A 115,447-nucleotide genomic window follows, 5' to 3' on the forward strand; every position below is an offset into this window, starting at 1 on the left:
AGTGGAAGTATGTTTTTCAGAATGTAGGGCTGTAACTAATGGTGTTCCACAGGGATCAGCGCTGGGACCTCAGCTGTTTGTGATCTACATAAATGATTTGGAGAAAACACAGCTGGTCTAATTAATGAGTTTGTGGATGATACAAAGGTTGGTTGAGTTTTGGATAGTGAGGAGGATTGCCAGAGGATACAGCAGAATATAGATCAGTTGAAGGCATGTGCAGAAAAATGAGAGATGGCATGTAGTCCGGACAAATGTGAGGTGATGCATTTTAGAAGGTCAAGTAGAGGTAGATATTATGCAATAAATAGCCAAATGCTTAGAAGTACTGATATGCCAAGTGATGTTGTGCCCGGGTCCACAGATCAGTGAAGGTGGCAGTGCAAGTACATAAGGTGGTTAAAAAAAGGCCTATGGCATGCTTGTCTTCATTGTAAGGAGCATTGAGTATCAGGATGGACAAGTTATGCTGCAGCTTTATAGAACTTTTAGGTACCCACGCTTGGAATATTGCAAACAGTTCTGGTCACAACACAACCAGGAGGATGTGAATGCTTTGGAGAGGGTTTACCAGGATGTTGCCAGGTACGGGGGGAATTCAGCTATGAAGAAATTTTGGATAGATCCATTTTTATTTCACTGGAACCCAAAAGGTTGTGAGGATGACCTAATAGAAGTTTATAAGATTGTGAATGACATGAATAGGATGGAAAGTATGAGGCATTTTCCCAGGGTGGATGGGTCAATTACAAGGGCACACAGGTTCAAGTTGGGGGGGGAGCAGTAGTTTAAAAGAGATGTGCGAGGCAAATTCTTTACGAAAAGGGTGGTGACTACCTGGAACAGTTGCCAGATGAAGGTTTGGACCAGACACAATAGCAGCATTTCAGAAGTACCCAGATGAATAGGAAGGAAAATAGAAGGATAGAGATCTTGTAAATGAAGATAGCTTTAGAATGGAAGAGCAAAATGTGTCAATGCAGGCTTGGAGGACTGAAGGGCCCGTTCCTTTCTTGTTTTGCTCTTTGTTCTTTGTTGTAAGTCAAACATAAGACACCCTTAGAGAGACGATTATTTTGGCTGAATTCAAAAATTCACTTCCTGAAGTGAGGGTGAATATGGAAGAGCAGAGAGTTAAAACTGTAAGATTAGCAGCGACAACGGCTGATGGTTATGACGTGCATGGAATTTGTTCACGCAGGTGCAGGTTCCAAGCACATCATGACATGGAGCTCTTTTTCCACTGCCTCCATTTCTGCGACTATTTCTTTGAACCAGATTACGACCCATCCTCCAACAACTCCTTCTCTTGACTCCAGCAAACTCCATTCCCCTGGAGAGCCCCGCCCAGTCTCATACCCTCCCTCTACCTCTTCATCTCAAATAGCCACCACAAATCAATCATTTGGATCTCTCCACCCCTCTCACCTACTCCAACCTCTCCCCATTGGAACATGTAAACTTTCACTGCCTTTGCCGTAACCCCTACCTTACTACTACTCCGAACGATAAAAGAGATGCGGTGGCAGTATGACAACTACATCGCTGAAACCAGCTGCCAACCCTCTGACACCAGCTCCTATCGTCCCTTTGATCATGATGCCAAACCTGAACATCAAGTCATCATCGCCAGGACCATCAACAACTTCATCAGCTTAGTAGATCTCCTGTCCAGAGCCTCCAAACTGATAGTTCCCCACTGCCACAGCATCCATTTCTGACTCTTACCCAAAAGCCATAATCCCGATTGCCCCAGTTGACCCATTGTCTCTGCCTGTTCCTGCTCCTCTGAGATCATCCCTTCCTACCTCTTTTTCTTTTACTTTTGGTCACAGAATTCGCTACCTAATTCAGAATATAACCCATACCCTCTACCTTTCCAAAAAGCCTTTAATTTCCCCAGCCCCCAACAACCCATCTTCACTATCAATGTGAGTCCCTGTACACCGATAGGCAGAAGGGCTTGTAGGCCCTCCACTTCTTCCTCTCCCGTAGGTCCATCAAGTTTCCCTCCAATGACACTGATTCACTTGGTAGAACTGGTCCTCATTCTCAACTAATTTTCCTTTAGTTGCTCCCACTTCCTACAAACCAAAGTGTAGGCTATGGGCACCCACATGGACCTGAGTTACACCTGTCTTTTTGTAGGATTTGTGGAATAGTCCCTTTTCAATAACTACACTGGCATCATCCCTCAGCTCTTACTCTGTTACATTGATGACTGTATCAATGCTGCCTCATGCTCCCAAGAAGAACTTGAGCAGTTCATCAATTTTACCAATACCTTCCACCCCGTCCTTAAACTCACATGGACCATTTCTGGCTCCTTCCTCCCCTTCTGGACAAAGAACAGAGAACAAAGAAAATTACAGCACAGGAACAGGCCCTTCGGGCCTCCAAGCCTGCGCCGATCGAGATCCTCTGTCTAACCTGTCATCTATTTTCTAAGGGTCTGTGTCCATTTGCTCCCCGCCCATCCATGTACCTGTCCAAATATATCTTAAAAGACGCTAACGTGTCTGCGTCTATCACCTCCACCGGCAACACGTTCCAGGCACCCCCCACCCTCTGCATAAAGAACGTTCCACGCATATCCCCCTTAAACGTTCCCCCTCTCACTTTGAACTCATGACCCCAAGTAATTGAGTCCCCCACTCTGGGAAAAAGCTTCTTGCTATCCACCCTGTCTATACCCCTCATGATTTTGTAGACCTCAGTCTGGTCCCCCCTCAATCTCCGTCTTTTTAATGAAATTAATCCTAATCTCCTCAACCTTTCTTCAGAGCTAGCAACCTCTATACCAGGCAGCATCCTGGTGAATCTCCTCTGCATCCTCTCCAAAGCGTCCACATCCTTTTGGTAATGTGGCAACCAGAACTGTAGACAGTACTCTAAATGTGGCCAAACCAAAGACTTATACAACTGTAACATGACCTGCCAACTCTTGTACTCAATACCCTGTCTATATTCTGTTGTAATCTCTGACAGTCCCCTTCACTATCTGCTACTCCACCAATCTTAGTGTCATCTGCAAAATTGCTAATCAGACCATCTACAACTTCCTCCAAGTCATTTATGTATATCTCAAACAACAGTGGTCCCAGCACAGATCCCTGTGGAACACTACTAGTCACAGGTCTCCAATTTGAGAAACTCCCTTCTACTGCTACTCTCTGTCACCTGTTGCCCAGCCAGTTTTTTTATCCATCTAGCTAGCACATCCTGGACCCCATGTGACTTCACTTTCTCCATCAGCCTGCCATGGGGCACCTTATCAAATACCTTACCGAAGTCCATGTATATGACATCTACAGCCTTTCCCTCATCAATCAACTTTGTCACGTTCTCAAAGAATTCTATTAAGTTGGTGAGACATGACCTTCTCTGCACAAAGCCATGTTGCCTATCACTAATAATAATGATATATGGATGAAGTGAAAAATAGGAAAGAACTTCAGTAGACTCTATTTACAGGATCTGCTGAGATGGTTTGTGTGCTGATCATATTGTTACTTCTCTATTCATTTTTAGATGTTTTTGTTCATTTTCAGGCAATGCAGAATGAATGGTTCACATTTTTTCAAAATAACTTCTGACTTATTAATGAAATTCCACAGCAGCAAATGCTGGTTGAAAACTAACCTGGTTTATTGCTGGTTTATTAAAGTGGCCTTTATTCCAGAAAACAATGAGAACTCCAAAGCTAGTGAGGACTTAAGGTTTCTGACAATTTTATTTATAATTCAAAACTCTGCAGCTACTTAAGGAAGAAGTATTTTGCTATTGACACACACTGGAAAGTTTGTCATCGACAATGGATCACTGTTTCAAAAGATATTCACCTACCTACTGACAACCAAATCTTCATTTGTGCACAACCCTTTGGATTCGGCTCGCTTTGAAACCAGTATGGTTTTGAAGCTTCAGTATGGCTAGAACCAATAATATTATGAAAATAGTGTACATAATGACTTTCAGGTTACTTGATTTCAAAACATGCATCCATCCTTGTTTTTAAAACAGTCCACAATTAAAAAGCAGAGAAATAAAGAACACAGGTCTTTAAAAGATGTAATTGTTTAATTCATTTCAGAGAAGACATTGTCAATATCCAATATAACAATAATTATAACAAGTAATACTGGAGTATCAACTAAGTCTTAGAAATTAGACATATCATGTAGCAGTCCAAAGCGATACCAGGGAGGAGTAAAACAGCCCCTGCTGGGGTACAGAACCAAACACCAACACAATTCAAAAGGTCAACTGATACTTGTGCTTCTCATCAAAAGCTTACAAAATTAAGACTGATTTTCTAGATTGGTAATGCACTCCAGTCCCCACAGTGCTCATTGTTCACAAAAGATCTCCATCATGCTAGTGAGCACCTCATGCTCCCACTTGAGTGCTAATATCATCATGAAAGAGAGGCAAAACAATCAAGAACATTGAGTCCATCCATATGCTGCTGCCTGGCTGTGTTAATGGCCATTTTGGCCAGGCCCAGGAGCAAAGCCTGGAGAACATCTATAAGCTTGTTCTCTTCCTTCCACACTGGGTGCCAATCAATCAGGATGGTGGGAATGAGGAGCAATTGAAATTTAAGCAGCAGCCTCTTCAAAAATTAAAAAGGGGCTGCAAATGGATGTAGTGAAAATATATGTGGAAGACTGTCTCCTCCAGGCCTCAAAATGTACACATGGCCTCGCACATGGTGAACTTGGTCAGCCAATGGTTGCACATGACCACCATATGCAGCACTCTCCACACCAGATTCCCAATATAAGTGAGGAAATCTCTTTGCTGAGGCCCCTCTAACTGGAAATCTCCACCAAAGAATGTATCATCTTTGTGATGGGCAAAGGTGTAGCAGTGGAGAGTATGCAGCATCAGGCCATACAAACACCGCCTCCATCTTGTTCTAAATGGCACCAGGAAGACTTCCTTGAGATGACTCAAATTATGGGCACTGTGTCATGGGGAGGGTACTGCAGGGTGGGGCTGATGTTGACTCCTGAGTGATCATTTCTTTCTCCAACTCCTTGATCCTGGATTACCGCCTCTTTGTAGACTCCTGCTCATCCTGCTGATGAAACACAAGGATGTTTATCTTGCCCACGTCCCAACATATCCTCAAATCCCACACCAGTTTGTGATTAGTGGATGGCACCTGCCACACGGAGTCAGTCAAAAAACATGGGGCATAAAGCCTGGAAATATACAGGCATGCAAGTCTGGATGTTATGGCTCTAGGCCTCACAAAGGTGAAGGTGATAGCGTCAGGATGGAAATTTTACCAGATGTCTACCAAGTCAATGGACCTGACCACATCACTCAACTTCCCCACCAGTGTTGAACTCATCCACGCAATGCCATGATCACTCCTCTTGACCTTGCAATTGAAATTACTTTGCTTTTCACTGATAGAGCTAAGAAGAGTATATACTCTGGGAAAAAGTTCATGAAGTGAAGCACTTGTGCCCCCAAACTGAACCATGACCTGGACAAGATGACCTGGCACTGGTTCCTTGCTCCTCAAGATTTCCAGGTTAATAAATGGGCAAAACAAGGTAGCCATCCTATTAGATATAGTAGGAACTTCAGATGCTGCAGAATCTGAGATAACAAGGTGGAGAGCTGGATGAACGCAGCAGACCAAGCAGCATCAGAGGAGCTGATGTTTCAGGCCTAGACCTTTCTTCAGGATTCCTGCTCCTCTGATGCTGCTTGACCTGCTGTGTTCATCCAGCTCTATACCTTGTTATCTCAGCTGTCGTACTAGAGCTGGTGATCCAGGAGTTACGTGGCTTCATCTCCTGGGATGATACGGGTTTCTTGCAGGAGGGTCACTGTGTAGTCCTGATCCCTGAGGAATGACATGAGGAGTGTATGCTAAACTTGGCTGCCCCGTTGACATTGAGGCTCGTTATGGACATCATCATGGCAACAGTATTGTACCACAACTAGACTGATTGCAGGGACTAGAATTTCGTAGATGGCTTTTAACACTTGAGTAACCAACTCCAAGAATGTCTTCAGTAATTTGACCTCCCCACATAATCATCATTCTCCATGAACTAATTTACTGTGGCCCAAATCTGTACCTAGATAGGGCCTTGAGCCCAGAACCCTCAGATTATAAGTTTGAATCTCTTTCAGCTGAGCTGTCCAACAAAAGCATCCACCATCAAACAGCTACAATACAAGAGCAGGGATGTACTGCTGATCCTGTATAATGTTCTGGTCAGATTGCATTTGGAATATTGTAAGCAGCTCTGGACCCCATATTTAAGGAAGGATTTGCTAGCCTTGGAGGAGATCCAGAGGAGGTTTACAAGAATGATCCCAGAAATAAAGGGTTTGTCTTGTTTGGATCTGTTGAGGCTTCTGGGTCTGCAGTGATTGGAGTTTAGAAGGATGAGGGGGATCGTGTTAAAATCTACAGAGCACTGTGAGGCCTGGATAGAGTGGATGTGAAGAAGATGTTGGAGAGCCTAGGACCAAAGGACAGGGCGTCAGAGTGAACAGGCAACCCTTTAAAACCTATGTGAGAGGAACTTTTCCAGCCAAGGCTGCTGCCACCCAAGTATCAGCACTGGGCCTTCAAATATTTGGAGGTTTCAGTTATTTTGGAGCGAATTTAAGTTCCAGTAATTGGAATAGGGAGATAAAAGTGAACATAAATGGTTATTGAGGCTTCTTTTTGGTGCCATCTGGCAGTTATTGTCAGGATATGGTGGTTCAAGTATATTCTAAAGCAAGAAATTCAAACGCACTGAATTTTAAAACTGTATGCCACACAATCTGTTGGGTGCAAAGAGATCATCTGTCTAAGGTTCTAATTCAATGTGAACGAAACAACCGTACCTTCAGTATGTAATTACTCAAACATAGAAATGACAGAAACCTTTTGTTTTTATGATTACCGAAGGGAGTTCTTAATTTTCTCCACATGTAGAAAGCACAATCTTTGCTCACATGTTATAAAGTGACGCGCCAATAATCCATTGTCATTCACAGGGTCATAGAGACGCACAGCACAGAAACGGACAGTTCAGTACAACTCATCCATGCTGGCCACATATCCTAACTTAATCAAGTCCCATTTGCTAGCATCTGGCCCACGTCCCTCTGAACCTTTCATATTCATATACCCATCCAGGTGTTTATTTAAATGTTGTTACTTTACCTCCTCATCTCCTCCGGCAGCTCATCCCATACACTCACTACCCACTGCGTGAGGGTTGCCTCTTGAGTTCCTTTTAAATGTTTTCCCTCTCATCTTAAACCTACGTCTTCGTGTTTTGGAGTCCCATACCCTGGGGAAAAGACCTTGACTATTCACCTTATCCATGTCCCTCATGCTTTTATAAACTTCTACAAGGTCATCCCCTCAGCATCTGGTGCTCCAGCGAGAAATGGCCCCAGCCTATTCTGCATTTCCTTATACTCAACTTCCAACTCTGGCAACATCCATGCAAATATTCTCTGAACCCTTTCAAGTTTCACAATATCATTTCTATAGCTGGGAGACCAGAATTGATCCCATTATTACAAAAGTGGCCTGACGAATATCTGTACAGCTACAACACAAACTCCCAACTCTTATATTCAATGCACTGACCAATCAGGTTTAGCATACCAAATGTCCTTTCATTACCCTGTCTCCCTGCATTTTAACTATGAAAGTACATCCCAAATTATCCTTGTTCTGCAACACACTCCAGAAACCCATCACAAATTGTATAAGTCCCTCACTGATTTGCTTCACCAAAATACAGCACCTCACATTTATCTAAATTAAAGTCCATCTGCCACTTCTCAACTCATTTTCCTTTCTGATCAAGGTCCCATTGTATCCTGAGGAAAGATTGGATGATCTGATTTTCAGGTTAATTCAAAAGATAATATAAGATTAAAGGGAAGGCCATGTTTTCAATTCAGCTCATCCAAAATTATTTATCCCCTCCCAAATCTTTCCACTTGCCCAGCCCCATTTCCTCTTTAAAATGCTCTTAAAATTCACATATTTAACACATTGCCTTTAGCCTAACAACTTTACCCACCGCTACGCTTCTGCAATCTTCCAGTTGTAACGATAAAAACTCTGGGTAAGTACTTTGGTCCTTATAGGTTTGATTTGCAGCAGACCACATTTTGATCTGGAACAGAAATACCAAGTGTCTGCCACTTCTGAACTTATGATGGAGGGAAGTACATACATGGAGCAGATGAAGATGATTGAGCCTAGGCACAACCTTGACGAACTCCTGCTGAGACACCCTGGAGCTCAGAACATGTTTTTAAGCATATAGTCCCAGCAAAGACATGAATACTGGATCTAACCTTTTACAGTCTTAGATAGTCCCAGCATATACTGGATCAAACTTTTTACAGTCTTAGATATCTGAATTCCATCACCTGACACTCACATAACCCTCTATTGGTTCACTATCTGAGTTAGTTCAACATCAACAGCTTTGCCATTCATTTTCCAATATTCTCATCTGTATTGCTGTTCACTGTCACAAAGGCAAGCTGACAGACTCACCCAGCTTCACTTCAGAAGGATTCTTATGGCTGTTTTCATTTAATCCTGGGTGTCAGATGTGAGAAATGTCATGCTGAAAATATCACTGTGATGGTTTCCACCTAATATGTCAACAATATGAATGATCCAACTATAGCAATTAAATACAGCCATACCTATAAGTATGAAATTGGAACATGATGTTCTCCAAAACAAATTGATTGAAATAATGTTTATAAAAGGAATGCCTTTAGGATCACAGTATTGGTAGACAGACTGTTTCTAAGTGCCTGGAAGGCCCTTTCAGACAGACCATCCTGAAGTTGCACTGGAACAAGTGTGAATCTATCACATTCCCCAGGTCAGACTCCAATCTTATACTTAGAATCTTCTCTAGTTCACAAACCTCTGAAGCACCCACACACTTAATTTCCTGCCTTTTGAGTAAGCACGATTTTAATCACTGCCTCATGGTGAATGTTCCACTCTTTGTGTTTTAATCATGAAATTCTACTTCCACTCAGCTGTGCTTTAGTTTGAAATAGGAGATGGTTCAGGTACAGTCGTTACATTCACTTAAAAGAAGAAAATAAAAGAATAAACAAATCCAGAGATCCTTTGACACAAAAGGGATGTGATCAATCAGCTTTGTGTATTCTTTCTTCCTTGACAGATTAGTCATTTGTAGTTTTCCTGACAACTTTCTCATCATCTCTCCTATATATCTTCTTTAGTGGGTCAGTGCCAGATTTAATTGGATAATGGATTAATAATCGCAGTATGGTGTGTTTAGGTCCATTATAGCTGCTATATACTTGCAGTTGCATGTTGTAAAATAAAATTCTGTTATTTTTGGAGATGAAACATGAAGAATCACTGTGATCTTCCAGTGTTGTGAGCCTCTATCAGCTGCACGTGCAAGTGAGCCTCTTTTTTTTCTTTGTGGGGAGCCCTTGTTCCTTCAGTATGAATGCAACCACTTTTATAATATCTTTCCTATATCAACACTAACACTTGAGGTGGTGGTGTTTCTCTGTTACTTGTGGTATTTATAGACACACTAGGCATGGCTGTGCATCTTTTTGCCATTAATGCAATAAAATTTACAGTGGATGTTTTTAATTCATTCACAGGAAATGAGCATTCCTGGCTGGGCTAGCTTTTAGTTCCCATCGTGAACTGCAGCAGTCTAGGTACTGTGGATAGACCCATAGTGCTGTCAGCGAAGGAGTTCCAAGATTTTGACCCAGCAACAGCAAAATAACAGTGATATATTTACAAGTCAGGATGGTGAAAGACTTGAAGGGGCAATGCAGATGATGGTCTTTTCATGTACCCCATGTGGAAGGAAGCATATCCAGTTTTCTTCAGGAATTCACTTTGCCTTACCACCCAGTGGCCCTCCATTATCCAATACTCTGGCAACTGGATACCTTGACAGTACAAAATTGGCACTATTTTATTTATGGTAGGGTGCTACTTTAATAAATGTGTACTCAGTCAATAATTATACAACAAACATTCATGGGAAAACTGCACTTGGTTGTAAATAGACTTCCTTTGATCTTCTTCCCATTTGCAACAATGAAATTTAAAAGTCACGGACTTCTTTTTCACAGGTTAAATCATTTCCACCTGTCAGAAGTGCGAGGTGGCATTGCTGAGATCTTCAGAACTTGTCAGGTGAGATGACAATGTTCTGCGCAGAACAGAAAAGCCAAGTTTTAATTTCAATCTGATCAGTAGTTGTTTTTCAAAATCAGGGTGCTGAAGACCTCTTATTCAGAACACATATCCTCTGACATGTACTCCCTGCAAATGTTGAATAATTCAGTAACTTTTAACTGAAGGGCCAGCTAGCACTATCCTTATTCCAGCATATTCATCGCACTAGTTGATCGCAGGCATCAGTGAGGAATGCCTGCTGCTCCAGAAATTATAAGAGTGCATCTGATGGTTTCCCCAACACCAGTCATGGCCTTGAGAGTTCTGAGGGGCCCTATGGTCAATCTGGTCAGGTCTCTTCAATGTCCTGTCACTGGTATCATTCCTGCACCGGTTAGGCCTCAGTTCCAAATTTCCACATGGGGTTGGTTTGTGGTTCCAGCGCCAGTAATCAAACCTTGTCGATCACAGGATTCTCAAACCTGCAAGTAGATCTATGATATGTAAGAATAAATCTGCTGTGGGTAGCTCACAAGGAGTCACCATGCTCTGGCGATCTTGGATACCTGTGGTTATTCCTTCAAAACATCAAATCATTTAGAACTGAATGAGCTTTCTTGTTTAAAAATTTGTGAAACTTTCTCTAAATGCCTGGTGAAGATGGTGGGTGGTCTTACCTCTGAGGTAGAAATCCAAAACCCCAGATAGTGTTTTGCATTTCATTTCACAATGGCAGATGGCAAGATATGGATCAAATTGATTGACAAATTAAAATAGTCCAGTGTCAGGCATGTAAATGCTGTTGATTGCTGAAAAAGGTATCAGTTCACTGATGTACTTTATGGATGGTGCCCTCCAGACCTTATTTTGTTTACGCATGACGCCAAACCCACAGGACTTTGGTTGCATGCTAGATGCCCTCAAGGCCATCAGAGATGGCAGTAAATGTCAGTTTTGCCATTAACACCTGCATCTCCTGAAGAATTGTTGTAAATATCAGTTGATTGACTAAAGGCAGTTAAATCATTTATATCATAAGTCAGCCTATTATACATGGACTTCAGTAAGGCGTTTGATAAGGTTCCCCATGGTAGGCTGATGGAGAAAGTGAAGTTGCTGATGGAAAAAGTGAAGTGAAGGGTCCAGGGTGTACTAGCTAGTTGGATAGAGAACTGGCTAGGCAACAGGAGACAGAGAGTTGTATTGGAAGGGAGTTTCTCAAAATGGAGAACTGTGACCAGTGGCATTCCACAGGGATCCGTGTTGGGACCACTGTTGTTTGTGATATACATAAATGATCTGGAGGAAGGTATAGATGGTCTGATTAGCAAGTTTGCAGATGACACTAAGATTGGTGGAGTAGCAGACAGTGAAGGGGACTGTCGGAGAATGCAGCAGAATATAGAAAGATTGGAGAGTTGGGCGGAGAAATGGCAGATGGAGTTCAATCCAGGCAAATGTGAGGTGATGCATTTTGGAAGATCCAATTCAAGAGCGAACTATATGGAAAATGGAAAAGCCCTGGGGAAAATTAATGCAGAGAGAAATCTGGGTGTTCAGGTCCATTGTACCCTGAACGTGGCAATGCAGGTCGATAGAGTGGTCAAGTAGGCATACGGCTGGTTTGATTAATTGGATGGGGTACTGAGTACAAGAGTTGGCAGGTCACGTTACAGATGTATCGGACTTTGGTTCGACCACATTTGGAGTACTGCGTACAGTTCTGGTTGCCACATTACCGAAAGAATCTGGATGCTTTGGAGAGGGTGCAGAGGAGGTTCACCAGGATGTTTCCTGGTATGGAGGGCGCTAGCTATGAAGAGAGGTTGAGTAGATTAGGATTATTCACATTAGAAAGACGGAGGTTGAGGTGGGACCTGATTGAGGTCTACAAAATCATGAGAGGTATAGACAGGGTGGATAGAAAGAAGCTTTTTCCCAGAGGAGGGGGGCTCAATTACTAAAGGTCAAGATTTCAAGGTGAAAGGGGATAAGTTTAAGGGAGATATGCATGGAGTTCTTTACACAGAGGGTGGTGGGTGCTTGGAACACGCTGCCAGCGGAGGTGGTAGAGGCGGGCACGATAGCATAATTTAAGATGTATCTAGACAGATACATGAATGGGCAGGGAGCAGAGGGATACAGAGCCTTGGAAAAGAGGCAACAGGTTTAGATAGAGGATCTGGATCAGCACAGGCTTGCAGGGCTGAAGGGCCTGTTCCAGTTTAATCATTTTCTTTGTTCTTTGTCATACTGTATGCTTTATTTTCAGCACTATTCACAAGTCCTGCCACCTTCAATGATTTATGTACATTAGCACTCTTCAGTGTAGTCATTTCTTTATGTACTGTCTATCTACAAGTGCTTTCCATCTCACATAAAACTTTATCTGTCACTTGCTTGTCAATATCCTTTTGGAGTTGTCCACTGTGCTATTCATTGTTTATGACACTTCCAAGCTTTGGATCACCTGCAAAGATTGAAATTGGTCCCTGCACACTCATGTCCAGGTAATTCATTTACATCAGGAAGAGCAAGGTTTCAAATGTGAACGCCTCGGACAGTGGGAGTGTGAAAGACTGAGAAGAGTAAACAATCTTCCAGCTATACTCTTCTTAACCATCACCTTTCCTTTCTTATCTAAAAACCTTGTATCCGAGAATATTCAGTACCGAGTCCTACTTATTCCTGAACATTCTCTTCTTCTCTTAATGCCGAAACACCATAATCCCATGTGACAATCTATGCCTGTAGCTCTTCCAAATTATTTACTTTTCTCCCTGCATTCACAGAAATGCACAGTATCTCTGATTAAACTCCACATCCTAACTTGGACAAGTAAATGATTTGAATGCTATTAACTAAGAAGGCATTTGGCATAGTTGCCTTCATGGGCCAGTGCACTGAGTTTAGGAGTTGGAACATCATGTTGCAGCTGTACAGACTTATTGCTGAGGCCACTTCTAAAATACTGTATCTATTTTTTGTCTTCCTGCTGTAGGAAAGATGTTGTTTAACGTGAAAGGGTTCAGAAAAGATTTGCAAAAATGTTGCTTGGATTGGTGAGTTTGAACTATGGGGAGAGGCTGAAAAGTCAGGGCCTATTTTCCTTGGAGCATTGGAGGCTGAGTGGTGATCATATAGGGGTTTATAAAATCATGAGGTGCATGGATAGGGTGAATAGCTAACACCTTTTTGCCAGGCTAATGGATTCTGAAACTACAGTGCATAGGTTTAAGCTGAGAGGGGAAAATTTAAGAGACCTGAAGGGCAACTTTTTCTCTCGGAGGGTGGTGTGAGTGTGTATAGAAGAACTGGTGGAGGTGGGTGCAATTGCAACATTTAATGGCACCTGGAGGGGTATGTCAACACGTAGTGTTTAGAAGAATATCAGCCAAATGCAGGAAAACAGGACTTGATGATTTCAGGATATCTGGTCAGCATGGATGTATACGACTGAAGAGTTTGTTTCCATGCTGTGTGAATATGTCTCAATTGTAATGCTTTCTATCCTGGTCTCTCCCAGTATTTTGTGCACCCTGCTACTCCAGTCTGATATTAACTCCTGAATCCCAAGCTCCTGCTGATTTACCTTAAACCTTCTCCAAACACTCTGACAAATACTGAAAGGAGCTTAGTGCCAGCTCTGTTCAGGTACAAGCAATCCAACATGAATGCCTAACAGCTGCCCTAGAGCGGGTCACAGTGTATGTGGAGAGGCTTTCACATGAGTGGGGAAATCTGGGGTTGGGGTCAGACCAATAGGACAGAAGGGATGGTGTTGGAAATGTCATTTCAGGTCAGGGGCTTGGCGAGACTGGCGATATGAGGAGGACAACAGGTGAGAGTAGGAATGAGAGATGGAGAGGAGAGGGCGCACAATCGAGTCAGGTTGGTAGTCTGGAGGGCCATGAGCAAGTGGTGATTTGATGGATAATGATTGACAGGGGTGTAAGGTGTAGTTGGGAAGGGAGTTTAGGATTGACATCTGGGTCTGTTTAATAGTTACCCAGGAGTTACAGTGGGTGTATATTCTCCAACTTTCCTGGGTAACTGTTGAGCTTAATTGAGTCTAAATTGTGAACTCAAACCCTCAGGCATTTTTGATATTGTGAGGGGCTTTTTCAGAAGCTTCCAGGCGTGGGAGACTTGTCATTTCAAAATTTCAGAATCCCAAGTAATTCCCTTGGAATCGACTACATTACATTTCTGCAGAATCACAACGCATAACTCCAATCTATCCTGTTACAACACCTTTCTGGCCAGTGGATTATCTGGGCCTCTTTACAGAGGAGGCAATGCAGAGATTCCCTTGACCCATTCATTGGAGTTTAAAAGAATGAGAGGTGATCCTATTCAAACTGATGTAACTGATGCAATCGACTGAACCAGCTCCTGTCTTTACAACCTTCTCAGATGGTAACAGAATCGGTATAGTGCAGAAGGAAGACCTTCGGTCTGTTGTGCCTGCTAAATGAGGTGGCTGTCCAAATGAGCATCATGGTTCAGTGCCATTTTCCTGTATTCCCTATTTTTCCTGTATTCTTGCAGACTATTTCCATCCAAATATTCCTCCAATGCTTTCCTGAATATTTCAATTGAATCTGCCTCCATTACGTTTCCAGGCGGTGTTTTCCATACACACTGCGTGAAAAAGTCTTTTTTCACTTTTCACAGCTACAGACTGGGTACATTGTGATTTTGAGTCTCGATTGATAGGATTTATCATTGGTGTCAGACAGCTTCATTGCCCTGTGTTAAAGTGTAGATTAACAAGGTTTAAACTGATGGAGCAGAGTTCTATTTCACCGTGTTAGTGTGTACATTGATTGGGTTTATTACAGGTGTACCAGAGCTTTATCATGTTGTGTTATCGCGTAGATTGATCTGGATTATTGTTGGTGATTACCCTGAGCTAGAGAGTAGATTAATAGTGTTTAATTACTAGTGATACAAACCTGTGTTCAGAGGGTTTATTATTGTTGTCGGAGAGCTTTATTATGCCATCTTAAGGTGCAAATTCGTGGAACAAAACTTTATTTATCATTATGTTAGAGTGTAGATTGACATGGATTATTGCTGGTGTAACAGTTTTTATTACACTTTGTTAGAGTGTAATGTGATAAGGTGTAGCAGAGCTTTATTACACTGTGTTAGAATTTAGGTTGGCCATCATGAAGATAAAAGATCTGAAGGTGGATAAATCCCTGCTGCATCAGATGGGGACTACACTCCAGAGTCCTGAAGGGGATTGCTAAGAACATTGTAGAGGCTGTTGAGGAATTGTTGGAAGCAGGGAGGGTCCTAGAGGGCTGGAAAATAGCTGATGTAACACCCTGTTTAAGTAGGGAGGAGTTGGGAGTCAGAAGTCAAGAATCTATAGGCCGGTTAGCCTGACCTCAGTTGTTGGTAAGATTTTAGAGTCTGTTTTGAAGAATGAGATTACAGAATTCTTGCAAGTTCATGATAAAATGGGGCTGAGCTGGCATGATTTCCTCAACAGCAGGTCATGCCTGACTAATCAAAAATAGATTATTTGAGCAGTTACGATCAATTTAGATAAAGGAGACACAGTGGATGTGCTTCATATGGATTTTCAGAAGTCCTTTGACAAGGTGCCGCACAGGACACTGTTCAATCAGCTAAGAGGCTGCAGCGTTCAGAGTTAGCTATTGGCACGGATAGAGATTGGCTGACTTGACAGAAGGCAAAGATTCAGGAAAAAGGGGTCTGTTTCGGGGTTTCATCGGGTGACAAGTGGAATTCCACCGGGATCATTGTTGATGTCGTAACTATTCACGTTATACATTAACGATCTGGGCAAAAGAATTGAGGGCAGTATTGCTTAGCTCACAGATGATACAAAGATAGGTCGACGAACAGGTACTATTGAGGACGTGGTATTTGAGAAGCATATTAGCTATGATCAAATCACGGAGGAGACTTGCTGGGCCAATGAAAATTGATTAAAATTAACAATATGCTGTAGCACTGAAAGCACTGTAAGATCCCACCATTTACTGACTTCTACAATCACACATTTTTACCGGCACTTCCCCTGATATTAAATGCAGAGAACGGGAATAGGCAAGTGTAAGATTTCATCACTCATTATTTTTCAAAACCTTGCTATTTTATCCTAAGACCGTCAGACACAGGAGCAGAAATCAGGACATTTAGCCCATCAAGTCTGCTCCAACATTCAATCATGGCTGATAAGTTTCTGAATCCCATTCTCCCGTTTTATCCCCAGAGCTGTTGATGCCCTTGACAATCAAGAAACTATCTCCATCTTAAATATACTCAATGACCTGGCCTCCACAGCCTTCTGTGGCAGTGAATTCCATAGATTCACCACTCTCTGGCTGAAGAAGTTTCTCCTTATCTCCATTCTAATAGGTCTCCCCTTTACACTAATGCTGCATCCACTGGCCTGAGACTCTCTTACCAATAGAAACATCTTCCCAACATCCACTCTGTCCAGGCCATTCAGTATTCTTTAGTTTCAGTGAGATGCTCCCTCATCCTTCTGAACTCCATTGAGTGTAACCCTAGAGTCCTTACACTTTCGTCATATGTTAAGCTGTTCATTCCTGAATTTGTCATCATTTCTCCTGAAATTAATCCCAGTGAACAGGAGCAGGTTTCAACTGAGATTAAGGGGCAAATGCTCTCTGGCTGCATCCAGTGTATATTTTGTGACAGACTGGGCAATGACTCAGTTGTGAAGAAGCCAGTCTCAGAGCCTGCTTTTATCTGTGTCGCCCTCCCTCCGTGTTTAACCTGATACCTCCAGCTGCTTCTCTGACACATTGGAAAATACATATCAAACAAAACTGATACCCCCACTGTCACACTCCCATTCATCGCTCACATGTTGTGCCTATTCTTTCTGGGATTTGGCGCTGCTTCTACATGAAATATTGACAACAAGCCTTTCATTTCTAACTCATTCATTTCTCTCTTTTTCACTCTTCTCCACCCTGCCCCTACTCCCCCACTTTCTCTCTCAATCAGTATACATTAGCAATGCAAGCATCACATTTGGTGTGGAGGGGTCAGGAAGGGATGGGGGAATTGGGAAAACAGTGATGCAATCCATCCACACACAAAGACCAAACTGAAGCTGGGGGCCCTGTTATAGAGTCATAGAAATGTACAACATGGAAACATACCTTCGATCCAACTTGTCTGTTATGACCAGATATCCTAGACAAATCTAGTCACATTTGCCAGTCCTTGACCCATATCCCGCTGAACCCTTCCTATTCATACCCCCATCCAGATGCCATTTATATGTTTTAATTGTACCAGCCTCCATCACTTTCTCTGGCAGCTCATTCCATACACACACCAGCCTTAGGGTGAAAACATTGCCCCTTAGGTCCTTTATAAATCTTTCCCCTCTCACCTTAAACTTATGCCCTCTATTTAAGGGTGCCCCTACCCCAGGGTAAAGACCTTGTTTACTTACTCTATCCATGACTCTTATGATCTTACAAACCTCTATAAAGTCACTCCTCAGCCTCTGACATTCCAGGGAAAATAGCCCCAGGCTATTTAGCCTCTCAGTATAGCTCAAAACCTCCAACCTTGGGAACATCCTTGTACTTCTTGTCTGAACCCTTTCAAGTTTCACAACATTCTTCCTACAGTAAAGAGACCTTAATTGCATACAGTATTCCAAAAGTGGCCTAAATAATGTCCTGTACAGTCACAAAATGGTCTCCCACCTCCTGTACTCAGTGCACAGGTCAATAAAGGCAAGCGTACCAAAGGCTTTCTTCACTATCCTATCTATCTGTGCCGTCACTTTCAAGGAACTATCAACGTGCAATTCATCATCTCATTGTTCAGCAACACTCCCCACTTAGCATTAAGTGTATAAATCCTGCCATGATTTGCTTTTCCAAAATATAACACCTCACATTTATCTAAATTAAACTCTACCTGCCACTCTTTGGCCCAGTGTTGAAGGGCTTGTGATGTGAAAATAAAACATGCAGACAAAGCCATGCACAGCAGGATCCCACAGGCACCTCTGGGAGACCATCAAACTCCCTCAATGTAGCACCCTGCCAGACACCCAACCCTTCTCTCTAACATCTGGCAAACCTCCATGGTGTGAGAGTGAGGAAGAGGTAAAGTGGCAATCTAGTCCTATTGAGAATGAATTCAATGAATGAATGGCTTCTGTAAATTTCATTGCAGCTTCAAATCATTGCCCACAACTCACTGTTGCTGGTACACAACAAGATCCCACAGACAAATGCGGCACCAAGCCTATCCTGTTTATCTCCTTCACTCAGACGAGACAAGAATGAACTGGAGGTCTGAAAGATTCGTACCTTTAGAAACTCAATTACACGGTTTGAAATCTGTTCACAATGTTTCACTGAACCATCAAACTCCCCCCAAAAACATGAGCTGCCTTTGAGAGAGAGAGAGCAAATGAACCTTTACACAAACAATCAAAGATTACACATAGGTCTTGATCAGTTGAGTCAGTGGGGTCAGGAGTGGCAGATGGACTCTGATTTAGATAAATGCAAAGTATTGCATTTTTGTGACACAAACAAGGGCAGGACTAATGCAATTAATGGCAGGGCCCTGGATAATCTTCTCAGAGACACATAGGGGTTCAAGTGCATAATTATTTGAAACTGGCATCACAGATCGACAGGATGGGTAAGAAGGCATTTAGTATGCTTCCCTTCATTGCTCAGACATTTCAGTTTCAGAGTTGGAATGTCATGTTGACGATGTACAGGACTTTGTGAGGCCTCTTCTGGAGTACAGTGCACAGTTCTGGTCGCAGTAATAGAAGAAGAATTGGAGAAGGTTAAGAAAACAAGTACCAGATTGCTGCCGGGAATGAGACTTTGAGTTGTAAATAGGCAGCATATGCTAGGACGTTTTTCACCAGACCATAGGAGATGGGCAGGTGAACTTGCAGAGATTTATAAAATCATAAGGGCCATAGTTAGATAAGGTGAAGAGCAAGGTCTTTTCCCTGGGTTGGTGGACTTCAAACCTAACATGGATATTTTTAGGGTGAGAGGAGAAATTTTTAAGAAGGACTTTGAATGCTAACCTTTTTAGACAGAATGGTTTGTGTTTGGAATGAACTACCAGAGGAAGTGGTGGATACAGGTACAGTTACAACATTTAAAAGATATTTGGATAAATACATAAAGAGGAAAGGTTTGGAGGATATGGGACAAATGCAGGCAAGTGGGACTAGTTTAATTTGGGAACATGGTCAGCCCAGACTAGTTGCACCAATGGAAATGTGTCCAAGCTGTATGACTCTATGGTTAAATAGCCTAATTCTCCTCTATCTTGTGGTCTTATGGTTATTTCAATTCAATTGCCCAAGTAACAGGGAACTGATCTTTCAGTAATTCTCTCTCTGTCTCCTCTTGTACCCCTCTTCAGCTTTCTTCTGTTGTTTTAAGGAACAAATGGAAACAGACACAATGCAATTTGTTGTCATTTTAAATGGGTAGATCAGAATTTTAACATCACATATTGATATCTGAGACAAAGGGACAAAAAATGATTTGTGGGCTGAGAGAGTGTGTGTGAGAGGGAGGGAGAGATCGAAGGATAAGATGAGGTTTTGTTTGGCACATCCCCAATTCTTCCTAAAGGAGAGGAATGGCAGCAGAGGGACAGGGAGTAATACAGGGAGAGAGGAAACATGAAAGACAATAACGGTGTGAAACTGTCGGGGCATCTCACCAGGCTGTGAAAATGATTCAGAACTGGGGTCTCTTTAGTAAGGCCTCTGATAAGGTTCCACATGCTATGCTGTTCTGGAATTTCAGATCGCGTGGAATCCAGGGAGAGTTGACAAAGTGGATGCACAGTTGGCTTCATGGGAGGAAGAAGAGGGTAATAGGAGAAGGATGCTTGTCAGACCAGTGGCCTGTGACGAGTGGTGTGCCTCAGGGTTTGGTGCTGAGCCCGTTAATGTTTGTTATCTATATCAATGATTTGAATGACAATGTGCAAGGCAAGATTGTGCTCCTGAGATGCTGCTTGGCCTGCTGTGTTCATCCAGCTTCACACTTTGTTATCTTATACAAGGCATGATTAGTAAGTTTGCAGATGAAACTAAAGTAGGCTGTGTTGTGGACAGTGAGGAAGGTTATCAGAAATTGCAGCAGGATCTTGATCAGCTGGGGAAGTGGGCCGAGAAGTGGCAATTGAAGTTAAATATAGATAAGTGTGAGGTGTGAAAGGAAGGGAAAGTCAAATCAAGGTAGGAGTTTCATGGTGAATGGTAGGGCCTTACGGAGTGTAGGGACAAAGGGACCTTAGAATTCAGGTGTGCGATTCTCTGAAAGTGGAGTCCCAGGTAGACTGGGCAGTGAAGAAGGCTTTTAGCACACTGGCTTTCATCAATCAGAGCACTGAGGAGAGAAGTTGGGAAGTTATGTTGTAGTTGTACAGGTCTTTGGTGATGCCACACTTGGAGTATTGTGTTCAGTTTTATTCACATTGCTATAGAAAGGATGTTATTAAACTGGAAAGAGTGCTGAAGAAATTTACAAGAATGTTGCCAGGACTCAAGGGACTGAGTTGTAGGGAGAGGTTGGACAAGCTAGGGCTTCTTTGAGCGTAGGAGACCTAGGAGGGATCATACAGAAGTGTATAAAATCATGAAAGGCATGGATAGGGTGAATGTGATAAATCTTTTTCCCAAGGTTTGGGAATTGAGGACTAGAGGGCATCAGTTTAAGGGAAGGGGGAAAGAATATATGGGGATCTGAGTGACAACTTTTTTACACAAAGCGTGGTGCGCATATGGAATAAGCTGCCAGTGGAAGAGGTTAAGGTGGGTACATTAACAAAATTCAAAAGACATTTGGACAAATGTTTAGAGGTTTCAGGCCAAGGGCAGGGAAATGGGATGAGCATGGATGACATTTTAGTCAGCATGGAACATGTTGTAGGCCTCTATGACTATGGTTCTATGACAATGTCGTCACAGCTAAGTACCAGTTATTATTTTCTGGAAAGTTGGATAGTGATATTAAATCCTAGAACAAGTTAGAGTTTTTTTTAAAGTGGTCCCATACAAATCAGCAGCCTCTTGCTTCCTGTAAAATTGGATTTAAGCCCATTCGGAATGTCTATGTGACCTCTCTGTGTGTCACTTGCCTGCAGTGTTACTGGCACAGAAAAAGTACTTGGTTGATAAAAAAATTAATATTGTCAAAAATAAATGCTACAGTCTTTTTAAAATATGACACTGGTTGCGGTGTACAATTAAATAAAAAAACAGAGAAAAGATCAGAGACGGAATACATATAATTATGAGGCATGGGTGGGGTGGATAGTCACAGTCTCGTTCTCAGGAAGGAAATGTGAAAAACCCCAGGACATAGGTTTCAGTGAGAGGGGGGAAAGTGTAAAGGAGATGGAGGCGGGGGGAGGGGGGTTGCACACCGTGCTGCTTAAGGAGCTGGTAGAACCAGATAAGATAGCAACATTTAAGAGGCATTGAGGCAGAAACATGAAGAGGCAGAGAATAGAGCGGTATGAACTACATGCAAGCAGATGGGTATAAGGCTTAGTATAACATCTGGTTGGCACAGACATGATGGATTGAAGGGACTGTTCCTGTGCTGTCTTGTTCTATGTTCCATGGAATGAGAGGGCTGAGAAAAGAGAAGGACAACAGAGTTTCAATTTGTCAAACAAGAGGAATTTCCCTTTCTGCAGTAACGTAATCAAAACTGGTCCCTTGAGTAGTGTGACTGAAATGCACTGTCTGTTTGATGTTATGTTGTTTGTGGAATCTTGCTGTGCACTGATTGGAATGATTTGTCTTGAGGGCCTTGAAATTAAACAACTTGAAACTGGAGTCTGGTGTAATTTCCAAATCATTAATGTCTGTCTTAGTGTTGGGTAGTTGACTTTAAAATGAAAAGTCTAGCGGGAATATTTTAATTCAGTTTACCGAAGATTTGTTTGTGGAACTCTGTGCATCCTCCTCATTCTCACCCTTTCCTTGCTGTCTTCTGGGGGAGAGAGAGCGAGAGTGAAACAGCGTGCGAGTGAGAGCATCAGAGACTTTACAGAGTGTATTTCAGTCAATGTTCAGTCAGAGACGTCTTAAAGACTTATGCAGACATAGAAACGAGGGACTGTCTAAATTTACACCATTGACAGTTGGATCTTTCTGTGCATAGATTGTGAATTTTGTCCCACTTTACAACAGGGCCAGCACATGAAAAAATATTTTACTTACTGGTAAGCTCTCCTCAAGGTCTTCAATTGATGTCACAAACTTTTGTTTGTTAGAAACTTCAGCACTTTTCTGGGAGGGCTGAGTTGTGAACACACTGATTTTGTGGGATCTTACTGTGCAAGGATTGTCTGTCACTTACTTAATCACAACCACACAGTAAAACAGGGAGACCAAGAGAAAATAATGTCATGAGAGCGAAAGAGCTTGAGGGGCACGGCAGGAGAGGAGTGAGAGACAGGTTGCTTGCAGCTCTACGAAGCAGAGGAGAAACTGTTAAATGGGGGGTAGAGAGAGAGTCACAATCTGAAACTGAATGTTCAAAACGCTGCACTAGATATTCTCGCTGTGTAAAGTATCTGCAGAATCCACCAAACTACAACAGACACCTGCCTGTAAAGATTCATTCTTGACCTGCCAAGTGCTCCCAAGGGCAGGGTACAAGAAGCAACACCAACAGGAAAGGGCTACGTGAGCATTCACAGTGACCTGTAACTCTGGCTCACTCGGTGTCCCCTTCCAGTTTGGTAATCCAGCCTCAAAAGATAAAAGTTCACTTGGGTGGCAGGGAGCAGCTTAGTCAGTGATCCATCCCAAAGTGTGTGGTCATGAGCCATTTTGAGGCTGGAGACTTCTTGGATAGTAAAACTAAAGTAGGCGTGACAACTACACCTTTCGAGAAATAGACCACTGAGGGTGGCCCACGGGTAGGACTTGACGAAAACGGACAGGCTACTAAAGGCAGAATGGTAGTCGTTATCCACGTGGACATTGTGTGGAGGTGACGATGTTGGACTGGGGTGGACAGGGTCCAAAGTCACTTGACAACTGGTTGTTGTCCAACTGGTTTATTTGAAATCACAAGCTTTCGAAGTGCTGCCGCTTGATCAGGTAAAGTGTAGAGAAGCACATTGGCAGAGAATTTATCGCAGGGAGGTCAAAAGGCCGTATGAATGGTGTGAGTGGTGCGTCAACAGCTTGATTGTCTGTGCAGGGTTCCTCACACAGATGAAAAATGTTGTAAAGTAGATTGGCTAATTTTCTCATATGGTCCAGTGATTAGTGATGGGAAATGCAGTGTTACAGTGATAAGGTGCAGGAGGGGTGTAAGTCTAGATGGAACAGTCTTTGTGTGGGTCATGTTGTGCGACATGAACCCAAAATGGTTGAGGCCATCTTCATGGGTATGGATCTTGACTGTCACTTCCTGATCAGTGACCATTCCTCATTAGGTGTGGCACGGTGGCTAACATTAGGTTAGCACTGCTGCGTCTGCACCAGGCACCAGGGTTCAATTCCACCCTCAGGTGACCCAAGCACACGCATACACTCTCTCTCCTCTTAACAGACACACGCTCTCTCCCCCTCCCTTACACACACACATTCACACACACACACACACACTCTGAGATAGTAAGAACTATCAACGCTGGAGTCAGAGATAACATGGTGTGGAGCTGGAGGAACACAGCATCAGAGGAGCAGGGAAGCTGCCGTATTGGGTTGTGATCCGAAACGTTGACTTTCACAATGTCCTGATGTTTTCTGGCCTGCTGTGTTCTTCCAACTGCACACCGTGTTGTCACTCACACTCTGTCTCTCTCTCTTGCTTTCTACCTCACACACACACTCTTTCTTTCTCTCACTCACACACACATACTCACACCATCTGCGTCTTTCTCTCTCTCTCTTACGCACACACACCCTCTCTCTCTCTCTCTGTTCCTGAAGTACACACAGAGTCTGTCTGTCTGTCCCTCTCTTCCTCTGTCTGTCTGTCTCTCTCTCTCTCCGGCTTGCTATCTCTTAGTCTTTCTCCCTCTGTCTCCCACTTCATGTTTCTCTCTTCCAAACCATCACCCCCTCCTCCCCCACACACCCCGCAGGCTCAATTCCTCTCTCCCATTCTGACTCCCTCTCTGTGTCCCACACCGTCTCTCTCTAACCCGCTCAGTCTCAATCTCTCTCCTTCGCCGTGTCTCTCTCGCTCCCACTCTGCCTCTCTCTCCCCGTCACTCCACCTCCCTCTGCCTCCCACTCTGTATCTCCCGCTCAGTCACAATCTCTGTGTCTGCCATTATCCCACTCTGTCTCTCTCACTCCCCAACTCCATCTCTCTCTCGCTCTGTCTCTATTCCACACTTAACACATTAATGTTTGGCCTAATCCTAGGCTAACATTAACACTATCCCTAAACCTATGCTAACACTAACGCAAATCCTAAACCTGAACCTTATCCATCCCATACCTCTGCCACAAACCAACCCTTGCCCAAGCCATAATGTAGTCCTCACCCTAACCATAAACATAAACCTAACCCTAGTCTTAGACATAACCCTAACCCCGTGAATCATAACACTAACACTATCCCTAACCCAAGCCAGAGTCCAAGCCTTTATCCTACCCCTACCCCTTACCCTAACCTGAACCAAAGCCCTAACGTTAACCCTAACCCTGCCCTTATACCTAGCCCGAGCTCATGCCCTACCCCTAGCCCTGGCACTAATCCTAACCCTTTCACTTGTCCTAACCCTAAACCTAGCCTTAGCCATGACACTAACTTTTACTCTTGGCCTAACATAAACACTAACACCACCCCTTACTAGTGACCTTAAAACCAATTCTAAACCTAACTCTAGCTTTCAACCTCACCCTAAGTCTAACTCTCACCCCAAACCTAACCCTAACCCTCGTGCTAGCCCTAGCCTTAATCTTTGCCCTTGTCATAATCTTATACTTGCCCCAAGCCAAACACTAAAACTAATTATACTCATAATCATAATCCTAGTCCTAGCCTTAACACTCACCCGTGTCCTTGGCCAAACACTGACACTAACCCTCACCAAACATTAACACTACCCCTAAACCAAACCCTAAACCAATCCAGAGCTCACCCCTAAACCTCACATTGGTCCATGTCCTGGTCCTCGCCCTATCCCTTAACTCTATCTTAACACTTGCTTTTGTCCCAACCCTAACCTTACCCATCCCTAGCCATAATGCATACCTTAACACTAACCCTAACCTAAACTCTAGCTGTAGCCTAACCGTAACCTTAACCATAAACATTGCTCATCCCTAGTCTAATGCCAGGCTTTAACACTAATTCTATCTGTAACCATAACTGTAGGCCTTGTCCTAACCCTTAGACTAGTCCAAGCTCAAGTCCTACCACTAACCATTACCCTTGTCCTCACCCAAACCCCATCCCTAGCCCAAAACTAACCCTAACACTACTTCTATGCCTGAGTCCTTGCTCTAACTGCAGACGCAGGGCTCATCCCAACCCTTGTCCTTGTCCTAACCCTAGCCAAAACTCCAGACATGCCGACACTCTTAATCCTAAACTAAACACCGAACCTAGCCCTCAACATAACCCTAAACTTGATCCTAGCCCTAGCCTTAACCCTAAACCAAACCCGAACCCTAGCCCAAGCCTTAGCCCTAAGCCTAACCCTAGGTCTGGGCCTAACCCTAACAGTAACCCGAAGCCTTGCCCTACCCTTGATGTTAACCCTAAACCCAAACCTAACCCAACCCTAACTCTAATTCTAACCTTAACCCTGACTTTAACCCAAGTTAGAGCCCAAGCCCTAACCCTCAGCTGATCCCTTACCCTTGTCCTAACCATAGCCTTAGGCTTCACTCTAAAAGTTATCCAAACCTTATCACTAATCCTAACACTAGCCCAGCCCTATCCCTGTCCCTAACACTAACCCTATCCCTAGTCCTATGCTTTGCCCTAGCCTTAGCCCTAGCCCCAATGCTAACCACAAGTCCTGCCCTTGTCCTAACATGAACCCTATACCTAAACCTAACCCAAACCCTCAAACCTAACCCAAGCCCTCAACCCAACTCTAATCCTAGCCCTGATACTAAACCCTTGCCCTTGACCCAATCCTAACCCCTAACCCTAACCTGGGCCCTTGCACTTGTCCTTGGCCTAGCCCTAATACTAACCCAAACCCAAACCTTAAAGCTAAACCTAGCCATAGTCATTGCCCTAACTATAAACTAGCCCCACTAGCCCCAACCCTAGCCCTAACTGCAGGTATGACCCTAACCCTTGCCTATGACCTAATCCTAACCCTAACCCTCGTCTTAGCCCTAACACTAACCCCAATTCTTGCCCTTGTCTTAACCCTAGGGTGACCCAAACATTAACAATAACTCTTGCCCCATCCTAACTCTAATGCTAACAGTAAAGCTAGCCCTAGCCCTGACATTAACCCCCTGAAACAGGTGAACTAGAGGCAGGGCCACATTGGACCCTGCATTGGCTTAATGAGCCTGGCCAGGTGACTGATCTTTCAGTGGAACAGCACTTCGGAAACAGTGATCACAACTCCTTATGTTTTAAGATAGCTATGAACAAGGATAAGTCAGGACCTTAAGGGAGGTGCTAAATTGGAGGATGGCAAATTATGACAGTATTAAGCAAAAGCTAGGGACAGTTAATTGGGAGGAGTTGTTATCGGACAAGTCCACATTTATGTGTAGGGGTTGTTTAAAGACCTGCTGATCAGAGTTCAGAACTGCAAGTTCCAGTAAGGGGGAAGGACAAAGATGGCAAGGTAAGAGACCTCTGAATCAGTCAGGGGCTGTGAGAAATATAAGGAAAGCAGGAAAGTACACAATCGGGGAATCAGGAGAGCAAGAAAGGGCCACGAAATGACCTTGGCAAGTAGGGTTAAAAGGAATCCCACAGCATTCTACACATACATTAAAACAAGGAGTATAACAAGGGAGAGGGTAGGATAAAAAAGGGAACTTGTGCTTGCAGGCAGAAGATGTGGCCGAGATCCTAAATAAGTACTTTGTGTTGGTATTCACCCAGGAGAGGGATATGGAAGCTAGTGAGATTTGTGTGGAGCTAATATGCTGGGGCAAGAAAGAAGTGGTGTTGGATCTCTTGAAGTGCATTAAGGTGCATAAACCCCAGGACCTGATGGTATCCACCTCAGGTTATTGAGAGGCAAGAGAGGAAATTGCTGGGACCTAGGCCCAGATCTTTGTATCCTCCCCAGCCACTGGAGAGGTCCTGGAGGACAGGCAGTTGAGGGGAGACTTGACACAAGTCTATAAAATTATGAGATGCGTAGATAGGGTTGACAGTCAGAATTATTTTCCCAGAGTTGAAATGTCTAATTCTAGGGGACATGCATCTAAGGTGAAAGGGAGAAAGTTCAAAGTAGATGTGAGAAGAAAGTTTTTTTTAAACACAGAAAGTAGGTTGTGTCTGGAATGTGCTGCCAGGGTTGGTAGTGGGGGCAGAAATGACAGAGATGTTTAAGTGACCTTTACATAAGCACACAAATATGCAAGGAATGGAGAGGTTCAAGGGCAGGCAGAAGGGATAAGTTTAATTTGATCATATTCGCCACCACGTTGTGGGCTGAAGCATCCATTCCTGTGCTGGACTGCTATGTGTAAAATGCATCACCTCACATTTGTTCTGATTAAACTCCCTCTACCATTTTCTCTGCCCAACTTTTCAGCTTGCACTCTCTTTTTGAATCCGTGCCAATTTTAGAGGGTTGAGTCTATAAGGATGTTGCTTAATTGGAACAGCATTTCCAATATCTACATCATGTATAGTTTTAGTACTTCCCAGCTTATTCTCCTATGTGTCGATTTGATTGTAATAACTCTTTCAGGTCATTTTGGCTTTCCTCTGGAAGGTAATGCAATAATTAATCCCAATTTCTGAGGACTTTCTCATTCTTCAAACTAAATTGGACAATGTCAAAATTCAGAATCATCTGGATTTGGTTCAAATTTGGATCCAAATCTGGTCTGTAACAAGTAACAGATTCTTCTGTCACTTTCCTTTCTTATCAAAAACCGTTTGAGGATATTCACATTCACAATCACGCTATACTTCCCTTCTATTGGTGTTCTTATCAAATAATTGATCTGACTCAATTTCCTTTCAATTTGATAAGCCCTCTTAACCATGTTTTTAATACTTCTACTACTAATACTTTATCCCCACCAGCAAAACTATGAATTTTTAATCTTTTGTCTGCTTCCTATATCATCACATGCTGTGCTAATTTTAACCGCTGTCTAACCAACCTACCCACTCTACTTAATCTTTTCCTAAATTCTTCCACATAGCCCACTTATGCAGTCTCTAAATGCTGACTCACCAATTTTTCTTTAATTAATTTCACTGGTCTTCCCACCTCATGTCCAAAAACTAATTCAAATAGATTAAGTTTAGCACGTTCAGCAGATGCATCCATTGTTGCAAAAAGAACAAACTGAATTTCCTTATCCCAATCCTCTAGATACTCTCAAGTCCATGTTGAAGGTCTATAAAGTTTGATACCACTGTTCTAATGGACCCTCAGATTCTGGACGGTGCACAGATGATTTAAATTATTTTACTCCTACACTATCCAAACCCTTCAATAAATTTGATGCAAATTTTAATCCTTGATCTGAATGCATCTCAGTGGGGGTTTGCAGCTAGATAAAAAAAATTGAGTAACCTTTCTACAATCCTTTTAGCTGTGAGATTGCATAATAGATTGCCTCTGGAAATCTCACAGACACATCACTTATGGTCAACAAACATTGATTCCCTTTTTTTGCTTTAGGGAAGTGTCCTACACAATCAATTAAGCGTCTCGTAAAAAGATCCTCAAAGGCTTGAATTAATGGTACTGGTTTTATCACTGCCTGAGGTTTTTGTGTTACCTGACGTGTGACACATCCTAGCAAAATTCAACTAGATTTATGCAAGAGATAGTAGGAACTGCAGATGCTGGAGAATCAGAGATAACAAGGTCAGAGCTGGATGAACACAGCAGGCCAAGCAGCATCAAAGCAGCAGGAAGGCTGACGTTTCGGGCTTAGATCTTTCTGAAGAAGGGTCTAGGCCTGAAATGTCAGTCTTCCTGCTCCTCTGATGCTGCTTGGCCTGCAGTGTTCATCCAGCTCTACACCTTGTTATCTCAACATTTTATGCAATCCAATGCCAATTTTTTTTTTGTTATTTTGGCTTGAGATTTTCTTATTCCCAAACGATCTCCTTCTGGTACCTGTAATACCTCCTTTCTACAGCCCACCAGGTATAACTTGATGAACCTTTGCCCATTTTTCATCCACCTGAACATGCAATAGAACCATCGACATAGAAACATAGAAAAATAAGAAACAGGAAGAGGGTGCCGCCATTCGGCCCTTTGTGCCTGCTCTGCCATTCATCTCAATAATGGCTGATCATCCAACTCAATAGCCTAATCTTGCTTTCTCCCCGTAACCTTTGATCCAATTCACCCTAAGCTCTATATCTAGTCACCTCTTGAATACAGTCAATGTTTTGACATCAACTACTTCCTGTGATAATGAATTCCACTGACCCACCAGTTAACAGGTGAAGAAATGTCTCCTCGTCTCCATCTTAAATGGTTTACCCTGAATCCTCATACTGTGACCCCTGGTTCTGAACACACCCATCAAAAGGAATATTTTTCCTGCAACTACCTTGTCCAGTCCTGTTAGAACTTTATAAGTCTCTTTGAAATACCACCTCCCCCATCATTTGTCTGAACTCCAGCGAAAACAATCCCAAACTTGTCAATCTTTCATCATACGTCAGACCCACCACCCCTGGAATCAGCATGGTTAACCTTCACTGCATTCCCTTGAGACCAACAGCATGCTTCCTCAGAAAAGGAGACCGAAACTGCACACAATATTCTTGGCGTGGTCTCACCAATGTCCTGTATAAACGCAACAACACATCCCTGCTCCTGTATTTAAAACCTTTCGCAATGAAGACCAACATACCATTTCACTTCTTTACCGCCTGCTGCACCTGCATGCTTACCTTCAGTGACTGGTGCACAAGGACACCCAGGTCCCACTGCGTACTCACTTCTCCTAATTTGCAGCCATTCCGGTAGTAATCTGCCTCCTTGCTTTTGCTTCCAAAGTGAATAACCTCACTATTATCCAAATTATACTGCATCTGCCATTGATTTGCCCACTCACCCAACCTTTCAAGATCGTGAAGGATCTTTGCATCGTCAGTTTACCCTCCCGCACAGCTAGTACCATCTGTAAACTTTGAGATGTTACATTTTGTTCCCTCTTCCAAATCATTAATAAGTATTGCGAATAGCTGGGCGTCCCAGCAATGATTCCTGTGGCACCCCACTAATTATTGCCTGCCAATTTGAAAAGGACACATTAATTCCTACTTTATATTTCTGCCAACCAGTTTTCTATCCATCTCAATATACTTTCCCTCATCCCATGCGCTTTAAACTTGCACATTGATCCCTTATGTGGGACTTTGTCATGTCTTCATAGAATCCCGACAGTGTGGAAACAGGTCCTTCAGCCCAACAAGACCACACTGACCCTCACAGCATCCCATCCATATCCATCCCCCTATAACCCACCTAATCCAACACAATCCTGAACACTACAAGCAATACAACTTGGCCAATTCACCTAGCCTGCACGTTTGGACTGTGGGAGGTAACTGGAGCACCCTGAGGAAACCCACGCAGACACGGGGAGAATGTTCAGGGGGGCATGCACAGTCTTGGAGGGAGAAAATAAGTGTGTGTGGGGTTAGGAAATCTGGGGAGTTGGCTTTTGGGTATCGTTGATTTTTACTCACCCAGAGTGATATTCTAGAACGTAGAGTATCAAAGCGGGAGTGAGCAAAAATTTCTGTGGTTTAGAATACTGGACCAAAATCCCTGGATTTTTAACAGAACTTTTAAAACAAAAAGAAAGGCAGCTGGGCTGTGCTCTGGAATATGCAATCATGGGGATAGCTGTCTGGAACCATGGCTCAGTTAGAAATCCTATTCATGCCTTAGCTCTGAAGGAACGATGAACCAGACCTAAGGGAACCATCTCAGACATCTTGGACTCTTCCGAGGTACCAACACATTCAACTTCAATTGATATTCATTTGCAGAAATACTGGACATTCCACTTAATAAAAACACATTTACACCTATTCTAAATTATCAGGAAGCCAATTCACTACAAAGGGACAACAGAAACACGATGGAGAACACAGATTTGTGCGGTGATAACACAGCATACAGTCTGTGTAACTGCTAGCCCTGATCTGAGTGACCAAATGAGAGAAGAGCCATCCCCACAGTTACCAACAGAAGAGGGATCTCAGACTGCTACTCTCCCCAGGAACTATCTGCACAGCTATCTCCCTGATTCCTATGAACACAGGGCTGTTCCATACCAGGGGAACCAACAGCAACTGACCACGACCAGCAGATCAGACGACCAACGACCCCCGAAAACCACCGACATGACTGACAAGGTCTCAGACACAGCCTGAGGTGAAAACAGGCTCAGAGAGCCACCACAAAGTAAGAAAACCCAAATTCTCAAACCAGACTGAAGGCCTACATCATCCGAAGTCTTCAGTGAAGCACCGGGTATGGCAAGTGGGAATGGCCAGCTGCATTTCAAAATCGTGTTTATTCTCATTTATTTCCTCGAGATCCAAAGTATCCAACTGAGCTAGCAGGGAGGGAAGTTGGGCTGGTGACTGTGCAGGGCACCTCAAGGTCAGAAAGTCCGACTGAAGTGTCTGTGTGTGCAACTATTGTTTAGTTTCGGATAGTAATTAGCTCGTGTTTAGTTAATAACTCATTGAACTTGCCTCTTTATCTCTTGTATTTTATTCACCCTAGTGCTATTTCCCCGTTTATCACTTTTGCCTCTTTATTTCTTGTGATATACTTGCCTTTGCATTTAATAAATGCAGAAATTCTTTGCCCTGAAACACCTATCCACCGCCCTTTTCATGTCACACCCTCTAAATTAAGTTCAGTGTCAGAACCTGGCTGCCTGAGAGTTTCGGCAGGATTACTGATTGCTGAGACTACAACTCCCTACAAAGAGGACTCCCAAATTCCACTTTCTGCAGTCTTTCTCCATTAAAATGATACTCATCTCCCCTACTGTTCCTGTCAAAGAGCACAACCTCACATTTTCCCACATTATATTCCATCTGCCACATTTTTCCCCACTCTTGTCTATATCCCTCTGCAGATTGTTTGAGTCACCCTCGCCATTTGCCTTTCCACTTATTTTTGTGTCACGTGTGTCATCTATCTGCCCACAGAAACTCTTCATTCTCATTTCCTTCTCACTTTGTGTACTGTGATGGCCAGCTCCTGGATAGCAGTACGTCACTGTGTTCACGGCTGGGCTTCATATATGATGCTGGTAACATTCTAAATGAGTTGTGCATTTTGTTGAGACACACTTAAGGAGCCTATTTAAAACTAAATTACAAATTCACAACTAATTCAGACCCTTAGAACCTATGCATGCTTTATGTCTCATTTTCAGAGGATCATGATTGTAATTAAGGTTCGATACTGTTAATCGCCAACACATACATGCACATCACTTGATAACACTTGACATTGCTATCATCTGCATTGCAGATGGGGACAATTAATGTTTCAAACTAAAATGTATCATTCTGTATGTATGCAATTTAATAGTGTGTGTTTCAAATGAAGGTACTGAACATGGGCAAAGCAGAAAGTAGAGCTGGAAAAATTATGCACATGGGCGAAATCCAAAGGCAGAAGATGGTTGCAAGTGACAAAGCTTCATTTTCAAAGCTATGAACATTTGTGACAAGTTTTAATCACAGGTAGTCGTAAAGTCTGTTATTCATTTAGTATTTCTGGAAAATTTATTTTTCAATGTGGTCTGAGAAATCAACACGTTGTTAGGCTGATTTAGAATTTCCTTCTGGCAGTACCACCTTTCCAGGTTTGCCTCCCCACCACAACAAACATCACCCCTCCCAAATGACTTCCCCAACCCTGACGCAGGGTAAGTACTCTTTCCCTCCACCCATTCAACCTTCTCCCATTCCCTTTATCCAACCTCTCCCACCAAGCAACCCTTCCATGACCCAAAACCTCTACGTCTTCACATTCCCATTCCTCCCTGAAATTCCACGTTAGTTCACAAATTCACTGCCTCGCCCTCAAATGCCCTGCAATCTCTTTTTATCCTTCATCCCCTATTCTCCGCCCCTTCTTTCATTCACAACCCTCCTCAACCCTGCCTGAGCCTCAAACCCTCCCTCACCCCAACTCTAACAAGCCCTCCATTAGTTCCACACTTCTCCAAAGCATTCATCACTCAACTTCCAGTTGGTATCAAATGATGCTGCTTTACAATTAACATCTTGAACAACATTCCATGTTTAAACAATCAAATTTATTAATCAGCATAATGCACTGATGTAAAAACCTCTGGTAAGAGGGGCTCAGCCCCCAAAGACATTTTTCGAACATGTTTTAAATTCTATTCATTTGCAGGCTAGATATGCATTTCATTCACAGAATGCAATAAAACACATTAATAGCGTAATCTTCAGCGTATATTCTTGATAGCTGCTTCCTGACTTTAGTGAGTTATTCTCTCCCAAGGCAAATATCTGACACAAACTGCCACTTTAAAGTAAGCACATTCAACAATATGTTTACATAACACACAGTATTTGCATTCTAAACTATAATTCTTAAAGTAAAAGTCAAACACAACAAATTTTCAGCTTTATATTTGCAGGAACTGCAAACAGATTCACTGGTGAATTAAAGTCAAATTAATAAACACACATTATAAAAAGGTTTTTTAAACAGTTATTTATATGAATTTCAAAACAAATTATGGTAAATAAATGACTAAAATAAATGCAATACGTCAGGCACATTATCATTTACCAACTAATTCAAAATCAAGTGGACATGAAGTGATTAGACCACAGGTAAATTGTGCTTGAAATACTTAACTGGTCGACAAATGAATTAAAATAAGAGGGTATTTAATAAAACAGGACTGACCTAAGAGGCAATGCAAGGAGACTTACGGTGTCGGTTATTTAGCTATAGTTTAGATTCTAAATCTTTAATTAGAGAAGCCATTGGGGAAGGTTTTAGACAAAAGATCTTGTGGGAATTAAATTCATTAGAATTAAAGAACAAAAGTAATCAGGTAAACCTCTCATTTGTTCAGCCACAAAACTTTTTTAAAAACAGGTACTCTGTTGCCAACACTTGAGAGTTCGCACTTCAATGCCATCTTGTGGAAGCTTACTCTTTTTGTCAAGGGAGAAAGTCAAAGATCTTCTTCATTCCCATTTTCAAACCTGGCTTTGTGTACCTCAAGTTCTTCAGCGCTCACCATTGCTGGGTCAATTGCAGCATATCGTGTACCATGGAACTGTCGCAGGTGGATCTGAAAATAAGCATAAGGTTTAAATCTTTCGAAGTACAGCATCATTACTAGGTCAATTTACTTTAGCAATCAACAAACCATTAAGCAAAAACTCCATACTTGAATTAATTTAAACAGTTGTAAATTCCAATATTTCCATTAAGTACAAATTTGAACATGGGAAATGCAGACAAGCTTTATAACTGGGTGTAGAATTGGGTTATGGACCAGCAAGAGGTTGGAGGAGATCAACAGCAAGGAATAGGGGGCAAAGGCAAATGTGAGATTGAGTAAAGGATTGAGCATGAAAGGATAGAGTTTGGGAGGGTCTGATGGAGCGGGAGAGAAAGGCAGAGACTGTCTGAGCCGGTCAGTAACAATTATTCTAATTCAGAAGTGCATGTTTAAACATTTCTTAAATGTTATGGGCATTTCTGCCTTTAGCACCCTTCCAGGTGAGTTCTATATTCCCACCATCCTTGGGTTAAAAACCTCCTACACCCCTTATTATGGCCCCTGCTCATTGATCCCTCCACCAAAAGGAAGGTTTCTTCCCGTTTACCCTATGTCCCTCTTAATTTTATACATCCCAATAATGTTCCCTCACAATCAACACTGTTCTAAGGAAAACAACCCCAGTCTGTTCAATCTCTCTTGATAACAGAAATCTTCAAGCCCAGGCAGCATCCTGGTAAATCTCTGTCAGACTGTCTGATGGCAATCACATCCTTCCTATAATGTGGATTCCAGAATTGCACACAATACACTAGTTAAGGAGTAACCAACATTTTATATAGGTCTAGCATAACCTGCCCACTTTTAGACTCTGTTCCACAGCTAATAAAGGCAAGCATCCCATATGCCTTCTTAACTACTTTATCCATTTGTCCTGATACCTTAAGGGGCTGATGTACATGCACACAAAATGTCCCCCAGCACAGGTACACATATGTCCCTCTGATCCTTGGTGCTTCCCAGGTTCCTACTGTTCATCACGTATTCTCTTGCCTTATCTGTTGTGCCCAAATGCAACACCTTGCATTTAGAACAATACAGGCAGAACAGGCCCTTCGGCCCTCGATGTTTATTTGTTTGGACTGAGCTCGAACAGACCACCTGACTAGTCCATATATATCTACCCATAATCCAAGGTAATCCTTCTCACTATTTACCACCTCATCAATCTTTGTATCACCTGTGAATTTACTGATCAACCCTCCGACATTTATACAAATTTATTGCACATTTATATATTAACATATATATTTATATAAACAGCAAGGGTCGCAACATGACCCTGGCCAAACACCATTGAACACAGACCTCTAGTGGGAAAAACACCCCTCATCTATTACTCTCTGCCTCATGCCATTCAGCTGATTGTTGATACAATTTGGCAAATTTCCTTGAATCTCATGTTCTTTTTTTTTGTCAGTCTCCCATGGAGGATGTTTTCAAAATGCCTTGATGAAGTCCAAGTAGACTCCATCAAAAACATTGACCTCATCTACTCGCCTGAGCACCTCTTCAAAAAAGTCAACCAAGTTGGTCAGGCACAACATTTTCTCAACAAAACCATGCCTACTGTTCTTCATTAATCCCTGCCTCTTCCCACAGAATTCCAATATTTGCCCCACCACTAAGGTTAGCCTGTAGTTTCCTGGTTTATCATTTGCTTCCTTCTTGAATAATTTATACATGCAGAGTAAGTAGATAGGTAAAAGCACAGGAAATTTATGCTTCACTGTGTATGTCTGAAGACAACTGCAATGTTCACTTCTATTCACAATCCTCAAATAAGGAAACATGTGCAAAAGATTCCAAGCAACATCCAAGTTTGAGCTGATTAACAATTAAGTTACATTTGCACCACATAGATCCCAAAGAAATGCTACACTAAACCGCCCCGGATCAAATTCCTGGAATTCCTTCCCTGACAGCACTACGGAGGAACAGTGGCTGAAGGCATTGACCATCCAACTCCTCAAAGGAAACTGAGGTTATGCAATAAATACAGACGCTCACATCCCGTTAATAAATACTTAAAAGCCCAAGCTCTATGCAGTGTCCTTGAATCAAGTACAAGGTAATAAAAACTCTTCAATTTCACCTGTACATAAAGGTTAACCTCAGCACTCCGACACAAATAGGGAAAATTGCCACCAGTTTTAAGATGAGCTCGTCTCGCATTTGGATATAATTTATACATTTCTTCTTTGGCTTCCTGAGAAAGTGCACTGTGATCAAAAACCTGAAACAAGGTAACAACAGAACTCTCATCCACAAATTATAGCTAAAAATGATTTAATAAAATGACTTGTATTTGTGTAGCATCTTTGCAATAAGTACATGGTAGTCTTTCTTAACTGAGATAACTAATTTGCGCACACAAATATAGCAATGTGATTACGATTAGATATTCTGATTTGGAATAAATATACAAACAAGGAGCAGTACGCCATTAAACCTAAAGCCTGCTCCATCAGTCAATAAGATCATGGCTGATCTGATTGAAGCATTTAATCTGCAATTCTGATCATTTCTGAAAGCTTTTCATACCATTGTTCAACAAGTATGTACCACTCGTTTAAAATTATTCAAGAAATCTGCATTCCACCATCTTTTCAGGAAGAGATTTTCAAAGATTCTGTGTCTGAGATAAAAATGTCATCTCATCTTGGTCTAACCTTTTAATAACATATTTCATATTTATTCTGTTTTCCATTAAAAAATTACACATTATACTCAAATTTCCAGGTTTTCTCTCACTTGAACTAATGACATTCTTCTGCAGCAATCTTGCCTTTTTTACAACTTACCTTTCTACCTCTCTTTCTATCATGAGCAAATTTAGACTGCAGGGTATGGAACCACATTCAATAATTTTCAGAGAACTGGATAAATATTTGAAGAAAAATTTGCAGCATGTGGGGAAAGTGACTCACTGAAAAGCTCTGCCAATGAACCAGCAGAGGCATGGGCAGCCAACTGGTTTTCCAAGTGGCATTATTCTATGATTGGGGTTCTCTCCCTCAGGATTTATTCTTCCATGATGTGAAAAAGAGATGATCACAGTTCAGAAACTAGCTGCAGCGCTTAGAAGAATTGCACTTCAAAAGCATTTAATTGACTGTGATGTCCTTTGGCCAACCTGATGTAATAAAATGATGATATATGACTGCAGTTGTTTACTTGTATAATGAGAAGGTTTGGTGAAAGATTTACAAGGATGTTACTGAGACTGGAAGGTTTGAGTTATAAGGAGAAGCTGGATAGGTTGTGAAATTTTTGCCCCCGAGCATATGAAGCTGAGGGGTGACTTTACGGAGGTTTGTAAAATCATGAGGGGCGTACTTAAGGTGAACAGCCAAAATTTTTTCCCAGGTCCAAAACTAGAGTTAAACAGTTGTACAGCACGGAAACAGATCCTTTGGTCCAGCTTGTCCATGCCAACCAGATATCCTAAATTAGTCTAACCCCATTCGCCTGCATTTGGCCCATATGCTCCTAAACCCTTCCTTTTCATGTACTAGATGTCCTTTAACTGTTGTTACATATCAGCCTCCACCACCTCCTCTGGCAGCACATTCCATTCAAGCACCGATCTCTAAATGAAAAAAAAATGCTCCTTAGGTTCCTTTCAAATCTTTCCCCTCTCACCTTAAAACAATGCCCTATAGTTTTGGATTCCCGTACCCTGGGGACAAGACCTTGGCTATTCAGTCTATCCATGCCAGTCATGATTTAAAAAGTTTCTACAAGGTTAACCCTCAGTCTCCAATGCTCCAGGGAAAATAGCTCTAGCCTATTCAGCTATGCCCGATAGCTCAAACCCTCCAACCCTGGGAACATCCTTGTAAATCTTTTCTGCAGCCTTTCAAGTTTAACAATATCTTTCCTATAGCAGGGAGACCAGAATTCGATGCAGTATTCCAAAAGTGGCCTAACCAATGTTCTAGCTGTAATATGACCTCCCAACTGCTATACTCAAAGCACTGACCAATAAGGGCAAGTGTACCAAATGTCTTCTTCATGACACCACCTGTCTGCCTGTGACTCCACCTTCAAGGAATTATGGACCTGCACTCCAAGGTGTCTTTGTTCAGCAACAATCCCCAGGACCAGACCATTAAGTCCCACCCTGGAGTGCTTTGCCAAAATGCAACACCTCATTTATTTAAATTAAACTTTTAGGTCCACCTGATCAATATCCTGTTGTATTCTGAGATAACCTTCTTCACTATCCACCAGAACTCTAATTTCGGTGTCATCTGCAAACTTACTAACCATTTTTCCTATTCTCACATCCAAATCATTTTTATAAATGATAAAAAGCAGTGGACCCAGCATTGATCCTTGCGGCACACCGCTAGTCACAGGCTTCCAATCTGAAAAACAACCCTCTGTCACCACCCTCTGTCTCTTACCTTCAGGCAAATTTTGTATCCAATTGGCTAGCTCTTCCTGGATTCTCTGTGATCTGACCTTGCTAACCAGTCTACCATACAGAACCTTGTCAAACACCTCATTAAAGTCCTTATAGATAACGTCCACCATTCTACCTTCATAAATCTTCTTTGTCACCTCTTCATATACTCAATCAAGTTAGTGAGGCATGATTTCCCATCCATAAAGTCATGTTAACTATCGCTAATGAGCCCTTGCCCTTCCAAATACATGTAGATCCTGTCCCTCAGAATCCCGTCCAACAACTTATCCAACACTGATGTCAGGCTCACCAGTCTATAGTTCCCTGGCTTTTCCTTATCATCTTTCTTAAATAATGGCACCATGTTAGCCACTCTCCATTTTTCTGGCACCTCACCTGTGACTATCGATAATACAAATATCTCAGCAAGGGGCTCAGCAATCACATCCCTAGCTTCCCATAAAGGTCTTGGATTCAACTGATCAGGACTGGAGATTTACTGTATTTTAAGGCATCCAGCACCACCTCCTCCGCAAAATGGACACATTTCAAGATATCACTATGTATTTCTCCAAGTTCTCTAGCTTCTATATGCTTCTCCATAGTAGCTACTGACATAAAATACTCGTTTATTATCTCAGCCATCTTCTGCGGTTCCACACAGGCCTTGTTGATCTTTAGGGGCCCCACCTCCCTAATTACTTTTCTGCCCTTAAAGTATTTATAGAATTTCTTTGGATTCTCCTTATCCCTATTTGCCAAAATTATCTCATGTCCCTTTTTGCCCTCCTGATTTCTCTTTTGAGTATACTCATCCTAACCTTATATCCCTCAAGGGATTCACTTGATCCCACACTGTCTAGACCTGCCATATGCCTCCTTTTTCTTGACCAGAGCTTCAATTTCTCTAGTTATCCAGCACTCCCTACATCTATCAGCCTTCCCTTCACACTAATAGGAACATGCTGCCTCTGAATTCTCATTTTTGAAGGCCTCCCAATTTCTAACCACGCTTTTATATGTGAATAGCCTCTCCCTATCAACTTTTAAAAGTTCTTGCCTAAAACTGTTAAAATTGGTTTATTCCAATTTAGAACTTCAAGATCAAGTCTATCCTCTTCCATAGTCATTTTACAACTAATTAAATTACTATCGTTGGCCCCAAAGTGCACCCTCACTGACACTTCAGTTGCTTGCCCTGTCTTATTTCCCAAAAAAAGTCAAGATTTGCTCCTTAAATAAAAACCAAAAGAACTGCAGATGATTTAAATCAGAAACAAAAACAAAAGTTGCTGGCAAGTTCAGCAGGTTTTCTATCTGCACTTAATAATTTACCTCCATCCATGCCTTTAACATAATGGCAGTCCCAGTCTACAATTGGAAAGTTAAAATTCCCTACTATTACAGCCCTATCATTCAGTTTAAGGTGAGAGGGGAGAAGTTTAAAAGAGACCTGAGAGGTAACTTTCTCACAGAGAGGCTGGTGCGTACGTGGAATGAGCTGCCAGGTTAAGAGGAGGAGGCGTATACAATTACAACATTCAAAAGACATTTGGACAGGTACATGGACAAGAAGGGCACAGAGGGATATGGGCCAAATGCAGGCAATTGGGACTAGTTTAGTTTGGGAAACCAGGTCTGCATGGGCAAGTTGGGCTGAAGCGTCTGTTTTGTGCTGTGTGACTATGACTTGAAATCCCATTGTTGTTTATAAAGACTTTTTTCCATCCATATCTGCAACTGATCACTATCTTGCTGTGTCCTTGACAACCTTCTACAATATCCACAACTCCACTGATCTTTATGTCATCTTAAACTTACTAACTCACCCATCTATGCATTCAAAGTCATTTATATATCTCAAACAGCAGAAGTAACAGCATGGACCCCTGAGAAACGCCACTAGTCACAGACCTCCAGCCAGGAAAAATGCTTACACCATTACCCTCTGTCTTCTACTGGCAAGCCAATTCTGAACCCACGTGGCCAAGTCACCTTGTATCCCATGCATCTTAATCTTCTGGATGAGCCGACTATAAGGGACCTTGTCTAAAGCCTCACTAAAATCCATTTGGACAACACCCACTGCTCTACCCTCCATCACGTGTTACCTCCTCAAAGTAGAGTTCTAGGAGGCAGCATGGGTCTTGCAGGCTTCGTTAAAGATTTATTATTGTTTTATTGCAGTTATTACAGTTTCACTAATATAAGATTTTTATTCATTTCTTTCACTAACATTAAAAGAAGCAAAAACAAACAAAAAAAAAATTCTTTCTCAAACAGATTTTTTTTAACAACCACCTTTTCAAGAGTCTGTAGTGAACGGCTGAGGTTTTTTTGATTCTACGTTACTAAGTTTAAAGAAAACTACACGCATTTTAAAGGGGTATTTTTCATTGCAAAAGTTTTTTTTTGAAATGCCGAACAGCTTTTTTTAAAATAAGGAGTTGTATTTTTATTTCAGGAAGACCTACACATGGTCAGCTCTGGAGAGGATTCTTTTTTCTTCAAGGAATTTATTGAAGAGAAACCATTGTTATTCAGTTAATCAGTTAAATGATTGATTTTACTTAAGTTTTATATGTTTAATTTTTCCTGCTTTTTTCCATTTTAACATTATTTTCTGTAGCTAATGAAAGACAATTCATTTTATATATCAGGTGTTATTGGAGGTTCATTTTTTTTAAAAGCTTAATGCTATTAAGGGCATGGATGAGATACAGAATGCAATAGCTAGTAGATTTAGCAAAGTTATACACAGCAGGATCTGCAAGATAAACGGGTGAGTGTCATGAAAGGTAAGAAGATAGTTCAAATGTTTCCAGTGGCTATTCCTCTAACAGATAGATATTTAGTTTTTGGAACAGTTGAAGAGGATAATCTCACAGAGGAAAATGGAAGGGGTGGGCAGTTATTGGTTACTTGAAATGATTTTTATGTTAAGCAGCGTTTGACAAAACTTAACAGAATTACTGTTAAAAGCGACGCTCCTATCAGGGGAAAAGACAAATGATTCTGTGGCAGTGAGTGTAAATTTAGGATGATTTGTTGCTTTTCTGGTGCTAGGATTAAGGATGGCTCTAAACACTTTGTACATATTGTTAAAAAGGTGAGATTGAGAAGCCGTAAATTATTGTACACATTGGTAGGAATGACATTTTTAGGGAAAAGATTAAAGCAGTACGGAGTGAATTTAAAGAAATACGAGACTAAAAAATAGAATCTCAAAAGTAGTAATCCCTGGTTTACTCCCAATGTCAAACTCGAATAAAGGAAGGAACAAAAGGATAAAGAGGAGATAAATCAACGGCTGAACAACTAGTGTATTCTTCAGGGATTCATGTTTTCGGACAATTGGCATGTCTTTTGTGATAGAAAAGATCCGTTCAAAAAGGATGGGCCTAATCCGTGTTGGAAAGGGACCAATATCCTAGCAGAGAGATTTGCTCGTTCCATTAAGGCACACTTTATACTGATAAAGAGGGAGAAGTGGAGGAATTCTAAGTAGCAGTGTAAATAGAAAGGTTGCTGGGGAAGGTTCTGAATGTGAAGACAACACATCAATTAGAAAAGAAAAACAACAGAGTCAAAGTATGAAAGCAACTCTGAAGAACTAAACTGCATTTATTTCAACGCAGGGGTCTTACAGGTAAAGCTGATGAAATCAGAGCATGTTTAAGAACATGGGATTGGGATTGGGACATCATTGGCTGAGAAATGGACCAGACTGACAACTCAATGTTCTGGGTTTTAGATGCTATAGGAAGGGAGGCAAGAAAGGGGGCCGGGTGGGTTTTTTGATTAAGGAATACATTACTGCTGTAACTAGAGGAGATATTTCTGGAAAAGTGTGCAGTGAAATTATTGGGATAGAAATTACAAATAAGAAAGGAAAATACACCTTGATGGGATTGTATAGGCCCCCCCCAATAATAAGTGTAAAATTGAGAAACAAATGTGTAGCGAGATTTCAAATATATGCAAGTATAATAAGGAAGTAATAATGGGGGATTTTAATTTTTGAAACATTGACTGGAGCTACTATAGTGTTAAAGGTTTTGAATGTGAAGAATTTGTCAAATGCGTTTCAGAAAATTTTCTTTACCAATATATGGATGTGCCTACAAGAGAAGGAGCAAAACTTGACCTTCTTTTGGGTAATAAGGCAGGGCAGGTAATGGAAGCATAAGTGGGGGAGTAAGTGACTTTAAGTCTAGCTATCATAATGGTTATAGAAAAGGATAAGCCTTCCGTAAAAGTAAAGCATGAAAGAGAAAACTAACATTTATCAAACTTCAGATTAATTAGTTAATTCATTAACAAATGTTTAACTTCACGAGGTTGGGGGGGGGTTCTTAGAAACAGAAAATCAACATAAGCACATACTTACATCCATTATGGTTACAGGAACTTCTTTGATCTTGTGAGGCTCTACATAGGAATTCTGGCAGTTTAAAGTGAGACGAGAGGCCAATTCACCCTGTCCTAAACTCTCCAACTGTCATTCCACACAAAAGAGAAAAATTAGAATTCATGCAATAATAATATTAAGTAAGGCTAAAAGATCTGGAGTTCAAATTTTGAATTCTTTGTGCATCCTGTATTACATGCTAACTACATACGAGGTTTTGCTGCAGCTCTACAAAACCTTGATGAGACCACACTTGGAATATTGTGTCCAGTTCTGGTCACCCTATTATAGGAAAGATGTGGAGGCTTTGGAGAGGGTGCAAAGGAGGTTTACCAGGATGCTGCCTGGACTGGAGGGCTTGTCTTACGAGGAGAGGGTGACTGAGATCGGACTTTTCTCTCTGGAGAGAAGGAGGAAGCGAGGTGACCTGATCGAGGTGCACAAAGTAATGAGAGGCATGGATAGAGTCGATAGCAGAGACTTTTCCCCAGGGCAGGATTGACTGCCACGAGCGGTCATAGTTTTAAGGTGTTAGGAGGAATGTATAGAGGAGACGTCAGAGGGTGGTTCTTCACCCAGAGAGTTGACAGTGCATGGAATATTTTGCCAGTGGTAGTCGTGGAAGCGGAGTCATTAGTGCCATTTAAGTGACTGCTGGACATGCACATGAACAGCAGTGAATTGAGGGGAATGTAGGTTAGGTTATTTTATTTTTGGATTAGGAGTAATCCACGGCACAACATTGTGGGCCGAAGGGCCTGTACTTTTCTATGTTCTACTGATCATTTGATGGCTTGTTAAAAAATACTAGGGCAGTTAGGTCACAGGGTCATAGAAATCTACTAAGCAGAAAAAGGCCCTTCAGTCTATCAAGTTTGTCCTAGTTATAAACAAGTACCTAACTATTCTAATTCCATTTTCCAGCACTTGGTCCATAGCCTTGCATGACTTGGCATCGTAAGTATATACCAAAGTACTTGAATGCTATCAGGGCTTCTGCCTCTACCATTGCTAGGGGCAGTAAATTCCAGATTTCCACCACCCTCAGATTGAAAAGTGTATTCCTCACATCCTTTCTAAATCTCCTGCTCCTCATCTAATCTATCTACACACCAAAAAGAGATTAGAGTAGTAGTGATTAGTTTTGATCAGTAATGGTAATGATAGGCCAAAGGGTCTATTTCTGTGCGGTAGATCCCTATGATTCCATTCAGTCTTTCTTCATATCTTACATCTTGGTAAATCTCCTTTGCCTGACACATTTACGAGAATCACTTATGTAGAGGACTCCATAGTTCAAAGACAGGTCTTAATGCACTGGGGTTAGCATCCCTTCCTCTGAGCCAGCGGCTCCAGGTTCAAATTCTGGCCTTGGACCAGATGCCAAAGGAGGTTAACTTATATAACCTGGTCAAGCAGGCCAAGTATAATTCAGAAAATGCTTATAATATGTGCCAAAAGCAGGAGTCAAAAATGAGAAAAATTCCTACTCAGTCAGTGATCAAAAGAACACTGGAGACTCTAACAGATGACAGGATATAAAAGTTAGCTTTAGGGCTAGCTCAGATTCCTGTACATTTTTATGGATATTCTACCATACAGCCAACACAGTGAATGCACAAGATGGCTTCCTGAGCAGTCATGATTCTACAATACGAATCAAAATACAGACACTTACGGAGGTGTGACCAAAGTTTTTGAATTTTTAAAAATGAACTGATCAGATTAAAAAAAAACAAATAAGCAATTTATTATGCTGAGGGTATCAACATCAAAATCATTTTGCTTAGAAGGCAAGTTAAGCAATACTTTTTAAACAAAAGGTGACAGACGTGTTCAGCATTCTGCCACGAAAAGCAGTAATAAGTTAAAAATGGAAATATATAGATTATTGATAAACAATAGCATAAAAGAGAAACTGAATTGATACCAGTATAGATCAAGATACAGATCAGCCATGTTCTCAATGCATGACATAAGAATGAGGAGCAGAAGGCCACTCAACCCCTCATGTCTGGCCCACCATTCAACAAGATCAGGATTAATCTGCCCCAGGCTTTAGCCCCTCTTTAGTGCCAGATCAGCATGGATGCCAACACGCCAATATTTCAAAAGTCTACCTACCTCCAATTTAAAATACTAGCAGTGATCTAGCCTGACCAACTCTCTGGGGTAGAGAATTCCCAATAATCACTACCTTCCGTGAGAAAAATAGTTCCTTTGCACCCAGTTTTAAACAAATGTTCCTTTATTCAATAACTATGTCCCTTACAAAAACAGAAGTCGCTGGAAGAGTTCTAGCAGCATCTGTGAAGAAAAAAATTGGAGTTAACTTTCGAGTCTAGTGACCCTTCCTCAGAAAGCGACCCCTTAATTTCAAACTCCCCCACTGGTGGAAACATCTTCTCAATATCTGTCAGGCCCCTCAGAATCTTCATGTTTTAATAAGATCATCACTCATTCTTCAAAACTCTAATGAACAAAAACCTAACCTGTTTAGCTGTTCTTGATATATTAACTTATTAACCTAAGGTGTCAGTCTAGTGAATCTCTTTTGAACAACAATAAATGTCAGTGTGTCCTTTTTTAAATGCAGGGAGCAAAATGATCCACAGGAGTTCAGATTGAGCATCACCAATATTCTGCAAAGTTGTAACAAGACTTCTCTATTTTTAATCCAACCCCATAGTGACAAAGGACAAAATTCCATTTGCCTTCTTATTTACTGATTGTACTTGCGTGCCACCTTTTTCTGTGTCATGCACATGCACACTCAGATCTCTCAGCATGGCATTTTTTGGAGTCAATCACCATTTCTCCAACATGATCTCCCACAGGGTAGTGCTGTCGATGTCTGGCATACTGACTTCTACATTGCAGATGCTGAGCACCGGCTCTCAGATACCTACTCCTATCTTCCCCTGGACTATGACCCCACCATGACGTATCAGACCATTGTATCTACTATGTTATTCCCATTTCATCCAACGACCTCCCCGCAACTGCTTCCAAGCTGATAAGACACTCAACTCTGCACAGTTCACTTTTACCTCTGATATATTACCTTCCAAAAATCTACAAACATTACTGTCCAGGCTGACTCATTGTTTCAGCCTGCTCCTATCTTGACTCAGTCTTCTCTCCCCTGATCCAATCCCTGCCCATGTACATGTGTGATTCCTCTGACGCCTTCCATTGGTTTCAAAACTTCCAGTTTGCAGGTTCCAGTTGCCTCCTCTTTACCCTGGACGTGCAATCCCTTTACATGTCCATTCCCCACCAGGAGGGTCTTTGGGCTCTCCACTTCTTCCTGGAGCAAAGACTTGAACCGTCCCCATCTACCACCACCCTTCTCTGCTCAGCCAAGTTCATCCTCACCCTCAACAATTTCTCTTTTAACTCCTATCATTTTCTTCACATAAGAGGGATGGGCCATGGAAACCTGCACGGGCCCTAGTTATGCCTGTCTCTTCATGGGGTACGTGGAACATTCCATGTTCCAGACCTACTACACCCCCTCACCCACAACTCTTTCTCTGACATATTGATGATACCATTGTTGCTATTTCCCTCTTTCGTCCGGAACTGGAAAAGTTAATCGATTTCGCTTCCAATTACACCCTTCTTTCACTTTCACCTAGTCTATCTCTGACTCCTCCCTTCCCTTTGTTGACATTTCTATTTCCATTTCTGGGGATAGACTGGCCACTAATATCCACTATAAACCCACTGACTCCTACAGCTACCTGGACTATACATGCTCACACCCCACTTCCTGTAAAGACTCCATCCCATTCTCTCAGTTCCTCTGTCCCCGTCATATATGTTCAGATGAGGCCAACTTCAACAAGAGGGCCTCAGAAATGTCCACCTTCTTCCTCAAACGAGGATTCCACAGCTCCGTTGTCAACAGGGCCTCAACCGGGCCTGACCAATCTCCCGCACTTGTGCCCTCACCCCTTCTCTTCCCTCCTGCAACAGCAACTCACTATCCCACCAGCATCCACATCCAGAAAATCATCAGATGCCATTCCACCACCTCCAGCGAGATGCCACCACCAGACAAATATTCCCCTCCTCTCCCTTGTCCACCTTCCACAGGGACTGTTCCCTCTGGGGCACCCTGGTCCGTTCTTCCTTCAACCCCAACACCTCCCCACACGGCAACTTTTCCTGTAACCACTGAACGTGCAACACTTGTCCATTTAACTCCTCCCTCCTCAGCATCCAAGGGCCCAAACATACCTCCCAGGTAAAGCAGCACTTTACCCTGCACTTCTCAGAATCTAGACAACTGCATTCGCTGCTCGCAATGTGATTTCCTCTGTATTGGGGAAACAAAGCGTAGACTGGTGACCACTTCACAGAACATCTCCTTTCTACTTGCAAAAAAGACCCTGAGCTCTCACTTGGTTGCCACTTTAACACACGGATCTGTTCACTGGCCAATATCTGTGGCTCTGGCTTCCTGCAGTATTCCAGCGAAGCTCAACCACCCAGACCCAGCCACCCACACCATCCCTGTAACTTTGCATTTACCATGGCTAATCCAACACAGCATGCCCAGCCTAAGGAAGAGAGAGCCCTCTTGGGGAAAACCCAGTTTGGAGTGTATGTAGGACCAAGGCTTAAGAAAGGATTGTAATGTTTGACATTTTAACTTAATTGCTTTATTTTCCACTTCTTTACTAAGAAGTCTGTAGTGCTGAACTTTTTGACTTAGTTCTTTATTCTTCTACTTATGTAACTAAGATTTTGTACCTAGGTACTTTGTTGTGACATTCTACACTTTTCACCATACTCTTTTACCCTGTACTTGAATACACGTGACAATAAATCCTACATCTAATTTAAATCTAATCTAATCTAAAGTAGTTTGCACATTCCTCAACACTACAGGGCAATTTACCATGACTCGTCTTTGGGTTTTGGGAGGAAACTGGACCACCCAGTAGAAACCCGCATATACACGGGAAGAGTGTGCAAAATCCACACACACTTAAGGCTGGACTCGAACCTCAGTTCTGGTGCTATGAGGCCATTATCATTCAGTCCCTCAGGCCAGTTCAGGCTGAGCAAGACAAAGCAGGAGCTTGTGTTTCTGAAACAGTGTGAGAGTACACTGGTATAGCAGATTCATAAGGAGCAGGAGAGAGAGAAATTGGAGCTGCTTAAAGTGTGAAATTGTGTGTCAGCACCTTCATAATGAGAAAAGCAGAACTCTGTGAGAAGGGCAGTAATGGTGGGAGAGAAAATTCAATAGTAGAGAGTCCGTACATCTTGTTTTTTCCTGTGAGACCTAAGTGTGGGGAGAGTAAGTAAGACCATAATAAATAAGAACAGGAGTAGGTATCCACCTGCTCTACCAATAGAATCACTGCTGATCCAGTGTTCCACACATCTGCTTTCCTTCACTTTTTCCATAACCCTTAGTTTCTCCGGCTGACCAAGAATCTGTGCCTCTCAACCTTAAACATGCACAAGGACTCTGCCCCCACAGCTCTGTGTTTTAAGCAGTTCCTAGACTTTCTCTTTCATCAGTAAAAGAGCCTGTGGTGTTGACTGTGGTACATTGCCATGGATAGAGAATTGGCCAATGGACAGGAAACAGCAATTGGGCATAAGAGGTTCTTTTTCAGGTTGGTGCTCTGTAACTAGTGCGTTTCCACAGGGATTAGTATTGGGTTCACACTGTTTACAATATGTTGATAATTTGGAGGAAGGAAACTAACAAACTGTAGCCAAATTTGTACATGCTCTTCAGAGGGGTGTTGTAGACTCGATTGGCTGAATAGCCTCCCTCCTCATTGACTCTATGATATACTCCCCCAATGACAAGGTTCCACACTGGTGATTTTATGGAGGACCTAGATCTATTTAATGCAAGGATTTTCTGGGCTTATTAGGTTTGATCTGCCATTTGCTCAAATGTTGTATGATGTGATGATGACAGCATACAGCACTGGTGATTGTCTTATTTTTCTTGATATTCTCATTCACATGTTTGTTTTCTGTGGCATATTAACTGCTCAAATAATTCAAGTTCATAACTCAGACGTATCAGTGTTTAGACAGTAATTTTTGCTCAATCATTGGCTCACCCGGTCAACCATGAAATCGATTGCATCTGCCATTTTTGGATCCACAGGACCAGTCGTAAAATTTCCAAGAACAATCTTCTTCAACATAAATCCAGGCATCAACCAAAAGCTAAAATAAAATTTCATAAATGGGATAATAGTCACAGCGACAAAACAGCACTAATGCAAATATAAACTCAAAACGTAAATGCTTAATGGGATACAGACTGTGAATTTAATTTTCAGCTGATGCACAAGTAGGGCGGCACAGTGGCTCAGTGGTTAGCACTGCAGCCTCACAGCACCAGGGACCCGGGTTGAATTCCAGCCTCGGGCGACTGTCTGTGTGGAGTTTGCACATTCTCCCCGTGTCTGTGTGGGTTTTCTCCGAGTGCTCCGGTTTCCTCCCACAGTCCAAAGATGTGCAGGTTAGGTGAATTGGCCATGCTAAATTGCCCGTAGTGTTCAGGGGTGTGTGAGTTATAGGGGGATGGGTCTGGGTGGGATGCTTCAAGGGGTGGTGTGGACTTGTTGGGTCGAAGGGCCTGTTTCCACACTGTAGGAAATCTAATCTAGAAATATAATCTTGAAGAGCCAAATTGAGTGACCATCAGATGTTTCCGCAATTAATCATTTAGGCTAGAGAAAAAAATTAGTAATATTTAAAGGATGCAAAGCACTTAGAAATATACATATATTCAAACACAGTCAGCATGGCTTCATGAAGGGGGTGACAAGCATTTCAAATTCTTTGAAGTAACAACAGGATAAAGGAGAACCAGTAGATGCAACATATTTGAATTTTGAAACAGCATTTGATAAGGTACCACACATAAGACTATTTCATCACATTAGGTATTGAGGTAGTATGTTAGCATGGACTGAAGATTGCCTAATTAATAGAAAAGTATTAGGTTAAAAGAAACCTTCTTAAGATCACAATTTGTAATTAGTGGTTTGCCACAGAAGTCAACACTGGGACAGCAACATTTGCAGTATCTACGACTTGGACGATGGAAGTGAACGCAATTTAGTCATGTTTGCAGATGATACTGAAATAGGTGGGTAGGCAAGTAGGACGACACAAGGGATTGACAGAGGAATACTGGTAAGTTCAGTAAGTGGGCAAAAACATGGCTTATGGAAGATAAAATGGAAATATCTAAGGTTTTGCATTTTGTCAGGAAGAGTAGAAAAGCTGATTATTATTTAAACGGAGAAAAACTGTGAATGTTGTAGCATGAAGAGATTTGGGGAACGCACACATGAATTATGCAAACTATCATGCAAGTTCTGAGGAAGGGTCAGTGAACCTGAAGTGTTAACTCTAATTTCTCTTCACAGATGCTGCCGGACTTCTTAAGCTTTTCCAGCAACTTCTGTTTTTGTTTCCAATTTACAGCATCTGTAGTTCTTTTGGTTTTTATACAAGTTCAGTAGGTATTTAGACGCCAAATGGAATGTTGGCCATTATTTCAAATGGAATGGAGAATAAAAATAGGAAATAATGCCAAAACTACAAGGCACTAGGTAAACCACAGCTGGAATACTGTAAGTTGTTTTTGTCACTTTACAGGTAGAACGTGTTCATAGTAGAGAGGATGCATTAAAAAAAAGTTTGATTTGTTTTCCAGAATGCACAGGCACATGGGGCTAGTTTAGTTTAGGACTATGGTCGACATGGACTGGCTGGACCAAGGGATCTGTTTCCATGCCATACGACTCTATGCCTGGGTGATCATAGCCAGAAGAAAACTTAGTTCAGCTGTTCGTCCTGCTTGCACAAGTGAGAGAGTTTTAATCCTAAAACCCTGTTGAACCCTAAAATTCAAGATTAAAAATCAGGAGAATCACCTAAGGTGGCTACACTTCCGAGTTTGGTCAGATGTGTTTAATGGGGGGTGCCCAACTACAGGACGACCAGAAGAGATTTAAAGGGAACAGTGCTGCTGGATGTAAATGGCAGGCCAACAGCATCTCAGACAAGTTAAACCTTCTATTTTTTTTAAAAAAGGTATTGGCCTTAAGTTAATTGGGATATTAGTTTTATAAAACCGAAAGAACTGTGATTTCATTTTCGATGTTAAGCAACAGTTAATCGTATTTTTGGTATCTTTAATGCAGCTATTAAAATTTATTAGTCTCCATGTTTTGATTTGTATTTAGCAAAATCCTGTGGATTTAAAGATCATAAGGCACAGGAGCAGAATTAGGTCAATTGGACATACAGTCTGCTCCGCATTCAATTATAGCTGATATGTTTCTCACCCCTATTCACCAGTGTTCTCCCAGTAACCCTTGGTCTCCTTACCAGTCAAGAACCTATCTCCCTCACCCCTATCCCAGGCCCCAAGATGACTTTCCATATTAAGCAGAGGTTCACCTGCACATCTGCCAATGTGGTATACTGTATCCATTGTACTCGGCGTGGCTTCCTCTACATTGGGGAAACCAAGCGGAGGCTTGGGGACCGCTTTGCAGAACACCTCCGCTCGGTTCGCAATAAACAACTGCACCTCCCAGTCGCAAACCATTTTAACTCCCCCTCCCATTCTTTAGAATGACATGTCCATCATGGGCCTCCTGCAGTGCCACAATGATGCCACCCGAAGGTTGCAAGAACAGCAACTTATATTCCGCTTGGGAACCCTGCAGCCCAATGGTATCAATGTGGACTTCACCAGCTTCAAAATCTCCCCTTCCCCCACCGCATCCCAAAACCGGCCCAGTTCGTCCCCTCCCCCCACTGCACCACACAACCAGCCCAGCCTGTCTCTGCCTCCCTAACCTGTTCTTTCTCTCACCCATCCCTTCCTCCCACCCCAAGCCGCACCTCCATTTCCTACCTACTAACCTCAGCCCACCTCCTTGACCTGTCCGTCTTCCCTGGACTGACTTATCCCCTCCCTACCTCCCCACCTATACTCTCCTCTCCACCTAACTTCTTTTCTCTCCATCTTCGGTCCGCCTGCCCCTCTCTCCCTATTTATTTCAGGACCCTCACCCCATCCCCCTCTCTGATGAAGGGTCTAGGCCCAAAACGTCAGCTTTTGTGCTCCTGAGATGCTGCTTGGCCTGCTGTGTTCATCCAGCTTCACACTTTATTATCTTGAATTCTCCAGCATCTGCAGTTCCCATTATCTCTGATACAAAGAACCTATCTATCTGTGGCTTCAATAGGCACAATGACATGGCCTCTACAGCCTTCTGTGGTAATAAGTTCTACACATTCACCACCCTCTGACTGAAGACATTTATCGTCATCTCAATTCTAAAGGGTCGTCCCTTCATTTGGAGTCTGTGCTTTGCGTTCTAGTCTTTCCTACAAGTGGAAATACCTTGTCAATGTCCAATTCATCCAAGCCTTGAAACTGTAAGTTTCAATCACATCCCCCCTCATCCTTCCCAGAGTCTTCAACAGTTCCTCATACAACAAGCCCTTCATTCCAGGCATCATTCTTATAAATCTGAAAACTCTTGTAACCTTTGCTTATACTACTAGCCAGCTTACTCTCACGTTTCATCTTCTCCACCCTATTGCTTTTCTACCTGGCCTCCACTGGTTTTTAAAGGCTTTCCAATTTTTCTGGTATCCCACTAATTTTCACCATATTGTATTTGTTTTTTGCTTATATGCTGACCCTGACTTCCCTCATCAACCATGTACTCCCCTTAGTATGTCCCTTCTTCCTTGGGATGAAATGCTGCTATGACTCCCGAAATGTAAACCTTGGGGTTTTAATCGTACATTGCTCTGAATGGGATAGCTCGCTTCGCTATTTTCGAGGCTAATGCAATCAAACTAAATACTAGGTAGGATAATGTGACATATTTTGTTCCTTAAAGGTTATACATGTAACAGGTGGGTTTCCATGGCAATACAGTTAGATTAGATTAGATTAGATTCCCTAGAGTGTGGAAACAGGCCCTTCAGCCCAACAAGTCCACACTGCCCCTTGCAGTATCCCACCCAGACCCATCCCCCTATAATCCACACACCCCTGAACACTACGGGCAATTTAGCATGGCCAATCCACATAGCCTGCACATCTTTGGACTGAGGGAGGAAACCGCAGCACCCGGAGGAGACCCACGCAAAGAACAAAGAAAATTACAGCACAGGAACAGGCCCTTCGGCCTTCCAAGCCTGCGCCGATCGAGTTCCTCTGTCTTACCTGTCATCTATTTTCTAAGGATCTGTGTCCATTTGCTCCCCGGCCATCCATATACTTGTCCAGATAAATCTTAAAAGACGCTACTGTGTCTGCATCTACTACTTCCGCTGGCAACGCGTTCCAGGCACCCACCACCCTCTGCGTAAAGAACTTTCCACACATATCGCCCTTAAACTTTCCTCCTCTCACTTTGAACTCATGACCCCTAGTAATTGAGTCCCCCACTCTGGGAAAAACCTTCTTGCTATCCACCTTGTCTATACCCCTCATGATTTTGTAGACCTCAATCAGGTGCCCCCTCAATCTCCGTCTTTCTAATGAAAATAATCCTAATCTACTCAACCTCTCTTCATAGCTAGCACCCTCCATACCAGGCAACATCCTGGTGAACTTCCTCTGCACCCTCTCCAAAGCATCTACATCTTTTGGTAATGTGGCGACCAGAACTGTAGACAGTACTCTAAATGCGGCCGAACTAAAGTCTTATACAACTGAAACATGACCTGCCAACTCTTGTACTCAATACCCCGTCCGATGAAGGAAAGCATACCGTATGCCTTCTTGACCACCCTATTGATCTGCGTTTCCACCTTCAGGGAGCAATGGACCTGAACACACAGATCTCTCTGTTCATCAATTTTCCCTAGGACTTTTCCATTTATTGTACAGTTCGCCCTTGAACTAGATCTTCCAAAATGCATCACCTCACATTTGCCCGGATTGAACTCCATCTGCCATTTATCTGCCCAACTCTCCAGTCTATCTATATTCTGCTGTAAACTCTGACAGTCCCCTTCACTATCTGCTACTCCACCAATCTTAGTGTCATCTGCAAACTTGCTGATCAGACCACCTACACCTTCTTCCAAATCATTTACGTTCATCACAAACAACAGTGGTCCCAGCACAGATCCCTATGGAATACCACTGGTCACAGGTCTCCAATTTGAGAAACCCCCTTCTACTACTACTACTCTGTCTCCTGTTGCCTAGCCAGTTTTTATCCATCTAGCTAGCACACCCTGGACCCCATGTGACTTCACTTTCTCCATCAGCCTGCTATGGGGAACCTTATCAAACGCCTTACTGAAATCCATGTATATGACATCTACAGCCTTTCCCTCATCAATCAACTTTGTCACGTCCTCAAAGAATTCTACTAAGTTGGTAAGACATGACCTTCCTTGCACAAAACCATGTTGCCTATCACTGATAAGCCCATTTTCTTCCAAATGGGAATAGATCCTATCCCTCAGTATCTTCTCCAGTAGCTTCCCTCCCACTGATGTCAGGCTCACCGGTCGATAATTACCTACATTATCCTTGCTACCCTTCTTAAACAAGAGGACAACATTAGCAAGTCTCCAGTCCTCCGGCACCTCACCCATGTCTAACGATGCTGCAAAGATATCTGTTAAGGCCCCGGCTATTTCCTCTCTCGCTTCCCTCCATAACTTGGGATAGATCCCATCTGGACCAGGGGACTTGTCCACCTTAATGTCTTTTAGGATACCCAACACTTCCTCCTTCCTTATGTCAACTTGACCTAGAGTAAGCAAACATCTATCCCTAACCTCAACATCTGTCATGTCCCTCTCCTTGGTGAATAGAGATGCAAAGTACTCGTTAAGAATGTCACCCATTTTCTCTGACTCAGCGCAGACACGGGGAGAACGTGCAAACTCCACACAGATAGTCGCCCGAGGCTGGAATCAAACCCGGGTCCCTGGCGCTGTGAGGCTAACCACTGAGCCATCATACCGCCCTACTGTTATAGATACCATTTCTGAAAGCTCTTATTTTTAAACTGAATCTAGATTCACTGTTGCCATGGAGTGATTTGAACTCATGCCTCTGGAACACTCAACCAGTAATATGATGTCAATGTTCCCTGTATTTAATATTAAAGTATCACAGTAATGAAACAGAGAGCCTTTTGAGCCAAAATAAATTAAAATTGCCCCAAGCTTTTACATTTCTCACACGTCTTCATGTTTTTATTTATTATTTGCAAATAGTTATTTGTAACTACCAGGCCAAATTATTGAATTCCCAATAGAAACAGCTTATAATGAGATGATAGATGACTGTGCATCTACTCTTACTGCGTAAGGTATCGCATTCTATGATAATGGGAGATTGCCGAGAGGTCCAACATTGAAATCCATGAATGATGTAGAGCTGGTGCACTTATCAACATATATTCTATTGTTTTAAATAATTTAAAAGTTCCCGTAACTGAGAAAATTTCTCTGGCACCTAAATTTACTTATTACAAGTCTCATTTCAGATGTTAAATATTGTTGAGGGGATAAAGAGAGGGAGAGAAGGAACGTGGGGCAATGTAAGATTCTACAATACTATCATATCTAGATCAGTTCCTCAGATGATTAGAAGTAAATGATTAGATTGGGACATAACATTTTTAGTACATTAATTTCTTACCTGCTAGCAGTCCAAGACTGGTTGAATATAGATGTATCACTGAATGAGTTACACAAGATAAGAGAATGTACTCTGGGTGATTTGTGAGCATATTCTGCAAACTTCTGTGCCAAAAATCCTCCCAAGGAAGCACCAAAAATGTGAACCTGCACCAGTGAAATTTGGCTGATATTAGTTTGTTGTACCTTGCAGCTATTCTACTGTGTAGCTTTTTAAAGGAATTCTGTTTTACTTTATCAAAAGCTACAGCTAGTCTAGAAACATATCATTCAACCCATCAGCATTTATGTTTTACTCAGCTTCTTTCATTTAATTTAATACACATATCTTCATTCTGTTGTGATAGTGATTTTCACATTTCTTTTATGGTTTGGGAAGTATCCTCCTGAATTCCATATCAGGGATATTAGTAGATCTCAGCCATTGTAGTTGTGGCCGAGTGGTTAAGGCAATGGATTAGAAATTCATTGGAATTACCCCATGCAGGTTCAAATCCAGAAACCCTACAGTGTGGTAACAGGCCCTTCGGCCCAACTAGTCCACACGGACCCTCGGAGCATCCCACCCATTCTGCATAACCCACCTAATCTTCACATCCCTGAACACTACAGGCAATTTAGCATGGCCAGTCCACCTAATCTGCACATCACTGGGCTATGGGAGGAAACCAGAGCACCCGGAGGAAACCCATGCAGACACAGGAGAATGTGCAAACTCCATACAGACAGTCGCCAGAGGGTGGAATTGAACTTAGGTCCCTGATGCTGTGAGGCAGCAGTACTAACCACTGAGCCACTGTGCCACGCATGTAGATTTGCACTTGCATACATGGTTATGGACCAATGACTAGAAAATAGGATTAAAATAACTGGGGGGTTGTTTTTAACTGGCACGAACATAATGGGCCTTTTACTGTGCTGTAGATCTCTCTGATTCTGTGAACTCCTTATTCTTCCCAAACAGAAGCATCACTTCACATTTATCTTTATTTCAGTTCATTTTACAAATAAAATTCCACTCTCAAGTTTATTTATATTTTGTGGTTGGTTGGCTCACCGAGCTGGTTCATTGTTCCACAGACATTTCATTATCCTGATGGCAAACATCATCAGTGTAGCCTCTGATGTGGCACTGTTGAGTTTTCCTGCCAGTTATTTAAACTCTGGCGTACAATGAGCTGGGTTACTTCACTTACGGTTTTCCTTTGCAGTGGAGTACTTACAGGATCTGCTCTATGTGTTTGTTAATGGCCTTCTTCGTGGAGAACTAGGCCTCTAGGAATTCCCGTACTTGTCTCTGCTTGGCCTAAATAACAGGCGGGAAAACACAACAGCACTTCATCGGAGACTGCACTGATGATGTTACCCAGCAGGATAATGAAACATCTACGGAACAACAAACCAGCTCGGTGAGCCAAACAACCACAATCCGAGCTACAAATCTATTCAAAAACCTTACATATGTTTTCTTGTATTTTGTTACATTATTACTTTGTACTAATTCCATTTCCAATTTGATCCATCAGCAAGTTTAGAATTTGTACATCTGATTCCAGAGTTCAAATCACTAACGTATCTCGTGTCTAATGAAGTTAACACAACACCACTTGAACTGACCTTATCCAATTGTAGATGATCTAAAAGCTTCCTGAATCCATCACAAAATTCAAGGAGGTCCCAGTATACAGGATATTGTAGCTGTGAGAGAATTTAAATAGTAAAATAAAACCTGTGGAGTTAAAGGAAATGTGCAAAAGCTGTAGAATTTGCACTAAGAATAAAAGCCACTTGGCTCAATCTTCCTCAATCTGGGGTTAACCAACATCAGAAGAGGTGCAAACAACCCAAGATCACATCATACCTGTAAAAAGAGCTGAAAAAAGTCAAGACATTTGCTTTAAGAAACTCTGTATGCCAGTCTCCAAAGACTGCAATAGTCAGAATATTTGACTTTGAAGTTACTGCTTCCAGGATTCTCTACCGTAACCAAGTTATGCATAGTCAGCCACTGAAGAGTATGAAGGAAGGGATACTGACAAAGTGATTGATTGGACAGTCCACTGCTGTGTAGAGTCATGATGTAGGCACCAGCAAATATTATAGGAGACAGACTTCTTTTAAAAATCAATTTGAGATTACTGATTGCACAATAATAAAAATGCATTTTTCCTTTCTTCTAATGTATATGCATTTTTTCCTTCCAACGTAGATTTTTATTATTTATAAACCTATCATTGTTGTTATAAAGGATGTATCATTGCATTTGGTATCATCTGTAACATTTCTCACATCCAGAGTACAAGAAAGGGAAATCATGCTTAACACATCTGTTGAAATTCCATGAAGATGTAACTAGTAGACTTGACAAGGGGGAGCCAGTCAATGATGTACATTTGGATTTTCAGACTTGACAAAGTCCCACGTAAGAGATTAATGTGCAAGATTAAAGTGCCTGGGATTGGGGGAAATGTATTGAGATGGACAGAAAACTGGTTGGCAGAGAGAAAACAAAGAGTAAGGATTAATAGGTTCTTATCAAATTGGCAGGCAGTAGCTAGTGGAGTGCCACATAGATCATTGCTGGGACCCAGCTATTCACAATATATATATTAATCATTTGGATGAGGGAATAAATGTAACATCTCAAAGTTTGCAGATGGTACAAGTTGAATGGGAGGTGAACTGTGATGAGGATGCATAGATCCTTCAGCATAAGCTCGACAGCCTGGGTGATTGGGCAAGTCAAAGGCAGACGCACAAAATTAGGATCAATGTGAGGTTATTCACTTTGGAAGCAAAATCAAGGCACAGATTACTACTTGAACTGCTGTAAATTGGGAGTGGGGAGTGTACAGTGGGACCTGGGCATCCTTGTGAACCAGTCACTGAAGGTAAACATGCAAGTGCAACAGGTAGTAAAGAAAGCAAGTGGTATGGGGCCTTCATTGCGAGAAGTTTCGAGTACAGGAACAGGGATGTGTTATACAGGCAATTATACAGGGCCTTGGTGAGGCCACACAGTTTTGGCCTCCTTTTCTGAGGAAGGATGCTCTTGCTCTCGAGGGAGTGCACAAAGGTTCACCATGCTGATTCCAGGATATGATGGCTCTGACTTATGAGGAGAGATTGACTAGGTTGGGATTGTTTTTGCCAGAGTTCAGATGAATGAGGGGGGATCTCAGAAACTTATAAAATTCTAACAAGACTAGATAGGGTAGATGCAGGGAGGATGGTCCCAATGGTGGGTGCTTCCAGCACCAGGGTTCACAGTGTCAGAATTTGAGGTAGACCATTTAGGACGAAGATCGGGAGACATTTCTTCACCCATAGAGTGGTGAGCCTATGCAATTCATTACCACAGCAAGTAGCTGATGCCAAAACATTGAATGTATTAAAGAGGTGACTAGATATAGCACTTGGGGCAAATGGGATCAAAGGTTGGTGGAGGTTGGTGGAGTAACAGACAGTGAAGGGGACTGTCAGGGATTACAGCAGAATATAGATAGATTGGAGAGTTGGGCAGACGGATGGCAGATGGAGTTCAATCCGGACAAAGGCGAGGTGATGCATTCTGCAAGATCTAATTCAAGAGTGAACTATACAGTAAATGCAAAAGTCCTGGGGAAAATTGATGTACAGAATGTTCAGGGTGTTCAGGTCCATTGCTCCCTGAAGGTGGCAATGCAGGTCAACAGGGTGGTCAAGAAGGCATACGGTATGCTTTCCTTCATCGGATGGGGTATTGAGTACAAGAGTTGGCAGGTCATGTTGCAGTTGTATAAGACTTTGGTTCGGCCACATTTAGAGTACTGTCTACAGTTCTGGTCGCCACATTACCAAAAGGACATGGACGCTTTGTGGACGGTGCAGAGGAGGTTCACCAGGATATTGCCTGGTATGGAGGGTGCTGGCTATGAAGAAAGGTTGAGTAGATGAGGATTATTTTCATTAGAAAGATGGAGATTGAGGGGGGACCTGATTGAGGTCTACAAAATCATGAGGGGTATAGACAAGGTGGATAGCAAGAAGCTTTTTCCCAAAGTGGGGGACTCAATTACTAGGGGTTATGAGTTCAAAGTGAGAGGAGGAGTTTATTGGAGATTTGCGTGGAAAGTTTTTTACGCAGAGGGTGGTGGGTGCCTGGAACGCGTTGCCAGCGGAGGTGGTAGTGTCTTTTAAGATGTATCTGGACAGGTATGGATGGGCAGGGAGCAAAGGGATACAGATCCTTAGAAAACAGATGACAGGTTTAGACAGAGGATCTTGATCGGCACAGGCTTGGAGGGCTGAAGGGCCAGTACCTGTGCTGTAATTTTCTTTGTTATTTGTTATGGGGAGAAAGCAGGATTAGGTTACTGTGTTGAACAATCAACAATAATTGTGAAAAATGGCAGAGCAGGGTTGAAGGGCCAAAAAGAGCCTCCTCCAGCTCCTACTTTCAATGTTGCCATGACTCTGGAATGGCCTCTCACCCTGTTTACTTTTGGCAAGCCAACCAGCAGCCTAAAACTTACGTAAATAAAGCTAGAGGGAAATGCCTAAGAGTTTGGTTAGCCCTAAAGGATGGTGGGTTTGACTCCTGTCTGACTGGAAGCAATAACTGATTTTTCTTCACAAGTGCTGCCAGACCCAGTTGAACATTTCCAGCAACTTCTGTTATTGCTTCAGATAGAAACAGAGACAGACAGAGATAGAGAGGAAGAGAGAGCGAGCGAGTGAGTGACACACACAGACAGAGAAAGAGACAAACAGACCTATGGATACACAGAGAGAGACAGAGAGAGAGAGAGAGGGAGGGGGAGAGGGAGAGGCAGCATGAGCGAGCAAGGGAGAGACAGCGAGACAGAGAAAGCGACAAACAGACACAGACAGACAGACACACACACAGCGAGAGGGAGAGAAACAGGAAATGAGAGAGAAAGAGCGAGACAGAGACAGAGAGAGAGAGAGAGAGAGAGAGAGATTCAGCCCATGAGAGAAAGGGAGCGTGGCAGACAGACAGCGAGAGAGTATGACAGACAGCAAGGAAGAGAGAGAGAGAGAGAGAGAGAGAGACGGACAGCAAAGGAGAGAGAGAAAGACAGAGAAAGAGAGACAGACAGCCAGACAGTGTGTGAGAGAGAGAGAGAGTGAGAGAGAGAGAGAGAGAGAGAGAGAGAGACAGCATTGAGTGAGTGAGGGAGAGACAGCGAGACAGAGAAAGTGACAAACAGACACACACATACAGAGACAGCGAGAGAGAGAGACAGCAAGAGAGGGAGAGAGAGAGAGACAAACAGACAGCGAGAGCGAGAGAGATAGCCAGAGAGAGACAGAGACAGAGAGAGAGAGGGAGAGAGAGAGACAGACAGACAGACAGACAGCGAGATAGCCAGACAGTGAGAGACAGACAGAGAGAGAGCGAAACAGAGACAGAGACAGCCAGACAGCAAGAGAAAATGGGGGGAAGAGAGAGAGACAGCCCATGAGAGAAAGAGAGTGTGACAGAAGGCAGCGAGAGAGTGTGACAGACAGACAGCAAGAGTGCAGAGAGAGAGACAGCAAGAGTGGAGAGAGAGACAGACAGCAAGAAAGAGACAGACAGCGAGGCACAGACAGACAGCGAGAAAGAGACAGACAGCGAGAAAGAGACAGACAGCGAGAAAGAGACAGACAGCGAGGCACAGACAGACAGCGAGGCACAGACAGAGAGAGAGACAGACAGACAGACAGCAAGAGAGAGCGAGAGACAGACAGCAAAGGAGAGAGAAAGACAGCAAAAGAGAGAGACAGACAGCCAGACAGTGAAAGAGAGAGCCTGTGAGAGAAAGAGAGTGTGGCAGACAGACAGCTAGAGAGTGTGACACACAGACAGCAAGAGTAGAGAGACAGACAGCGAGTGAGAGAGACAGAAAGAGAGAAAGAGAGAGAGAGACAGACAGACAGACAGACAGACAGCAAGAAAGAAAGAGACAACGAAAGAGAGAGAAAGAGACAGGCAGCGAGTGAAAGAGTGACACACAGACAGCGAGATAAAGAGACAGACAGACAAATAGAGAGAGAGAGAGGCAGATAGAGAGACTGCAAGAAAGAGAGAGACAGATAGGCAGACAGAGAGAGAGAGAGGCAGACAGACAGTGAGAGAGATAGAGGCGGAGAGAAAGAGAGCAAGGTAGTGCCAGAGAGAAAGACAGACAGACAGCGAGAGCAAAAGAGGCAGTGACAGACAGAGAGACAGTGATAGACAGAGAGAGCGTGACAGACGGAGAGAGCGTGACAGACGGAGAGAGCGTGACAGACGGAGAGAGCGTGACAGACGGAGAGACAGGGAGAAAGAGGAAGTGAGAGAGACAGACAGATGGTGAGAGACAGACAGCGAGAGAAAGAGAGAGAGAGAGAGAGAGAGAGAGAGGCAAAGACAGTGAAAGAGACTGTTAGACAGAGAGAGAGAGATTCAGAGAGAGAGAGAGATTCAGCGAGAGAGACAGAGAGAACGACACAGACAGTGAGACAGACAGACAGCGAGAGCGAAAGAGGCAGTGATAGACAGAGAGAGTGTGACAGACAGAGAGAGTGACAGAGAGAGTGTGACAGACAGAGAGTGACAGACAGAGACAGTGACAGACAGAGACAGTGACAGACAGAGACAGTGACAGACAGAGAGCGAGAGAGACAGAGAGCGAGAGAGACAGGGAGAAAGAGGAAGTGAGAGAGACAGACAGACGGTGAGAGACAGACAGCGAGAGAGAGAGGCAAAGACAGTGAAAGAGACTGTTAGACAGAGAGAGAGAGAGAGATTCAGCAAGAGAGAGGCAGAGAGAATGAGACAGACAGTGAGACAGACAGAGAGGGAACGAGACAGACAGACAGCGAGAGAGAGAGAGAGAGAGACAGACAGTGAGAGAGAGAGACAGACAGACAGGCGAGAGAGAGAGACAGACAGACAGGCGAGAGAGAGGCAGACAACGCGAGAGAGACAGGCAATGACAGAGAAAGACAGACAGACAGTGAGAGAGAGACAGACAGACAGAGACAGAGACAGACAGAGACAGTGAGAGCGAGACAGACAGTGAGAGCGAGACAGACAGTGAGAGCGAGACAGACAGTGAGAGCGAGAGCGAAAGAGACAGTGATAGACAAAGAGAGAGAGAGACAGACAGACAGGGAGACAGACAGACAGCAAGACAACAGGAAAAAAGAGGAAGTGAGAGAGACAGACAGCAAGAGAGAGAGGGAGACAGACAGCAAGAGACAGACAGATAGACAGCGAGCGAAAGAGGGAGACAGCGAGAGAGAGAGAGACGGAGAGAGAGAACAAGACAGTGCCAGACAGAGACAGACAGCAATAGCAACACAGACAAGGTGGTGTCTGTCTGTCTGTCTCTCTCTCTCTCTGGCACTGTCTCGCTCTGTCTCTCCTCTTATCTATCTCTCTCTCTCTTGCTGTCTGTCTGTTTGCCTCTCTCTCTCGCTGTCTGTCTGTCACACTCTCTCTCTCGCTGTCTCACTGCTGTCTGTCCCTTTTTCTCTCTCTCTCTCTCGCTGTCTGCGCCGCTCCCTTGCTGTCTGCACCTCTCCCTTGCTGTCTGTCTGTCACTCTTTGTCTCTCCCTGTTAGTCTGTCTCTCTCTCTCTCTCTCTCTCTCTCGCTGTCTGTGTGTCTGTTTCTCTCTCTCTCTCTCTCTCTCTCGCTGTCTGTGTGTCTGTCTCTCTCGCTGTCTGTGCCCCTGTCTCTTGTTGTCTGTCACACTCTCTCTCTCGCTGTCTGTCTGTCTCTATCGCTCCCTCTTTCTCTCTCTCACTGTCTGTGCCTCTCTCTCGCTATCTGTCTGTCTCTCTCTCTTGCTGTCTGTGCCTCTCTCTTGTTGTTTGTCTCTCTCTCTCTCTCTCTCTCTCTCGCTGTCTGTGACCATCTCTCTCGTGGTCTCTCTCCTCCTCTCTGACTTGCTGTCTCTCTCTCTCTGTCTCGCTCTCACTGTCGCTGACTGTCTCTCTCTCTGGCATTGTCTTGCTTTCTCTCTCTCGCTGTCTGTCTGCCTCACTCTCGCTGTCGGTCTATCTGTGTCTCTCTCTCGCTGCCTGTCTCTCTCTCTCTCTCACTGTCTGTCTGTCACAATCTCTCCCTCTCTCTCCATACCCCCCTATCCCGACTCGCTGTCTCTCTCTGTCTCACTCTTGCTGTCTGTCTCACTGTCGCTGGCTGTCACTCTCTGGCACTGTCTTGCTTTCTCTCTCCTCTCTCTCTCACTGTCTGTCTGTCTCTATCTCTCACTCTCGCTGTCTCTGTCTGTTTCTCTCTCTCTCTCTCTCACTGTCTGTCTGTCTCTCTCTCTCTCTCGCTGTCTCTGTCTGTTTCTCTCTCGCTGTCTCTGTCTGTTTTTCTCTTGTTGTATGTCTGTCTCTCTCTCGCTGTATGTCTGTCTGTCTCTCTCTCGCTGTATGTCTGTCTGTCTCTCTCTCACTGTCTCTCCCTCTCTTCCTGTCTCTCGTTGTCTGTCTCTGTCTCTCACTCTCTTGCTGTCTGTCTCCCATTCGCTGTCTGTCTCTCTCTCTTCTCTCATTGCCTGTCTCTCTCACTGTCTTTGCCTCTCTCTCACTTCCTCTTTCTCCCTGTCTGTCTGTCTCGCTCTCTCTTTCGCTGTCTGTCTTTCGCTCTCTCTCTGTCTATCACTGTCGCTCTTGCTGTTGCTGTCTGAATCGTTGTTGTTGTCTGTGTCGCTGTTGCTGTCTGTCTCTCTGTCTGGCACTGTTCTCTCTCCGTCTCTCTCTCGCGCGCTGTCCGTCCGTCACTCTCCCCCTCCCCCTCTCCCTCTCCACTCTTGCTGTCTTTCACTCTCCCTTTCTCTCATGGGCTGTCTCTCTCTCTCTCTCTCTCTCTCTCTCTCTCTCTCTCTCTGTCTCTTTCCACACCGCGCCCCCCCACCAGCTCTCTGGCTGTCTCTGTCTCTGTCCACCTCTCTCTCTCTCTCTCTCTCTGTCTCCCTCCCTGTCTGTCTGCCTCTCTCTAGTTGTCTTTGTCTCTCTCTCAGAGAGAGAGAGAAAAACAGACAGACAGCGAGAGAGAAACAGAGAGAGCGAGAGAGACAGAGCATGAGACAGACAGACAGACAGCGAGAGAGAGCACGAGACAGACAGACAGTGAGAGAGAGCACGAGACAGACAGCGAGAAAGAGCATGAGACAGACAGACAGCGAGACAGAGAGAGAGAGGCACAGACAGCGAGAGAGAGAGGCACAGACAGCGAGAGAGAGAGGCAGACAGACAGCGAGAGAGAGAGGCAGACAGACAGCGAGAGAGAGAGAGAGAGAGAAAGAGGCAGACAGACACACAGCGAGAGACAGAGAGAGAGAGGCAGACAGACAGACAGCAAGAGAGAGAGAGGCAGACAGACAGACAGCGGGAGAGAGAGAGACAGAGAGACAGAGACAGTTCGACAGTGAGAGAGAGAGAGAGAGAAACATACTGACAGTGTCAGAGAGAGAGAGAGAGGCAGACAGACAGCGAGAGCGAGGGAGAGAGAGAAAGAAAAAAGCAGACAGGCAGCGAGAGAGACAGAGAGGAGTGAGAGCGAGGCAGTGCCAGAGAGAGAGAGACAGACAGCGCCAGAGAGACAGCGAGGCAGCACTTGAGAGAGAGAGAGCGCGAGACAGTGACAGAGGGAGGGAGAGAGAAAGACAGCGCGACAGCCACAGGGTGAGAGACAGGCAGCAACAGACAGAAAGATACAGCGACAGAGAGAGAGACAGAGACGGCGGGGGGGGGGGGGGAGAGAGGGACAGAGAGAGAGATCACCGCAGTGACAGAAAGAGCAAGAGGCAGAGAGAGCAAGAGGCAGCAAGAATGAGAGGCAGCGAGAGCGAGAGAGAGAGATAGCGACAGTGACAGAGAGAGACAGCAACTGGGAAAGAGAGAGAGAGAGCGAGCGAGCGAGCAAGCAAGAGAGAGAGAGAGGCAGCAATGGGTTTTTCCAACAACTAACAATGGCTTCATAGCCATCATTAGATTCTTCACTGAATTCAGATCCCAAACTCGGAACCCAGAATATTACCTGGGTCTTTTGATTAAGCTAGCCATAATACTAACCTATTGTCCATCCCTGGATGCCCTTAAGAATTTTATACGTGCCACTGTATCCATTGCACCTGTCTTCTATATACAAGGTAAAATGTAAGGTGCTTTGGTGAATTTAGCTGCATTGCATCTTGTAGATGGCATGCACTGCTGCTACTGACTCTTGGTGATGGAGGGATTGAATGTTTGAGGGTGTGGTGCCAATTAAGCGAGTTGCTTTGTCCTGGATGGTGTCAGCTGCACTCATCCAGGCAAGTGGGGAGTATTCCATCCCATTTCTGGGACATGCCTGGTCAATGGTGGACTGCATTTTGCGAGCCAAGTGGTGAGATGACACACATTACTTTGATTCAATGCATCTAAATTTTTGAGATAAGCGCCTTTGCTGAAATGAAAATGCAAATAAATTGCCACATACCTCAATACATGCAATGTAGAACATTATTGTAAAAATCAACTTAAATTTTATAATTAATACTTTATTGTAGCAAAATTAAAATTGAAGCCAAGAATGCTCATCTGCAATTCAATGATCATTTGAAACAAAGCAACAAAATTATTTTCTTCGATTTTGCTTTGCAGGATAATACAGCAAAGTAGGCTATACTTACGGAAATAACTCTGTAGCCCCATCCAGTTAGGGCCAAAATCTGATGGAAAAAAACATCTGCTGTTCCACTTACAGGAGGGAGAAATATTACAGGGCATCTTATGTTTCTGGGTCCTGCATCATAAAGGGACCAGACTTTACTGTCATCATCATCCACTATTATCTGTAATATGGAATAAATTGAATGTCAAAATCTGAATTAGACAGACCCAATGACTGCATTGTGGGAACTCCTTGCAAGATCACAAAGATATGTGATTGTGATAGAATCTTGGTTGATCTAGCTGCAGTCAACACAAATTAACTGATGTAGTGTTGAATGAGTGCTAAACCCAAGCTCACAAATCTCCAAGATGAAGTCTGTCAAATGGGAGAGAATCAATCATATTATAAAGAGGGAGACTAAAAAGACTAATGATCATGCTGAGCCCATAATATGGATAACAAAATGCCAGGAAGGAGATAAAAATAGGAAGTGGATAAGTCTAACAGGCGTGCCTCAGGTCTACCTTGCCATACCACTCCCATATCCCTGGATTGCAAAAGGCTAACAAATCTGTCCTCATCCCAACTACACTCAACAGTAGGACATCCACAACCGTCTGGAGTAAGGAATTCCAAAGATTCACAACCCTTTGAGTGAATACATTTCTCATTTAACTTTTAACACTGAGTCATCGTTATACAGCATGGAAACAACCCCTTCAGTTCAACTCATCCACAGTCTCTGGCACATGTGTGCATTCCGTCACTCTCCCTGGCATTTGTACTTGTGTTGACACTCTCCTTAACTTGCAGTTGCTTTGTGTTCCTCCCCCTGACAAGTGTATGTTGTCACACTTACACTCACTTCTCTTAGTATACCATTGCATTTTGACACTTTCCATGGTGTACTTGCTCACATCCCCCAGCATTCCTGCTCCCCTTGTCACTCCCACCCAATACAACTTTTCAACTAAATTCTGTAATGGCTGTCATACAGATTTATTAGTACTGTGCTATCAATTTATCCAGTTTGTTATGAATATTAGTAGCTGAGCTGTCCTTTATCATTTTTCTTTCCTTTGACCTTTCAGTATTTTGTTTTGTGCTTGCTCATATCTGACATAACAGTTATCATGAAATTTTGAATAAAGTCAGAGTTATAGAGTCATACAGCACAGAAACAGACCCTTGGGCTCAATCCGTCCATGCCAGCCAGATCTCCTAAATAGTCCTGTTTGCCTGTTTTGGCCCATATCCCAAACCTTTTCTGTTCAGGTACCTATTCAATAATATTTCAATGCAGTAATACCACAGATAAACGACTGCTGCTCACCAGGAGCAGGTGCATCCAACATCTTAGTGAGGAGCAGTAAGAACTGCCAATGCAGGAGAATCTGAGATGACAAGGTGTAGAGCTGGATGAACACAGCAGGCCAAGCAGCATCTGAGATAAAAAAAGTGTAGAGCATTTTCTGAAGAAGGGTCTCAACCCAAAGCATGAACCCTTGTTATCTTAGTGAGGAGTGCCAGGATTTTGATCTCAAGGCAACAAAAGAATCGCAGTAAAGTTCCACATAAGCATGGTGTTTGTGTCAGAGAACAAGTTGATATTCTTGTTCCTTTGCATCTGCTACCCATGTCCTTCAAGATAATAGAAGTCACCAATTCAACTGCAGAGTTACAGGACTGCAGAGAATTCTGGTCATTGCATTACAGGAAGAAAGCGATTGCACAGGAAGGGCTATAGGATTTATGACTGTTCTCAGAAAAGGACAATTTCAGCTATGAGGAAAATACAAGGGCTGGATTTATTAACTTAGAGCAGAAATGGTTATGAGAAAATTGACTTTAGGTGAAGAAAATATGAAGGACCTGAATAAAATGGAGAGGACCCATTTCCCTTAGGGAGCAGATCAATAACCAGGAGGCTCAAATTCAAGGCGACCGGTAAGAAGGATTAGAGAGAAGTTGAGTAATTTCTCCACTCAGAGGGTGGTGTGGGGTCTGGAGATTGTTATCTGAAAGGGTTATAGAGGCAGGACATCATGATATCTTAAAAAAAAAACACTCAGTAAGGCAGGATAGCAAAGTGTGGAGCTGGATGAACACAGCAGGCCAAGCAGCATCCCAGGAGCACAAAAGCTGACCTTTCGGGCCTAGACCCTTCATCAGAGAGGGGGATGGGGAGAAGGAACTGGAATAAATAGGGAGAGAGGGGGAGGCGGACCCAAGATGGAGAGAAAAGAAGATTATCAGATAGAGACGAGGGTATAGGTGAGGAGGTAGGGAGGGGATAGGTCAGTCCAGGGAAGACGGACAGGTCAAGGAGGCGGGATGAGATGGTAAGTAGGAAATGGAGGTGCGGCTTGAGGTGGGAGGAAGGGATGGGTGAGAGGAAGAACAGGTTAAGGAAGCGGAGACAGGCTGGGCTGGTTTTGGGATGCAGTGGGGGGAGGGGACGGGCTGGGCTGGTTTTGTGATGCAGCGGGGGGAGGGGAAGAACTGGGCTGGTTTTGGGATGCAGTGGGGGAAGGGTAAACTTTGAAGCTTGCGAAATCCACATTGATACCATTGGGCTGCAGGGTTCCCAAGCAGAATATGAGTTGCAGTTCTTGCAACCTTCGGGTGGCATCATTGTGGCACTGCAGGAGGCCCATGATGGACATGTTGTCTGAGGAATGGGAGGGGGAGTTAAAATGGTTCGTGACTGGGAGGTGCAGTTGTTTGTTGCGAACTGAGCAGAGGTGTTCTGCAAAGTGGTCCCCAAGCCTCCCCTTGGTTTCCCCAATGTAGAAGAAGCCACACCGACTACAATGGATACAATATACCACATTGGCAGATGTGCAGGTGAACATCTGCTTGCTATGGAAGGTCATCTTGGGGCCTGGGATGGGGGTGAGGGAGGTGGTGTGGGGTCAAGTGTAGCACTTGCTGCGGTTGCAGGGGCAGGTGCCGGGTGTGGTGGGGTTGGAGGGGAGTGTGAAGCAGACAAGGGAGTTGCAGTGAGAGTGGTCTCTCTGGAAGGCAGACAAGGGTGGGGATGGAAAAATAGCTTGGGTGGTGGAGTTGGATTGTAGATGGCGGAAGTGTTGGAGGATGATGCATTGTATCCGGAGGTTGGTGGGGTGGTACGTGAGAACGAGGGGGATCCTCTGGGGTGGTTGTGGCGGGGGCGGGGTGTGAGGGATGTGTTGCGGGAAATGTGGGAGACGCGGTCAAGGGCATTCTCAACCACCGCGGGGGGAAGTAAGGCAGTTCAGGTTTGTAATCCACAGCACTGTGCAGCAGGAGCTGGAAGACTTAGACTTAATTTTACGGTTTTTTTTTGAGTATCACAGAATGGGCTAAATTATCTTCCTTTGTGCCAAAATTTATTCTGTTTTAAAGCTGTTTAACTTTGCTGATTACACTGATTTGGGGTGAGGATCACACAATGAAGAGTTGGAAAAGCAAATACAAAAAGAACAACAACTTGAATAATGTACGTAGAGAAGAAAACAAGCATAAAATGTTGGAAACACTGGCTTTCTAAACAGAACGTGTGGCGAGAAGACAGCATTTAAACTACCAGTAATTGATTCTTCACAAGACCAGAAAAAAGGCTCCACATCTGAAACATTAACACCAATTGTTGTTCTCTTCCCAGATGATAACTAACTAACAAACCACCCTGGATTTCAGTTACTCACTTTTTTTTATAAAAGGCATTTTATCTTAAACAGGTTAGGATGTGAAATAATGTGGATCAAGACAAGGCAGACTGCGGAAGATAAAAAATAAACAAAAAGCTCAGCAAACAGGGAATAATGTCCTACCCTGGCCAACCTCTCCCTATCACTCAGGCCTACTAGTCCTGGTGACATCCTCGTAAATCGTCTTTGCACACTTTCTAGTTTAACAATGTCTTTCCTCTAACTGTGTGACCAAAACTGTACACAATATTCCAAATGTGGCATCACGAATGACTTATACAACTGTAATATAACGTTCTGATTCCTATACTCAATGCCTCGACTGAAGAAGGCCAGCATGCTAGATGCCTCCTTCACCACCCTGTCCACCTGCGACGCCGCTTTCAGTGAGCTATGTACTTGAACCCTTAGGTCCCTCTGATCCACAACACTCTTCAGGACCTTACCATTTACTGTACAATTCCTATCTTGGTTTGACTTTCCAAAGTGCAACGCCTCACACTTTAACTGTATTGAATTGCATTTGCCAATCCTCAGCCCACTTCCCCACCTGATCATATTTTTGATAACCACCCTCGCTATCAATGATATCTCCTAATTTTGTATCATCCGCAAATTTATTAATCACGTCTTGTACATTCATATCCAGATCATTTATGTAAATAACAAATAACAATGGTCCCAGCACCAACCACTGTGGCACACCATTAATCACAGGCCTCCAGTCTGAGACACAACCTTCAACTATCATCCTCTCCTTGCTACCATCGAGCCAATTTGAATTCAATCAGCTAGCTTTCCCTGGAGCCCATGCGACCTAACCTTCACGACTAGCCTGCTGTGTGAGGCCTTGTCTAAGGCCTTACTAAAGTCCATTTGGACAACAGCCACTGTCCTACTCCCATCCACTCTCTTGGTTACCTCTTCAAAAACGCCAAAAGATTTGTTAGACATGACTTTCCATGCACAAATCCATGCTGACTATCCCAATTTTGGTTGATCCTGTTCAATACCCTCTCCAGTAACTTGCCTACCGCTGATGTCAGGCTCACTGGCCTGTAGTTCCCTGGCTTGTCTTTGCTACCCTTCTTAAACAATGGAACAACATTAGCCACCATCCAATCTTCCGGAACTTCACTAAAGATTGGCTAAAGATGAAGCAAAAATCTCTGCAAAGGCCTCTGCAATTTCTTCCCTAGCTTCTCCCAACATCAAGGATGGACTTGGTCAGGCTGAGGGGATTTATCCACCTTAACGCACTTCAAGGCTGCAGTTAGACCGTTCCATACAACCTGGTCTTCACTGAAAAAATTGCATCCTCGAAATCTTGAGAGAAAAGGGTGGATCCCGTCAGATTGTTCCCTGAACAGACTGTCAGAGTAATTTGGCAGAATGCCTCATCACCAAAAGTTTCCAACAAGCGCCAAGACATCGCTTGGCTGGTGGTGACAAGGGCATTACCTGTGAGATCCTTTTTGTACACCTAGACTCTCTGCGCCAGCTCATGCTGCCCTCGAAGGGGCTGCAGGGGTATAGGGAGGCTGTCACACCTCTTCTGGAATGTACCTTTGCGAAGGAAGCCTGAAGAAAAATGTTGTGGTTTTGTTGCGGCTCATCCTTAGCATCTCTCTGATGCAGGTCTCTGTACTGTATGGTCCATCCTTGGGGCACACACTGAGACAAGCATCGACTGTGCCTGAAGTACCATCAACTCCCGTAACTTGTTGCTCTTCCTGAGCAATGAGGTGACCTTGCCCAAGTGTTGCAGACTGGCACATTCCAATGTCCAGGACTATTTGCTGAGGGACACACTAAAGCTTGGGCCAGTGGGGAATGACCACTGTCTAAGGTCCTTCTGCCAAAGTTAAATGGGGACCCTTTCAATTACTGGTGCCTCAAATATATCTAAATATAACAAGGTGTAGAGCTGGATGAACACAGCAGGCCAAATAGCATCAGCCGAGACCCGAAACATCAGCTTTCCTGCTCCTCTGATGCTGTTTGGCCCTGCTGTGTTCATCCAGCTCCACACCTTATTATCTCAGATTCTCCAGCATCTGCAGTTCCTACTATCTCTACATCTAAATATAGTCTTGTATAAGTGTGAAATGCATATTAAGAGAAGTGGTCTTACCTCCCTCCCCCCACCCTACCTCCTGCATACAAACAGACATTATTCTAGCTACTATCAGTTCTGAGGAAGGATCACTCGACGCAAATCGTTAACTCTGATTTCCCTCCACAGATGCTGCCAGAGCTGCTGAGCTTTTCCAGCAATTTCTGCTTTTGTTTGTCTATGTAAAAAATGCCTAATCTTTGTTGGCTGAATGTTTGCTTATTTCTTCATACGCCAGTGTCCAGAACCGAACTGCTTCAGTAACTGCTTTTGTGCATAAAGATATTTCCACGAATAAAGTATATTTTTGAAACAATTGGTGCACATTTAGAGCATAGGGTATAACCTGGGCAATGGTACATGACAAACCCAGAGCCCTAGTGCCAATTTATCAGGTTACATGGAAAACAAGTACGCAATATAAAAATTAATTAAATAAATTGCTACACAATAAGGCAGGCTCATCTGTTTGGGATTTAACAGTCACCTTTTAAAGTAAAAGAAATGCAGCACTTGCCTTTTTTAGTGGGACAGTACTCCGGAACCAGTTATAATCGGGGGAGACTTTTATCTCACCCATAGTGATCAGAACATCTAATGCAGCAAAACGTCTGTGTGAAGCACATTAAAATACAAGTTATTGTGTATTTTATTAAAATCGTAACTATAAAAATATTCATTTTACAGAGATGGAGCGCAAACGAGCCAGACTAAATAGATTCTAAAGGTTTTATACATTAATGACTGTAAAAGGAGAAATGTCAAAACAGATGCAAGAACTGAAAGATACAAGGATCGTTAAAAATGGCACAATAAGAGAAGAAAATCCAGCATATTGAGTCATACAGCATGGAAACAGACCCTTCAGTCCAAACAGAACATAAAAACTAGAACTAAACTAGTCCCACCTGCCTGCTCCTGGCCCATATCCCTCCAAATCTTTTCTATTCATGTACCTACCCAAATATTTTTTAAATGTTTTAAGTGTGGCACATCCACCACTTCCTCAGGAAACTTATTCCACATGCGAACTACTCTGTGTAAAAAATGTGCCCCCATGTCACTTCTAAATCACTCTCCTCTCAACTTATAAATGTGTCCCCTAGTCTTGAAATCCCCCATCCAAGGAAAAAGACATCCTCCATTAACCTATTTATACTCCTCATGACTTTATGCACTTCCACAAGGTCACCTCTCACCCTCCTTGGTTCCAGTCAGGAAGATCCCAGACCATGCAGCCTTTCTTTAGAACTCAAACCTTCCATACCTGGCAACATCTCTTCTGAACACTCTCCAGTTTAATAATATCTTCCTATAACTAGGTGACCAGGACCGGATACACTACTCCAGAAGAAGTCATGTTCAACTTCAATGTGGCTTCCCAAGATTAATAGTCAAATAAATAAAACCAAGAATTCTGGATGCTATATACCTAGATTTGGGTACACAACTTCAAAACGTGCACACGATAAAACCTGGACATATTGAGAATTATGTGGTGGATACCAACCGACAACAAGAGATGTGATACAAGCATTCAAGATCACAAAGGACCTGAACAATATACATAAAAAGAAGCTGCTCTTGTTGGCAGATGGGTTAAATAACCAGGGAATAAAGATTTAAGTTAATTTGCAAACACAAAACTAAACAAAATGACCTAGAATACACGGATTTTGGTGTGGAGACACATTAAATTGTTGCTTTCAAAAGAGAATTGTGTCAAAAGATAAAACTCAATGGGGAGGTGTGAAACTAGGTTAATTCTTCAGCAGGCAGCTAGCAAATGCAAACAGCACAGAATGCCATTCCAGGAATCTATATCAAACACTTGTGAATGGGGCATTGAATAATATAAGTCCATTTGCTTCTAACTGCTTATAGACCTTGCCCCCGAGAATCTTTTCCAGTAATTTCCTTACCACCAACATAAGGCTCACAGGCCTGTAATTTCCTGGATTATCCCTGCTACCCTTTTTAAATAATGGGACTACACTGGATATTCTCCAGTCCTCTGGGACCTTACCTGTGCTAAAGAAGGTAGAAAGACATCTGTCAATGTTCCAGCAATTTGCTCTCTTGCCTCCCACAATGTTCTAGGATAGACCTAGGGAATTATTTACCTTAATACTTTTTAAGACACTCAACACCTCATCCTCTTTAATAGCAACTAGGCTTAGAAGTTTGACACTCCCTTCCCTGAGATCATCCTCACCAATTCTTTCTCTTTGATGAATACCAACAAAAAGTATTTGTTTTGGATGTCTCCTGCCTTTTCTAGCTCCATACATTGATTCCCTCTTTTGCCCTTGAGTGGGCCAGTCCTTCCTCCGGCTACCCTCTTGCTTTTATTATATGTATTAAAAAGCTTTGGGGTTCTCCTTAATTTTGCTTGCTATCGACTTTTCATGACCCCTTTTAGCCCTCTAATTCCTTGTTTAAGTTCTTTCCTACTTTCTTTCTATACTTGGTCAGTTCGTAACCTCCTAGGCCTTACATACACTTCCTTTCCCTTTTTGACCAAGGTCATAACATCCCTCGTCATTCAAGATTCACGTAACTTCGCCTATCCTTCATTCTCATAGGAACATACCACTCCTGGCCTCTTATCAACTGTTGTTTGACGTGGTCCCAAATATCTGATGTGAATTTGCCCTCAAACAGCTACCTTCAATCAAAATTTTCCAGTTCCTGCCTAATATTGCCGTAGTTCACATTCCCACATTTTAGGACCTTCGCCCAGGGACTGCTGTTATCCCTACTCTTGAATAACCTAAAACTCACAATATTATAGTCACTACTCCCGAAATGTTCTCCCACTGAAACTTCATTCCCCTGGCCTGGCTCATTTCTCAAATCAGGTCCAGTATAACCACTTCCCTGGTCAGGCTGTTTACATACTGTGTCAAGAAACCCTCCGGATTGGTCCTTACAAATCTTGCCCCTTCCAGGCCCTTAACACGAAGTGAGTCCCAGTCAATATAAGGGAAGTTAAAATCATTCACCACAAAAACCCTGCTATTTTTACATCTTTCCAAAATGTATCTACATATTTTATCCTCTATCTCCAGTTGGCTGTTGCCTGTATTATACCTCCAGCATTGTGATTTCACCTTACCCTATCCTGAGTTCTACACATATTGCCTCACTGCACAAGTCCTTTGACGCGTCCTCCCTCAGTACTGCTATAAGATACTCCTTTACCAGTAATTCAATACCCCCACCCCTTTTACATGCCCTTCTGTCACACCTAAAACATCTAAATCGTGCAACATTCAGCTTCCAGCTTTGTCTCTCTTTCAGCCAAGTCTCCGTAATTGCAACAGTCATAGTTCCAACTACTAACCAAAGCTCCAAGTTCATCTACCTTGCCTTCTATACTTGTTGCATTGAAACACATGCATTTCAGACCACCTACCCTGCTCTTTACAACAGTGTTTTCCCACCTGTTCTTGTTCTTTGTTGTGATTGCCTTGGTTTCTATGTCTTCCTCAATTTCTGCATCTACTGCCCTACTCTCTGGTTCCCATCCCCCTGTCACACTGGTCTAAATCCTCCCCAACCATTGTGCCAATTCTGCACACCCTCCCGTTAAAAGAACATCAGTCTTCATCCTGCCCCAGGTGTAATCCGACCAGTGAGTACAGGTCCCACCTCCCCTAGAACTGGTCCCATTACCCCACAGATCTGAAACCTGGCCCCTCACACCACTTTTTCAGCCATGAGTTTTCTTCTATATATCCTGCTGTTTCTACCCTGACTACCTTGTGGAACTGGTCGTAATCCTGAGAAAACTACCTTTGAGGTCCTACATTTAAACTTGCTTAAACCTTATTCTGTTTTTAATCAATGTTGTCAGTACCAATATGTACCACAACTGCCAGCTGCTCACCACCACCCCGTCCCTCCTTTCCCCTTCAGAATATCCTACAATCGCTCCGAGACATTGAGTATCCTAGCACCAGGGAGTCAACACACCATCCTGGACTCTCGTCTGCGGCCACAGAAATGCCTATCTATTCCCCTTACGATTGAATCCCGTATAACTACAGCATTTCTAAGTCTATTTCTCCGTCTCTCTGCTGTAGAGTCAACCATGGTGCTATGAATTTGGCTGCTGCTAGAATCCCCTGAAAGGCCATTTCCCCCAACAATACCCAAAACGGTGTATCTGTTTTGCAGGAGAATAGCCATAGGAGATTCCTGCACTATCTGGTGGTCACCCAGTCCCTTCCAGCCTCTGGAGACTGAGTCTGCGATAAGATTACTTCTCTATATGTGCTATCCATGATACTCTCTGCCTTGCAAATGCTCCACTGTGTCCCCAGACACTGCTCCAACTCTGAAACTTGGGCATCTGGGAGCTGCAGCTGGAGACACTTCTTGCACACATGCAGGTCCTGGGCACTGGAAATATGCCTGGCATCTCACATCGAGCAAGAGGAGCAGCCTACGATTTGGAGCTTTCGCACCATGTCTTACCCCTTTAACTCAATAAATCCTTACTCTTCATACAAAATCAAAGCTGCGGGTGCTCTCTGCTCCAAGAACAATTTCTCAAAACTTACCTGCTACTCACCAACAACAGTTTCCAGAAGCTGTTTAGGCTCGCACTCCTTTACCCCTGGAACTTTTGCTGCCAACCTTCTTCTCATGATGTTCTGTCTCCTCTCCTCTGGACTTGCTTTTCTTCTTCTTTTTTAGGGATCAGAATAGGAAGCAGGGCTGGAAACACTGCAGTGATGTCATGTTTGGAGCTGAGCATTCATTAACACCAGGTGCCATAATGCCCTTCACACCCATGCTGACTGAAAGTCCACTCCCAGAATGCAAACAAGCAATGTCTTAGCACCCTCTGGGGAGTGTTTGGGGTTTTTTTTTGCCTGAATTGTTCCAGTTTCCAGAATTAATTCTTCCTCCGCTACTGGCGAAGGAATTGGTAAATTGGTGAGTATCTGGAAAGCGATTAAGGTTTATTTTACTTCTAAGGCTTGAAATAGTATATTTTAAATGAGATGAGTGGAAAGCAGAAACATTTATGGATAGGGAGGCCTACTAGCAGTGATGCCTACTTACAGTGAAGTTACAAACCAGTATTATGGGAATGCAGGAAAAGCAGCTGATTTGTGAATTTGTCTAGTCCTCAAAGAAAGAATAAAAGTCTTTGGTTAATGTTAGGTCTCTAGATTTTGTTCTCTTTTCTTAACAATAGTTTGTTCAGTAGGAGATTCACATTGCTGTACGATAAATTAATTACAATAAAACTGTGAGGAGAGTAGTAGATTCTTCAAGTGTAAAAAGGAGGGATATTATTCATAGGTTAGATTAAATAATGGTATGACAAGTGATAAAATGTAACTGCTGTATGTGGGAACTGCTATCACCAAGACGATTGACAGCAAAGTGAGTATTTACAGCTTGAAGGATTGTTGGATCAGAACTGAGCAGCTGCAGTCTGAATTGCAGACGTTATGCCACATTGAGTTGAAGTACCTGAACATTTTACTCCAGGAATTAGTCATACTGCTCAGAAGACGCTATTCAAACCTGGCCTGTTATCAGGGACAGAGGGTAATGACTGCAGATGAGGCAGGGGTAGGATTCAAGGAGACTCAGCCGACACAACTGCTGAACAGTTTTAGTTCTTGCAAGCTGTGCGGAAAGGAAAAGATGAACAAACTGACAACACAAAGTAAAGGGAGCCATTTAGGTAGGGGTGCAGAAATAAGACCATGGATAGTGGCAGCAGACAGTATAAGCTAGAGGATAGACACTGTTCTCTATATCCAAAAGTGTGAATTCTGAAGTCTGCAATGCCTGATGGGTACCAAGTATAAGCTCATTTCATCAGAGCTGGCGAGTTACTTGGAGTGGAAGGGTGGGGTCCAGTTGTGGTTTACATTGCTAGGAACAAAGTTCATTCAACTAGAAATGGAGAATCCGCTGAAAGATTTTGAACAATTAAGAGCTAATTTGAAAATCAAAACCTCCAATCTCAAGAATTATAAACTATCATGGCAAATTATCATAGGGTAAATAAAAGTCAAGTTACATGCATGGTTATAAACTTGGTGAGAGGGTAATGGGTTTTAGTTTGTGGGCCACTGGTACCAGCACTGGGTAGAAGGGAGTTGTTCCAGTGGGTCCGGCTTCACCTAAACTGTACTGGACGAGCATCGTGGCAAACTGAACGCTAGCGTAGCACTGAGGGTTTTAGAATCATAGAATCCCTACAGTGTGGAAGCAGGGCATTTGTCCCACAGAATCCACACTGACCTGCTAAAGAGTATCCCATCCAGACCTACCCCACAATCCTGCATTTCCATGGCTAATCCATCTAGCTGAGGCAACCTTGGACACCACGGGCAATTTAGTATGGCTAATCCACCTAACCTGCACATCTTTGGCCTGTGGAAGGAAACCCATGCAGACATGGAGAGAACATGCAAACTCCACACAGACAGCCACCCGAGGGTGGAATCGAATCCGGGTCCCCAGTGCTGTGAGGCAGCAGTGCTAACCACTGAGCCACCTTGCCACCCGTAAACTAAACAGGATTCTAAAGAGGCTGTAGAACGTGACTGGTAGAGAATCAAATCTTTTTCTCCCAGAGGGTATTTTTCTTAATTCATTCATAGGATGTGGGTGCTGACTGGCCATCATTTAGTGCCCATCCTTAGTTGCTTTAGCAAAGGTGCTGGTGAGCTGTCTTCTTCAACTGCTGCAGTCCACATGCTGTAAGGGAGGAATTCCAGGATTTTGACCCAGTGACAGTGAAGGAACAGCAATATTCTTCCAAGTCAGGATGGTGAGTGGCCTGTTGGGGGACTTGCAACCAGCAATGTTCCCACGTAGATGGTAAGGATCTGAAACTCACAGCCTGAGAGAGGTAGAAACCCTTAACTCATTTAACAGCTATCTGAAAACACACCATAAGTTCTCAAAATTCCAGGCATATGGACCAAGAGCTGGGGCCCTCTTGTGGCACAGTGCTAATGTCCCTACCATTGAACCAAGGGACCTGAGTTCAAGTTCCACCTGTTTCAGAAGTGTGTAACAAATCTCTAAACAGATTGATTAGAAAATTGGTCAAACAAAAAGGACTAAGTGCTGGAAAATATGATATTTAGGAAAACACAGTACTGAAGAGGGAAGAAATTAGAGAGGAGACGTGACCACACAACTAGGAACACAACAGAAAGAAGTATAGTGCTCAAGGCATAGAAAAAACAAAAAGCAAGAAAGGGACATAAAAAGGTTCAGATCCTGAGTGGCAGCTAAAATGCAACATGAAGGGAAATTCAGGCAACATGAAAGTGAGATGCCTCTTACTTGCAATGAGAATAAAGCACAATTTAACAGGAGACCTCAATCCAAATGCCTAGTGGAATGAAATTGACTTGTAGATACATTTGAAGCAATTCATGTCCAGCTTCAAAGGCAGTAGGGGAGGACAAGAAACAACTGTAAGAAAGGAAGAGCACAGCATCAGAGTGGGTGCAGTTACCACATTCAAAAGACACTTAGGTAAATACATGAATAGGAAAGGTTTGGATGGACATGAACCAGGTGCAGGCAGGTGGGGGTGGTTTAGTTTAGGGTTATGTTCAGCATGGACTGGTTGGGCCAAAGGGTCTGTTTCCGTGCTGTATGACTCTATAGTCAAGTCCTCAAATTGCCAAAATTACATGAAAATTCAACCATAATCCAGAGGTTTGTCTGAGGTTAATACTGAATTTGGTGATGGATTCAGTAGAACAATGGGACAAACAAATAAGTAGCAAAACATGATGAGAACCAGCAGAAAGAGACCACAACTCATTAGGCACAACCAAAATTCCTAAAGGAATAATAATAATGAGCATGTGTTAGGCATCCATTTGCAACCATGCTGGGGCACCAACAACGTCACAGAAGGATATCAGCAACTACACCACATCATAGTACTATGAACATTAAATTATTTTATCTATTCTTAAAACATGATTTTTTTAAAAAGACATACCAACCATAGACTCCCAGCTAGTTTATCTCCCAACAATCGAATAATTTATCCACAGTGGTAACTGCACTCTCTCAGCATATTGTGCACTAGAGGACACAAAAGCTTGTATACCTGTAAAGATAGCACATTAAAGGTCATTTTTTAACGTCAAACTGGGCTCAAAATGAAAATACTCCATCGTGATTTTACTGGCATCACAAAATATACAGGCTTGCTGTAGTGTTCCAGCAAAACTCAGCACAAGCTGGAAGAAAAATACCTCATTTTCCACCTGGGGACCCTGCAGCCTTCCGGACTCAATATTGAGTTCAATAATTTTAGGGCCGAAACTCTCCCATGTCGAAGCCTCCTGCCCCACACACCAGGCCTTAGATTAGATTCCCTACAGTGTGGAAACAGGCTCTTCGGCCCAACAAGTCCACTCCGCCCATTGCAGCATTCCGCCCAGACCCATCCCCCTATAACCCACACACCCCTGAACACTATGGGCAATTTAGCATGGCCAATCCACCTAAACTGCACATCTTTGGACAGTGGGAGGAAACCGGAGCACCCGGAGGAAACCCACGCAGACACGAGGAGAATGCGCAAACTCCACACAGACCGTCACCCGAGGTGGGAATTGAACCCGGGTCCCTGGTGCTGTGAGGCTGCAGTGCTAACCACTGAGCCACCGTGCCGCCCCTGCCTTGTTATCACATAGTCTGCCATTACAGACTATCTGTTATAAGTCACTAACAGTCCCCATTAACACTATGTACCCTCCCAGTCAGATCATTATCCACTCTTGTCTGTCCAACTGTTCTTCTCTCTCTTTGAGCTCTATCCCTACCCTATCATTTACTCCATACTCCCTGCCCCCAAGCTATCTTTAGCGTATAAACTGAAATTTTCCTAGCTATCATTAGTTCTGAGAAAGGGTCACAGGGCCCGAAACATTAACTCTGATTTCTTTTCAAAGATTGTACCTTTTGAGCTTTTACAGCAACTTTTGTTTTTGTTCACAAAATATACATTTTTCTCCATGCAGGTTCTGACATATTTAAGACAATAAAAAAATTGGAAAAGGAGTAGGTCGTTTGACCCCTCAAGCTTGTCCCACCATTCAATAGGATTGCAGTGGAATTGACATTCCTTACATCCATCTTCCTGCCCTTTCCCCATAACCCTCAGTTCCCCTATTAGTCAAGAATCCATCAAACTATCTCAGCCTTAAATATATACAAGCACACTACCCTTCAGCTCTCTGTGCCACTGAGTTCCAAAAGCACTCAATCCTTAGAGAAGAAATTCTTCCTCATCTCAGTCTTTAATGGCCCCTCTTTAATCTGAGATTACACCCTCCAGTCCTAGACTCTCCCATGAGAGGAAATATCCTCTCAGCATTTACCTTATACAGGATTCTTAAGGAATTTATGTTTCAATGAGATCACCTTTCATTCTTCTAGACACCAATGGGTAGAGTCCCAACAGCCTCCAATCGATAAAAGGAACCAAAGCTGCTCTCACCAGCACCTTGTACAACTGCAGCAAGAGTCTTCCCTAATATTACAGTCCAAACCCCTTGAAATAAGGGCCAAGCTTCCAAGAGTCTTCCTGATTACCCGCTGTACCTGTGTGCTAGCTGTGTTTTGTGCACAAGTACCTTTAAATCCTTTTGTGTTGCAGCTTTTCTCCATTTAATAATAGTTCTCCTTTCCACCTCATATTTTCTCATATAATACTCCATTTATCGACATTTTGGCCACTTACTTAACCTATATAACTCTCTGTAAACCGTTTGTATCCCTCTAGCAGCTTGAACATTGGCAGTTTTCCAATCCTCTGGTACTTCTCCAGAATCCAATCATTTGGATAGCTACTTCTTTGTGAAAAGAAAATCTTCACCTGTTTGACCAGATTGTGTGCGCCATTTTACTTGCATTGCCAACAAATACAAGAACTTATATTTAAATACAATTACACAATACAGTTGGCAATCATCCTGTGTTCTTTGAAATAGCTACTTTAGGTCTTTCCACATAGCTCTGCTAATTTGTCCTTTCCAAATGTTCATCTTTTTGAAAGTTTTTAAGATTAGATCTGCTCCCACCACCTTTTCAGGAAGTGCATTCCAGAGCATAACTCACTAAATTAAAAAAATTTTTAAAAAACACACTAGTTTCCTCCAATTCTTTGCCAATTGCCATTTACCAATGTCCTCTGATTATTGACCCTCATGTCACAAGAATGAATTAATGCATGATGCTGATTCTGAACACCTCAAAATCTCTCCTTAACAGACTTCCTGATGTTATCATCTTGTGGTTTGAGGGAGCTAGGCAGTAGAAATTTATAGCCATGTTTCTCATATTATAACAGTGACTATACTAGTGAGTTTTGAGAAGATTTGTAGCTCAGGTTGAGGTTCTGGATGTGAGTTTGCTCGCTGAGCTGGAAGGTTAGTTTTCAGACATTTCGTCACTTTTTTTTATTTGAAAAAATATACTTTATTCATAAGATGTACAAAAAAATAAAACATATTTATACACCTACCCAGTCATGCAAGCCGCTCCGGGTTATGTAGGGGGTATGTACACCAACTAAAGGAAAAAAACAAAGAAGAAAAAATAACAAAGCAAAGAAAATACCCCGGCAGTCGTCACCCCGCACAGTTCCAGTTAGCCCCCTGACCAGTTGGGGAAGGCGCCAGCTGGGCCCAGTTACCAGATAGGGCCCTTTTCTCTATTCTGGACGAGGGGTTTCATACCGTGGTCTTTCCCCACCGCGCCTTGGTGGCGGCTGCCCAAGCTTTAGCGCATCCCTCAGCACATAGTCCTGGACCTTGGAGTGCGCCAGTCTGCAACATTCGGTCGGGGTCAGTTCTTTCAGCTGGCAGACCAGCAAGTTGCGGGCAGACCAAAGAGCGTCTTTCACCGCATTGATGGTCCTCCAGGTGCAGTTGATGTTGGTCTCGGTGTGCGGCCCGGGAAACAGCCCGTAGAGCACGGAGTCCCGCGTCACGGAGCTGCTCGGGACGAACCTCAACAAATACCCCTGCATCCCCCTCCAGACCTCCTACGCATAGGCACAGTCCAGAAGGAGGTGATCGACATTCTCGTCCGCCCCGCAGCCACCTCGATGGCAGCGTGCGGTGGCGTAGAGATTCCGGGCATGCGTAAAGAATCTCACTGGTAGAGCGCCTCTCACCGCCAGCCAAGCAATGTCCTTGTGCTTGTTTGAAAGTTCTGGCGACGAGGCATTCTGCCAAATGACTTTGGCAGTCTGCGTGGGGAACCACATGACAGGATCCACCCTCTCCTTTTCCCGAAGTGTCTCAAGGATACTACGTGCTGACCACTGCCTGACGGCCTTGTGGTCAAAGGTGTTTCGTTTCAAAAATTTCTCCACAAAGGACAGGTGGTACGGGACAGTCCAACTACTCGGAGCGTTCTGCAGCAACGAGGCCAGGCCCATCCTTTGAAACACCGGGGACAGGTAGAACCTCAGTAAGTAGTGACACTTGGTGTTTGCGTACTGAGGATCTATGCACAGCTTGATGCAGCCGCACACGAAGGTAGCCGTCAGGGCGAGAGTGACGTTCGGTATGCCCTTTCCCCCATTTTCCAGGTCTTTGTACATGGTGTCCCTACTGACCCGGTCCATCCTCGACCCCCAAATGAAGTGGAAGATGGCCCGGGTGACCGTAGTGGCCCAGGTCCAGGGAATAGGCCAGGCCTGCGCCACATACAACAGTACCGAAAGCCCCTCGCACCTGACAACCAGGTTCTTACCCGCAATGGCGGGGGACCGGGGCATCCACCTGCCCAGCTTCTGCTTCAGTTTGGTGATACGCTCCTCCCAAGTCTTCGTGCACGCCCCAGCTCCACCAAACCAAACACCCAGCACCTTCAGGTAGTCTGTCCTGACGGTGAAGGGGATGAAGGAGCGGTCGTCCCAGTTCCCGAAGAACATGACCTCGCTCTTACCCCTATTGACTTTGGCACCCAAGGCCAGTTCAAACTGGCCGCAAATGTCCAACAGCCCACTCACCGACCGACGATCGGTGCAGAAGACAGCGACGTCGTCCATGTACAGGGAGGTCTTGACCTGAAGGCCTCTACTGCCTTGGATAGTCACGCCCTTCAGGCTCACGTCCTTCCTGATGGATGCAGCGAAGGGCTCCACACAGCACACGAACAAGGCAGGAGAGAGCGGGCAGCCCTGCCTGACTCCAGATCTGACGGGAAAACTGTCCGATTCCCACCCGTTATATCGAGACTGCACTAACGATGTTGGTGTAGAGCAGCTGGATCCAATTGCGGATGCCCTCCCCGAACCCCAATTTGGAGGGGACGTCCCTCATGTAAGCATGAGAGACCCTGTCGAAGGCCTTCTCCTGGTCCAGGCTGACGAGGCAGGTGTCCACCCCCCTGTCCTGCACGTAGGCGATTGTATCCCTGATGATCATGAGGCTCTCAGCGATCTTCCTGCCCGGCACAGCACAGGTTTGGTCAGGGTAAATCACCGACTCCAGGACAGACCTGACTCGGTTGGCTATGATCTTGGCCAGGATTTTGTAGTCCACGTTCAATAGTGAAATGGGACGCCAATTCTTAATTTCTTCCCTCTCCCCCTTCCTCTTGTAAATGAGGGTGATGATGCCCTTCCTCATGGACTTGCACATTTCCCCTGCCCGAAGCGCACTATCGTACACCTCAAGCAGGTCCTGGCCGACCAGGTCCCACAGAGCGGAATACAGCTCGACCGGTAAGGCATCGCTCCCGGGAGTCTTATTCCTCTCCAAGGACTTGAGGGCTCTGGTCAGCTCGTCCAGGGATATCGGCCGGTCCAGCCACTCCCTCGTGCCGTCGTCTAAGACCTCCGTGATAGACGAGAGGAACGACTCGGAGGCCGTGCTGTCCGTGGGCTTCGTGTCGTACAGTCCGGCATAGAAGGATCTGCTGATCCTCAAAATGTCGGGCCGAGACGACGTCACTGAGCCGTCGTCCTCCTTCAGCTGGCTAAGCACAGGGCTCTCTTTGTGCACCTTCTGAAAGAAGAAATGCGAGCACGTCTCGTCCTGCTCCACGGAGCGGACTCTGAGCCGGAAGATTATCCTGGAGGCCTCCGCGGCGAAGAGCGAGGCTTGCTGGCCCCTCACCTCGCGGAGGTCCTCCGTGACATCGACCCCCATCAACTGCAGAAGGAGCAGTTCTGCACCCTTTTCTGGAGTCGCGACAGCTTTCCCCGCCTCTCTCTCGCCTTCCGAACACCCTTGAGGACAAGGAACCTCTTGATGTTCTCCTTCACTGTCTCCCACCAGTTGCCCAGAGACTCAAAGAGGGGTTTCACGGTTCTCCAACCAGCGTACTCCCTCTTAAGCTCCTCGGGTTCTCTGGGTCAACAGAGTTGTGTTGAGCTTCCACGTCCCCTTGCCGGCCGGCTGGTTGTCCTGTAAGTGACAGTCAGCTAGCAGGAGGCAGTAGTCAGAGAAGAACATCGGCTCGACGGCGTTGGACCTGACCGAGAACACCCGTGACACAAACAGGAAGTCTATCCTTGAGCAAATAGACCTGTCCAGCCGCGACCAGGTGTACCTCCGTTGCGCTCCGTCTGCAGGGGTGCTCAAGACGTCGAGCAGCTTGGCGTCCTTCACCGTGCCCATCAGGAATCTGGACGTGACGTCCAGTTGACTCCCCCCACCCGATCTTCCATCTGCATCGATGATGCAGTTGAAGACTCTGCATAGGATGACCGGCCTGGATGTAGCCAGCAGGGGTGGAAGCCGCTGCAGGACGGCCAACCGCTCACTCCGTACCGCTGGGGCGTACACGTTGATCAGCCTCAGGGGAGCGTTCCTGTAGGTGACATCAGCCACTAGGCGGCGCCCCCCCACCACCTCCTGAACTTGAGAGATGGTGAAGTCGCACCCCCGCAGCAGAATAGCCAGGCCCGAGGAGCGACAGTCGTTACCCCCAGACCAGATCGAAGGCCCACAGGTCCAGGCGCCGGACCATTTCCCGTACCTGCTGAGGTGCGATATCCCGCACTCCTGTAGAAACAGGAGGTCGATCTTGACGGTGGTCAGGTAGGCCAACGTGGACACACATCTTGCGGTGGACTTGACACTGCGCACATTAATGCTCGCAACTCGTACCCCCATTGTGGGCAGTGACCGCAGTACCCTCCCCAAGTCCAAGGTCCAGCCCCTCTATCTGTCCCTTCATGCCCATTGCTCGGGCTAACTGCTGGACGCTCTCCGGGCTCAGGAAACTGTCCGTGCTGCCTTCCGGGTGGCATCCCCCCGTCGGGGGTACGGAGGCAGGAGAGTCCGGCTCTGGATCAGGCTGGGGACGCGCTGTTTCCTCCTTCCCGCCTGGAAGTTCCGGGGGGCCCTCCAGTGCCCCAGCGGCACGTGACTGGGTGTCAGAGGGAGCCTCAGGACGCCTTCCGTCACCTGGAAGCGTGGTGCTGCTTTCCTTCTCCCTTAAGATCTTTAGCTTCTGCTTCGGGCGGGCCCTCTCCGAATCTCCCTCGTCAGAGGAGCTCTTATCGCCCCCCTGTAGCTGCCTCTTCCCGCCTGATGGTTGAGGTTCCTGGGCCCGCCAACGCACCTTCCTCCTCGCTTTCCGGACTGTCGTCCAATCCCTTGGGTCGTCTGCCGCTGCCTCCATCGACTCCGGGTTGTCGGGGGGGGGGGGGAGCGGAGCCTGCAGGGGCGCTTGGCTGGCCTCAGGCCCATCCTGCGGGGCTGGGCCCTCCTGCACGGGCTGGCCCTCCTGCACATTAGTGGGGTCCTTGCAGGGCCCTGGTGCCTTCCTCTCCTCCAGGGGGTCTGGCCCCGCATTGCCCCTGCCGGCGACCTGGGCGTAGGTGGTCCCCCGCCGCGGGCATGCCCTATAGAGGTGGCCCGCTTCCCCACAAACGTTGCAGCTTTTTTCTTGTGGGCAATTCTTTGCAAGGTGTCCCTCCTCCCTGCAGTTCCTGCAGATGGTGGCTTTGCAGTCACCGCCACGTGACCTGACCTACCACAGGCATGGCTGACTTTAGGTTGCCCTGTGTAGGTCAGGTAGCCCTTGCTCCCGCCGATCGCGAAGCTGGACGGTGGGTGTACGATGTTCCCGTCCGCACCCATACTCAGCGTCACCTCAACTTGCCTCTTACTGGTCCAGATGCCAAAGGGGTCCATGATGTCAGTTAGGTCCCCTTCCACCTTCACGTACCTTCCAAGGAAAGTCAGGACATCATCTGCTGGCACATGCGGGTTGTACATGTGTACAGTTACCATACTGTTCCTCTGTGCTGGCATCACGAACAGCGGGACAGCGGTCAATACGGAGAGGGGGCCCTCACCTCCTTTCTCCTTGAAAACCTCCAGGAAGCGCTCACAAAGCTTGGTACTCCTGAAGGTCACATCGTAAAAATCTCCTCCGGGGAAATCCTGCAGGCAGTAAATGTCCGCAGCAGCGAACCCACAACAGTCCAACAGGACCCTCTTCACGAAGAAGGTGCGGTCCACAGGTGCACCTTCATCCACCTTCTTCACGGAAACACGGATGGTGTTCCGGACCCCCTGACCTGGGGCACGAGCACTTGCCGCAGCCATCGTTGCAGGTTGGCTGCTCCCCTGAACCAGCGTTAGGCCGAAGCCAGCATTAAGATCCACTGGTTGCAAGGGTGCACAGCCAACCCGACGTCTTCCTTCCACCTCCAACACAGCGCTCTCCTCCTCTTGGTCCACAAGAGAGTGGGTCTTTATTTTGTTCCAGATGTAAGCTGGTTCACTGAGCTTGCCAGTTTGTTCCCAGACGTTTCGTCACCATTCTAGGTAACATCATCAGTGAGCCTCCGACGAAGCGCTGGTGTTATGTCCCGCCTTCTATTTATCTGGTTAGGTTTCCTTGGGTTGATGTCATTTCCTGTGTTGGTGATGTCATTTCCTGTTCTTCTTCTCAGGGGATGGTAGATTGGCTCCAAATCAATGTGTTTGTTGATGGAGTTCCGGTTGGAGTGCCATGCTTCTAGGAATTCTCGTGCATGTCTCTGTTTGGCTTGTCCAAGGATGGATGTGTTGTCCCAATCAAAGTGGTGTCCTTCCTCATCTGTGTGTAAGGATATGAGTGACAGTGGGTCATGTCGTTTTGTGGCTAGTTGATGTTCATGTATCCTGGTGGCTAGCTTTCTGCCTGTTTGTCCAATGTAGTGTTTGTCACAGTTCTTGCAAGGTATTTTGTAGATGACGTTTGTTTTGTTTGTTGTCTGTATAGGGTCTTGTAAGTTCATTAGCTGCTGTTTTAGTGTGTTGGTAGGTTTGTGGGCTACCCTGATGCCAACTAGCCACAAAACGACATGACCCACGATCACTCCTATCCTTACACACAGATGAGGAAGGACACCACTTTGATTGGGACAACACATCCATCCTAGGACAAGCCAAACAGAGACATGCATGAGAATTCCTAGAAGCATGGCATTCCAACCGGAACTCCATCAACAAACACATTGACTTGGAGCCAATCTACCATCCCCTGAGAAAAAGAACAGGAAATGACATCACCAATGCAAGAAATGACATCACCAACCCAAGGAAACCTAACCAGATAAATAGAAAGTGGGACATAACAACAACACTTCACCGGAGGCTCACTGATGATGTTACCTAGAATGGTGACGAAACGTCTGAAAACTAACCTTCCAGCTCAGCGAGCAAACTCACATCCAGTGACTATAATTATGTGAGAAGCAGCACAAAACTGAGAGAGAAATCCTACTGGTTCTCACTTTCCATTCACCATCCTCCATTTACAAAAGATCATCAGTTGCTATTCCCGCTGTGTCCAGCAGAACACCACTGCCAAACATATATTCCCCACCATTCCCTCGTCAGCATTCTGCCGGGACCATTCCCTCCGAGACATCCTGATCTAGTCCTCCTCCATTCCCAATACTTCCCAACACTCCCAGAGCAGCTTCCAACTGCCTGACTATCCAAGACCTCAGGTACACCTTCCAGGTGAGGCACCAATTTACCTTTCATTCAAGAAGGCAGCGCACCACCACCTTCAAGGACAACTAGGGATGAGCAATAAATTCCAGCGATACCCACATTCCACAAGTGAATTAAAAAATCTTGCTTGCTGTATTTGCTGTTCAAAAGGTGGTCTCCTGTACACTGGGGAGATGGAATACAGGCTGGGTGACCACTTTGCATATCTTACATCTCTGCCCATAAAAGAACAGGTCTAGGCTCACAATTGCCTGCCACTTCAACACACCACCATGTTCCTATGCAAACATTTATCTCGTACTGCTGTATTGCTCCGTGGGGCTCAATCAAGATGGAGGAATAACACACATCTTCCACCTAGGTATCTTACAGCCTTCAAGACTCAACACTGAGTTTAACAATTCCAGAATGTGAAACCCTCCTCTATGTTCTTCGTCTCCCCTACACACACACCTTAGGACCTGTCTTGCATGGGTTGCTCTCAGCACTGCCAAGCCATTTTCAACTATTTAACTTCTTGTCAGCATATTACTTATTTGTCTCTTTCTCAGTTTCGCAGCAATCTCTGTTTGCCTATCCTTTTATTCTCTCTGTCTAGGCCCTGTCTCCATGCAGTCTATTCACTCGCTCCATCCAACCATCAACACAAGTACTACTCTTTCCCAACTGCTTTTAGTTCTGATGAAGGAACACCAAGCTCAAAGTCGGTTTTCCTCTGTGTGGATGCTGCCAGAGCTGCTGAGTTTCTCCAGCAATTTCTGTTTTTGTTTCTGTTCTATAGGTTAGTGTAAAGACAACATGCCAAGTGTTGTAAACTCTCTCCTGAAATCCTGTTTTCACATGAAGTACATGGAAACCTGGACGTTTCTCTGAATATTTCCAGTGACCTAATAAAACCCCCAGTAATAGACCAAACTCTCAATGACTTGATATCAAATAGTCATTTAATAGTGCAGATCTTCAAGTACTACAACTTTCATCTTACATTAAAGGCATTTCACACAAATACCAATTCAAGGAGAAAGCCAACAATTACGAGGAGAGTTTACAAAAAAACATCGACAGGTTAAGTGAGTTAATTAAGCTACTCCAGTTGCTGCATCTTTGCCCACTCAGGTAACCATCAACATAGCTTTGTAAAACTTCCTTGTGCTCTCTTCACAACTTGCTTTCTTACCCATCTTTATATCAGCAACAAATTCCACAAGCACCCATTTCATTCAACTAATTTGTGCAAACTGTGGTTGACATCCCACCACTCATCCCTGTGACAGACCACTTCTTATACCTTGCCAGCTTGAAAAGATCTCTTCATGCTTACCGTATCTCCTATTCGCCAGTCAATCCTCTATCCCACGCAAATGCAACCCTGTACACCAGCAGCTTTTATTTTCTGCAATAGTCTTTGATGTTATTAAATACCTTCTGGAAATCTGCATATAGTAGTCAGCGGTTCCTCTTTATCATTATTATCATTTGTGGGTCTCTAAAACCAGAAATAGTACAGGTAGACGGAGGATAAACTTGAACAGGAATACATTATCGTGCGTTTTCTCAGCTCCACAGTCAGTTTCAAACTACCCCCTTCCCCTCACCAACCCCCAAAACCACCATTGCTCCTGGCTCTGGTTCACTTGATCTGCTCCTTTAAAGAGGCAGCATTAATCTAACTGGATACATGACACTCCTCCCTCTTTATTTCAATTTTCTCGCAACAATATATCTATGTACACATCTGACAATTATATCTATTATACACGCACTGTAGCTATATATTTCATCAGGTATATTTACAAAAAAAGAAATGAAAACCGTAAAGAAAAGAAAACCATTCCGTAGTCTACATTGACATCTCGGGAGATGGCAATTCCTAGAAATCTGTCTGCATGTCTCAGAACCTTTTCTTGTATAGCCTCCGGGGTTTCAGAGCTCCTTTATTCCTCAGATACGATCCTCTCTGATTGGCTGTTGTGACATCGCTGTTGTCTCCCTACACTAGGGATGGCCAACCCTGACTCGCAGACACGACTCCATCAACAATTACTGGTCTTATCTGGGCTGGCTCAGTATTCTGAAGGACGACCCCTCATTGGTGAGGTGCAGCAAGCAGGTGGTCTGCGCATCTCTTCCAGACTAGTTCATTGCTGTCTGTACCATATATGACAATGGTCCTGTTTGAGCCACCAGCTCTGCTGGCATCGATTTTTCCCCAAGGCATATAATTCCGGGCCAACACAGTCTCTCCTCCTTGAAACTTTCGACCTTGAGGTTCCCACCCTTCTGACCATCTGCCCTTCTCGATTTGACTCCACTACTTCTCTGGTCTCTTTTGGCCACAGGAAGGTAAACATGGTTCTCAGCTGGCTGCAGAACATTAAAGGTCCGCAACAAGCACTGGGTCGTCATGTGTGCGGTGTTCCTATAGATGCTGAGGAAATTCAGTTGTCATTCTAGCAAACACCTGCTTCAAGGTTCAAACAAATCTTTTTGCATGACCATTTATCACAGGGTGATAAGGAGCTGATCTCAAATGTGTAACTCAGTGAGTTTCCAGGTACCTCTCAAATGCATGCATCACAGACTGTGGGCAGTTATTACTGTTCAGGATTCCTGAACGTGGCAAATATTTCATCCAATTGCTTGTGTTGCATATTGTTGCTTCTGCTGATACTGACTTTATGGCCACCACCTTGGGCTACTTGGAGTGGGCATCCACAAACACTAATAATATTAATAATAACACTAATAATAATAAAAATCTACTGGTCCCACAAAAGTCTACTGCCATGGTGATTGAGGTCATTCGCAAGGGTGATGAGTGACAGCAGGATTTGCATGATCCCGTATTCTCCAAAGTAGCTCCTAGCTATTTCTTTCATTTGCACCACATCTGGGTGTCCTTACAGCACTTATTCCAGCACCTCTCTTCTTAACAACTTAACTCTTTTCTCACATTAAACACAGATGTGATACAGACCACTCCCACCTCCTAGATGGGTGGGGGCATATTTTTGGGCAGCTTCTATGACAAGTCCTTCCTCTCAGGGCTAAGTCCACCAGTAGGCAAATGACTGAGTCATTCTGGATAGCATGACTTGCTGACATTGGTATCTTGTCTTCCTGGGAAAAGTACATGATTTTCAGATTCCAGTCAGGAATATCCTCATTTTGCAGCAGTGTTAACCTTGACATAGCACCTGCACTGGCTTGCTTCTCCAACTGTCAGTATCTGATTTCATAAGTAGACTGTCAGCCAATATCCATCTCTGCAGGCATGCAGCGCCATTGAAGGAATTACCATATATGGGCTAAAAATGGAGGTTAGCATTCTGTGGTCTGTCCAGCAGCATGATGCGCTTGCCGTAAAGGAAATGGGTGAACTCCTTAACAGCAAACATGATGCCCAATCCTTTCTTTTCCATTTGGGCAAACTTCCCCTCAATCTTTGTTTGCAACCTCAGTGCAAACACAATGGCTCTTTCTTTTCCATTCAGCAAGATGTGTGGCAGAACAGCACCGACTCTGCAAGGTAAGGCATCACATGCCAACTGCAGTGCCAACTTCGGGTCAAAATGAGTCAATACTTTCAACCTTTTTAGGGCTTGCTTTACCTCCCAGTAAGCCTAATCACATTCCTGGGTCATTTCCACAGCCACCCTTTTCCTAGCAAGCAATCCAATATCAGACAGAATCCACAGAATCCCTACAGCATGGAAACAGGCTATTTGGCCCAACAACTCTGTGCTTGGAGTTCAGGTGCACAGTTCTCTGAAAATGGAATCACAGGTAGACAAGGCAGTCAAGAAGGCTTTTGGGACATTGGTCTTCATCGGTCAGGGCAGTGAGTACAGAAGTTGGGAAGTTATGTTGCAGTTGTACAGGACGTTGGTGAGGCCACGCTTGAAGCTTTGCGTACAGTTTTGTTCAACTTGCTATGGCAAGGATGTTACAGAACAAAGAACATAGAACATTACAGCACAGTACAGGCCCTTCAGCCCTCGATCTTGCGCCGACCTGTCATGCCGATCTCAAGCCCATCTAACCTACACTATTCCACGTACGTCCATATGCTTGTCCAATGACGACTTAAATGTACTTAAAGTTGGCGAATCTACTACCGTTGCAGGCGAAGTGTTCCATTCCCTTACTACTCTCTGAGTAAAGAAACTACCTCTGACATCTGTCCTATATCTTTCACCCCTCAAATTAAAGCTATGCCCCCTCGTGCTTGCCGTCACCATCCTAGGAAAAAGGCTCTCCCTATCCACCCTATCGAACCCTCTGATTATCTTAAATGTCTCAATTAAGTCACCTCTCAACCTTCTTCTCTCTAACGAAAACAGCCTCAAGTTCCTCAGCCTTTCCTCCTAAGACCTTCCGTCCTTACCAGGCAACATCCTAGTAAATCTCCTCTGCACCCTTTCCAAAGCTTCCACATCCTTCTTATAATGCGGTGACCAGAACTGTACGCAATACTCCAAGTGCGGCCACACCAGAGTTTTGTACAGCTGCAGCATAACCTCTTGGTTCCGGAACTATTCCCTCTATTAATAAAAGCTAAAACACTGTATGCCTCCTTAACAGCCCTGTCAACCTGGGTGGCAACTTTCAAGGATCTGTGTACATGGACACCGAGATCTCTCTGCTCATCTACACTACCAAGAATCTTACCATTAGCCCAGTACTTTGCCTTCTGGTTACTCCTACCAAAGTGCATCACCTCACATTTGTCCGCATTAAACTCCATTTGCCACCTCTCAGCCCAGCTCTGCAGCTTATCTATGTCTTTCTGTAACCTACACCATCCTTCGTCACTATCCACAACTCCACCGGCCTTAGTGTCGTCTGCAAATTTACTAACCCATCCTTCTACACCCTCATCCAGGTCATTTATAAAAATGACAAACAGCAGTGGACCCAACACCGACCCTTGCGGTACACCACTAGTAACTGGACTCCCGGATGAACATTTCCCATCAACCACCACCCTCTGTCTTCTTTCAGCAGGCCAATTTCTGATCCAAACTGCTATATCTCCCACAATCCCATTCCTCCGCATTTTGTACTATAGCCTACTGTGGGGAACCTTATCGAATGCCTTGCTGAAATCCATATACACCACATCAACCATGTGCATGTCTAAACACTTCTTCAATGTTATGAGGTATCTGCCTCTACCACTCTTACATACAATGAGTTCTAGAATCCCACCACGTGCTGGGTGAAAACATTTTTCCCTCACATCCTGTCTAAATTTCCTGCTCCTTATCCTAAATCTATGCTCCTTAGTCACTGATTCCTCCAACAAGGGAATACGTTCATTCCTGACTAAGCCCCTAATAATTTTATACATCTCAAACATGTCCCCTTTCAGTCTCCACTGCTCTAAGATAAACAACCTGAGTCTACCCAGCAACTTCTGTGTTGGAAAAGCCTAGTAGGTCCGGCAGCATCTGTGAAGAAAAGTTAGAGTTAACGTTTCGAGTTCAGTGACCCTTCATCAGAACTGATAAGAGCCCGGAAAGTGTCAGTTTATATGCAGAAAACAGGATGAGGGGAAGGGATAATGAGCAAACAATAGCTGGGGATACAGCCCAAAGAAGCTGAAGAACAGGTGGACAGACAAAGGAGCTGACAACGATCTGGCTAGGAGAGTGAATAGCTATACATAGAGACCGCCAGTGGCCAACAATAGGCAGTATGCAGTTGCAGGCTACGTGATAACATGGCCTCGTGCATACAGTGAGGGCTAGGGCATGGGAGAGTTCACGTCCTAAAATTGGTGAACTGGATATTGAGTCCGGAGGGCTGCAGGATCCCAAGTGGAAAACGACGTGTTGTTCTTCCAGCTTGCACTGGGCTCCTTTGGAACACTATAACAAGTCTGCAATTACACACCATCTATTGTTAGCCACCGGCAGCCTTCACTAACTGCCACTCACTCTCCACGCCAGACCGCATCCAACTCCCCTGTATTAAACAGGATAAAGTGCAGAAGAAATTTACAAGAACGTGGCCAGGACACAAGGGACCGAGTTATATGGAGAGATCAGACAAGCTACGACTTTATTCTTTGGAGCGCAGAAGACTGGAGGGGGATCTTTTCAATCATGAGAGGCATGGATAGGGTGAATGCTCTCAATCTTTCTCCTAGGGTTGGGGAATTGAGGACTAGAGCATTGGTTTCAGGTAAAAGGGGAAAGAATATGGTGGGAAACTGAGCAGCTACCTTTTCACACAGAGTGTGGTAGGCATATGGAATGAGCTGCCAGTGGAAATGGTTAAGGCGGTACATTAACATTTGAAAGGCATTTGGATGAATACATGGATAGAAAAGGTTTAGAAAGATATGGGCCAAGTGCTGGGAAATGGGGTTAGTGTGAATGGACATTTTGGCTGAAGGGCTTTTCTCCATGTTGTACGGCTCTATGACTCTAAGACAACACCAACCCACCAAAGTGCATCCCACCCAGACTCACACTCCCTACCCTATCCCTGTAATCCTGCATTTTTCATGGCCAATCCACCTAGCCTGCACATCTTTGGACTCTACAAGGAAACCGGAACACCCAGAGGAAACCCACGCCAACATAGGGAAAATATGCACACTCCATACAGACTGTTGGCTGGGGGTGGGATTGAACTTGGGTCGCTGACATTGTGAGGCAGCAGTTCTAACCACTGAACCACCATGAAAAAAACCATGATACACAAGATACGAACTTGCCATAGTTATTTACAAGACACAAGAATGATCTCAGTTGAGATGTATTCTCTGGTTTGGGGCCAGATAGCCTCCATCTTCTTGGGTACCTGTCTGGTACAAAGAACAAAGAACAAACAACAAAGAACAAAGAAAATTACAGCACAGGAACAGGCCTTTTGGCCCTCCAAGCCTGTGCTGATCTAGATCCTCTATCTAAATCTGTCACCTATTTTCCAAGGATCTGTATCCCTCTGCTCCCTGCCCATTCATGTATCTGTCTAGATACATCTTAAATGATGCTATCGTGCTCGATTCTATCACTTCCGCTGGCAACACGTTCCAGCACCCACCACCCTCTGCATAAAGAACTTTCCACACATATTACCCGTAAACTTTTTCCCTCTCACTTTGGCACCTCACCATCGATTACATAGTCCAGGTACTTTATGAAGTACTTTTATAAAATCTCACATTTCTCCCATTTTACCTGTAGGCCGTGCTCCTGCAACCTGTTTAGGGTTTCTTTAGGTTTATTAAATGCTTGGTAACTAAAATATTGTTTTAGTTGGCAATCCGCTGAAACTTGTTCCATGGCTCTCGTGAATATAGTCAGTGCTGGCATAGAATCCTATAGTGAGGTAGCAGGCCATTCGGCCCATCACGTCCACAGACACCTCTAAGGAACAGTCCACCCCCTACCCTATTTCTAAAATCCTGCATTTCCCATGGTTCATGCAACTAGCCTGCACACTCATGGGCACTATGGCCAATCTACCTAATTAGCACATCTTTGGATGGTGGGAGAAAACTGGAGCACCCAGAGGAAACTCACACAGACTTAGGAGAATGTGCAAATCCCACACGGACAGTCACTGGAGGGTGGAATCAAACCCGGTCCCTGGTGCTCAATCACTGTGTCTGGCTACTCTGCAGGTTTCTTTGGTTGCACCAGGCACCTGACAATCACCGAGGTCTTACTTTCAACGATAATCATGCTGTGATGCCAAAAGGAAGCCGCTTTAGGTGGAACGGACCCACGTTTCACGGTCAGCAGCAGCAGCTGGGACTCCTTCATGATCCTTATCTGCAAGTAGGCTTGCGACAGAACCATTTTTGAGAATTTCTTTCCCCCAGCCAGTCTGTGTACATCCGTAGTGTAATCTTGGCAGGCCTCAAGGGTTGTTCCTTTAACGTTCCTGATATATTTTAATTCGCAAATCAGCACTTACACCCACTTTCCCCCACACCCCAATAATTTGTGAGGAACCCAGAAATGACCAGCTTCCCTGCATTCCAACAACATGTTTAACCAAAACTCTGCTGACTCTGAGGGTTCTGCTCTCCCACAGACCTGGTTAACTCCTGATCTACTCTCTGGCTGGCAGTATGTACATTTTAGATAACAAAGCGTGGAGCTGGATGAACAAAGCAGGCCAAGCAGCATCTTAGGAGCACAAACGCTAACGTTTCGGGCCTAGACCCTTCATCAGAAAAGGTGGATGGAGAGAGGATTCTGAAATAAATAGGGAGAGGGGAAGGTGAACCGAAGATGGATAGAGGAGAAGATAGGTGGAGAGGACAGTATAGGTGGGGAGGTAGGGAGGGGATAGGTCAGTCCAGGGAGGACAGACAGGTCAAGGGGGCGGGATGAGGTTAGTAGGTAGGAAATAGAGGTGTGGCTTGAGGTGGGAGGAGGGGATAGGTAAGAGGAAGAACAGGTTAGAGAGGCGGGGACAAGAAGGGCTGGTTTTGGGATGCAGTGGGGGGAGGAGAAATTTTGCTTTGTCTTCTGAATTGTCTCCTTTAAACAGCCATTCTCTTGCTCAAGTTGGGCCAGCAATTTCAGGCAATATGGCCCACTCACTTACATGTGCAGCCATGGGCTTAGAGTCCAGCACCTTGTGGCCACTCTTGCCACATTGGCAGCATTCTACAGTTGGGTAGTGCACCCTGCTGAGTTCCACTACTTTACACATCCAGGTGTCGTCATTCAACTGTGCTGGTTTGCTGGTGGCTTGCTCCCATTAAGGTAGCAATTTCAAAAGCTACCTTGAAGTCTAGGTCTCACCTTGTTAGTGGCTTCTGTTGCACGGCTGAATGGTGGAGGACACAAACCAAGGGCACCCAAAAGGCATCTTGGAGGAACCCTCTGAATTCACATTGTCCTTCCAACTTTATTAGGATTATTCCATGGCACAACATCGTGGGCCGAAGGGCCTGTACTGTGCTGTACTCTTCTATGTTCTATGTTCTAACTTCCTTAAGGCAGCCATAAATTAGATGATGGACTCTGCTTTGAGCTGTACCCTTTTATAAAAACAGAAATGGTCCAATCAACAGTGACTTTAATGCAAAATAACTCCCCAGCACTTTGTATAGATCTTGATTTGTCTTCTCTGCAGGTTTCTCTGGTTGCGCAAAGCTCCTTAGAATCATTAGGGTGTTATTCCCAACAGTGCTCAGGAAAATCAGTGCCATTATATCCTTCGCCACTTTGTACACATTAAAATGTTCCACGTACAGAATCCAACCTTCCATTTCTTCATCAAAATGGTTCCAGTGATCCAAACTGGTTTGCCATTTTGTTTTATCCGCCACTTCAGTTTAGCAGTCTTTCGTAGCTCGAATCCCCTTGGTGAACTCACACTGTGTTGACTGCTCTCTCACTGACTGTTAGCGTATCGTATTTCTCTGGTAGACGTAGCCTGTGGTCCCTTGCAAGGCTCTACATGACTTTGGTAAGTTCCCAGGTGAGTACTCATCCCTTCAGCTCTTGCCCGAGTCCCACTGTGTCCACCACTACCCTCGTAACAGTTATCTGCTCAAAGAAGGGGGGGCATACTGGCTCAGTGGTTAGCCCTGTTGATGCACAGCGCCAGGGACCCAAGTTCGATTCCAACCTCAGGTAGCTACCTGTGTGGAGGTTGCACACTCTCCCCGTGTCTACGTGGGTTTCCTCCGGCTTCCTCCCACAGTCAAAAAATGTGCAGGTTAAGAGGATTGGCTTTGCTAAACTGCCTGTAGCATCCAGGGATATGCAGGCTCAGTAGATTAGCCATGGGAAGTACAGAGGTATAACGGTAGAGTCAGAGTGGGATGCTCTTTGCAGGGTCAGTTTGGATCTGTTGGGCTGAATGGCCTGCTTCCACTCTGTCGGGGATCTATGAGCTCTGATAGATTGATCAAATATGACTTCTCTTTCACAAAACCATTACCCTACCTGATTACTTTAAACTTATTCAAGTGCCCTGCTATAACTGCTTTATTAACAGCTTCTTCCAGAGAACAGATAACAACTCAACAAAACAGGTGCCAGCTACTTGCTGGTTCACTTCAAGTTAATATCATGATCAAAAAGTTAACCCACCTGACTTAAAATTTAAACAAAATCTGGCAGTTAACTGTCAATCAGCATTAATGTATGGCAATCTCTTTACCAGAGTGTGCTTACCAAACCATCAGCATTCCCCTCTTACAGAGTAAGAATATTGTTTTCCCCTTGAATTGATATACTTACAAATTGTCCTGATAGGCAAATGAATAGCGTTTACACATTGTTTTTGTCAGCAATACGTAAACCTAAGTTCATTACAATCAGAACTGGTTAATCACCAATTTACAGCCATTAGCAATTCATCTTTGTCAACAAGAAATTCAGCAGAGAGGTCATCACATTTTATCCTTTGCTGTCAGATCCTTGGCCATCAGTAGTTGTTTTACTTTCACTTTGCCTTCTTTTTTAAAAGAATGTCATCTTTCCAGAGACTTCAGTTTTCATGTCGAGTGTATTTGTGTGTTGGCTCGAGGGCATAAAATTATAATAATGCGGCAAGGTGGCTCAGTGGTTAGCACTGCTGCCTCATTGTGCCAGCGACCCGAGTTCAATTCCAGCCTCAGGTGACTGCCTGTGTAGAGTTTGCACATTCTCCTGTGTCTGCATGGGTTACCTTCAAGTGCTCGGGTTTCCTCTAACAATGCAGATATGCAGATTACTTGGACTGGCCCTGCTAAATTGCCCATAGTATCCAGGAATATGTAGGTTAGGTGGATTAGCCATGGGAAGTGTAAGGTTACAGGGATAGAACAGGCGGGTGAATCTGAGTGGGATGCTCTTCGGACTCATTGGGCCAAATGGCCTGTTTCTAGGCTGTAGGGATTCTATGACTCTTCTGCAAATCCACAACACAAAAACCCTGAACTGGCCATTTTGATAAATTGGATCAACAAATTCAAACTAATGGTGCGACTGGCAGAGAAGCCAGATTTTAAGTTGCAACAATAATGCAATTATGTCCTTAAGCAGAGACAAGAACTGTACATGGAATTCTACATGTGTTCTCATCAACAACTTGTACAATTGTCTTAAAACTTTCTGACATTTATTGCAAATTGATTGGAATAGAAAAGGAAACACTCGTAACAATGATGTGATCTGCGTACCAAGGTACACACATCCCACTTTACTAGACTATAAGGCATGATTAATAAATTTGCGGATGATACAAAATTAGGAGGTATCATTGACAGCAAAGAAGGTTGTCAAAAATTACAGAGGGATCTTGATCAGATGGGCAAGTGGGCTGAGGATTGGCAAATGCAATTCAATACAGATAAGCGTGAAGTGTTGCACTTTGGAAAGTCAAAACAAGGCAGGACTTATATAGTAAATGGTAAGGTCCTGAGGAGTGTTGTCGATCAGAGGGGCTGGGAGTACAAGTACATAGTTCGCCAAACATGGAACCATACATGGACTGGGTGGTGAAGACGGCATTTAGCATGCTGGCCTTCATCAGTCGAGGCACTGAGTTAGGAGTTGGGACGTTATGTTACAGTTGTACAAGTTGTTGGTGAGGCTGCACTTGGAGTATTGTGTACAGTTTTGGTCACCCTGTTACAGGAAAGACAAAGTTAAACTGGGAAGTGTGCAAAGAAGATTTATGAGGATGTTGCCAGGACATGCAGGCCTGAGTTATAGGGAGAGTTTGGCCAGGATAGGACTTTATTCCTTGGAATATAGTGGATTGAACGGCGATCTTATTGAGGTTTATAAAAATCATGAGGGGCATTGACAGGATGAATGCATGTAGTCTTTTTCCCAGTGACGGGGAATTGAAAACTAGAGGGCATAGGTTTAAGGTGAGAGGGGATAGATCTAAGAAGGACCTGAGGGGCAACTTCGTCATGCAGAGAATGGTGCGTTTATGGAATGGGCTGCCAAAGAAAGAGGTAGAGGGAGAAACAATAGCAACATTTAAAAAACATTTAGACAGGTACATGGATGGGAAACGTTTAGAGGGATGTGGACCAAACATGGGCAATTGGAACTAGCTGAGTGGGCACTATGATCAGCATGGATCAATTTGGGCTGAAGAGCCTGTTTCCATGCTATATTACTCAATGACTCTTCTGCAATCCCCATTAAAATATAATACTTTTATATCGTTTCAGACAGTGTATAAGCTCATATTTTCTCACACTAAACTCCACATAGCATTTGGTTGTTCACTGATTTAAGCTTACAATTTCCTTTAAACTTAAGGCACTAGCCTTAGACCCACATCCATCACCCTCAAACAGTGCAAATTCAATAATGTTATGATCACCTCTATCTAAAGACTCATTTTCTAAAAAGTGATTAATTAATCTTGTTTTTTGTACACCACTAAAAAATTCTCTCAAAAACACTGAGCTGATCTTCTAGATTACCTTTGCCAATCTGATTCATCCAAACTATTAGTAGATCATTACTCACGGTTATTTTAGTATCTTTTTTATAAGTCCCAATCAATTCTTATTCTGCACTGCAGCACTGTTACTGTTAAGTCACCAATAACTGCCTATCAGGCTTGGCCTCCTTTTTGTTACTTTCTATTATTACCTAGAATAACTCCATCACAGTTCCCTGACTGCCTATCACTCCAAAACACCAAATACCCTTGAACGTTCAAGTCTCAGCACTGATCAATTTGCAGGACTTCAGGTCACATGTTGTTATTTCCATTTGAAACAGGTGTTGGACTGGGGTGGACAAAGTCACAAGTTACACAACACCAGGTTATAGTCCAACAGGTTTATTTGCAATCAGACAAGCATTCACTGCCCAGCCCCTTCATCAAGTGCATTCAGATACAGAACCTTTGGAGTTTGCACATTCTCCTGAGTCTATGTGAGTTTCCTCTGGGTGTTCCGGTTTCCTGCCACAGCCCAAAGATGTGCAGGTTAAGTGGATTGTTAGCTAAATTGCCTGTAGTGTTCAGGGATGTGGAGATTAGGTGGGTTATGGGGGATGGGTTTGGGTGGAATGCTCTGAGGATCAGTGTGGGCTTGTTGGGCCAACACTGTAGGGATTCTATGATGATCTCTTTCATTACTTTTTGTCAAACTCGGGTCTTCACTGGTGTTACACAAGTTTGTACACCACCCCTTCCTACCCCCGAGACCTCATCCCGCCCCCTTGGCCTGTCTGTCCTCCCCACCTATACTCTCCTCTATCCATCTTTGGTCTGCCTCCCCCTCTCTCCCTATTTATTTCAGAACCCTCTCCCCATCCCCCTTTTCAGATGAAGGGTCCAGGCCTGAAATGTCAGCTTTTGTTCTCCTAAGATGTTGCTTGGCCTGCTGTGTTCATCCAGCTCCACACTTTGTTATCTCAGATTCTCTAGCATCTGCAGTTCCCATTATCTCTGATCACACTTAACGCTTTAGTCCTGTTTACCGCATATCAACTTGATCACATCTATGGTAATAAATCACAAGATTTAATGATTAATGTTTCTTTTCTAGCTCTGTGTTCATACAATCCATGCAGAATATTTTTCCTGGTCCGAGACAGGTTTTTGGCTACAAAAACTGATCCTGTTGTACCCGCCTCCACCACTCCTGCAAGTTTCTCTCCAGTCATAAAAAGATACCCCTGGCAGGGCCACTCAGCCTCTCACGATTGCTCTGCCATTTAATAAGATCATGGCAGTTCGGATTGTAACCATAAATCTGCATTTCCTCCCAATTCTGGTAGCCTTTCAACTAACAGGAACCAAAAATCTATCCCCTCCATCACAATAATCAAGGCTCGCTTAAAGGGGCAATTCCCAATTTTATAGCAGTGATTCCTACTTCTAGGTTCTCCCAAAACAGCGAGCATCCCCTCCACATCTATCATATGTCAAGACCCCTTAGGATCATGTGCGTTTTAATTAAGTCATCTCTTAATCTAAAATCCAGTAGATATAAGGCTACCCTAGATAATCTTCATATATTCAGTATTAGTCTGGTAGACCTCTTCTGAATTGCCTCCAACATATATGCATCTTTTCTTAATGAAGGCAACAAATACAAAAAGGACCTGTATAACTGAAACATAATCCCACTAACTTAACCTTCAAACCCTTCACAATATTACTTTGTGTACCTGCATGCTAACATTTAGAACTCTTCTGAACTCAGGCAATATAATCCTAATCAATTCAACTTCTCTGCATACATCAGTCAAACGTATGCTACGTAACTCAACAACCAGCGCCCATGGTTGACCTCCATAATTATGAAGTGCATTGAGAGATCAGTCAAGGCCCAGCCTGCCTCAAACTCTTGAAATTTACCTACAAGTGAAACAGGTCCACAGCTGACACCATTCCCCTAGCCCTACAATCATCCCTGAAACTTCTGGACAACAAGGATACCTACATCATTGTCCTACTCATCAACTACAGCTCTGCCTTCAACACCATAATCCCTACATGACTAGATTAATCTCAAATCCCTGAGGCCTAGGTCTTGCTCCGAACTCTGCAACTGGATCCTCAACTTCCTGACTGCAATCAGTAAAGATTGATAACACACCTCCTCCACGGTAATCCTCAACAAGGATCAGCCCCTCAGTGTACTCCTTGAATGCACATGGCTGTGTAGCCAAATTCCGTATGAGCGCCAACTAGGAGTTTGCTGATGACTCTGCCGTTGTAGGGCAGATATCAAACAATGAGGTGTCTGAATATAAGATGATAGAGGGCTTGGTGTCCTGGTGCAATGATAACAATCTCTCTCTCAATGTCAACAAAACAAAAGAACTGATCATTGACTCCAGAAAGAAAGGCAGGCATGCTCCTGTCTATATCAGAGGGGAGGCTGACAGGGTTGAGAATGTCAAGTTCCTGGGTGTGACAATCGACACAATAATCGACAATCTGTCCCGGGCCTCCCAGGTGGATGTGACAGTCAAGAAAGCACAGCAACGCTGATTCTTCCTCAGGAGGCTTCGGAAATTCGGCAAGTCCATAAGAACCCTCAGCAACTTTTACAGATGCACTACAGAAAGCATTCTTCTGGTGCAAACTGCTCTACCCTCTGCAACTGGATCTTCCACAGATAAGGAGGCCAAAACTGAACACAATATTCCCTCTGCAGTCTCACCATAATTAAAGCACGATATCTCTGCTCCTGTGCTTAAACTCACCATCCTGTACAATATACCATTTGCCTTCTTTACTGCTTGCTGCATGTGCATGCTTCCCTGCTATGACTGGTGTACAAGAACACACAGGTCTCATTGCATGCTCCCCTGTCTCAATTCATTGCCATTCAGATAATATTCTGCCTTTCAGTTTTTGCTGCCAAAGCGTGTAATCCCACATTTATCTACATAAAAGATCAATAGGTGTACAAAATGAGGGCCAGGAGGCATTGATTAAGAAAACGAAAAGAAAACAATGTAAGTTCAAACAGTGGGTCTGGGAGTAAACAAACAGAAATCCTATCAAAATGTGAGTAATCTGGCCAAAAAGCATAGAAGGGAAGAGGGCATAGTTTAAGGCATATATTAAATACAGTACAAACCAGGAAAACCACTAGAAGCAGAAGCCCATGTGATTAGGAAGTCTTAGTGGCCATGAATAAATTTGAGATTAACAAGAATGCCAAACAATAAAACTACAAAGTTGAAGAGAATTTGGGATGTACACACAGGTTCCAGATAGAGGACAACTAGCCCTATCACATAGTTGGAAATGCAAGGACAACAAATCACCGATGGGAAGTCTGAGGCTCAAGCAAGGCTGGTGACACGAGGTTTTGAAGGAAACTGTGGGAACCAAAATACAAGGCAGAGCCATGACAGCAGGAATTTAACATATTTAAGCTTTGATAGCACAAATGCTTAGGAGTATAGATTAATTTCCATTAACGCTGCATTTCTGATGTAAGGTCAGCTCAACAGGAAAGTGTTCCTTCATCTTCCAGGAGGGGTATCAAGTGCAGTGGAGGGACACTGGAAGTTAAACATATATTTGCCCTCTTCACTTTTGAACCTCTTAATAAGATCTGCCACATTAAAATTGAGCTTCCTTCAGTTGAAAGCAGACCTAGATTCATACAGCACAGATAAAGCCCTATGGCCCATCAAGCCTGCACTGACATAACTACCACAGAAAGTGCATTAACCCCAACTTCCTGCACTTGAGTGTTATGATTAACATCCTCGAATGTTACGATATTTGACATACCCATCCAACCTTTTTTTAAATGTTGTACGTTTGCCAGCCTCCACTACCTTCCAAGGCAGCGCATTTCAAATTCCTACCACTGTTGAGTGACAAAGTCTTTTCCCCAAATCCCCTCTGAATCTCCTGACCCATACTCTAAATTCATTCTTGTGATTGACCCCTCTACCAATGGGAACAGCTGCTCTCTACTCACCCTGTCCATATTCCTCCATCCTACACACTTCAATCACTACTCCGCACACCCCCCACCAGCCTTCTCTACTCCAAAGGAAACAATCCAAGCCTATCTAGTTACTCCTTACAGCTCAATTTTTCCATCGCAGGCAAATCCTGGTGAAGCTCTTGTGTACCCCCTCGAGTGCTATCATATCCTTCCTGCAGTGAGGTGACCAGAACTGCACACAGTACCCCAATTGGGGCCTGACCAATTCTCTGTATTACTCCATTAACTTCTTGCTCTTACACTCTATGCGACAGCTGAAAAAAGCAAGTGTCTCGTAAGCCTTAACTATTTTGTTCACATGCTCTGCAGACTTCAGGCATCCGTGAATAGTTATCTCAAGATCCGTTTGTTCCTCTGAGCTACGCGGTTTCTTGCCATTTATTAACATAGTTATGGAAAAAGACAGGACAGGTCCACAGGTTAAGATGCTAAACTGGAGCAGGGCCAATTTTGGAGCCATTTGACAGGATCTAGCAGCAGTCGATTGGGTGAGTCTGTTTGAAGAAAATGGAACAACTCACAAATGGGTGGCTTTTAAAAGTGTGATAACAAGAGGCCAGGGAGGGTGTGTCCCTGTGAGGATGAAGGAAGCAGTTAGCAGGTTTAGGGATCCTTGGCCGACAAATGATATTGAGGCTCTGGTCAGGCAAAAGAAGCAGGCATACATTGGGTTTCGAGAGATCGGGCTCAAGTGAATCCCTAAATGACTATAAAAAGTGCAAAAGCACACTAAAGAGGGAAATGAGAAGAGCAAAATGAGGGCATGAGAATGATCTGGCAGATAAAGTTAAAGAGAATCCCAAGAAGTTCTATAGCTATATTAATAGTAAAAGGGTAGCTAAGGAGGGAATAGGTCTGCTTAAATATCAGCACTGTTATCTGTATATGGAGCCACAGGCGATGCAGGAGATTTTTAATGAATATTTCTCCTCAGTGTTTACTGAGGAGAGAATCATGGATGCTAAGGAAATAAGGGGACCAAGTGGGGACGTTTTGGTCCGCAAACATATTACCAGAGAGGTGTTTGTAGCCTTAGATTGCAATAAGGTGGATAAATCCCCTGGGCCTGATCAAGTCCATCCTCGGATGTTGTGGGAAGCGAGGAAAGATATTGCAGAAGCACTTAGAGATTTTTGCTTCATCATTAGCCACTAGTGAAGTTCAGGAAGATTGGAAGGTGGCTAATGTTGTTCCATTTAAGAAAGGTAGCAAAGACAGGCCAGGGAACTACAGGCCAATCAGTTTGACATCAGTGCTGAACAAGTTAGTGGAGAGGATACAGAGGGACTGGATCAACCAACATTTGGCTAGTCGAGGTCTGATTAGTGATGGTCAGCTTGAATTTGTGCACGTGAGGTCACGCCTGACATTAGTGACATTTAAGCAGCTACTGGACATGCACATGGACAGCAATGAATTGAGGGGAATGCAGGTTAGGTTATTTTATTTTTGGATGAGGATTATTCCACGGCACAACATCATGGGCCGAAGGGCCTGTACTATGCTGTACTTTTCTATGTTCCAAAACTTAAGAGTTTTTTGAAGAGGTAACCAAGAGAATAGATGATGGTAGGGCAATAGATGTTGTCTATACAGACTTTAATAAGGCCTTTGACAAGGTCCCACACAGCAAGTTAGTCATAAAGGTTAAGTTACATGGGGACCAGGGAAAGCTAGCTAATTGGATTCAAAATTGGCTCGATGGTAGGAAGCAGAGAGTGATGATTGAAGGTTGTTTCTCAGATTGGAGCCTGTGACTAGTGGTGTGCCACAGGGGTTGGTGTTGGAACCTTTGTCATGTTATTTACATAAATGATCTGTATGTGAATATACAGTACATGATTAGTAAATTTGTGGATGATACAAAATTAGAAGGTATCGTTGTTAGCAAAGGTGGTTATCAAAAATTACAGAGGGATCTTGATCAGATGGGGTAGTGGGCTGAAGATTGGTAAATGAAATTCAATACAGTTAAAGTGTGAGGTTTTGCACTTTGGAAAGTCAAACCAAAGTAGGACTTATACAGTGAACGGTAAGGTCCTGAGGAGCATTGTGGAACAGAGGAATACAAGTGCATAATTCTTTGAAAGCGGTATCATAAGCGGATAGGATGGTGAAGGAGGCATTTAGCATGTTGGTCGAGGCATTGAGTATAGGAGTTGGGGTGTTATCTTCCAGTTGTATAAGTCATTAGCGAGGTTGCATTTGGAGTATTGTGTCGAGTTTTGGTCGCCCCATTATAGGAAAGACATAGTTAAAGTATACAAAGCAGATGTCCAAGGTTGTTGCCAGGACTAATAGCCCGGAGTTATAAGGTTGTGTTGGCCAGGATAGGGCTTCATTCCTTGGAACGTAGAAGATTGATGGGTGACCTTATTGAGGTGTATAAAATCACGAGGCATAGATAGGATGAATGCATGTAGTCTTTTGCCCAGGAATGGGAATTGAAAACTAGGGCACATAAGTTTAAGATGAGAGGGGATAGACTTAAGAAGGGCCTGAGGGGCAACTTCTTCACACAGCAAGTGGTGCATATATGGAATAGGCAGCCGGAGGAAGTGGTCAAGGCAGATTCAATAGCAACGTTTAAGAAACATTTGGATGGGGACATGGATGGGAAATGTTTGGAAGGATATGAGCCAAATGCACACCACATACCAGTTTAGGCAAAAGGGCTTGTTTCCAGGGTGTTTTACTCTAGGTCTCTAAGTACCTCATCTTGCTTCTTCTTCTAAAGTGCTTCACCTCACACTCATCATGGTTAAGTACCATCTTCCACTCTACTGTCCATTTCCATATTTTACGAACACCATATCAGGCAGCAATCAAACATCTTTACACTGCACATGGATGATTCTTCTTTTTGAGGGTGGGAGCAGTGCATTTCAAAACATTGCCATATACGAGCTTAAGTTTAATTCAAAATTTGAAGTTAGCTTTCTGGGACATTAAGTACATTGGATTGAAAATCAGGTGGAATGGAATCGGTGTCACTTTGCACTTGTAATCTGACACACTGCTCAACGTAGGGTCTCTCAAACAAAAACACGGGCACTTAAAAGACTGAAATGGAAGAATAGCAAAATCCAACCGAAAAGCTGAATTGTCTGGCACCCAAACAAGGCCAGATGCCAGATTTAAAATATTAGCATTGAGTACAACGATGACTAATCCCAAGGTGTAAGGTGTCATTCAGGTGAACAGAATATTCAAACAACGTGTGTACTGAACGAGCTGCCAGAAGAAGTGGTAGAGGAGAGTACAATAACTTTTAAAAGACATTTGAATAGGGGAGGTCGACAGATATGGGACTATATCAGTTTCGGAAATCCGGTCAGTGTGGATGAGTTGGGCCAAAGGGTCTGTTCCATGATAGATGACTCTATGGCATGACTGATTGAAATTAAAGATGAAGGGTTGTGTTATGAAGCTTACATCATTAGGAGATACTAGAAACATGAAAACTGCCATTTGTGATACTTACTGAAATCTCTGTTGGGCTTTCTTGTGAAAAAGTAAAATGTTGCCTTTTAGTTTGGGAAGCCAGAAGGATACTAAAGTGGCAGATATTCTCACACTTGCTGAGATCAATATGGCATTTTACCTCAAGAAAATATTGGAAGAAATTCCAAGAAAGAAACTTGGCAGTCATATCCTTTGAGTACTATATCAACAATAAATCCTTGAGATATAAGCTTAAAGTATGAATGAAAACACACAATTGAAGACCTATATTCAGCATTCTGAAGGAGGATCACTGGACCAGAAACATTAACTTTGTTATTTTCTCTCCACAGATGCTGCAGACCTGTTTATCCAGTAGATTTTTATTTTCTTGAGGATATATATTGCAGTTTCAAAATAAATACTGAAGAATGGAGAAATCGCCATAGTGACTAATCATAAAGATAAGGTATAGGGTATAATTGGTCCATTTGGCCCATCGAGGCAACTCTGCCATTTAATCATAGCTGAAGTGTTTCTCAACCCTGTTCTTCTGCCTTTTCCCAATGATCTCTCATTCCCTTATCAATCGAGAAACCTATCCAGCTCCACCTTAAACACACTCAATGACTTGGCCACCATAGCATCCTACAGCAATGAATTTCACAGATTCATGATCCTTTGACTAAATAAATTCCTCCTCATCTCAGTCATCCCTTCACTCTGAGGCTATGCGCTCAGCTCCTAGTCTCACTGAGAAGTGGAAACATGTTCACCGTGTCCACTGTATCCAGGCCTCTTCATATTCCCTAGGTTTTAAAATCAGATCACCCCTCATTCCTCAAAACTCCAAGTTCAGGTCCAGAGACCCCACCCACTCCTTACATGACAAGCTCTCCATCCCCAGCAAAATTCTTGCAAATTTCCATCTTTGCCATACGCATCCATCCTTCGACACAGAGCCCAAAACTGGTCAGTGTTCCAAATGAGGCCTGACCAGTGATTGGTACTGCTGAGGATATAGATCTGCTCTTCTATTCCTAACTTTCTTCAAATGAGTACTGACATATTGCATTTGGAGATAGCAAGAACTGCAGATGCTGGAGTCAGAGACAACATAGTATGGAGCTGGAGGAACACAGCAGGTCAGGCAGCAGAGGAGCAGGAAAGTTGATGTTTCAGGTTCAGGCCCTTCTTCAGAACTTGGGGGGGGCATGGGGTGACGTGGAGGAGGGGGGGGGGGGGAGAAGAGAAGTGGAGAAGGGAGTAGGGAGTAGGGAGCTGGGAAATAAGTCGGGGGGGTGTGGCCACTTGCTCCTCAAGCAAGTGTGTAGTGTCATTGTGTCACTGGTGGCAGCCCAGGAAAGACATGTCATCATAGGAGTGGGACTGGAAGGTGGAATTAAAGTGGTTAGCAGCCAGGTATTGTCACTTTGGGAGCCTACAGCTCAATGACCTTAACACAGAATTAGCCAGTTTAAAATCTCCCCAACACACATCTAAACCTCCTGCTCATCCCTGCCTCCTTGACCTGACATAACTTGTCCATCTTCTTCCCCACCTATCTGCCCTACCCTTTCCACTGACCAATCCCCACCAGCCCTACCTACAGCCACCTATAACCATCCCACCTACCTTCCCCCAGCCCCATCCCTCCTCCCTCTATTCCTAACTCCCTTCCCAGTTCTGAAGGAGGGTCTCGGCTCAAAACGTCGACTAAAAATTTTCTTTTAGGAAAGGACTCCAGAACCACGGCAATGCTGTTGACTCAAGAGATCCATTCATATCACAACTCAAACTAAATGAACAAGTTTAGTCATATTGCATGTGCAGTTCTCCAGCAATACCATCATTATAAAAGCATTAGTCAATCATTTTGTATGACGAATGCCAGATTTCAACTTTGTTGATTCCGAATACGCCGTACCAAGGAAGTGTCCGAAAAGTTCGTGAAACGCTTTATCTACATTATCCTTGAGCACCAGGCTTTTCTAAATTCCGATGATTATTACAAATGAATTTCTGTGAAGGTCCTGTAGAATTTTCCACCTTAGTGCAATATTTTCTTAAGAGGTTTACAAACCAGATGCAAAGGTGACTTTGACATCATCATTTCTCATTTTTACCCAAAACGGTTTCTACAGCTTAGGTTATCCCTCTTAACTAATGACAGTTCAAGCAAAACAGAACCACTTATCTACCCTTCCCTAGCTTCTCGTAAAACAAAAAAAAATCACATCTCAATTCTGTTTATAAACGGGGTTTTGAGTCACAGGTGGTAGCAGTTCCCGCACACTACATTCTTCTAGATTGACACTTTCCCCACAAACACTGCCCAGGACACCCCAAGTGCTTGACAAACAAAAGTAACCTACTCCATGAACAATAGCTCACCCCGCAGCCCTCCCTATTTCCGCTTCTCCACAAACACGGGCACATCTTATTACACCCACCACTCAACAAACACAAATAACTCTTACCACAAATACAGTTCCAACCGCGCCCCCCCCTTTACCTTTAAACTCAACTGCAACCGGAAATCATTGTCCCGTGATGAGCCCGCTACGCATCCGGGTCACAAACATGGGAGGAGCTTCCAATCGGTGGGCGGGGTGTTCAAGGCGTAAATGCGTCTTTTGCGGCGAAGGTGGGGCGATAAAGGGGTGTGTCCTTTGCGCAGTGTGCGGGGTGACGTAACTGGAGCAGGCTCACTGTGCCCAGTGGGCGGGGCGAGCGATAAGGCGGGGTGTTCGTTGTTCGTGGGCTGGGCGGGGCGGGGCGGGGCGGGGCGGGGCAAAAAAGTGGGTGTGCTCCTTGACGTGGTGGGCGGGGTTTTGTGCACGGTGGGTGGGGCAAGTGGAAGCTGCTTGACTGCGCAGCTACTCAGTTCAAAAAAATCTTTTTTCGATTCAACATGTTCAGACATGGTATTACACATTTTTTTTAGAGGTGGGACTTCCTGGCTCAAAAGTATGGACACTACCACTGAATCACAAGAGCCCTTAGAAAGTTTTTATTTTGTGTTTTACAGCTTGTAAGGGCGATATTCTGTTTTAAATTTCTCAAGGGAAGAAGACTCCTAAAGTAATTGATTAAATAAAGGTTTAAATCATGGGGGTAAGTCGGCAAGAGAGCTTAATATATGGTTTGCTCTAGTTCCTCCTGTACGTGGGTAGCTAACCATGTTTCCCAAGATTAGAGGCTGTCCTTGACCACTGAAGTGTTCGCCGACTGGGAGGGAATATTCCTGTCTGGCAATTGTTGCGCAGTGTCCATTCATCCATTGTTGTAGCGTCTGCATGGTCTCCTCAACATGCATTAGGACATCCTTGCCTATAACGTATGAGGTAGACAGCGTTGGCTGAGTCACATGAATATTTGCTGTGTACGTAGTGGGTGGTGTTCCCACGTTTGATGGTAGTGTCCATGTCGATGATCTGGCATGTCTTGCAGAGCACATGTCATGGCAGAGCTGTGTGGTGTTGTGGTCGATGTCGCCCTGAAAGCTGGGTAGTTTGCTGTGAACGATGGTGTGTTTAATTTTTGGCAATTGTTTGAAGGTGAGAAGTGGAGGCATATGGATGATCTTGGCAAGATGTTTGTCATCATCACTGACATGTTGAAGGCTGCTAGAACCATGGCGTACTTTCTCCACTTTGGCGAAGTACTGCATGATGAAGGGTACTCTGTTGGTTGTGTCTAATGGTTTCTCATTGTGGCATTTTGAAACTGGCAATCGATGAGTTGAGAGTTGTATCTCATTCTTATGAGGCTGTCCTTCAAAATCTTTAGGTGTCCATTGCATTCCTCCTTGTCTGAGCAGATCTTGTGTATATGCAGGGCTTGTCCCGAGGGGATAGCTTCCTTAACATGTTTAAGGTGGAAGCCAGACATGTACGGCATTGTGAAGTTATCTGTTGGGCTTGCGGTAGAGTGAGGTACTGAGGTGTCTGTCAAAGAACAAAGAAAATTACAGCACAGGAACAGGCCCTTCAGCCCTCCAAGCCTGCGCTGATTCAGATCCTGTCGTCTATTTTCCAAGAATCTGTATCCCTCTGCTCCCTGCCCATTCATGGATCTGTCGAGATACATCTTAAATGACACTATCGTGCCTGCCTCTACCACCTCCACAGGCAACACATTCTAGGCACCCACCACCTTCTGCGTAAAGAACTTTCCACGCATATCTCAATAAACTTTTTGCCTCTCACCTTGAAATCGTGACCCCTAGTAATTGAGTCTCCCACTGTGGGAAAAAACTTCTTGCCACCCATCCTGTCTATACTTCTCATGATTTTGTAGACCTCAATCAAGTCCCCCCTCAACCTCCGTCTTTCTAATTAAATAATCCTGATCTACTCAACCTCTCTTCATAGCTAGCGCCCTCCATACCAGGCAACATCCTGGTGAACCTCCTCTGCACCCTCTCCAAAGCATTTTGGTTATGTGGCGACCAGAACTGTATGCAGTATTCCAAATGTGGTTGAACCAAAGTCCTGTACAACTGTAACATAACCTGCTAAATCTTGTACTCAATACCCCGTCCGATGAATGGAAGCATGCCGTATGCCTTCTTGACCACTCTATTGACCTGCCGTGCCACCTTCAGGGTATAATGGACCTGAACACTCACTCTGTGCATCAATTTTCCCCAGGGCTCTTCATTTATAAATAATTTTCTCTTGAATTGTATTTTCCAAAATGCATCACCTCGCTTTTGCCTGGATTGAATTCCATCTGCCATTTCTCCGCCCAACTCTCCAATCTATCTATATTATGCTGCATTCTCCGACAGTCCCCTTCACTATCTGCTACTCCACCAATCTTGGTGTCATCTGCAAACTTGCTAATCAGACCATCTGTACCTTCCTCCAGATCATTTATGTATACCACAAACAACAGTGGTCCCAACACGGATCCCCGTGGAACACCACTGGTCACAGTTCTCCATTTTGAGAAACTCCCTTCCACTACAACTCTCTGCATCCTGTTGCCTAGCCAGTTATCTATCCACGGCCCGGTGGCTCAGTAGTTAGCACTGCAGCCTCACAGCGCCAGGGATCCGTGTTCAATTCCAGCCTTGGGCAACTGTCTGTGCAGAGTTTGCACATTCTCCCCATGTCTGCGCGGGTTTCCTCCGGGTGCTTCGGTTTAGTAAAAATTAGCTTAGTAATAGGAGATAGAGAGTTTTGCTGAAGTGTAAGTGGTGCCTAGTGTGCAGTGGTGTACCACAGGGATCAGTGCTGTGTCCCTTCTCGTTTGCGGTATTCATAAATTATGCAGACGAAAATGTGAGAGGGATTATTGAATACCAGATATATATCATAGAATCATCATAGCATACCTAGAGCATGAAAGCAGGCCATTCAGCCCATCAGGTCCACACTGACCCTCCAAAGAACATCCCACCTAGATTCACACTCCTCCCTGTAACCCTGCATTTCCCATGGCTAACCCACCTAGCCTGCAAATCCCTGGACACAGTGGGGCAATTTAGAATGGCCAATCTACCTGACCTGCACACCTCTGGACTGTGGGAGGAACCCAGAGTGCCTGGAGAGAATCCACACAGGCACAGGGAGAACGCGCAAACTCCAAGTCTGGAATCGAACCCGGGTGCCTATTTAACATATATTACTGATTATAACCACACTCCTATTATAGACAATGACTTGTTTGGTTTTGTGAGTAAAGTCACAAGGACTTTAGTTTAGAGACTTTAAAAAAATTAACTGAGAAAAGATGACTAAGTAAATTAGAACATATTTAACAGAGGAATAATACCAGAATCCCAGGGTAAGTCTCTTTAGTTCTGAAAATCTACTCACCTGCTAAAAACTAAATTGATGTATTTAGTTTTAATTCAAAACAGTACCACAATCGGTAAAATGT

General features: G+C 44.0%; 2 protein-coding genes across 11 annotated transcripts; one reads left to right on the forward strand and one right to left on the reverse strand.

The window, feature by feature from the left end:
* Positions 1 to 4,859: 4,859 nt before the first annotated feature.
* Positions 4,860 to 112,155, reverse strand: spg21 (SPG21 abhydrolase domain containing, maspardin). 10 transcript variants are annotated; one of them, XM_059639225.1, is made up of 12 exons: positions 112,071 to 112,151; positions 83,232 to 83,278; positions 80,697 to 80,807; positions 73,209 to 73,302; positions 66,900 to 67,061; positions 57,857 to 57,937; positions 56,241 to 56,386; positions 49,642 to 49,750; positions 43,520 to 43,627; positions 36,811 to 36,951; positions 34,581 to 34,721; positions 4,860 to 5,083 (listed from the first exon to the last, which is right to left on the reverse strand). In XM_059639225.1, exons 4-11 carry the CDS (start codon positions 73,269 to 73,271, stop codon positions 34,602 to 34,604), a joined length of 930 nt encoding a protein of 309 aa, XP_059495208.1. In that variant the 5' UTR covers positions 73,272 to 73,302; positions 80,697 to 80,807; positions 83,232 to 83,278; positions 112,071 to 112,151; the 3' UTR covers positions 4,860 to 5,083; positions 34,581 to 34,601. The 10 variants fall into 10 exon arrangements, with proteins under 10 accessions (XP_059495208.1, XP_059495207.1, XP_048419087.1 ...); XM_059639224.1 differs by having other exon boundaries at positions 4,860 to 5,086; XM_048563130.2 differs by lacking the exon at positions 4,860 to 5,083 and adding an exon at positions 80,024 to 80,155 and having other exon boundaries at positions 33,680 to 34,721.
* LOC132206182 (negative elongation factor E-like) lies at positions 61,555 to 62,565 on the forward strand (the record flags this gene model as incomplete). Its single annotated transcript, XM_059639296.1, has 2 exons — positions 61,555 to 61,611; positions 62,467 to 62,565. Coding segments are annotated over 2 exons (156 nt in total), but the record flags the coding sequence as incomplete, so codon positions are not given.
* Positions 112,156 to 115,447: the final 3,292 nt, after the last annotated feature.

The sequence above is a fragment of the Stegostoma tigrinum genome, chromosome 33 (genome assembly GCF_030684315.1).
Source record: "Stegostoma tigrinum isolate sSteTig4 chromosome 33, sSteTig4.hap1, whole genome shotgun sequence".
In the NCBI taxonomy this organism is placed as follows: domain Eukaryota; kingdom Metazoa; phylum Chordata; class Chondrichthyes; order Orectolobiformes; family Stegostomatidae; genus Stegostoma; species Stegostoma tigrinum.

Bases quoted from the DNA above. Each gene is read 5' to 3' on its own strand.
- spg21 (XM_059639225.1), bottom strand. From the start codon at position 73,271: ATGGGTGAGATAAAAGTCTCCCCCGATTATAACTGGTTCCGGAGTACT. The intron at 49,751-56,240 runs GTAAGAAATTAA...ATTTTATTTTAG, and splicing joins CAGTCTTGGACTGCTAGCAG to CTTTTGGTTGATGCCTGGAT. The intron at 34,722-36,810 runs GTGAAATTGAAG...GCTTATTTTCAG, and splicing joins AGGTTAACCTTTATGTACAG to ATCCACCTGCGACAGTTCCA.